The sequence below is a fragment of the Terrapene carolina genome, unplaced genomic scaffold (assembly GCF_002925995.2).
Source record: "Terrapene carolina triunguis isolate 2854851 unplaced genomic scaffold, T_m_triunguis-2.0 Scaffold198, whole genome shotgun sequence".
In the NCBI taxonomy this organism is placed as follows: domain Eukaryota; kingdom Metazoa; phylum Chordata; order Testudines; family Emydidae; genus Terrapene; species Terrapene triunguis.
Window position 1 is genome coordinate 1,669,243 of NW_020664549.1, and position 121,985 is coordinate 1,791,227.

The 121,985-nt window shown below is 45.9% G+C and overlaps 2 protein-coding genes across 2 annotated transcripts in view; one reads left to right on the forward strand and one right to left on the reverse strand.

The window, feature by feature from the left end:
• Positions 1–990: 990 nt before the first annotated feature.
• On the reverse strand, positions 991–72,300 carry LOC113407132 (transmembrane and coiled-coil domains protein 2-like). Its single transcript, XM_026655217.1, has 5 exons — positions 72,109–72,300; positions 52,716–53,222; positions 6,580–7,517; positions 4,051–4,186; positions 991–1,631 (listed from the first exon to the last, which is right to left on the reverse strand). Exons 1-5 carry the CDS (start codon positions 72,298–72,300, stop codon positions 1,320–1,322), a joined length of 2,085 nt encoding a protein of 694 aa, XP_026511002.1. The 3' UTR covers positions 991–1,319.
• A 9,533-nt stretch (positions 72,301–81,833) lies between these two features.
• The window catches only part of LOC113407108 (dual serine/threonine and tyrosine protein kinase), a 55,556-nt gene continuing 15,404 nt past the window's right edge, over positions 81,834–121,985 (forward strand). The window contains exons 1-3 of the mRNA XM_026655159.1: positions 81,834–82,232; positions 102,070–102,458; positions 116,849–117,512. Coding sequence (XP_026510944.1) covers positions 81,956–82,232; positions 102,070–102,458; positions 116,849–117,512 — 1,330 coding nt within the window. The 5' untranslated portion in view covers positions 81,834–81,955. The remainder of the gene's footprint in view (positions 82,233–102,069; positions 102,459–116,848; positions 117,513–121,985) is intronic.

Below are 121,985 nucleotides of genomic sequence, written 5' to 3' on the forward strand. Positions count from 1 at the left end.
TAACGGACAGAGGTGACTGGCTGTTCACCTACTTATGACAACCCCTCCTTCCAAGCACTCAATCCTGCATTCCGTGCCACACCCACCACATCCACTGACTTCTTTAGTACACCACAAGCATCCGTGGAAGTTCTGGCTGTGTCAGGAAAGCAGGAATGAACTTCAAAGAGACGAATGGCCAAATTCTTTGACTGTAAACTGGCGCAGCTCCACTGAAGTCACTGGAGCTAAACCCAATTGCAACAGGAGAGGATGTGATTGTATGTGTGTATACATACACACACGCACATAAATATGAAACCATTCAAGAAACTTTTGAGACAACATGCTCTGTCTTCTTTAGAGACATGGAGGCTGTGATAGCAGCTGCATTTTACCCCCACGCTTGATTCACAAATGGAAACAGAACCTCGAAATAAATTAAAACATGCGCACAACGCTTTGCGTAGATCGTAAATTTCATAGGTGCGATGTTGGAAGGTCCACGTGTCCCTGAAGAGATCAAACGAAAGCCAAAGGAGAAAAAAACAAAAGCCAACACAATGTGTTTCACCTGTGCCAGAAGTGTACGAGTTTTCTGATCGGAACCCGAACTGGTATCCGCTGGCCACACGCCAATGATCAGCTGTGCAAAGGACGCCATCCTAATAAATAAATAGCAACCCCAATTCTGCATCCGGCTTGTCAGCTGTTTGGTAACAATGGGAATGCACGTGCATCTGGTCTGGAGAAGCTGGTGTGATGTGTACATTCTGCTTCATCAAATATGCAAGCTCTCCTGGGAGCAGAAACATTAGAATATTCACTTGAGCTCCACTTCTTCCTCTTGCTATTGATTTCTTTATTGCATCCCAGGTATGAGCTTTTCGCCAGCCTTGTCTTTAAGAAAAAAACCTCTCCTCTCTCTAGAGAAAGTTTCCCAGTGGCTGGGTTCGAAGGCAAACTCTGCTCTGGATACAAAGCTTTTAAATTACAGTCCTGGTGGCGGCTGGCATGTAAAGAAAGCCTCGTGCCCAGAGACTATCACGATCATGTCATTTAAAAAAAAAAACAAAACATGTCAGTTACAGGCTTCTTCCAAACTCTCCATCGCTCTCCCCATCCTCACCTTCCAGGGCTTCACGGAGGAGTGAACAATCGTGGCTCAACAGCCCATACTCCTGGCCACAATGAGGATGCTGGATGTGACTACGGATGGGTGCAGAGGGTGGGAAACCAGACTGAACTGAATGAATGAAGACATTTTATGGAAGGCTCCAGTTTCTCCCCCCTCCCTTTCCTGTTTTCTCAGTAGGAAAATGGAATGCTGCCCCAGGGAATCAGCTGGGGAGCAACACATGCTCCAGGAAATAAGTGATGGAGTCCCAGTGCTTCCAGAGGAAGAGGAGGAAGAGGAACAGCAGGGCGGTGCTGAGGATGCGCATGCGGGTCTTCATGAGGGGCGTGATGAAGTTGGCGATGGTGGAGACGAAGACGAGCAGCACCGCCATGAGGGCCAGGATGACGTTGATGAATTTGCCCAGCAGGGCCCGGGCATTGGCGTTCTCCACCCCTTCCAGCTGCACCACCTGCTGCTGCTGCTGCTGGAGCTCCAGCTTGGTGACGCGGGTGAGGCACGACTCTACCGCTTCCTGCAGAGGTAGACGTGAACCAGGGTTAGTTTGGCCACAGGGTAGGACACCACAGTGTAGCAGCTACATTGTGTGGCAGAGTGTGCTGTCTGGTGGTTAGAACCAGGACTCCTGGGTTCTGTGCCTGTCTCCATGAGAGAGGGGAAGCTAGTGGGTTAGAGCCAGGGACTGGGAAGCCAGGATGCCTGGGTTCTGTACTCAACTCAGTGAGGAAGTGTAGGTGAGAGTACAGCACTCCTTGTTTCTGTTCCTGGCTGTGACACCTTGGGACAAGATGCTTAAACAATGCTGTGTGCCTCAGTACACCCACCCGGAATAGGGGAGTGTTATTCACCTACCTCAGGGAGGTTGTCAGGCTCAATTAACATTTGCAAAGTGCTTTGAGATCTGTTGATGATGGGAGCTATCGCTATGCAAAGTAGAGTTATTATTAGGGTTCTGATGTGACAATCTTGTACCACTTAAACCATCACCCCGAAGAGCCTTACAATGAAGGTGTACGATAGTCAGAAAACCCCAAGTAAGGAATGAGCCAGTTGCAAGACTCCATTTTGGGATCCCTGGTTGACGGGACTCTGGTGCACAGGGCAAAATACTCCTCCCTCAAAACCTTCCCCACCTGCTTCCACACAAACCCGCTAATTCTGAGCATTAGACAGAGGTATTAGAGCAAGAGGGAGTACATAGTATGCACAATGCAGTAGGGAGAGCAGGGCTACAGCTATGTCTACCCACACATGCCTGGTGAAGAGGGTGCAATGCATGTAAGTAAGGAAAGCACAGAGCTCTTCCATTGCTTTGCAGATTTGCATTTTGCTTGGTTTGCTCTCAATTCATGTGAAATGTATTTGCTTCCCTTCCACGATATACGTGCTATTTTTTTCCAAAGGCTGAATAAAATCTGAGCATCAAATATAGTCAATTCCACTGGGAAGTTCCCCAAATTGCCACGTGGGGGCAGAACAGTCCCCTGCAGATTGTGCTGAACAGCTACAGTCAAATCCACTCACTGGGGGCCTCTGATAAATGGCCCGTATATTATTGACACCTGAAAGGTGACAACGCAAAGGGCAGTGCGATGTGACAGTCCTAACGGAGCACTTCTGATCAGTCCCTCCAGTAATGGGTGCAATACAAACACCCCGACAGGTAGACAGACGGACTGACAGATGCATAGATTTCAATGGCCTGTCCGTAAGACTCCAGCAGCCCCGTTTTCAGAGGTGCTCCAGAGAAAAGTGGCAGCTGAGCACCTCTGGAAACTTGACCAAAGCTGGGAGCTGGCATTTGCTCCCGTAGGTTTTAACGGGAATGTTGTGTGTAAGACATGAGAGGTAATTGTCCCATTCTACTTGTCAATGGTGAGGCCTCAGCTGGAGTGCTGTGTCCAGTTCTGGGTGCTACACTTGATGTGGACAAACTGGAGAGAGTCCAGAGGAGAGCAATACAAATGATCAAAGGTTTAGAAAACTTGACCTACGAGGAAAGGTTAAAAAACTTGAGCACACTTAGTTTTCAGAAAAGAAAACTGAGCCGGGACCTGAGAACAGTCTTCAAATATGCTAAGGGCTGTTATAAAGGGGATGGTGATCAATTGTTCTCCACGGCCACTGAAGGTGGGACAAGAGGTAATGGGCTTATTCTGTACCAAGGGAGATTTAGATTAGATATTAGGAAAAGCTTCCTAACTCTCAGGGTAGTTAAGCTCTGGAACAGGTTTCCAAGGGAGGTTGTGGAATCCCCAACATTGGTGGTTTTTAAGAACAGGTTGGACGAACACCTGTCAGGGATGGTCTAGATTTACTAGGTCCTGCCTCAGCACAGGGGGCTGGACTAGATGGACTCTGGAGGTCCCTTGCAGCCCTACATTTCTGTGACTTCATGTTCCCTGCAATGAGCCCCTCTGCTCACCTCAGGCTGCTGCTCTGCCCAGCTGCTAAGTGAGTGACTCGGACCTTTGCACTGTTTGCAGAAACACCCTGTGTTTTCCTCATGTTCAAAGGGAATTTAGTTCACTAGGACCTGGACACGCTGCAGGCACACATTCCATGCGGGCCACTGAACAGCCATCAGTAGTCCATTACCAGTCCCCTAAGCCATGCAGCTCCGCACCAGACTAAGAGTCTCTGAGGGTCATGGCTAAATTGTCCCATTGATGTCTCCTCTGGGCTCTCTGTCTCTGAAGAGCGTATCAGAGCAAGTGACTGCTTTGGAGGGTGATAGCTCATTCCTTGAAAGTGGGATCCCCTTGATCGTTCAGGTACTAGCCCCACACTTCTCCCGAGGCATGTAGTGTCCCTTCTCCCATTGCAGAAATCTGCCCCCCCCCCAACGCCCTGCCCCTTTCCTATCTCATCTGCAAAAGGACGCCAGTTCAGCTGAGTAAGGATGGTGGCGTGGGCTCTCTGAGTTCCCATACCTGGATGTCCCTGGCCCTCTCATAGGACTGATAGGCCACCTTCTCCTCCATGCTGGCTAGCTCTTGCTTTAGGTTGGTCATTTCATTCTGGTGGAGCTCCGTCAGGTCATTCAGCTGCTCTTCCAGGCGTTCGTATCTGGGGGAGGGAGGAGAAGGTGCATGGGGAAGGTGTGAATGCTGGCAGCTGGGTTATTACATTTGACTCATCTTTCTCCTATCATGCAAGGAGAACAGTCTGTTTCCATCAAATTCAGATTCCATTAACTCCAGCTCCCCCTGCCCCCCAGCCCAAACCTCACTGGTGCCCCCAGATATTCGGCATACAGAGGTGACTTGGATGACATGGAAATGACTTTGGGTGTCAAGCAATTGAAGCACTCCACACAGCAATGGCACTATGGAATCTAAAATAAATAGGACAGGTTCCAGTGCTGCCTGGAGTCCACAGATGGACACTTTGAGGGATGCAGATTAGAAGCAGACAGAGGAGGCTGTGTGCACGCAGCGATCGATAACGTGGAGTTTATTTCATCTCTCTTCTGTTTTGTCTCTAGGATGCCTGGTTTGTGCTGCAGTCCCCGAGGAGCTGGCCTCGCTCTCAGAAGCAGCTATCTTGGATTCTCCAGCATTCCCTTAGCTGTGGAATGGACTCAAATGGCCCTGAAACCAGAGGTCAGTGGAGCTTCAGAATCTCCTGGTTACCCAGCTCCTAAGCATCTCCCGTGCCTCCCTCTCTGAGATGAAATGTGTTGGAAGGGGACCTTGTGTCTAATGGGGTGGGGGAAACGAACCTTCCACCCCATCTTATCCACAGAAGAGGCATAGCACAGGCAGCAGCAGTACGAATACAGCCCAGTGCCTTAGCCCTGATCTCTAAGGGTGAGAGGGCAGATCAGCTGCCTTCATCACCCATTCAGTCCTTGCACTTTGTGTCAAGACTGCCATCCAAGTGACCACGACAGGGTGGCTGCCACTTGAGCTGCACCCCCACCTCGCTTCATGTGGGCCATCAGATGGCAATGGCTTTCCTACTGAACCTGGGCCCCTAAGCTGCATTCAGATCAGCAAACTCTAGTAGATGAGAGAGGCTCTGTGACCCTTACCCCTAGTCCCCTTTGTTGGAGGTGGGAGGGGGGAGGAAGGAAGGGAGGGGAGTTTCTCTGGCCACTTCGGACTATCTGGATTTGGGAACATGGTGATTTATTTCCATCTCCTCTGACACTGGCAAGGATATTTCAGGACATTTTCCAGCTACTGAGAAGGGCTTGGAAGAAACTTCAAATAGCAGGGGAAAGAAAGGAACCCCAATGACATCACAAGCCCGTACGTCTGTAACGTGTGAACTCTCACACAGGCTCTCAGTTGAAGTATTTTTAAACAGTGTTTCAGCTTTTGTCCTCAGCCAAAATGATCTAAACAAAGAAAGCCCAAGCCAATGCCCCCTTTAGAAGCTGGTCCTTATTTCCTATTCCCAAGAGTTGAGAGGGCTGGCACTGCCTGTCGAGCAAGGTGATGCATTTCCTCTTGCCTCTTATAAATAGCAAATAGCCTTTTTTCTCAGGGTGATTGGCAGAGGGGAAGCATCACGGGATTCCTTTAGGGCTATTGGCTGCTGGGAGGTCCTACAGCTAAACAAACAGACAGAGCCTGGCTCTTCAATGTGGAGGCTACATGGGAGCTTGCCGGGATCAATGTAACAAAGCCTGGTTCCTTTCCCTAATGGGAACAGAGTCCCAGGATTCCACTTCCCATGGAAAATAGAACACTCAGGTACTACAGTATGTACAGAGCCTTTCACCACTAGATTTGCCCTTTTGAATGGCTCGGCTTTGTTTCATTCCCTAAGCCCGTTGTTCTCAGCCTTTTTTTGATCTGTGACCCACAAAAAGGCCAATAGACCATCCCAGGATCCACCTTATTCCATAATCCTTTGTAGCTGGGTTTGTGGGTTTAAACTATAGTGCCCCCCCACTAGTAAAATATATTGAAATTTACATCCCCCTAAAAAGCCAAGTGCTCTCAGTAACACCCAATTTTTGTTTCTTCAAAGACACTGTCAAGGTGTGTGGCATCATTGTGGTAAATCAGTTACTTTCCACACTGGGAAGCTTGAAACGTGCATCTACTTCCTTACCAATATCCTCGTCCTCTGTGCACACACAATTATTTGTTATTGTTGTTCAAGTGTGCACAGCGGTTTGTTATTGTAGGGTTGCTTCTGAGGGCCAGGCTGCATACACGGCTTTGTCACTGTAGAGTTGCTCAGGGGGTGCACGGGAGCTGCGCACATTGGTTTGTTATTGCAGGGTTGCTCATGAGCACTGTGGCAGTGGGCGTTGAAGGCATTTGCTTTAACTGAACAGCTCTGCACAACGAATTGCAAAGAACTACATATAAAATAGCAATGCTATGAAGGGCCAATGGAGATGCAGGCCTACTGGTGTGAGCCACGTAGGAACAGCCTTGCAGAGACAGGGAGGTGGCACTCATGCACGCGCTCACACACAGCTGCACTGGGGCTGGCCCTACCTGTACCGCTCCTCTTGCAAGCACTGCGTCATGTAGGTATAGTCCCTCTGCAGCTGCGCCTTGAGATCCTCCATCGAGTCCTCCAGGTGCGACTGACTGTCCTTAATCTCCCGGAGCTCCTCCAGGATGGTGTCAAAGTTATTGTGGTGACTGTCCAGGGTATTGGACTTGGGGCTCCCCAAGCCACCGGGCCCTGCCCCTGAGTTGCTGCCCGCCGCAGATCCTGAGGTGGCGCTGGAGCACTCGTCGTCACTGCCGTACTTGGGGCTGGACACCAGGGTGGCGCTGCCGCTCAGAGTCCTCGAGGCCTCCTCGGGGTGCCCGTCATCCAGAGTGTCCTTCAGGTGGGCGATGTTGTCGGCGCTGCCAAACTTGTTCCGGATCAGGCTGGCGAACTCCCGGGGCTTGGAGACCACAGCCGTGTGGGTGGCCTGGGACAAACCCGACAGGCTTCCCTTGACGCCTTCCACTACCCCGCCTCCGAAGCCGCTGATGCTGGACCGGACGTTGGCCCCCACATCCTTGAGGCCCTGGTGCATGTCCCGGAAGACATCCTTGGGCTGTCGGGAGAGCCCGTTCTGTTCAATCTCCTTTAGCTTCTTGTGGTAGTGCTCAAGCTTCTTATGGAGCTGGGCGATGGTCTGGGCCGACTTCTGGTTCTTCTTCTCAAAGACTTGCTTGATGCGGGAAGCCTGCTGCCTGTCAGCGTTGTTGGCCAGCTTCAGGTACTCGGCTACGTTGTCGTCCCGAGCCTCCTGCTCAATCTTGATCTGCTCGGTGATCTTGAGGATTTTCTGGTGCAGGTGGTCGATGGCAGCTTTCGTCCTGTGCGGGTCTGGGGCGCCATCTGGGACATCCAAGCAGATGTTGCTGACGTCGGCGTCGCCATGGCTGGCGTTGGAAGGCAGGCTAAGCGTGCTCACGTCCCCTTTGTCCAGCTGGGAGCAAAGAGAAAGGAGAAGAAATCTGAATAGAGGGGTCTAAAAACAATACACCCGGGGAGCCGGGGGAGCCTCCGGTTCCATAGCAATGAACAAACAGAGACAGAGAAAGACGAGAGACAGACAGCGAGAAGCAGCTTGGTTCCTGGTAGATGTTTCCCACCAGTAAAACCATTACTGACACCATTTGTAGAAGCCAGTGAGAAGATGCAGCAACAAAACTGTTACACTGGGTACCCTTACAGCAGATAGGCTATTCTTTGAGTCAGCTTTTGCTCTAAAGTCATCTGCACAAGGCAGCTTGCCTCTGACATTTTACCCTCGTTCAATGCAAGGACAGCATGCTAGATGCTCCGGTGTTTTACTAGATTTGCAAATCCAAACAATCTGGGGAAAATATCATTGAAAAAAGTTATAGGTTTGGAAGCATTTCAGGTTCTAACATCTTGTACTCAGGATCTGTCTCCTCTCATCGCAGAAGAGTTACTGCTTTGAGAATTCTAACACGGTTTAGCATAATTTCTTCCCAAGCTGCAAAGGTGGGGAAGTAACATTTTCTCCACTTTCCAGAGGAGGAAATGGATGCTCCGAGAGGGGCAGTGATTAGGCCTGAAGCTATTCAGTGAGTCAGTTTTCCCCCTCTAGCACCTGGCATTGGCCACTGTCGGACAGTGACACCTTCTCCTTCTGTAATAAGATTCCAGATCCCTTTACAAACATTCTCAACCCCTCACGTCCCGCCGGGAGGGAAAGGAGCGCTTTAACTTACATTTTACAGACAGACAGCCTGAGGCACAGCGAGGGGAAGTGACTAGCCACAGGCCACATAAAAAAGTCGCGGGGTAGAGCCAGGAATAGAAACCAGGCCTGTCCCCCTGTCCCTAGTTTGAAATGCCGAAAGCACGCTGCCTTCCCATTTGAAAACCACACATCTTCCAGTGGCTGAGTTTTCTATGCAAATTGTTATGCAAATCTAGGTGACGCATAAATGGCTTGCAGCTTCTAATGAAGAGTTGGCGAACAGTTAAATATTGTTGGCAGACACGGCCTGATTTCTAATTTCCATCAACTTTTCACCGAATGACCCTTTAGTACAGTATAATTTTGATCGCTTGTTACTTTGGAATACATTATCACCAGCATCTTGCACAGGAGGAGTGGCGCGTTCTCCAGAGACTGCACGTAAAGGTTTAATAACAGTGATGTGTCCTAGGTGTGGATGAGACAAGCACAGATTTCATTACTAGGAAGGGATTTGCCTCTGTTGTTTACTGTTGATTCTCCTCTCCTCCATGGGTTGCTGTTATATTAACCATAGGGACCCCCCTATTAATGACTTCAGTGGAAGCAGAAACCGGCCTTTAGACAATAAGCTCCTGGACACAGTGACCTTATCTTCCTATATATCTGTGATGTCTCATGAGCACCTACGGTGCTATAAAAATAATAGGGAGTCTGATCTTGCATGGAACACCCATCAACTTCAATGGAAGTTCAGCACGCAGAGGGCCCAGAAGATCGGGCCTAGGAGGCGATCTGCACTGTTCCATTGGATGCTTTACTCCCCAGGCTGCAGTGGTCCATTCACGCAGTGACCAGCCAGTCCTTCTGTCAGGTCCATGCATGGCTTCTGGCAGCCAGCGCTACTAGGTAAGGGTAGCTGGGGCTTGCGGTGGGATGTGCAGCATGTGGACACTTCTAGGGAACTCGAAGGGTGCTTTTGGACGGAGAACATTAAGGGTCCGTCCATGCTGGGGATAGTTGTAGCAGTGTAGTAGCTACACTGGTGCAAACCCCCAGCACAAATGCATTGTGTCAAATTCGGGGCTTGCACTAGTGCAAATTGCCCTGTTTAACCCTGGTGCAGCACATCTACACTGGGGCTTTGCACCAGTACCGACAGCCCTATGCTGAGGATTGAGATGATCTTTGACTATACATAGAAATAAAGCGTTTTCTCTAAAATCAGACATGTTCCTTCTTCAGTCCTTGCCCACATCCATGGCCGAGAGAGATTACAAATGTGTGGCGGGAGGGGGGAATGGCTGATTCCCCTTTTTGGGGTGTTATAAAGACCCCGATTTCTAAAGATATTGTTAAGATCTGCAAAGACCTTTGAAGATGCAGAGAAAGCCTGTGTCCCCTGCTTGTATGTTTTGCAAAGCCCTGGTGCCTGGCCAATAATAACATCACGCCATAATTGTTATATACAGTAATAGACTAGGAGCAAGAATGTCATTGAATTACAAACTGTTTGCCACAGAATTGAAAGCCACCTGCTGCAATATACTCTGGAGGGAGTTTTACTGTTTTTTTAAATTTCTAGGTGCAATCCTAGCCCCAGTGAAGTCAGTGGGAGTTTTGCCATCTACTTCCATGGGGCCAGGATAGAATCATAGGACTGGAAGGGACCTTGAGAGGTCATCTAATCCGGTCCTCTGCACTCAAGACAGGACTAAGTATTATCTAGACCATCCCTGACAGGTGTTTGTCCGACCTACTCTTAAAAATCCCCAATGATGGAAATTCCACCACCTCCCTAGGCAATTTATTCCAGTGCTTAACCACTCTGATAGTTAGGAAGTTTTTCCTAATGTCCAACCTAAACCTCCCTTGCTGCAATTTAAGCCCATTGCTTCTTGTCCTATCCTCAGAGGTTAAGAAGAACAATTTTTCTCCCTCCTCCTTGTAATAACCTTTTGTGTACTTGAAAACTGTTATCATGTCCCCTCTCAATCTTCTCTTCTCCAGACTAAACAAACCCAATTTTTTCAATCTTCCCTCATAGCTCATGTTTTCTAGAGCTTTCATCATTTTTGTTGCTCTTCTCTGGACTTTCTCCATATCTTTCCTGAAATGTGGCGCCTAGAACTGGACACAATACTTCAGTTGAGGCCTAATTAGCACAGAGTAGAGTAGAAGAATTACTTCTCATTTCTTGCTTACAATAGTCCTGCTAATACATCCCAGAATGATGTTTGCTTTTTTTTGCAACAGCATTACACTGTTGATTCATATTTATCTTGTGATCCACTATGACCCCCAGATCTCTTTCTGCAGTACTCTTCCCTAGGCAGTCATTTCCCATTTTGTATATGTGCAACTGATTGTTCCTTCCTAAGTGGAGTACTTTGCATTTGTCCTTATTTAATTTCATCCTATTTACTTCAGACCATTTCTCCAGTTTGTCTAGATCATTTTGAATTTTAATCCTATCCTTCAAAGCACTTGCAACCTCTCCCAGCTTGGTATTGTCTGCAAACTTTATAAGTGTACTCTCTATGCCATTATCTAAATCATTGATGATAATATTGAAGAGAACTGGACCCAGAACCAATCCCTGCGGGACCCCACTCATTATGCCCTTCCAGCATGACTGTGAACCACTGATAACTACTCTCTGGGAACGATTTTCCAACCAGTTACGCACTCACCTTATAGTAGGATTTCACCCTTTGCCTTCCTTTTTCACAACGAGACTTCCCGATGCCCCGTAAGCTGACCAGCGGTGTATCCCCTTTACTATTTGTATTATGCTCACACTGGGAGACCCTCAACCAAGGTAGGGGCCACATTGTGCTAGGTGCTGTATAGACACGAAGCAAGAAGCAGCCCTGCCCCAGAAAGCTAACAAAGGAAGGATTGTTACCCCGTTTCACAGACCGAAATTAAGTGACTAGTACAAGGTCCCATAGAGAGTCTGTGGCAGAGCCAGGGATTTAAACCAGGTCTCCAGTCTGGTGCCTTCACCATATACCCATTCTTCCTCTGTCATTCACCTCTCTCCCTACAAACTGAATAAGAAACTTCCTTCGGGGCATGGCCCTTAGAGGAGCTCAGAATGCCAGGTACTTGGCACATCTCAGGATCACACCCAGCCCCCTCAGCCTTTCACTGCTGGCAGTACCAACGGTTTCTCATTCAATCCACCCAGATCAGCATTTACAGGGTACCTTCCATTTTTCATCTGGATCCACCAACTTCTTCCGTCTCATGGTAGTTCAATCCTCATGGCTGAGCAGCGTGGAGAATCCAGCTAAGCAAGAGCGGCAAGGGAATACAGTCGGGGGTTTGTAAATGATGCCAGGGGACCCATCCAGAGCATTTATCGCTCTGTTTCAGATGCCTTACTGTACACTGGGGCAGGGGGCAGAAAGCCACGGGAACAAAACTCATCCAATAGGCAACCCTGGAGAGAGCTGCAAACTTGCTTCATCCTTATTAGATCAGCACATTTTAAAAAAAACCTTGTAGACTTTACAAACTGCGGCTGCCAGGCTATTCTTAGCCATTTGGTTGCTCCTGTCCTTTTCCAGGCCCAGAGCCCCGGGAAGGCTTCACCCTTGTCTCTTATCGGCTGGCAGGAATTGGAAGCTGCAGGAAATGGATTTTTTTTCCAGCTGCATATTGCTATACACAGTAAAGGATAAAAGCCATTTTAAAAAAGAAATAAAACAACCCAAGATAGCAGCTCCGACGAAAGCTGAAAGAGGAAACTGGGCTCAGGCAATTAACTGGAGAAGTTGCTCAACTTTGTTTCCGTGAAATACATAATTATGGCCGAGACTGGGTCATTTAATTCCCTTTTTTGTCAAGTACACAGCCCACACTGAGACGGGGGGGGGGGGGGGGGGGGGGGGGAAGTGGTCACTGGAAAATACTCCAGGTCACCAGCATGACAAACCTATATCAGTAGGAGATGGCCTTGAAAATCTATTGGCTTGCAGTGGTTCTGGAGATGGATCTTCTGTAGGGTGGGGTCATTTAACAGGAAGGCTGGCTGATTCCCAAACTTCTGGGCCAGATTAATTCAATGGAATGACGCTAATTTACACCAACTGATGTTCTGGCCCTTAGTTGACCATGAGGCTGGGAGAAAGTAAGAGGCTGGAACAACAGCAAATGCATGGAAAATACCCTAGGGCCCAGATTTTTAAAGGTATTAAGCATTGCTTCGCTAAGCATTGAAACGCCTAATTGATTTAGGAGCCTAAATCTCATTTTCAAAAGTGATTCAGGCACTTAGGAGATAAAATCCCTAGACTGTCAATGGTATTTTGGCTCAGAAATCCCTTTTGGGAATGAGATTTATGCTCTGAAATCAGTTAGGCATTGCAACGCGGAGCACGCCACCCCCTAAATAACTTAAAACATCTGGGCCTAGGTCCCTAAACAGTGCGAACTAGTGGTCAATAACCAGGAGACCGAGGCCAATATGTTCAAATGTGAGTGGCCAAAATTAGGCCTCTATATCCATATCTCAGTACCCAACACACTCGCCTCTGTGGAAGCTGTTTGGGTCACTTCTTTAAATGCACTGACTTGGACAACAGTGACTAACAACTGGTGCTAGCCTGCAGGTCTCTACAGGGGTTTGCACCTATTGAGCTAATCAGGATTTACTCTTAATTACAAGTAAGGTTGAGCCTTGACCAGCCCAGTCAGTACAAACCCCCTGCATGTCCTGATCTTCACTTAGGGGTGCAGTTATACTGCATCAGGGTTATTCACAAGTATAGACAAGGCCAGCCAATCCCCATGGCATTACCCAGAATAAAAGCCACGGGTTATTGAGAATTCTCTAATCTCTACCTACACATATGTTCACCCCCCCATATATATATGTGCGAGAGAGACAGCATGCTTGAGCAATCCATGCTAGCGGAGACCTAGCACTGCACTCAGATGCTCCTGAAGACATGCTGAGAACTGCCAGACGATGCTCCACCAAACACCTTCTGATGGGGAAATCAAATTGCTCACGGAGCCAGGGAAGCTACAGTGCACTTAATGCAAAGCAGCATGGTTAATGCTCGCTTTTTAGACAGACGTCCCTGGACTCAAGCGGCACATCAAAGAGGCAGCAGCATTGACGAAAGGGAGATTAAAGGAGTACCACACCCTGCCTGGCATGTATTATTCAAGCTTCCTGTCTCTTTCAGAAAGAGCAGGGCACGTCCGACTGGAGAAGTTCCATCAGGGGTCACGGCTCCAAAGTCGTTGGCTTTCTATGTTAATCGTTTAATAAGAAATCCCATTTCACGCTGCTTCGTTAAATTAGCTGGGGCACCGATGTCATTAAGTGAGGTTAAAAGGTTGACGTGGAAACGAGGCAGAGCCAGACAGTGCAAAGTCACTTTAAAGCAGCACCAAGGGAATAATCCTGCCTGGGGAAGGGGGAAGCGAAGCAAAGAAAACACTGCCTCTCTGCACCAGACAGCCTCTCTCTGTCTCACTCTGCCCCTGATGGTGTAAACAGCCCAGTGGATTACAGACTTCAAACCGGGAGGCTGGCATTGTTGAAACACTGAATGCAGGCAGTTGGCCACCTTCGGACCAAATTTATCCTTCACAGCCATGGCTGCTCTACCTGACAAATGGGTATCTGCCTCTTATCTCTCTGCACTGCTCCCATTAGTGCCAATGGGTACTCTCTCTCGTGTGTGAACTCTATTACAATGAAGCCCCTCGTCCCGACTTTGTTCTCTCCTACACAGATATAAACACCCAAATTGTGAGCTCACTGGGGCAGGGACTCTCTTCTTCCTTACTTCTCTTCGCAATGAAGCCCCGAGCCTCGAAATAATAACCAATAGCCCATGTAGAGGCGAGGGCGCTGCACTAGTTTTAACACACTGAACATCTGGCCTTGTAAGTCACTGTTGGTTTGTAGGGCTTGTAAGGCTTCGTTGGTTTCGATGGAGCTATGCCGGTTTATACCAGCTGAATACCTACTCATCCCGCCATTGTGGGGAAGTGGGGTTTGACGATCGCCTTAATCCAGTGGTTCCCAAACTTCAACAACCTGGGAACCCCTTTCACAAAAATGTCAGGTCTCGCGAACCCCCTCCTAAAAATGAATATTTCCAGGGATTTTCTCCTTTACCTGAGTATAAATTATAAAAGCAGTGATCTTGGAAATATAAAATTTGTTGTTCTGACATGCTTATTGCACAGTATTTATTATTAATTATTATTGATCATTACAGTATTTTTATTACATTATGAAAACGGCAACACTCTTCCAAGATATCACTTTTGTAGCTTGTATCATTTTGAATAAGCCTGTTATAAGACAAGGCTTCTATGTTTCATCAAGGAGTTTCAGATGTGAAACAGCAGGAAGGTATTTAAGGAGCCAACTCAAAGAGTTCCTCCTACACAAGCATTCAGGTCTTGAGCAGTCCAGGCAAACAACACACGTTACAACAAAGCTTAAACTTGTTCTTCATAATAATTTTAAAAACAATACTAGCTGCCTATTTAATTTTAAAAACAGCAAAAAATATCCACCTCCCTTTCCATTTCTTATAAGGAGTCTTGAAGTTTCAATCTCCTCAGTGTGATAGATCTGCTTGCTTTGATCTGCTTGGCTCTTGGAAGTCCAGGGGCTCCGGGCTGTGCTGCCCAGGGTCCCTAGAGACAGCTCTGTCCCCCATTAGGGAATTTTTTCCCAAGAACCCCGTGTAACATTTTGCGAACCCCCAGGGGTTCACGAAACCCAGTTTGGGAACCACCGCCTTAATCCATGACTCTGGTGAGATCCAGGCAGGGTGTTGGAGGACGTGCAAGAAGCAAGGATCTCCACTGATGTCTGGTGGCGTCTCCAACTAAGCAGTTCCCTTTACACACCATTAAGCAGGCTCAGTTTCCAGACTGGGTGCCTGGTTTGTTTATCTTCTGACTGAATAGAAGGTGGAGTTATTTCAGGTGTAGACTTCCAACAGAACTGAAGAACACTTTTAAAAGATCAGTGGCAGGAATCAGCAGCGACTGAGACAGCTAGCAATTGTCTAAGGATGCTATGAGTTAATTCTTCTGCAACAACAAGAAAAAGGCCCTAAGATGATAAACCAGACAAGGGTGCTCATGAATGAGAACACTTCATTTTCCAGAGAACAAAAGCAACCTCTATGCTTTTTTGTCCACCTGCCACTCTCCGCAAGGAAAACCCCCCTAGAAACTAGGAAACAGCTTGGGTTTCCAGTGAGGGGCCAGATTCTGCTCTCAATGCCTCTGAAGTCAGTGGAGTTATTCTGGCATCATTCATGGCAGAATTCAGCCCAGGGCATTTGCCCTGAATTGCTCTGTGGGGAGAAGGTGATGTCTGCACTTGGCAGACAGTTCGGTGCCCGAAAGCTGCAACGTCCCGAGATTCATGCAGATCTCTGAGTGGCCGGAGAAGTCAGGAGCCTCTGCAGGAGCTGGGAGTCCCCATCCTGAGCCCTGGGACCCATGCTGCCATGATAGCAGCTGCAATCACCCACTTCAGAGGGGGGTTTGCAGCTACATACATGAGCATGGTGGAGGGAGGAGCTGCTGCCTAGCTCTTACTTCAGACCACATCCCCAAGCTATGACGCCCCTACCAGCTGGAGAGGCACTGCTGCTGGTGCTCTCCCCCTTCCACATGCTGTGCATGGTGGACGGTAACATAAAGCCTTAGTCTTTAATCTCCAAGCAGTTTCTCCCCTCCATGGGGCTACAGCTCAGGAGCGTGGAGTGGGGGGATTCCCCGGACCCGTTAGCCCACACCCCAGTGCAGGAAGGCTTTGCACTTCCCTTGCTTAGCACAGAAAGCGGCTTCCTCAGCCTGACCTGAGACTGACACCGGAACAGCGCAGACTGCCCGGGCGCTGAGCTGGCAAGCCCCTGAGCGAGAGCTTGTGCTGGAGCCGTGAGGACAGCCCTGAAAGGCTGCTAACATAATGAGACAGGACAAGCAGGCTGGCTGCCAATGGCAGAATTGAGGGGAAATGTCTGAGAAAACCCGACTCCTGGATGACTGTGTAAACAGCATGGGGGGAAGCGGCAAAGCAGCTCATCTTCGTAAGCTGGAAAGGGGACGCAGCCACCATTCAGGGAGGTTTACAAGGACACTTGAGGCCGGACACCACTTTTATTGACTGGTGAAGAAAGCTTGGCCAGAGGTAGGACACCAGCCTGGGGCTCAAAAGATGCGGGTTCCACTCCCTATGCTGCCACAGATGCCCTGAGTCACGTTGGGCCAGTCACGCAACCCCTTAGTTCCCCATGTGTGCAATGGAGATAGCAGCACTGGTCTACCTCTCAGGTGTGTTTGGAGGATACATACATTAAAGATCTTGAGGTGCTCAGATACGACAGCGCTGGGGGTGAGCCATAGGTGCTGGAACTAGGGGTGCTGGGGGTGCTGCTGCACCCCCTGGCTTGAAGTGGTTTCCACGATATCCAGGGTTTACAGTTTGGTTCAATGACTCTCAGCCCCCCCACTGTACAAATTGTTCCACCACCGCTGGGGCCAGCTAAGTACCTAAGATAGAAGGCGTTGGGTCAACTGTCAGATAAACAAATCTGAGATCCAGGCTGACCTTAAAACGTAATTTTCCCGCCAGCTTCTAACAATCCACACTTCACACACGTGCGCAGGCAGAAACGATCATACACACAAGCACCCATGAGAATCTAGCCCCACATCACGCTTGGCAGGACTGTAATCTATAGAACATTAACACTTCATTTCCGGCTTCCAAGTTCTCTGCAGGAACCTGAGACCCAGTGGCAGGTCACGTATTCTGGGAAACAATTACTGTTCTCATCTGGAAAGCGGCTTTGCAGATACCAGGGGTGTGTGGGTGTGTGAGAGGAAAAGACAACTGCCACATGTGATGTAATCGGACTAAATGGAATAATAGTAATAAAAAAAACTCCAGCAGTAGGACAAGATTTTCAGGGCAAAGCTGTTTTAAAATCATAACGATCAGCCACATCTGGGGAGTTGTTTTGTTTTTCATTTTCAGCCTATGACAAATATTATCATTTTAGGTCTAATCTTCAATAAGGGCTTGATCCAAAGCCCATCAAAGCCAATGGGAGCTGTGGGGGCTCAGGGCCCCTGAAAAACCAGGCCATTTCTATTTAGGTGCCCAACTTTAGGCAGCCAGGTTTGGGCTTTTTGGCTGGCCCTCAACAGCTGAGCATCTCCCTTTCTTTGCCTTGTGCTCTCTTGGTTTGGTTCTGTTCCATTCTCTATAGTTTCTTATACCGCATTCATCACCTTCCAGTAGTGCAGGGAGCCATGGGACTAACATCTGTCACGTATTGTTTGTTTGTTATCCTCTCCCCAGGTCAGCAACTGGCAGCAGGATACTGGACATCTCACCTCCCAGTCTCCCAGGTCGGCTGGCTCTTCGGTGGCTTATGTGAAATGGATTCAGTCCAACTCCTTTTGAAAAGAGGTCGATATCACCACAGCTCCCATCGCTGGGCCTGATCCTGTGCAGCACTGAGGGTAGGTCTACGCTGCAATTAGATACCTGTGGCTGGTCCATGCCAGCTGACTCGGGCTCATGGCACAGGGCCGTTTCACTGAGGTGTAGACATTTGGGCTTGGGCTGGAGCCCAGTCTCTAGGACCCTGCGAGGTGGGAGGATCCCCGGGCCTGAATGTCTACACTGCAATAAAACAGTCCTTTAGTCCAAGTCCCTTAGCCCAAGTCAGCTGGCACGGGCCAGCCGTGTGTTTCTAATTGCACTGTAGACATACCCGAGTGCCCTCAACTCCAGCTGGAGTCAATGAGAGTGGAGGACACGTGACACCCTACAGCCCAGCGCCTACCATCAGTGCTAGCAGACCCCATTGGTGGCAGACTCAGCAGATAAAATGGTGTCAATGGGGCTGGAAACCAGTGTCTCCTCTCCCAAGAGGGCTTCTTCAGGGCAGGGCTAAAACACACCAGCAGGGGGAGCATGGGAGTAACCTGCCCTGCTTCCCCCCATGTTGCAACTTGTCCTGAGGCTAGCAGAATTTGGTGTCCGGGGCTGTCTACCCTGCCCCTCTCAGGTGAATGCAACTCACAAAGCTCTGCTCTGTCTCAGACGCATAGCAACCCAGAGGGAAAACCAACCTGGTTATTATTTTCTAAGCAAAAGGCCAGTACAGCTTTCAGCACTATTAACAGGCACTGCCATTTAAATCCCAGCAAACCTAAATGACTGCCCAGTGGATTTAACAGAGGGATTACTGAAAGCCGCACTTTCCATACACGAGGAAAGCCTTTCAAAAGTCAAAACAAAATTAAACTTCCATTTGTTTCCCATCATTTCTTTTCCAAGGGAGGCTAAGGGGGAAGTGGGGGGTTAGTGTGCATCTGGTGAGTATGTGGGATGCAGGAGGAAAAATGATTCTTATAAACACAGTTTGAACCAGGAGAACGAAGTTCTGCACAAAGCTCAATCTAATAAGCTGAGCAAACATTACCTTAAAGGCCACAGCGGGAGCACAGTTATGAAACGTTGATTTACTATCGCTGTTACGATGTCGCTGCGGTTTGGATGCAGGAAAGCTAGGAGGACAGAGCTTGGGTAGACAGCTGCTTTTGGGTCCTTAGCGAGCTCTCCTGAGAGCTGAGAACTTCCCGAATCCCAGGATTCTGTGCTGCCCTGCCCTGTGGCCTCTCTGGTACAACGGTTTGGGTCCTACTGTGCACTGAGCGTGCATTTATGAGTAGTCTATAAAATGATTAACCAATGTTTTAATAAACGGTCAATCAACTGAAAGAGCTCCACAGGTTCTCTAGTGATGGACACCTGTGCAAAATGGCTTGTAAAGTGTCACCATTCTGATCCAGTCACACAGCAGGGCATTGTGTCACTTGAGGGACCAAGTGGTTTCGATGATATAATGTGAATGCACCACGGGGTCCTTGTGCGTATAGTGAGGAACCTTTGAGGCTCTTTGCCCTTGACGGAACAACCCCAAAGAACGCAAGAATTATTGTTGCTGGCGCCTGCTCTTCCTGTAATCAATGCTACATTACTCTTCCATAGCACTGCTCATCTGAGGATCTCAAAGCCCTTCACAAACATTAATGATACTTGCAACAGTCTTGCGAGTTAGGTCATTATAATTAGCCCTGTATCATAGATGGGTGCACTGAGGCAAAGGAGTGGAACAGAGAATAGAACCCAGGAGTCCTGACCCGCAGTCCCTACTGCTCTAACCATTTATGCCACATTCACCTCGCAGAGCAGAGAACAGAACCCACTCCTGACTCCCAGTTCTTCACTCTCCTTCCACGGCCAGGAACAAAGCCCAAAATGCCCAGACCCCCACCTCTACTCTCTGAGCGCTCTGACTATCATTGCTAATGCCGCAGCACTGCCTAGCATACAAGAGCGGACTGTGAAGAAAAGTTAACAAATTAGATAGTAACAGATTCCTCCTCCAGTTCACCAGCTTGAGAATATTTCTTTTATTTAATCTGGGGAGCTGAAATCAGAGCTTTCCACACCGTCATAGATGCCCTGAAATCAAACATGCCAGCCGATTTTATTTATTCATGGAAGCCTTTCTCAGTTCTTCAACGAGCATTAGAAATATAACTACTGACTGCCCCTGCAAATCCATGTCTGTTTTAGAATGATCTTTCCCTCGACATTACTGTAAGATCAACAATTGCCAAGACCTACCTCCATCTCACGAAGGATACAGGAACCCAAAGGTTAGTCCACATGGGCTTTTCTGCTGCTTCGCCTTAGACAAGCTGAACTGGAATGTGATGTGCCAGTGCAAACCTGATACATCGTGCCGACAGCTCTCCCTGCCATGCTGAGCAATGCTGGCTGGGGGAACATGCCCATCCAATTACCTGCGAAGTTTAGAAGAGAGGGAGGGAACTAGGGGTATGTCTAAACTACAGCTGCTACAGCAGCACAGCTCCTACACTGCCGTGCTATAGTGTAGGTGCTTCCCGTGTCGACGGAAGGGGTTTTTCCGTGGCTGTAGCTAATCCATCTCTTCGAGAGGCGGTAGCTAGGTCAACAGAATTCTTCTGTCAACCTCGCCGTGCCTATGGAGGGGGATAGGTCAACCTAACTATATCGCCCAGGATGCAAAATTTTTCACAGCCCTGAGCGATTTAGCTAGGTCAGTCTAATTAGATTGACTCCAGTTAGAACTGAACAACTAGGGCTCTGTTCCACCATTCCAATGCACTCAAAGCTCCCACTGAATTCCCTGGGAGTTTTGAATGAGGAGGGACTGCAGGATTGGAGCCAGGCTAAGGACTGCTGAATCAGTACATCTATTCTATCAATGCTGTTTAAAATCCCAAACATTATATTAGCTAGACACTTAGAGAGACATAGTATCTAACTAACTACCTGTGTATCTCGGTGCTTGTACTGCACCTATTACCGTATTACCTGAGCACTTAACACAGCAGGTATTACTATTACGTGCCTATGGTCTCAAACGGGTACTTCCTCAAGGTGGTTAGCCCACCCCACCGCTCGCGCCACCATGGCTATCTTCTATTTTTGGCGCTCGAGCTTGTACTGAGCTAGCGCAACTACGTCTCCTTGAGCTGGCAGCTGGCAGTGTAAACATACCCTCACTCTGACACTGGTGTGACTCCACTGAATTTCATGGGACTTACTCCAGATTTGCTCCAGCAGACATGAGATCCAAAGCTGATCCAGCGCCATCTCACTCTTCTGATGTCTGATTTCATTTCTTTTTTAAATTGTAAATGAGGACAAGATGCAGCCAAATAAGGGATGAAACGAGGGAGAAAACGCCTCTACCAATCTAGGAAGAGGAATGTGTTTGTTTCTATAAATTGCCATATTCTCCTGTGACAGGCGTAGCTTGTGGGCACCTGAGCCAGTCTCTGCAATCGCTGTGTTTGTGCTTTGCTGAGTGAACATTTTGGCATTTCTTCAGCAAGCGAGCCCCAGTTCTTTCCCAATGCACCGAGCAGCAAAGCTATTAACTAATCCTGACACAAGTGGCTGGGTAGGGGTATTTTTCTGGTAAGTCATTTTGTTGTTGTTGGGTTTGTTTTTCTCAGGCTGGATTTTGTTTTTTTAGATAAGGGAAAGTGTGAGACGCTGTGATGCTTGGGTGTTCCCTGCTTAGTGAATCACCCTGTCTATCTATGCACGAGAGGTAGCACAAGTGTCTTCTCGAGCTGGGATTCACACGCCCCACTCCAAATGTAGATGTGTCCCGAAGGAGACCAGCTTCACTGTAGTTAGAGATGGGGCCCAAAGTAAACACCATGCACCATGTCATCATGGAAACGTGTCTAATGATTGTGGCTGCCTCCATATTTGGGTGACCAATTTGAGACACCGGAACTTCAGAGGACGGGTGCTCAGAACGGTCTGAAAATTGGGCCCTTTTAGGGTGTCCCAGGTTGGTGCACTGACAATCACTAGCCACTTTTGAAAATCTAGGTTTAGGTTTGAACGACCCCAAACTTTAAGGGAGTTTGGAACCTAAACCCAGCTCTTTATAGTGAGGCAAACCAAACCACTAGAGCCAAACGCGCCCAAGCTTTGGGTTGTCCAACAATCCAGATCAACGGAGTACAGTATATCAGAAGCACTTACACACTCTTATCATGCAAGCTACAAAGGCAAAGGTTCATTTCCAGTTCTCCATTAATCCCCCCCCCCAAAGCTACTAGAGACAACAGCTTCCAAGATGTTCTTTTCAATGCATTTAATTGTACGGTCCAAAACGATGAGCCGATCTTGTCCCAGATATGTGTTGAATGGGGAAGCCAAGTAGATTCCTACACAGCTTATTTGCACTATAACATCATGATGCTGCAACCGCTCAGCATGAATTTTTGTCTTGCTGCCCCAGGGGCAGAAAACTGCAGCCAAGGTGGCAACTCTATTGAATACTTATTATTAATCATGTTTATTCTGCGAGTGCCCAAGGGCCAACCAAGAATGGGGTCCCATTCTGCTAGGCGCTGTACAAACACAGAGTTCCTGCCCCAAATTGCTTACAATCTAAACAGAGAAGAGAGCCCTGAGGCGCAGGAAAGGGTATAAAACACAAGCACGCTGAACAATGTTATGGCGGGACATGGCGTTTTAGTGACACTTTTGGGGGGAAGGGAGTTACTTAGGATGGGATTGGCTAAATGGAAAGAAAAGTGCAGGATAAAATATTTAGCTGTCACTGGGGCTTGCCTATTCTAGATTAAACATACCTTCCCCTGTTTACACCAGAATGGGTTAAAAAACCCAGTGCTCTAGAAGGCAAGGTGGTCCAGTGGGTACAGTAGCAGACTCACTTAGGAGATCTAGGTTCTGTTCCCAGCTTTAGGGTCAGCTGGTTGAGTGCCCTTGGATACATCACTCTCCTTCCTGTGTCTCAGTTTCCCCATCTGTGAAATGGTGATAATGATACTGTGACCCACTTTCGAGCAGTGCTGTGTGTTGTTATTCCATCTCTGATCACCCAGAGAATGGAAGACATTAGGCCAAGTTCTAGCCAGCATTGTTGCTGCTCCCTTTGGCCCCGTCTACACTAGGAAATGGATCTTGACCTGCTTTACCTGCTAGTGCGGGCAGCATAAAACCATCCTCTGCACTGACAGCACTCGAGACTCATATCTATCACCCCACAAATGCCCTGACCCCAAATCCCCATGCCTCCATTTGCTGAGACTGTGGGCTCCCCAAATCCTGCCACCACCAACCCTGCACAGCAGAAACTCTTATATTCTATTAAAAAAAAAAAACATGTTAAAGAGTGGCTGGCCCCTTTAAGAGGGAGTGGTGTTCAGAGCTCCCGTGACTCACTAGCTGCTTCCCAGGTATGTGGGTCAGAGAAGGGGAAGGAGACAGGAAAGGCAAGATGTGACCTGTCTGAAAACAGAGAAGAGACGGAAGGAGCAGCAGAGTTACTCAAGGAAAAGAGCTGCATGAAACCAGGAGAGCCATAACTGTGAGCTACTGGTGATGGGTGCTGAGGAAATGTGTGGAAGCTCTGGCTAGAGCTGGGGAACTCTGCCCAGTTGCAGGAAGGCGTATGTAGGGGCCCTTAGGAAGATGTGAAGAACCAGGGTGGTCGGTGAGAGCCAGGCAGCAGCAAGGGGTTGACTCTGGAGGGAGGTCCCCAGAAACAGGGGTAAAACTCACAGGCTAGGAGGCCTTGGGAGTGAAACACTGCAGGGAGCCCTCTTGAGGGAGACCTGACTTGGGGCTACAGGAGAAGACTTGTGGGCGAGAAGCGGGTCTTGGAGTTCTCAGGTAGATGGTATGGAGAGTGGGGCCCTGGAACAAGGGTCAGATTGGCTAATGACTCTCGGGTGAGTGACCCTGGCATGGTGACCCTTGAATGGGATTGAAAAGCTGCTGTATTGTCACCTTGTTTCACTTTAGGGCTTGGGGAGGACCTGTTTTTACTATGAGGGATCTGCAGACTGTGGCACTTTACATGTACGAAAGCAGTTGAATTTGCTAAGAAAGGCAATTTTCCTTGGCCTGGGCTATAGAAAGGCGAAACTGAGGCAGGCGTTCATGCGGTGCCGTGGCCATGTTGACAAGTTATGAGCTTTCGGTAGATACCTTACATGTTACTCTTTTGGGATAAATATCCTGCAAGACGTGTTTGGTGGAATGAGTTTCTCAGGTCTGAAGTGACAGTTGCCTGCAAAGAACAGGGGACCCTTTGTCAAGTTGTCTTTCTGTCACAACTGCCACTGTAGGGCACCCCAGATGGAGGCTGCCCTCTTACAAACTAAGAGGGAACATTTCCCTTTTAAGAAGCATACACCCACTGGCAGGTCTGAGGACAGGTCCATGCACTGGCCGCCTGCATTATTTAATAGAAGGAACGCCTGCAATTTGCAGATAAGCTAACCAGTGTGAAAGGAGGAACTAGCCACAAAAGCAGCAGGCCTGTTGTCAGGCTGCATAGAGACCATAAACTGGCTGCAACCGGCCAGTCTCCAACTGGCAGAACCGTTCCTTATAAGTGCCCGCATGCAGCTCTGACCTTCTGGGGGCATCAGGTCCTCAACAGCCTACTCTGCATATCTTGAAAGGGAGTGAAGCATCCTTAGATAGTTAATCCTTGCAAAAGGTGGCCCTGCAAAGAAGGTGGGATCCAAACTGCTCACAGAAAGTCACACAAAAATAACATCTCCAACCTGCTCTCTGTATAAAAAAGAATCTGACCTCAGCAATAGCCCCAGTAGTCCGAGGTCACCACTGTACTGGCAGATCAGGACACTTGGGTCCATATTTATTCCTCAGTACCACTCCTGCTACCTCACAAAGTTGGGCAAGGGAGTAAACCAGGGAAGAACTCATCCCTATGCACATCTGGTTTGCGTCTGCTTGTCAGAAGTAGAGTGCCGTTAACCACTAAGATGGTTAACGGCAGTTCATGTAATACAGTATACTCACAGCGCCTTTCATCTCAGGATCTCAAAGCACATGATCATTAAGACTCACACCCCTCTGATGAAACTGACGTACAGAGAGGTGAAATGACTTGCCCACACTGGGCCTGTGGCAGAGATGGAAACAAAATCCTGTAGCCTTGAAACACCATAAACTGCTCTAACGACTAGGCGACATTCCCTGCCAGGTTCCATGGCCAAACCTTGCTCTGAGGAAAATGACCCATGCTGGCACCAGGAACTGATGTGAGTAAAGAATCTCAGACCCAGTGACAGTGACACAAAACATTCCAACTGGGGACCTCTAGACTGAAGCTGTCACTCTGGCCCTGCCCTCTTTCCGCTAACCATGTCCCAGCCTGGGAAGCGGGGTCCAGGAGGTGGCTGATGCAGGGGCTAGCTATGCCAGCTCTGTGCCACACAGGGATTTCCCCAGCATGGGGGGAATTCTGCCGGCTAGTTACACTGGGCTTTCCAGCTCCATCATGACACATTTTTAAAAGAGTTCAATCCTCTCCTTTTCTGGTGTGTGGCTTAAAAGCAGGGAAAAGGCTGACAAAATAAACCACCTGAATCAGGCGAGCTCATAAAAATAAGAGAAGGGGTAGAGATGCAAAATTCAGATCTGGTTTTCAAACAACAAAAGTTGGTGATGTTTGGCTATATCACACATGAAAAGCAAAACTCACAGGTATCCAAATACACCTCTACCTCGATATAACGCTGTCCTCGGAAGCCAAAAAATCTTACCGCGTTATAGGTGAAACCGCGTTATATTGAACTTGCTTTGGTCCACTGGAGTGCGCAGCCCCACCCCCCTGGAGCACTGCTTTACCGCGTTATATCCGAATTCGTGTTATATCGGGTCGCGTTATATCGAGGTAGCAGTGTACATATGTCCCTGGGTACGCAGCTTTTTGAGCGATAGAGAGCGCAGTTGTTAACCTGCTTGACACGGACTGGAAACCCTCTGCTGGAATTCCAGCACCTCAATAATTCAAAAGCCCAGGTTAACAGAGTCTTTAAACTTTTTGAATTTTAATTCCACTGTTGGGTTTGCCGCTCCTGATAGAAAAGAAGAGCTTACCCAAATCCCCCCACCATATCCAATTCCCAGCAGGCCAGGAAAAATCCCCCAGCACTGGAAACATGCACTGAATATCCCCTCCCTGCCCCATGCTGAACTTCCCCTTCTTTTTTAAGCTTTCTGGGGAAACCCTGGATTCAATTCTGCTCTCACTCACTGGAGCAAATGCACTACAGCCGGTAGGGGATGCACTCATCCCTGCTTTTACGGGATGGTGATTACAACCACGATTCAGAGCTGAGATTCTCCGTTCATGGCCCTGCTGTTAATTCTGATGCTATCGAGAGCCTCCTTAGCCTGCGAGCCAGTCCCACGGAACACATGCAAATCCCATGTCACCTGCCAGGCTCTTCTGGGTCAGTTTAGGAAAGACTGAGCTGCAAAGACCTTCCCTCAGGATGTTCGAGCAACACTGATAAAAGCCCCAGAGCTCAGGATCACATCCTACGTTTAGCCTGCGTCTGAGGGAACCTGGAAAGTAGCTTTATATGTTCAAGTTCAGGGGCAGGTCTAGTCACAGGAGATCACCTGTTTTGACATCCCCAGCACAAAGGAGGTTAGTGGGCCTCCTGGCCTGATAGGATGGAACGTGCACAAATGTTTCCTCTTAACGTTTTAACTCCTCCAGGGTTAGCAGGACTTAGAGGACACACTAGTGCCAATGTTTTGCGGTGTCTACCATCAAGGGGACTGACTGCACTTTTCACACATCCATTCACTTAGCCTCATGACCACCCTATGATGTGGGTAAGAATTACTATCCTCAGGTGGCACAGAGCTCACCTAGCGCACCAACATCAGGGCTAGGAATAGAACTGAGTAGCCAGCCTCTGCTCTAACCAGTGTCACACTGCCATCTCAAAAGGCCTTATCGAGCTGGTTCTTACTTGGCCCCACAGGGACAGCGCCTTGGTGGGGATCCCAGGAGGTAGGATGGGGAAAGTGGATTTTTTTCACTAGGGTGCTGGCTGTTGGCCTTGCTGATACGCTCCCCCTCATCTTTAGCCCTGGCCTCTTGCTAGCAGACATAAACCATTGCAAGAGCTACATATGTATTTCAGGCCCTGCTAATATGAGGCAGATTTTTCCAAAGAGTTCAGATCTCATTTAGGCACCTAAAGAAGTGGCTGGATTTTCAGAAGCGTGGTGCACACTGGGCGCTGAGCTCTGGACAATCTGACCTGAGCTCTTTTGAACCCTGGCCCCAAGCATCCACAATAAGCAAAGGGTCACCTAGCAATACAAGCCATACGCACCCAGCACTTTCAAGAGCACTCAGCCACACTGCCAGAAGCCCATCCTCCAAGCTGCCAAATGCTGTGGCAGGGCCTAGCGGAAACACCTGAGGTACTCGATGAGATCAGAGCAGCTTCCAAATCAATGCACGCCATTTAAAAAGTCAAACCATGGCAAAGCTCTGCAGCAGGGTAAAAGCCAAATACTCCCCCCATAAAGGTGAGAAAGCTGTGTCCTTAAACGTATGGGTTCACTAAGGCCACAATACTGATATATGCAGAGATCTGCAAGTTGACCCACTCCTATTCCTCACTCACCCCAGCTCTCTATAGACCTGTCAGCCCTAGTGCTCAAAGCATTACAAATCATCTCCCAGCCTGGGCCTTAAAATGCTGCAGCTGGGCTCCTTACAGACCTGAGAGCCAGCCCCTTAGCAGCCTACTTAACACGCACAGGTTCCAGGCTGGTCCTCAACCCTGGAAATCTTTTCCTTGTCCAAGCACAGAAGCAGGAAGGAGAGGGATGTACTTACAAAGGCACCCACTAGGGAGTTTAAAAGCAATATCCTTTTCCCAGGACAGGAGTCGGAAGGGTGCATTTCCGGCATGAGGACGCTCCAGTGGCTTCTGCAAAGCGTCTGGCCGGTGGTCCTTGTGCTGGCAAATTCTTCTCCCTCTGTCATGGCTGAAGTTAAGGATTAGAAGGGTGAGCGGTGGCGGGGGACTAGGTATATCTACAAGAAAAGAGAGCCATGTGTGCAGAGGCCGCTCTGTGGGGAACTGAAGCTTCTGTATCAGCAGCCAAGAACAACTAGCACAGGCTGGTGCCAGTGAGAACAGAGGGAACCCGGAGGCTGGGTGCTGGAGGGAACGCTCCATCTCTCTCACATTAGCTTTTCCAACTGCGTTCTGAGAACAAATATCACTGTCAAGCTTGTTTGATCAGGTTGCCCTTTTCCCGCGAGACGCAGCTTAAGAAATAAACAAAAAAAATCTAGCGATATTTAACAGTACAGCTACCAGAGATGATATGGGATAACCTTCCACCACACGGAGCTAGCAGTAATAGATATCTACCAGCAGCAAAGTAAGAGTTCTCTCTTGTATGGTCTTTTACAAAGAGCGATTAATCGAGCCACGCAGCCTTAGAGGAAGGATGGTCTTGTGGCTAAGGAAATGGGCTAAAAAGCGAGCTATGGGCGGTCAATTCCCTCCTCTGCCACTGCCTCCCTGTGTGACTTTGGGCAAGTCACTTAATCTACCCTGTGCCTCAGTTCCCCATATGTAAAATGGAGATAAATGCTTCACTTCTCCCACATGATGTCCATTTAAATTACAAGCTCTCCAGAGCATGGACTGTCTCCTACTACATGTAGGTGCAGCCCCTGGCACAATGGACTCCCAATCTTGGTTGGTGTCCAGGGACACTAGTAATAATGAAGTGTTATCATTCCCCTTTTAAAAAAATGGGAAAAAATTCACAGCTTCAAATCTCAGCAGGATTGACTTCATCCTTTGTATTTGGGCAAACTCCCATTGACTCTGAGGGAAGGTTTGCCCCAATAAAGGCCTCAGGATTTGACTGACTGAGAAATAAGTGTTCAAATGGAGAGGGTGGGTATGAGGGGTCGGCTTATACTCGACTCAGCCAGATGGGTCAGCTGTGGTAAACTGGGACTACATTTTTGCAGAGATGAGTCAAAGATGATCCCTTAAGTGTGGGATTTGCTACTTCCTGGGTGGGCCTCAGGGTGATGCTATTTAAGGCCCTGCTGACACTAGGGGAATGTCTGGAAAATTTCCCCCAGTTGTTACTATTTGGTCAGCTCCACCAGAGAAAACATTGGCAGCCTTAGGGCTGGTGGTGTTTAAAGCATCAGGGCAATTAGGCCTGCTCTGAGTAGTGTTAAATGACATGGCAGCCCAAAGCCCAGCTACTCCAGGACTCCCAGTGCTGTTAATAGCACCGGAGACGAGTTGGCGTTAGCAACAGAGGAGGATTTGTAAAACATTTTCCTAGTGTAGACAGGGCCACGAAGTAGGACAAAACTGGACAGACACAGGCTGTGAATGTAACGGGGGTGAGGAGTCTAATGGCGACCTAGTCGCTGTACAGGAATACCCTTGTTTGTTCATTCTGCCTTGGGTGCTGAGAGCCAAATTCTGCTCTCAGCCACAAAACCTCACTGGCTGAACTGAATTGCAACAGATGTAGAGGAGAGAACAACGTGGCCCTGGGAGTTTCTGAATGTACTGTTGTCCACCACCAAAAATCTTGCCAAGTCAGCTTTGGGAGGGTCACCTTCTACATGAGTTGGTGTATACTGCTATCTGTACAGTGGGCATACAATGCAAATCTATATCGATTGCACTCTTCAAAGGAATCTGCATAGTCTCTTGTAGCATTAACTGGAACAGCAAACAACAGCCATATGTCAAAGGAAGCTTTGCAACACCAAGTCTCTTCGCTACATGGTGCGTTGGTACTGTAGCTACATCCCCTTCAGAATTAATTAAATGAGAATATCTAGGAGCAGTATCTAGCCTCTTCTTGTGAATTAATTTTGACCTCTTCTAGCACCTTTCATCCAAAGATCTCAAAGCACCTTACCAGCATGAATGAATGAAGTTCCACAATACCCCAGGAGGAGCGTATCAGTTTACAGATGGGGAAATGGAGGTGTAGAAAGTCTAGGTTACAAGTGGCTTCTGATGCCTCAATTTTCTTGGTGCCCTACTTAAAACAACTTGGGCCTCATTTTAAGAAATGGCCTACAGCTCCCATTGACTTCCACTGGACTGGCAGGCCCTCAACGCCTCTGAAAACCAAGCCCAAGTTGTTTCAAGTTGGGCACCCAGAAATTATAAACCATTCTTGACAATATGCGTCCCTATCTGACTTATCCAGGGTCACAAGGGAGACAGTGACAGACCCTGGAATAAAAATGGCGGCATCCTGTCTTCCAGCCCCTGCTCTACCACACTTCCCTTCTAAAGGGAATAAAACCCAGTGGTGTGGCCTGCCCATCTCCTGCTCTACTCACTAGACTGCGCTCCCGCTCATAAATGGCTAGATCAGTCTCTGTACACTCCATTCAAATTAATGGACGCTGCACTCTTGAACTGAGGGGAGAACAGGCACCGGTAACTTCAGAAAAGAATCATGAAACAAGCAGACACGTTGAACTGATCTCTCCTTTCCCAGGGTGGAGGAAGCACTCAAAGAGCACATCCAAAGAACAATCCATGCTGAGGATGTTGTATCTATAATGCATTCACTTGCCCTGCTTGCTTTGATTTCCCTGCAACATTGGTATTATTCATTATTATTAAATATCTGCGAGGTATTGCTGGGGTGGATTTGTTCTACGAACCTCAGCATAAAATATCCCTGAGATCTGCAGCTGTTATGAAATCACAAGAAAGGCATGTAGCAGGAATTCCCCAGGTCTGGCTAACACTGCTGCTGCAATCAATTTACATTCTCCAGCTAAGGGGGTGGGGACACGAGACAGGGGCTGGGAGGGGACATGAGGCAGGGGCCAGATTACATCATTTTACACTGTTTTCTTTTCTCAAGAATGGTTTGACTCTTAGCCCCTTTCTCTGTGACTTTTAAACCACTAACATTTTCCAAAGGTCCTAGGGTGACTTACCCTTCGCCTCCTTTGAGCACCGCCTACTTGGGTAAGGAATTAAGCCTCACAAACAGTTATCCCCATTTTACAGATGGGAAAATTGAGGCACACTGACCCAAAATCCCACATGAAGCCTGAGCCACAGTTAGAAGCCAAGTCCATAGGTACCTATGTGAATTAGGTCAGATTTGGGAGGCCGTGTTGCCTAGGGGATAGAGCACAAGACTGGGCCTCAGGAGACCTGCGCTCTATTCCCAGTTCAACCTCTGGCCTGCTAGGTGACCTTGGACAAGTCATTTCCCTTCTCCGTGCCTCAGTTTTGCTATCAGTGGGGACAATGCTACTGAACCTTTGTAAAGTGCTTTGAGATCCACAGTGCCATTATTATTGATCGTTACAAGGTGCTGAGCACCTCAGCTCCTATTGACTTCAGTGCAATTTGTGCATGCGTTGCCCTGCTGAAACACAGGGTGCTTATTTAGTGCAAAATATAGGCATAAGAGCTTAACGTTAGGCTCCTTCCTACATTGGCCTGGATCCTATACCTACAACCATCCTTTCTCCTAGCAAAAATACTGAAGGTGGGCACTCAGTGCTGATTTCACTATCATCCCCAAGCAAACTCCGATGCGAGCAAGAGGGAGACTGACTTTCTATTTTCTTTACAATTTTAAAATGTGCTTTGACAATCTGTTCAGCTATTAGTGTCCCAGGCTGTGTCAACCTATCCAGTTGCTGCTATGGTTTACTCCTAAAACACAGGCACATCACTACAATGAACCCTTGCTAATTTGTTCTTTGCTAACCCACCAGCCTGATCGTTCTCCTTACAAAAGCGGTGGTCTCATCCCACTGCTGAGTACAGATTTAACAGCTAGGAGCGCAGCAGTGAGTTCTCATGGTTCTATGACTTCACGGCCCAAATTCAACCATGGAGTAACTCCACTGGCTTCTAAGGAATTACACCGGGAAACAACTAGGCCCCATTCCTTAACAAAAGAACATTTATTGTTACACTATAAATAATTGAGGGCCAGATCCTTAGGTGGTGTAATAGCTCTAGTGAGGATCTGGCCCTTAAAATTAAACCACATTTGTCAGACTCAATCAGCAATGCAACATCATAGGATTCAGCATCCTGAAAATATACATATATTTAAATCACACTTGCTAGCTGACACCTTACTTCATAAAACACACAATCCACTTTCGGTTTGCCAACGGTTAGGGTGAATTAACGAGGCTCCTCTGTGCTAGCGGGTCCATCCAACATGGAACATGTTTCAGCCTAAGCCAGCTGGCTTACTCTCTGCTCCCATCTCATTCCAAGCTACAAGCAATAGGCAAAGGATACTCCAAGGGTGCTGGGATTCCTGGCATCCCCTGTCCGACAGCTCAAAGCACTGGGGTATTTCTGCTCATTCTTCAGACACAAAATTGCCTCCTGGAAATGAAGTCTCCCCTCACCATCTTCTCGGCTTTAAATTCTTCCCCTCCTGAATTTGCTCGGCGTTTGGTCTGACTCAGGAAGAGTCACTGCCTGACGTGCAAACCCCTCTGGCTCTCTCCAGCTCTGGAGCATAATCTTTCACTGGACAGTTGTTAATTCTGACAAGTTCTACGTAACCTGATCCTTAAAAGGGGGAAAGCTCCCCCGCCTTGAAACCTAATTCCATCAGATGCCAGCTGGCGCTGAGGAAGGAGCCACTGCTGTGCCCGGTCCGTCACAGCCAACAAGAACGCCCTTGTCAGAAATGATGAACTTTGACTGACTTTCCTGAACTCTCCGCCCTAGGCTGCACTGCAGATGGCTGAGCTATCTGCACTGAAGATTTCTCAGGACTTTCAAGGATGAGAAATGGCCAGTCCTCAATGTTACGGGACCAGTCTGGAGTTTTCCATATAAGACCAACTACGAACTGGAGCAAGGGTTGTGACCTAATATCTAGGGAAAAATTCTTCCAAGGAGGTCTCTCCAGAACACAATCCCTGTGTTAAAGGGCCTGATCCAACTAAACTCTCCCATTGAGTTCAGTGGGCTTTTAATGAGGCCCTAAAAGCAGAGTCATAACTCTGGTCTTTCCAGAATTTCTGGGCTCAATGGAGTAGGAGCAAACATAGTCCCATAATGACAAAGGATTGGGTAGAATTCAGCAGACAGCATGCTGAAGCGACCAAAGGCAGCAATTTTGAGAAGGAGCCGTGCACCTGAACAAACACTGCTATGGAATCCCAAAGAAGCAGAAGAGGATGAAACGGAAGGCTACAGAAAACGTGTGAAGAACAGGGCATCTGGATACTCCATTTAAATTAGAGAGGGAATGGGAATCGGGACACCTGGGCTCTATTCTCAATTCTTCTGTTTTGCTGCACTTATTGTCACTGAGCCTTTAATGTGGACAACACACAGGACCTCGATTTTTAAGGTTTCATATGCAAGACCCGCCACATGGGAAACCACACGGGAACCCATGATCCTTAGGCCCCCTAAAACTGCCCAAACTCTGAGAATCCTCAGGCAGGTAATACCATTTACGCAGGGATCGGCACAATGAAAGCAGCTGGGTGGGAGGGTGTGGAGACTGATGAGGAAGAAGAAAAGATGATTGTGAAGCCAATGGTTGCCTTTTGTTACATTTGAGGCTACATGAACAGGGCAAGAGTGTAAGTAATAACGGGGAACGCTGGGGTCAGGAGGAGAATATTAAGAATGCCACGGAGCTCTCCTATTTTTGTGAGTTAGTATAAACAGAGAACGCAATTTCATCCCCCTGACTGCTGTTTACTGCAACCAAAATACAGCACCCTATTTCACCCCAGAGGTGATTGCATTTCAGTGCTGGACCAAGACACCCTTGTGTACAGTCACTGTATCTGTTTGTGACGTATTCTGGGCTCTTCTGTATTGAAACAGCTTGGTATAAACTCATCAGGTCAAATTCCCCAACACCCTATTGGCATCCACGTAGTTACACCAGGGATAAGGCTGACCCATTACATTCAGAAATGGATCTCTCTGTCTACTCAGAAGCCGATCAGAAGTATTAGCCCCCACCTGTCTAATGACTGAAGTATCTGAAAAGCATGAAAGTATCGCTGCTGGGTGGGGGAGGGGGGAGGAAGGAGGAGAAAAGAGACCACAGCTGGTGCTGTCATTTGTTGCTGTAATTTTATCCTGTCAAGAGAGCCAAGGGCAGCCGTGCCAAGAGCCTGACTGAAGCATTTCAATGCGCTGACAAAAAATTCAGTGCTGCTGCTACTGAGACTAGCTTCTGCCCCATGGCTCTATAGGACCCCACATTATTTATTTCATATTTCGGCACAGCTAACTCCAGCTACCCCAGTTCATCGGGCCAGTCTGCCTCAGGGCAACAATTTATGTATCATGACGCCGTACCTACGGATCGAGGCCCCCTGGTGCTGGGTGCTATACACACAGCTAACAAAAAAGGGCCCCTTCCCCAATGGGCTTAAAGGCCAAGTACACAACGAGTCTCTTATCCTGGCTCGTCTCTCTAGCCCCCACAATATTTGTTGGCAGGGAGATTTACCCTAGAGAGAGAGGGACAAATTCAGTTGCCCTCCTGAGGTTGCTCTGTCTTCAGCCAGCACCCAGCCAGGGGGCTCCCGGGGTGTTCACAGAGCATGAGCGGGCATTCAGAGAACAGCAGAGACAGCGACATGGCCCTGGTTATCTCTGGGTTCTTTCCTCCCTGCATTTCCTCTCCCTCATTTCCTCTCTGCCTCTCTTTCTTTCTCTTATCAGGGGGTAGCCGTGTTAGTCTGTATCTACAAAAACAACAAGGAGTCTGGTGGCACCTTAAAGACTAACAGATTTATTTGGGCATAAGCTTTCGTGGGTAAAGCATTTCAATGAGTGAAGTGAGGTTTTTAAGCCACGAAAGCTTATGCCCAAATAAATCTGTTAGTCTTTAAGGTGCCACCAGACTCCTTGTTGTCTCTTTCTCTTGTCACTCTGTCTCCTCCCAAGATGGCTTGTGAGGAGCAGACTTCTACAAAGCCAGTGTCAATGTCCTCACTTCTTTCTGGACAACAAGGAAACCCACCTGTGCAAGTCCTTCCTCCACCCAGCTCTGCTGATGCACCTCAGCCCTGACCTGAAACAACCCCTGCTATTCCAGTAATGGACCCCTGGGACAGCTCTGCCGATGCGCCTCAATCCTGACCTGCAATGCTCCCTGATATTCCAGTCCTAGGTTCCCCATCCACACAGCTCTGCCAGTGCACCTTGATCCTTACCCATAGCACCCCATGCTATTCCAGCCCTGGGTCCCCTCTGTGCTCTGTCATTGCCCCTCAGTCCTGATCTGCAATTCTGCTACTCCAGTCCCACCCCCTCCTCACATGTCTGCCACCGCATTTCAGTTCTGACCTCCACCCTCTTCCCCACAGCCCACCACCACTATTCCAGCCGTTCACAGGGAATGCCAACTGGATCAAACTGCTCTGCTTTTGTAAGGTAGGCGAGGAACCACAATGAGTCCTCACTCATTCGTTGCTGCCTTCAATCCAGACTGGAATCTTCTAGGTGTAAACCAGAATTGCACCGTTTACAGCCCAGCTACACACACGCACTTTCCCACAGGATCTGAATCTTTAGTTTAAATTCTGCTAAAACAACTGAATTAGGAAGCCTGATGTATATCCCCTTAGCAGCCCTGATGCAGGGAGGGATGCAGTAACAATGCCACCTAATGACCAAAGGAGTGGCCAACAATTGCTGCTGAAACTTCTTTTGTAGAGTAATATTTCAGCCCAGCACCTGGGCCCATGCGACTGTTAAATGGATCTCACACGCCTAATTCTCTGAGCCCTCTGCTGAAAACACGCCTGTCAATATTAGAGGTGCATGGCTCAAATCTGCCCAGCTCTGATCTTCCCACTATGGCTTTGTTTCCAGGCTGGATGCAAAACTGGAAGAGGCTGATTTTCCACCCCATAGATTCTGCAGGCGCTCAGGCCCCGAAACAGGAGTGAGGCACCTAAATACCTTTAACGATCCAGGCCGCCGTTATTACGATGCTGAGAGCCCTGTAAATGAATAGACTGATTTGACCGAGATGCAGCCCATGATGGGAGAAACGTCGTGTGAGCGGCTGATCGAGGACAGTTTCCTCGCCCTGCAGGACAAAATTTCACAGGAACAACTAGTGAAGTTTAGGCACAGCCACACGGGGACACGAACCTGCTGGCAGAAGCTCCCACAATGCTCAGCAGCAGCCCCCGCCCGGCGATTAAGAGGTAGCAACAGGCTTAGAAAGATGGCCCATCTAGTCATGGTGGGACTGGCTGCGATGTGGAGGCTTGAGGATGGTAAAGCAGAAGAATCCACAGAGTTCTGGTGGGGACGTGGTAGACTCCGCAGGTTGGGGCAGGGAGCAAAGAGTGAATGAGGAGTAATAGGTCTTTTATTGAGGATGAGAAGTCCCCACTCTTCTGCTCTCACCAAATAACTATGTAAAGAACTCAGCAAGCCTTGTCTCCTTCCTGGTGCCTCTGAAGCAGAAGATGCAACCAGCCCACTGCATCTCGGCCCCCTCCAGCCTGTGGTCTCACCCACCGTTAGCCTCTGATCTGTGCAGCTTTCCATCAGGAACAGCAGCCAGACATACCCCTCCCGCACCCCTACGGAAGGTCTTTCCTGACCTCAACAAGCCATTTGTCTCCTGCACTGTGCATGTGATGAGACTCCTGCCATGCCTGGAGACAAAGGCATTAACCACTGCCTTCAGTTTCCATCAAGAAACTGGTTCGGCACCATCAAGAAATAATAATAAATACTAGCCACTATTTTAACGAACCCCATAAATGCGGGAATACCCCTGCTAGGAACAGGGCTGAGTGCTGCCACACAGCCACTGGATAGAAACAACCACCGCGGGCTGGATTTGAATCAGCAACCTGGCCGCAAAAGGCTTTTTAGCTCCTTACAAAGCCCCCGCAGCACCCCCTGTACAAACAGCTTCTTTCTCTGAGGGTCCCACTCTCTGGTTCCCTGCTCCATTGCAGGCCATTCCGTGCACCCTCTTGCACCTTAGCTAGACAACGTACTTCCGAACAGGGAGGCACAGACAGCATCCAGCTGTGTTGGAAGAATCCTGCTTTCCGGGATATGGGGTGTGTGTGTGGAATAGTCAGAAATGAAGGCACTCACCTGGTCATGAACCATCCCGTCGTATCAGGCAGGTAGTGCAATCCCAGGTGACTTTGTGCTTGGCTCTCTGGCAGCACTACGTACAAATCTGGCTTGGGTCCCCTGTTCCTGCAGCCCCTCTTGAGGAGGGCGTAGGGACGGAGAAAGAATATTCCTTCAACTGCACACAGAGGTGGCGGCCACACAGGATGCCATCAATCTGCATCGGCGCCGCTGTTAATCTGACAATGGCTGCAAACTATCTGGTCTGAGCAAGGGCCAGGGAGGGTTAGGACCCGTGAGCACAATGCCAATGCTTCCCATCCCTCCCTCCCAGATGCGTAGCCCGATGGGGTTGCGCTGTGCGGGCCTCAGCAGCCGACTCAGCAGGGTAATAATCCCCTGCTGTCGGCCTCTCCCAGGAAGGCCTGGCAGGTCACCAAAGGGAGATTAGTGAGATAATGAAAAAGCTCCTCAGAGCCTGCCCGCCGCCATGGCCTGCCTGCCTCCACCCTCCCCCAGCCACAGTGCCTGCGCCACTGCTCCCATCACCCAGCACTTTGAAAAGTGCTCGGCTGTGCAGATGGTAAATCCGCATCTCCCACGGCCTTTGGAAGCAGCGCTCCAATGTTCTTCCCATGGGCTGCAGCAACACCTGCTGGCCTCATCCAGACATGCCACGCTCTGGGGAACGTGGCCCACCTTGCAGCACAGAAAACACCCCCATCAGCACAGGAGCAGGTGGTGCTGCTGCTAACCAGCCTCTCTCCTCCCCCTCTGCACATGTGCTGCAAAGACACAGAGGAAACTCTCACCACGAGCAGAGCTGCACAATGGGTTAGGTGCATTAACAGGGGATTTACACCTTCCTCTCAAACCATAGGTATGGGCTGCTGTCTGAGGCAGGATATCTGATTTCAAAGACCAATGAACTGAACCTCTGCAGCTAATCCTACGTGTGTCAGCATCTGGGGCTCGGTCTGAGCTAACTCTGTTTAGGAGGCTAAACGTTCTAAGTATGGCCCCTGATGGGGACCATAAAAAGGAAGAGGGTGCAAATGAGGCACCCTGCTGGCTGATCAGCCCAGAGGAGAGTTGACCAAGTGCTGGGTGGAACAGAGGATAAAACACTCTAGCCCTCCACTGCTGCAAACTTAAGATCCTGGCTTGGCTCACGAGTGAAAAGAAGTTGTCCAGTTTCAACCTAGTGCCCAATGAGACATCTGTCCAAATCGTAAAGCCACCACAATGGCCCAAAGCAGAAAAAGAAAGTAGAACATGCAGCCACTGTTGGTCAGAGCAACTAAAGTTTTAAGCCGCCCACAGCCAGTCAAACAAATCTACATCAAACGCAAGGAAGTCTAATGCAATCACTTGAAAGCTGAATTAGTCACAAGATGCTCATAACTATACCAAACGCGTCCGCATTCCAGGAGAAAAGAGCTTCACGGAAGGGGAGGGGGACTCGGTTACCCAGTGAATTGAATTGTAAAGTAGCAGATAAAGATTCTCGCTACCTGACTGGCAGATAAAAACGCATATGCCACGTGTTGTCTTGCAATAGCATGTAGAATCCCTGGAATTCTCAGTGCAGTGGGAAATAGCTGTACATCAGAAGTTGTTTGCAATCATCCAGCCAGAGAGCAAGTGTTCCCTATCTCATTCCATAATTATCCCGCTCTGAATACTCGCCTGCTTTTCTAGACTACACAAAATAATAGAAAATGTAGAGTAGGTGGAGCATCCTGGGAGGAGGACTAGAGAAGCTGCTCTCAGGTCCTTTTCATCTCTGATTTCAGGAATTCATAATAGAAAACAAAGGTTTGCTCTAATTTTAAGATATTCATTTACCAGGGACTGGAGGCTCAAATGTCAGATAATGAATTACATTATGAGCCTGTCAGCTCTGGGTTGCTGGTTTTGAATGCAGATCATGTCAACACTGATTAAAACTTGTTGCCACCTGAAGGCTGTTTTTATGGTCTCAATCCAGTTCTTAGGAGACAAAAATCAGTGTCATAAACCTGGCCTCCAATGCAGATAAATATTATCCAGTTTTACAGAGGGGCATAATGAGGCACAGAGAGGGTAAGTGACTTGACTAACATCACACAGCATATGAGAGTCAGAAATAGAACCCAAGAGGCCTGAATCCCAGTTCTTTGTCCTAATCACGAGAATTCCATCCTACCACTTCACCTGGGTAGCACACATCCCATTCCTGCTGGCTTCAGGGACTAGGATGGGACTTATTTACCACTTGTGTAACAGAGATCTAGCTCCTTTGAGAACACAGCTGAATATCAGCTCAGCCCAGACAGCTGTTTCTTTCCAGCCAGACCAGACTTGGTAGAATTTGCGGAATTTCAAAAAATAACGTAGTGCAAACAATTTTGTCACCAGTAGAGGGGGTTCTGGGTCAAAAGAGGCAGGCTGCAGGGAAATAGGCAGAGAGATCTTTAAAACAGAAGTGCCTTAAATTAAGTTTGGTAAGGCGGGCAGTGGGCTGCAGGGACCTAATTAAAAAAAATGTCAATGGCTGCTCAGAGAACACTTGCTAAGGCTGAGCAATTATGTAAAAGATTAATACAGCTCTTATACTTAAGCTGTTATGCAATGAACTCAAAATTCAATATGAAATGCCTGGGTGAAAAGTTTATTCTTATTAATGCTGCATGTCAGCATTGCAATCTGCTTTTAACAACACAGCTGGGGTAGAAAGGGTCGGGGTCAGCCATCTCTACCCATGTGGACGCATGCCAGGCCTGATTCAGAAAGCAAATCGGAGCCCAGCACACAGACAGCTTGCAGGATTCATCTTGTTGGTGCCACTGGGAGTTGCACAAGCTTCTCAGGAGCAGAATGAATTTGGAAGTGGCAGGTCACTTCGTTCCTTGGTGCCTCAGTTTCCCCATGTGCAAAATAGGGACAACAATACTGACCTGCCAGCCATGGAGGTACAGGGAAAACTAATTATTATTATTATTGCAGTAACACCTATGGACCCCAGTCAGGGACCAAATCCCCATTGTACTGGGCACCATACAAACAAGTAACACAAAGGCCTCTTTGCCCCAGATTGTTCACAGATTTACACAATACACAACAAGGCCCGATCAAACAAAGCACTTAGGGCCAGATTTTAGAGAGATGTAGGCTCCTAAAGATGCAGATAAGAGCCTTGTGGATACATAGGTGCCTAACTCCCACTGGAATCAATGGGAACCAATGGGAGTTGGGTGCTTGGAGCTTTGGAAAATCCCATTAGGTGCCTATCTGCATCTTTAGGCACTTGAATACCTTTAAAAATCTGGCCCTTAAGCACATGCTTCAATTTAAGCACATGAGCAGTACAATTGCTCCTGGCAGGCAGATAAGTATTATCACCCCCATTTTGCACAGGGAGAACCAGAAGAACTGACAGGTGAAGGGACTTACTTCAATGGAACAACGTGTGCTCAAAGTTAAACATGTGCTTAGGTGCTTTTCTGGATCAGGACCTATATGAATAAACCAACACACAGAGCATGGGGAAAAAGCAAGGTAAGACTAGAGCCAAAGGCATGTGCATAAATTGGTAGTCACCTCAGGCTACGTCTTCACTACGGGGGGGGGTCGATTTAAGATACGCAAATTCAGCTACTTAATTGGCCTCTCAGAGTTGGTAAGACAACTCCCACCTGTTCATGCTCTCTGTATGTGTGTATATATATCTCCTCAATGTTTCACTCTATATGCATCCGAAGAAGTGGGTTGTAGCCCACGAAAGCTTATGCTCTAATAAATTTGTTAGTCTCTAAGGTGCCACAAGTACTCCTGTTCTTTTTGCGGATACAGACTAACACGGCTGCTACTCTGAAACCAGAAATTCAGCTACGCGAATAGCTGTGAGGACGGCGGCAAAATCGACCTCCGCGGCTTCCCGTCGACGGCTCTTACTCCCACCTTCGCTGGTGGAGTAAGAGCGTCGATTCGGGGATCGATTGCAGGACGCGATAAATCGATCCCCGAGAGGTCGATTTCTACCCGCCGATTCAGGCGGGTAGTGTAGACCTAGCCTCAGTCTCAGCAATTACAGGTGGGTCACCTGCTAAAGTAATGCCATAAACTCGTGTTTGTCAAGCAGCCTGGAGACAAAGGCATTAACCACTGCGTTTAGTTTCCATCAAGAAACTAGTTCGGCACCATCAAGAAATAATAATAAATACTAGCCACTATTTTAACGAATCCCATAAACGTACATGGTACGAGGTCAGCATGGAACACTGGAATGCGTCAGTAAGAAGACTAGCAGTATGGTCACAGCCCCCAGTTACAGCTGCAGCCCGCATTCTGTCTAGTCTAATGTTTCTGAGTACACCCCACACTCATTCCATCCTTCACCTCATTTTCATGCCCTTTCTGTATTAAAAGAAAAAGCCCGCTCTTTGGTCTGAAATTAACTAGAGTTAGATCCTCCGCTGCAGCAGGCATGCTCAGTGCAGCTGTGGAGAGTGTGGGGCAAAGGTGGCTTAAAGTCACTATTAAATATTATTTTTATTTGTATTACTGTAGTGTGTAGGGTCCTCAGTCATGCACTAGGACCTCCTGGTGCTAGGCACTGTACAAACACAGAACAAAAAGATGGTCTCTACCCCCAAAGAGTTTACAATATAAAGTCATCTTTGCATACCCCAATCCTGGGCCAGCTGTGGACTCTCAATCCCCACTGTAATTTAGAGCATCCAGTACCACAGACTGCAGCCAGGATCTGAAATTCCAGCCAGGGTCTTTCTGCCTCTTATATTATCCCTGGTATTCTTCTTATTTGTACTCCAGTACTGCCTGAAAGCCCCAACTGAGATCAGCACCACATTGTGCTATGTGCTGTACCAATGCATATAGGGCTGAGAGACAGTCTCCAATCTAAAGAATTTACAATCTAAATAGACAAGGCAGATTAAGAGTGGGAGGAGAAACAGAGGCTCCGAGAGTGGACATGACTGACCCGTGGGCACACAGCATGTCACTGGCACAGCTGGGAATAGAATCCAACTATTTTGAGTCCTGGTTCCACCCCTTATCTGCTGCCTCTCTTCATAGTGAAGATTTGACAATTGGCACCTCGCTGCCAATTTTATCGATGATATATGAGCCAGAACAGAATGTATCTTGTTCACCTGCAACCGCACAGGCAACTACAAGACTAATATTAATACACAGCTTGTTTGTGTCAGCAGAGAAAGCGGATCTGAGTCAGAGAGACTAAGAAGCAGATATGTTGAGTAAGACAGGACAATTTTTACAGAGTCACATGATTTTAACCGCATTTGAATGCACCAAACTTTCCCTAACCGCAGAACGTGCCACTGAAAATCAAAACAAAAAATTCAGAACAAACTGGCAGAGGTGGAAACTCCCTGTGACTCAGAAATAACTGAGCGACTGCTTGAACTATTTCCATCAGACAATACTAGTAGCATTACAAGACACAGAGTGTGGGAATCCTACAGAGTCAATAACCTCTATGAGTTCAATCTTGCTCGAAATTGTATCAGTATACTGCACAAGCTGGTCCTGTGTGTCTCTTTGCCCTGTCTGTAAAAACAGGGATAATAATACTGCTCTATTATAATGATTAATGAATGAATGCGTGAAATGTGCCCATGTGTAGAGGGCAAAGCACAAAGCCGACGCACCACTTAAGACCTCATATCAGAGCTCAAGTGGTTATTAAGTGGCTCTCTGCACAGGAATGAATTTCATCCAAATGTCTGTAAGGTGCTACATACAAGCTGGGAAAGTGGTTTCATTGTCTTAACTCTCCCTAGCACATTTGATCAGGGGTTTTCACTCCAGGAAGCGGAGTTGTTTGGGTTATTTTAAGAAGCAGGATTGTTGGGGGGCTTCTTAGCCATAGGAAGTGGGGATTTTTTAGCCTGCAATGTATGGTTTTACTATTGATTTTCAGCCGTCTGGGAGGGCAAAACATTTTAATCATACCGAGAGGCTCTCCCCTGCATGTGACTCCTGCAGTGTGAGTGGCTACTGGCTTTGTACTGATTTATAGCCCTAACAAAGGGACCGCTCTTTGGCAGAAACCCAACAAGGCAGGCATCCTCTACAGTAATCTTCCTGGCTCCCAGACACCAGCCGGTGCATTCTCTCAGGCCACAGCCATCAGCTTAATTACAGTTAGAAATCTACACTGCTGAAATGCACGGCTAGATGCCCCATGGCTTTAGAGCAAAGAAGCACCTTTCTGAGTAACACTGAAAACAGGGAGGGGAGGGGAGAGAGGCTAGATACAGGGGAAGATAATTTATGGCCGTGTCTGTCATGGACTCTGATGTGATGGAGAAATCCCCTTTTCCCAGGTCACCCAGTACTTTTCCGTGGATACTAAAGGTTTTCTCGTTCTGTCCTCCTTTCTCCTCCCTCCCTCTCTATGGGTGAACCAGGGTGTCAAAGGAGCAAAGGGCAGCATTCCTGCATGCTATACAGTACTTAGCACCACTGAGCCCAGCTCACCCCTGCAGGCACCTTGTGCAGGCATTTATCCTTGTGCAGAGTGGGTGTCAAATGCTCCCATGTGGATCTGGGGTATATTTTATGCCCACTCTGCAGAGACATAAATGCTGACTCCAAAAGAGAGGTAGGAAAGAATCAAGCTCTGTAGTCAGACCGTGACCCTCCATCTCCATGTGCCCCCGTTTCAATACGGATATTCACCCTTTATTATTATTTGTTTTGCAGTAACACTTAAGGCGCTCCAGTCATGGAGCAGGACCCCATTGTGCTGTACAAACACAGAGCAAAAGACAGTCCTTGCCCCAAAGAGCTCTGGTTTTCTTCCCCCTCAGCCTAACCTGCCCCTACTAATGGCACCCCCAGAAGACCAAAAGTTCTGGAGAGCTTTCTTTACACCCCAGCAGGCAGGTGCCTGTTTGGAGAAGCATGTGTCAGTAATGAGGACAGGGCAAAGGAAGAAAGAAGAGCTCCAAATTCAGGAGCCCAAGCTGGCAAAGTGGTGACAGGGAGTTGGTACTGAGATCATTCTGACCGCTCTGCAATTTGTGGGTTTGTACTGTGGGAGTGCACGTGCGTATATGCATGTGTGCGTAAGTATTTTAAGTGCACAAATGTGTAAGTGCATGTGAGTATTTGTGTGGGTGGGTGCATCAATGAATATGTAAATGTGCTTAAATGTATGGGGGGGCGTGAGGATGTATATGTAAAGATACATGTTCATGCATATGTGTTTATTAACCCTTTCACTACCACTGGACTACTCATGTGTCTCGACTGCAGTTTTCATTCAGACTCCATCCATCTGAACAGCACATCAGATTGCACCATGCATCACACCAGGGAGGAGCAGCCAATTTCCTGCCTGTACACAAACTGCCACCTAGCACAAAAGGGGTCACTAAAGAAAAGACCCTGGATTAATTTCAAACAGGAGGCTTTATTTTTTTCCCAAGGCTATGGACAAATAATACAACCTGAGAGAGTTAATATTACAGAGCTCTTGTCTTCCTAGAACACACTTATTGTTCCCATTGCCCTAAGAAGGCCTCTCTGCCACAATATCACCTTTAATCTTATTTTTCTTTGTCTCGTGTGCCTTTAATTATTCATCTGCCTTTTTTGTGTTCGTTTATGCAGCCTTATCAGCTGACATGAGCCCCGCTTTGTTGTCAAGTTCTGATATGTCAGTCTGAACTACCCTGGTACGAAACTCTTGTGGCAAGCAAATGGGGTCAATGAGGCTGAGTGCTGCAGCAAAGGCCAATCCTAGACCATAAAAAAGACCAGAAGCAAAGCAAAGCAAAACCCATAACACAGGGGGCCAGAACAGATTCCCATGTCCAGTAAGTTCCTTCTTACACTGCTCGGGCTCTGCAAAGGAGCCTTCAGGAGGGAGTGAATTTACACACACTTGTTTGAAGGCGAGTGTGTATGTATACAGGTCTGTGTGCGTCTAAGAGCATGTCTGTGCCTGAGCGAGTGTGTGTAGACGGGTGAGTGAGTTTGTGAATGTGGCTAGTGAGTATCATGCGAGTGTCTCTGTGTGTATTTGTAAGACGGTGGAGGAGTGTGTATGACCTGTGTGTGTCTGTGAGGTTGTGTCTACGTCTCTCCGTGTGAGTGAGTGTGTGTGTCCCTTTGTGTGTTTTTTAATTTGTGTGCGCAACTCTGTGTGCATGGGTGTGGGTTTGTGTCTGTGCGTAACTGTGTCCAGGTCTAGTCATGTATGACTCGGTGTATATATGTGTGTGTATGCGTCTGAGCACACGTTCCTAGAGCTTTCATTGTTGCTGCAGCTCAAATATATCCATAGGAAAAGCCAAATGCCGACTGCAAAACAAACAAACAAAAGTTTCCTGTTGTTATTGTTTCCATTGCCTCATCAGGCAACGAAAGAGTCCAGGTCATATTTCATTCCTCAGAGATTCAGTATAATATATAGAGAGAAATTCATTTCAGGCACCAAAGGAACAATCATGGCCCAGGCCTGCCGAAATCCATCTGTCCTGCTACCCTGGATCCCTTTCTTCTGACTGTACAAATCAGGTTGCCAGGAGGCTGCTGCGCTGCTGAAGGGTATCAGCTTGGAACAGGAAGCTGTCACCTGAAACCGCAAGCTCCCATTTGAGCAGGTAAAGCTGTGTCTGCATCCATCAGCAAAGAGATCCGGGCCATGAAAATGAACAAAACACTGAGGATTGGGGCCAGGGAACTAGTTTTTCCTCTTTGGGGCCCTGCCAGGCCATTACTGATGTGAGCGCAAGGATCTGTTGTAATGACCTTTTTTATTCCTTGTTGTGAAATTGTGGATTGTGCAAATTTTGTTGCTTGCTGTAAGACAAGGACCACCCTGCATAGAGCTAGGCAGAGTGCAAATGACTCACACTGAGCCTAATGCACATTCACCCTGCCACTCCAGCCCTGTCCCGCCCCACCCCACCGCTCAGCCAGTGCACCTGGAGCCTGACCTGCAGCACCCCTACTACCTCATCCCCAGAACTTCATCCTAGCATACAGCAATCCTTGTTAGTCTAGCCCGGAACCCTAAAGCACCTCAGCCCAGACCTGCCACCTACCCGATGCACCTGAATCCAGACCTGTATCACCATCCCCATCACCCCCTTGCTATTCCAGGCCTCTCCACCACCTCATCTCTAGTGTCCACACACTTCAGTCCAGATCTGCAGCCATTCCTACTCTTCTGGGACCCTCACCTCACCTCTGCCTAGCAGCAGCCTGCTTTTCGAATCCTGGACCACCCCCCACAGCTCTGCCAATTCACTCCAATCCTGACCATCTTTTCTTCCTCTAGTTCTGCCCCCAGCCTATTCACATACCCAGCTCTACCCAAGTATCTCAACCCAGGGCTGCTATTCTAGTTCCCGACTGTTCCTGAGGCCAAACAGTGTTGCCAACTCTTGTGATTTATTACGAGTCTTGCAATATTTGGTCTTTTTCTTAAAGTTCCAGCTCCTGGAGTCATGTTATCCCGTGAGAATCTCAGCTTTCATCTAAAGCAAAAATAAGTTTCCAGCCCTCATGATTGTGGAGAAAAGCTTGAACATAGGAACCCTAAAGGCTCAAAACGCAGAAGGCAAATCAAAAGAACCCAAACGATATTATTTTTAAGCCATGTTCCTGATTTTTGAGGGCCAGACTAGTGCGTTTTGGGGTTGGCGATGCTGCTGTGTGAGCGAGTGGCGTCTGCCGAGTGTGCAGCTGAGACCACCAAAATCATTACACGAGAGATCCTGAATCCGCTTTGAACCACGGCTCCCAGAGGGACAATCTGGTCCACTGGGCAACTGCGCCTGAGAATGAAGTGAACAATAAACTCATCTTCTCCTCCCGGTCACTCAGAGGCAACAGAGCTGAAAGCTGCTCCCAAGTAAGAAGCATGTGTCACTTCTCTCACCGGCTGCGCTTTGTCCTCAGAGTGCTGTGCAGCTGTGTTAATCTGCACTGTTTCATAATTAAGACGGCTAAATGCTAGATGGAAATATCATCCTCTCTATTAGCTACGTGCAAAGCCATTTAAAAATCACTTTGGACAGTCCCAATTTGCAGCCACTTACCCTGTCTGCATATTTCTGTTGGCTGTGTTTTTTGCTGATCCAGGATGAAAGCCTTCAGGAAATCTCGGCTAACAGGTGCCTGAGGTCTGGAGGTAGGAGACTCAACCCCCTACCCTGTGTGCTTGATCCTGTACCATGCAGGCAGGGAGTACTCCATGCACAGTGCTGAACAGGCCAGGGGAGTGTGGGGGACCTGGATCTTGCATTAATGAGATGCTACCACAGGAGCATGGCGCCCATTAAGCAGGATATGGGTCCCACTTGAGCCCAAGCCTCCTGAGACACACCCAGGTCCACGCTCCCTTTTTAAACCTGCAGTCTGCCAAGTAAGAAAGTGGGCATGCAAGGGTGGGCATGCTCAATGCACTGTGCTACACGCAGCACACAACCTTACACAGCCTCTGCTCACGCATGCCTGGGAGCACCACCAGCACCCTGCACGCCCTGCTGCGCCTGGCGCTAGGACTTCCAGGATCAAGGCCTTTTTGCAAATCCAAGGATGTAAGGTCTTGGGGGGGGGGGTCGCTGGATTGATTTTATTAACCGTGCACCCCATTCGGTAGCTCATGCCAAGCTGGCTGCATCGTAATAACAAACAACTAATAATGAAAGAAAGAAAATAATAAAAAAACTAATGACACAATAAGGGCTAATGATGAAATGGATCTGAAGGAAGTGACACAACAGAGAAATGGAAATGATCATCAGCTGGCCCGATAGCACTTTCCACTCCTCCCCTGCATGGCTGGCTGCTGGGATGGAACGTGGTCCATTTCCCCTTTCCCTCCATACCTCCTGGATGCTTGTGGGGGCACAGAGTGGAGTGGCAGGGGTACCAATGCATCTGCTCACATCTCTCCTGCCAAACGCTAATTTTTCCAGTAGGAAGTATTCCCATGATAAGTAAGTTCCTTGGGACAGAGATTTTTGGTACAGTGCCCAGCATAGTGCGGCCCCAATCCTGATTGAGGTCTCTGGGTCCTGCTATAATAATAAAAAAAACCCAGAGCTCTCTCTCTTTCTGGGACCCAGAATTTCATCTTTAAAACAATTGGCTATAAATGCAGCCCTTGCTTATCCCAATCCCTTCCAGGCAAATAAACAAGCTGGCATCCTTGATGTCTTTCCAAGCTCGGACTCACTGTAGCAAGAGCCAGCGGCTCTCCAGGTCTTCTGCTCCAGGCAGACACAGCTGTTTGTTTACAGTGAGAGAGAGGGAAAGTGAAGATTAGATGCAGGTGTCAGGACTTCCAGGTTTTGTTCCCAATTCTGGAGAGGATGTGAAGTCTGGTAGTTAGAGCAGGGAACAGGAGTCAGGATTCCTGGATCTTATACCTTAGTGTGGGAGATAGTGTGGTTTAGTGGTTAACCCAGAAGATTAGGAGCCAGGATTCCTGGGTTCTGTTGTCAGCTCTGGGAGGAATGTATTTCTGGTAGTTAGAGCTCAAGAATAGGAGTGAGGATCCATGGATTTGTCAAGAACAAACAGGGCCAAACCAACCAAATTTCCTTCTTTGACCGGGTTACTGGCCTAGTGGCAAGGGGAGAAGCGGTAGATTCTGATTTTGACGCCGTCGCAGCATGACATCCTCATAAGCAAACTAGAACAATGTGGTGTGGATGAAATTACCATAAGGTGGGTGCAAAACTGGTTGAAAGATCGTACTGAAAGTAGTTATCTCAAACCGGGAGGATGTATATAATGGGGTCCAGCAGGGGTATGTCCTGAGTCCAGTACTGTTCAAAATTTTCATTAATTAGTTGGATAATGGAGGGAAGAGTATGCTTATAAAATCTGTGGATGACACCAAGCTGGGAGAAGTTGCAAGCACTTCGGAGGACAGGATTAGAATTTAAAACAACCTCGACAAATTGAAGAATTGGTCTGAAATCAACAAGAAGAAATTCAATAAAATGAAGTGCAAAGTTCTGCCCTGAGGAAGGAAAAATCAGAAGCCCAATATCAAAACGGGACTAGCTGGTTAGGCAGTAGGATTGCTGAAAAGGATCTGGGACTTATCGCGGATCACAACTTGAACATGAGTCAACAGTGTAATGTACTTGGTAAAATGGTTATTCTTCTTCTTGGTGGATTAGCAGGGGTGTCATACGAAAGACACAGGAGGTATCCGTCCTGCTCTATTCACCACTGGTGAGGCCTCAGCTGGAATATTGTGTTCAGTTCTGGGCACCACGCTTTACGGAATATGTGGACAAACTGGAGAAAGTCCAGAGGAGAGACAAAAATGATGATAGGTTTAGAAAATCTGACCTATGAGGAAAGGTTAAAAAAAACTGGATATGTTTAGTCTTGAGCAAAGAAGACTGAGGAGGGAACCTGATAACACTCTTCAAATATGTTAAGGGCTGTTACAAAGAGGATGGTGAACAACTGTTCTCCACGGCCACTGAAGGTAGGACAAGAAGTAATGGGCTTAATCCGCAGCGGGGGAGATTTAGGTTAGTTATTGGGAAACACTTTCTAACTATAAGGATAGCCCAATTTACGACCGACGGATGAAAAGCGCTATGTAAGAGCTAGGTTTTATTATGGTACGGGGCACTGCAAACACAAAGCGCAAGATAGAGTCCCACTGCAACGAGTTTACAACCTAAAGAGACAATAGATAGGAGGGGAAACTGAGGCACAGAGTGGCAACGTGACTGCCCAGGTCACAGGCGGAGCAGGGAATAGTGCCCCAGTCTTCTGACTCCCAGTCCAGTGCTCTGCTCCATAGTCCATACCGTTCTTAATCATTGGGCTATAATCCGTCATCGCAGCTGTTTGATTCTTCTCCTCTATCATGAGGGTATTTCCTCCTACTGGAGGGGAATGGGCTGGATGCTTTAACAGGCATTCTCCATTTACAATCCTATGGTAAATAACTGTATCTTTGACTCTGCTTCCCTCCCTGCTGCAGCTACTTTATGGGAAAATTTAATCACGGAACAACGGGCAGCGTGTTAGAAAAAGCCATGGGGACAGATGGCTTAGCAGTCAAGTGACGTGGCACTCCTTGGGTGAAACGACCACGCAGTCCATTGTTCTCGTAGCAGTTTGGTTCTTAAAAGCTGCTAAAGTCCTGATGCAGGATTTATACAGCTCTCCGCAAGATCCCCTTCTCTCTCCCACAAATCCCCTTCCTGGGAATATGCAATGGCACATTCCTCACCTTCATTTCACCCAGAGACATGCCGAAACAGCCGGCAGCCACCAAACAGCCGGCAGCCGGCAGGCTTGTTTGGGTAGGGTGAGCTGCTAGCTAGCATTAAAATTCATCTCACGAACTGGGATAATTACAGCAGCTTCTTCCTAGGCGGAAAGGCATCCTCTTTCCAAAGGTGCTTGGGGTGCTCTACTTTTCAGCAGGGCTCTGTCAAACGTGTGCACTTTGAAGCTGTTGACGGGAGGAAAGGGGGAGGCAGTGGGCTATGAGATCAGGATCTGGTATGTCAACTAGGCACCGTCTGAACTATTCACCTCATTGCTCTGGGGGACGGAAGGAGAGTTGTACATAAGACTTGAACCTCTTCCCACCGGAGCTATTGGGAGCAGGATTAGAATCTACCTCAGGGGAGCGTACAAACCTACCTCAGACCCTTCTCTCCCTGCTCCAGAGGAAATAATGGCCTGACGACACTCTCTACCTGAGGGGTATTTACATCAGCAAACCCGATTTCCAACAGCCAGTCACAAGGACATCCCTTCAGCACATCTGGGTGTGCAGCTGATAAGGTTCACTCTATCTAGCTAAGCATTTGTAGTGCACCCATGACTGGTATTTTGGTCCCAGGTTCGATCCCAGGATGGAATACCCCCCCCCCCCCAGGAATATCTCAGACAGAAAGAAATAAAATCTCTGCCTATTAGCGTCCACCTGATATGGAGGCTGCTTAAGACCCAATCCCCCAAGGGTACAATCCTGCAAGGTGCTTGAGTCTTCAATTTTGGGTTTTGAAGGTGCAGGACCAAGCCCTATATGCTGCCAGATCTCTCTGAAGAGTACTTGAAAAACCCTGTGAAGCAGAATCCCATTCCTGGCACCCAGGGGCCATGAGTGGCAGGGCAATCTGAGAATCAGGGCTTGGGCTGAAGCTATCAGACTGGATATAAGGCGTACATTTTTAATGGTGACAGTAAATAGCCCCTGGAAAAATTTACCAAAGGTCATGGTGGAGTCTCCATCACTGACCATTTTTACATCAAATTGGAGGTTCTTCTGAACGCTCTGCTCTAGGGATTACGTTGGGGCAGTTCTCTGGCCTGGGTTACACAGGGGGTCAGACTAGATGATCACAGTGGTCCCTTCTGGCCTTGGAATCTATGAATTTTGACTCTCCGAATCAGCCTCCATGCATAAGGCTGTAGATCTGGAGCCAAAGCCTGTCTCAGTTACACCCATGCACTCCCCAAAGAGGTTCGCACAGCAGGAACTCAGAGCAGAACGGTGTCGGGTAACGAAACACCCAGCCAAATAAGACCATGACTGCCCAACAAGCCAGCTGATGAGTTCATTAAATCAAAATGATTGCAAAGGGGAGATGAGTTATGAGTTAAAAATAGGCATTGAGGCGAACCCGAGGAGGAGGAGGAGAAGTTATTGAGCAGATGATGTTCTCTTTATGAGCTAAAAGATTCCCGCCCAGAGACTACAGGGATTAAGCAGGAGCCCACAGTCTGACATTAGATGAGTGGCCACTATGTGAGCTATGAGAAGCGGCTGGTTATGGGGCATCAGGCTCTCTGGATAATACATCGACCTGGGCATGCTTCTGCAGACAAGCTGCAACCATTGGGGGAGGGGGGCGGAGAAGACAAGCACATTCCTCCCCACCCAATCTGTTTACTGTTATTCTGACGTCCTCCGTGTGACTGCAGGACTCGTGCATTTTCCCTCCTGGCTCCCTCCCACCCACAGACACCACCCCCAGGTCCTGCTGCATTGACTCAGGGCTGGTTAACAGCAGGAGGAATTGGATCAAGCTCCTCCTGGCTACAAAGTTGCCTGGCAATTCCCGTGCCTGAAATCACCGTCTGAAGGGACGACTGGCAGCTACGCTTCATGAAGGGGCTTTCCAAAAACAGCAACTCCAAGGGCAGCAGCCGGGGAGACCAGAAACTACCCACATCCGGACACAGCTTCCGTGTGTGTGGGGGGGAAGGGGGGAGCTTCTGAAAGATGATCCCAACACTCCTCACAAAGCAAGCAATGGCGCGACAGGGTCAGACAGGGTACATGCAGGGAGCAGCGCAGGCTGAGTACCTCTCTACAGGATGCTGGATACCCCAGATAGGATCCCATCATTCTATACTCTTCATGCTATAGGCTCTTGGGCCCCATGTCCTCTCTAGAGCAGACTCTAACAATCCCCTAGTTGCACATTGTTCAGAAGGTGAACCACCACATCAAAAATAGGGCCTATTAAGGGTGCTACAGGGTTTAATCCTATGGAGACGCTGACAGTTGCAGCCATCAGACAATCTCTTATTTCCTAGCATTAATGCCCAAAACAATGAGAGTCACATTGGCAATCTGCCTGGAGCCTGAGGAACGCTCTTAATTTGCTTAAAATGGAGCAGACGGCAGCTCCTGCATCTTTAACGTGGAGGTACTGCCCATGGATATGGCAGGTAGCCGCAGCAACAGTCTGGCTACTTGGATCAATAAACACCATTGCATACTGGGACTGGCCTCTGTATTAAAGATGGGGCCACAGCATGGTAGAACTCTACGGGCCTCGTTTGATTTCTCGCGGGGAGTGGGCCAGGCACTGCCAGGCTTACGTCTTTCCACGGTTAGCCTACCTTGTCGGCGAGGCACTCCGACTCCTCCGGGAGGAGGTACACAGCCCCACTTTCAGCCAGCAAGATGGCGGTGTCTGTGGCAGATGAAGACCTTGGCCGGCCCTGGTGCTGATGCAGTATGGCTGTGAGGCTACTATCCTGGGGAGCCTTCCGGACCAGATGTGGGCTGCCTTTCTGGGGATCAAGGGAGCTGCTTTTGCTCCGGCGGCTGCCGCTGTGCAAGCTGCTCCCTCTCTTGATGGATGGGCGGGAGCGGATCTGCTGCAGCACCCTGTTGAAGGCAGTGGGGCGTACAGGAAGGTCGTGGAGGGACATGGCGTAGGAGACACGGTGCATCTCTGGCGAGCGTTCCTTCTCATCAGGGGAGTCGTGGTCAGACATCCCGTAGTGCTGCGACAGAGAGTCCTGGGAGTTCTGGTGCTCCCGTTCCCGCGACCTGCGGCGACTGTGGAAAAGGTGCTTCAGGCCATGGCCAAACATGGAGCCTTCTGAGAGCTGCTGTATTTTCTGTGACAGAGGAAAGAAAACAAAGCACACAAACCATTATTATTATACCCTGGATTGTATGTCCCTGCTCTTAATCAGTCCATATACGGCAGCTAAATAGTACGGTGATGGAATGACAGATGAAAAATACTCTTTAATGACATTACAGCCCTGGGGCCAAATTGTCTACTGGTGTAAAGTGGCGCAGCTTCAGTGAAATCCACTAAATAACACTGGGATCATGTAAAAGAAGACACTGCCTCCCTGCATGGCTGGAGGGCTTTCAGAAGGCTGGGACTGTGTTGTACCCAGGCACTTCAGCATGTGCTTTAGAAAGATTTCACGCTGCTGACAGCAGTTTCTTGCAGCACGCAGGCACAACAACGTGAATGAAGGCTGGTGTGGCACCTGTAACTCGGCATTCTCAGGTCTGTGTTCTGCCCACACAGGTTTTTCTTTTGCATGTCAGTTTCCCCAAGCCCCGTATTTTTGCAAGTCTTCTCTGCCCTCCTTGCATTTCAATAAGGATCCCTCTTCTCCCTATCCTGGGAGGCAAAACCAACCAGATCCTAATGTTAGTGCCTTTCCTTTCGTCCAGTTCCCCACTGCACCCCTGAACCCCTCCTTTTACCAGAACGTTACCACTGCCTCCCTCATTTGCACTATCCTGTGGAGGTCCTGTTGCTTATCTCTGCTTGCTCTTCCCAGATAATAGGTGCTAAGTTCTGCAGGCCTGTGAGAAGAACATGCCAGAGTCCTGTGAACAGCAGCACAAAGTGCTGCTATTGCCAAACCTCCAGACCAGTTCAGGTTGCAGACATTTAAGTCAAACCTAGCTTTGATACACCTTGCAGGGGTCAGGGAGGAGTTTACTCCTCTAGCTACCAGACACAGCATTGCACAACAGGCATTCTGGGCAGAGGGATTCTCCTTCCTTTGAAGCACTACGCATTGGCCACCATGGGAGGCAGGATATTGGCCCTGCTAGACTGATGGCCCTATCCGCTTATGTAACAGCACCAATAGTCAGGGAGGGCAGCGTTGTGGCACGGCAAGTGCACCAGCCACTGACCATTCAGTGGGCTTTGCTCTCATAGAAAGGAGCCAGTTACGATTCAAGATGAGGCAAGGTTATGAAAGAGGAGAGGCCAGAAACAATCTGGCCTCTCTCTATAAAGATGACAAGGACACACGGTGAGTCGCTGCTCCACTCCGCTCAGCTGTGAATGGCTCCCATATGACGTTCACTTCTTGTTAGCATCACAGCCCTGAGGCTCTACAAAACATCTGTTCCTGCACTTTCACTAGAGCTGGAGTGCACAAAAGACTAGTCAAGGTGGTTCAGTGCTCAGTAATGCTAACAGCTGGCACTTACCCAGTGCCTTATGAACTTCTCCTAAGGCCTGGTCTACACTAGGCGTTTATGTCGAATTTAGCGCCGTTACATCGAATAAACCCTGCACCCGTCCACACCACGAAGCTAGTTAGTTCGACACAGAGGTCTCTTCAATTCGACTTCTGTACTCCTCCCCAACGAGGGGAGTAGCGCTAAATTCGACATGGCCATATCGAATTAGGCTAGGTGTGGATGGAAATCGACGGTAATAGCTCCGGGAGCTATCCCACAGTGCACCACTCTGTTGACTCTCTGGACAGCAGTCCGAGCTCGGATGCTCTGACCAGCCACACAGGAAAAGCCCCGGGAAAATTTGAATTCCTTTTCCTGTCTGGGCAGTTTGAATCTCATTTCCTGTTTGGACATCGTGGCGAGCTCAGCAGCACTGGCAACGATGCAGAGCTCTCCAGCAGAGATGGCCGTGCAATCTCAGACTAGAAAGAGGGCCCCAGCATGGACTGATCGGGAAGTCTTGGATCTCATCGCTGTGTGGGGAGATGAGTCCGTGTTTTCCGAGCTGCGCTCCAAAAGACGGAATGCAAAGATCTATGAGAAGATCTCTAAAGCCATGGCAGAGAGAGGATACAGCCGGGATGCAACGCAGTGCCGCGTGAAAATCAAGGAGCTGAGACAAGGCTACCAGAAGACCAAAGAGGCAAACGGACGCTCCGGAGCCCAGCCCCAGACATCCCATTTCTATGAGGCACTGCATTCCATCCTAGGTGCGGCCGCCACCACTACCCCACCAGTGACCGTGGACTCTGAGGATGGGATATTGTCCACTGCCGGTTCCTCGGACATGTTAGCGGACGGGGAAGATGAGGAAGGAGATGAGGAGGACGAGGCAGTCGACAGCGCTTGCAACACTGATTTCCCCGACAGCCAGGATCTCTTCATCACCCTTACAGAGATCCCCTACCAACCGTCCCCAGCCGTTAACCCGGACACAGAATCAGGGGAAGGATCATCCAGTAAGTGTTTTAAACATCTAAACATTTATTTTTAACAGAACAGGAATGTTAACAATACCAACAATGGGTTTCTCATGATTAGTTTGCCCTAGGCGCTTAACGTTTCAGTCCCGGGCAGTGCAACTATTAAAAAAAAATCTAACAATGTCCGGTTTTGCATGATTGTTCTGCCCAAGCCGCTCTACTGTTTAGTCCCTGCCAGTGCAGCTACAGTAAAATGCGGTCTACATGTCCGGGGATAGAGCAGAAATCCTCCTGGGACATCTCGATGAAGCTCTCCTGGAGGTAATTGGAAAGCCTTTGCATCAGGTTCCTGGGGAGAGCGGCCTTATTGGGTCCTCCGTGGTATGAAACGTTTCCACGCCAGGAGACAATCAAGTACTCCGGGATCATTGCCCTACAGAGCATGGCGGCATACGGCCCTGGTCTTTGCAGGCTTTCCCGAAGCATTCTTTCTTTATCACTGTCTGAGATCCTCATCAGGGTGATGTCGCTCATGGTGACCTGCTTTGAATTAGGTAGGGGAATGTTAGTATTGGGACTGCTTGCCCGTTCCTTTACAGAACTGTAACCGGCGGTTTACAGGCACGCGGTGGAGGCGGGAGAGGGGCGGCATACAGGGATCTTTCCCTGGGACAGCCGCGAGGGGGTGGGACAGGGGCAGAGTTGATGCTTGCCGGATTGCTGGCAGCAGGGACTGGCATTGCTTTCAATGTGAAAGGAGGCCAGTGCTACTATTAAAGTTTTAAGCAGCCACAAGTCTACGGCTTACCATGTCTGCCTGCTACACAAATTCCGGTGTCCTGCCCCGCTTCTCAGATCGGCAGTGCAAGACCCCAGGCACTGAATGCGAAGGCCGAAAATTCGACCTTGTCCTGAGTGCGCATGTGATAGGTGCTGTGCATGGTCTTGTTCACAGAGAAAGACTATGTTCTTTGTTCGCAACTACATTTATCTTTCTGAGGAATTCACTCCCTTTTTCCCATTCCCACAGCCACATCTGCGACTGTCTCCCAACCCAGCCTGGCATCACACTCCCAGAGGCTAGCGCAGATTAGGCGGAGGAAGAAGAGGACGCGGGAGGACATGTTCTCGGAACTAATGGGCTGCTCCCGAGCCCAGGCAGCACAGCAGACCCAGTGGAGGGAGAACTTGTCCCAAATGTACCGGTCACACATGGAACGGGAGGAGAGGTGGCGTCAGGAAGACCAGCAGGCGACTCAAACGCTGCTTGGACTAATGAGGGAGCAAACGGTCACGCTCTGGCGCCTTGTGGATCTTCTGCAGGAACGGAGGCAGGAGGACAGAGCCCCGCTGCAGTCTATCTGTAACCGCCCTCCCCCACCACCAAGTCCCATACCCCCCTCACCCAAAGTCCAAAGAAGGAGGGGTGGCAGAGTCCGTGAAAACTCTCACTCCACCCCTGCAGACTGCTCAAGCACCAGAAGGCTCTCATTCCCCAAAATTTGAAAAGTCCTTTCCTTCCCGCCTCACCCAAGCCCCCGTCCAAGTTTCACCCCCCAGTTTCATGTGTGGTTGTTAATAAAAAATACGTTTCTGTTCATTACTGTTTCCATCATGTTCTTTAGAGGAGAGTCTGTCTGAAGGGGGGGAAGGGGGTTGGTAATTGGACAGGACAGCAGCAGGGCACACACACAGTGCAGTGACTAGTTACCCTGGTCAGTCTGGGAGGTGGTTTTAGTGTTCTGTGGGGGGTGGGGGTTGCTCTGTGACTTTGTGGCGGGGGAGGGCAGTTACAGATCTTATGCAGCGGTCCTTATCCTGGATCACAGAGCCACGCAGCAGGGGATCTGTAACCCTCCTCCCCCTGCCACAAAGTCACATAGCCCCCACATACACGCAGTCCCGATCAGGAGGGCTGGCAGGCTCCGTTGAAACAACCAGTCCACCACTGCGGAGCCTGTCATTCCTGCAGTTTAGAAGCATCATTTGCATCAGTACACTACACCCGCTCCCCACCACAGTCTGCGTCCCAGGTTTAAAACATTCCCGCGAAAACAGTAATAAAGAAAACGGTGTCCATTAACAAAATAGAAGTCATTTTATTTTTAAACGTGTGTTGGAAGGGGGTGAAGGGGGTATGTAACTGGAGAGGATAGTCAACATTAACTGGGTAAAGAAACGGGGGCAGGTTCAGCGTCTCTGTACACAAACTTAGAAGTCACAGGTTACCCTGCTCACTCAGGAACCTAGCTTTCAGAGCCTCCCGGATGCACAGCGCGTCCCGCTGGGCTCTTCTAATTGCCCGGCTGTCTGGCTGGGCGTAATCAGAAGCCAGGCTATTTGCCTCAACCTCCCATCCCGCCATAAAGGTCTCCCCCTTGCTCTCACAGAGATTGTGGAGCACACAGCAAGCTGCTATAACAATGGGGATATTGGTTTCGCTGAGATCACAGCGAGTCAGTAAGCTTCTCCATCTCCCCTTGAGACGGCCAAAAGCACACTCCACCACCATTCTGCACTTGCTCAGCCGGTAGTTGAAGAGTTCTTTTTCACTGTCCAGGGCACCAGTATAGGGCTTCATGAGCCAGGGCATTAGCGGGTAGGCTGGGTTCCCGAGGATCACTGTAGGCATCTCCACATCCCCAACAGTTATTTTGTGGTCCGGGAAGTAAATACCTTCCTGCAGCCGTCTAAACAGACCAGAGTTCCTGAAAACGCGAGCGTCATGAACCTTGCCCGGCCATCCGACATTTATGTTTGTAAAACGTCCCCGATGGTCCACCAGTGCTTGCAGCACCATTGAAAAGTAGCCCTTTCTGTTAATGTACTGGCTGGCCTGGTGGTCCGGTCCCAGGATAGGGATGTGAGTTCCATCTATAGCCCCACCGCAGTTTGGGAATCCCATCGCGGCGAAGCCATCTATGATGGCCTGCGCGTTTCCCAGGGTCACTACCTTTGAGAGCAGTACCTCAACGATTGCGTTGGCTACTTGCATCACAACAACCCCCACGGTAGATTTGCCCACGCCAAAGTGGTTCGCGACTGACCGGTAGCTGTCTGGCGTTGCAAGCTTCCAGAGGGCTATGGCCACTCGCTTCTGGACAGTCAGGGCTGCTCGCATCTGGGTGTCATTGCGCTTCAGGGCAGGGGACAGCAACTCACAAAGTTCCAGGAAAGTCCCCTTCCGCATGCGAAAGTTTCGCAGCTACTGGGATTCATCCCAGACCTGCAGCACTATGCGGTCCCACCAGTCCGTGCTTGTTTCCCGGGCCCAGAATCGCCGTTCCACAACATCCACATGACCCATTGTCACCGTGATGTCCTCGGCGCTGGGTCCCGTGCTTTCTGACAGGCCTGTGCTACTCTCAGACTTCAGGCCCTCACCGCGGTGCCGTAGCCTCCTCGCCCGATTTATCTGCATCTGCCTCTGGGAAAGGTGGATGATAAGCTGCGAGGCGTTGACAACGGACACAACTGCAGCGATGGTCGCAGCGGGCTCCATGCTCGCAGTGCTGTGGCATTCCGCGCTGTCACTGACCAGAAAAGTGCGCAAACTGATTTCCCGCCGGCGCTTTCAGGGAGGGAGGGAGGGCGGTAGTGTCAGACGGACGACAGTTACCCAAAAGCACCCTCGACACATTTTTTTACCCAGAAGGCATTGGCGGCTCGACCCAGAATTCCAATGGGCAGCGGGGACTGTGGGAACTGTGGGATAGCTGCCCACAGTGCACCGCTTCCAATGTCGACGCTTTCCCCGTTAGTGTGGACTCACAACGTCGAATTACTGTCCTTAGTGTGGACACACACGTTTGACTTTGCAATATCGATTCCACATATTCGATTTAAGTGAAATCGAACTACTCTCGTAGTGTAGACATACCCTAAGTAAGCCTCAGTGCGCATCTCTGAATCATTAATCCCATTTCACAGGAAGGACGAGCAAGATGGAGAAGGGAATAAGGATCAGAGCTGGGATTAGAACTCCACAGTCCCGAGATCCCAGCCCTACACTCAGGTATAAGGCTGTGGCTTATTTCCGCTCAATGTATAAGACAGTGGCTGCTCTGTAAAGCCCCACCAAGGTTCCCACCCTGGGTTGTGTACCTGTAGCGAGGTACACTGGCCCTTTCAGAGTAGAGGTGCCAAGAAGGCCCCATTCCAGTGAGCTGAAATGAACAAAGGCCTGGGAAATGGTCTGGTAGTGGAAGAGAGGAAGTGGTTCTAGGGGGAAAACGCAGGCACACTGTTCCTTTAAGGGCTTGGGATCAGCAGCCTTGTAATGAAGGCTTGGGTAGGGCTCCCCTCCCTTCCAGCCAATTAGGAGGAGTGTACTGGAGGAAGGCAGTATATAGTCTGCCTTTCTCTAGCAGAACAAGGGAGATGCTGGCAAGAGGAGATAGTTAGAGCCATAAGGTCAAGTTTCAGGGTGAGACAGTGATGAGCTGTGATCCTGTGAAGAACAGGCTGTGGAAGAAGAGCTCAGTGTAGAGCTGGAGGTAAATGTGATCCATTAGTTTTCAGTGTTGGACTTTATTGGTGGAAATGTTTTCAACTGTTTGTGGTCACTAAACCAGCCCCAAGTAGAGGGTTGTAGGACTTATAAGAGGTTGTAGGGACAGGTCTGTAAGGGGACCTGGAGAGGGTGGCTGATGAAAAGGGAATTCTGACTGAGGGACTACTCAGTAAGCAGCCTTGTCAAATGCCCCTTCCAAAGACTTAGGCACTAATTCTCCAGTTTCACCTATGCAAATTCACTGATTTCATGGGTGTGTCATAGGTATTGCAGTGAGGAAAGCTTGACCACTTGGCTGTATTTTAGCCAAGCCAAGAGTATCTGCTCCATTGTAAGGAAAGAACAGTTTGGGATATACAGGAATAGTTTTTTTTTTTTTTTTTTTAAAAAGCTAAATCTTAGAGTCAATGTGAAAATTTCTCATAGCCCTGTAAAGATTCTTATTCTTAACACAAGCCCCAAGAAAATGAATCAGGCTGTTCATCCTAATGATTTTTGATGATCAAACACATAGGTGAGGTTTCTCTACAGAACCTTTGGAAGGGTTACCAGCTAAGGCCCTGATCCTGCTCTGCACAGGAGAACAGCTGTGTCCCTACAGAGTGCTAGTGAAATCAAAGATCATCTGTGCAGGCACAAGGATGCAATGTCAGGATTGCAGGATTAGGGTTTAATTTACCCCTCCTGGAGCCCAGCTGGCAAACCCACTTTTCAGGCAGAATCTTGTCACACCATGGCTAAGCTTGCAGAAGAAAACTCAGCTACCACTCCTCCACGCCCATTGCAAGGCAGGATATGTTATAAATTACAGACCAACTCCTGCAGGCCTTCCTCAGGCAAAACTGTTGCTGAAGGCAATCAGCCACCCCGGAGGTGCTTATTTGTGATACCTTTATTCATTTCAGGGCAGATCCTCCACTGGTGTAAATTGTCCTAGCCCCACTGAAGTCAATGGAGCTATGACAATTTATACCAGTGGAGGATTTGCCCCCCTTGAACAGGACCTTAAGCTGTGAGCAGCTCCACTGAAGTCAATGGGAATACTTGTGGAGTAAAACATTACCCACTATGAATAAGAGTATCTGGCCTTTATTTTTTACTTCTTGCTTACTCAACAAACTCCAGTAGAAGCCAATGCGAGTTTTCCCCAGGTAAGGGACTGAGTGAAAACAAAGGAAGGACCTCAGGAACTGGCCCAAAAATAAGTAAGCTCAGCTAACAATTTTCTCTGAAAAATTCATGCAATCCCTGCAATCTTCACTGTATGATTGCAACATAAAGGAAAAGAATATAAAAATAAAAAAGCCCAACCTTTTCTTTAGCTAGAAAAACTATGGTTACTAGTAAGTTGTTTTTTTAACTTCGCTGCCAATGCATGACAACGCACCACCTGTCCTGATCAACATGCTCCAGAAATTAAACGGCTGGAGTTCTGCCAATGTGATCTTCCACTTTCTTCTGGAAAGGCAGACTGCAATTGCCTATGCCTAGTAGGATTAAACTGCAGCTTGTGGTCCAGGTGGATGAGGTGACAGCACCCTGGACACTGCAAAAGGCTCATCACACTGTGCACAAGATTGCTCCAAGACATTCTTCTCATATGGTGCACCCATTTATTCATGCTCAGAGACTACAGGGATTTAAACAGGTGCTCAGTTTCTGACATTAGCTGGGTGGCCACTATGTGTGGATTATAAAAACAAACAAAAAAAAATCATGCAGAAAGCTTGATCAGTTTGGTCATGCATTGCTTGAACATTACCAGTTCTTTTCTGTAGCCATTGCTAATGGGATATAGCAGGCCAGATTCTGATCTTGAAGGGTATGTCTACACTACAGGATTAATCTGAATTTAGATAATTCGAATTTGGGAAACAGGTTGTATAAATTCGATTGTGCGCGGCCACACTAAGCACATTAATTCGGTTTTTAACCACATTAATTCGGTGGTGTGCGGCCACACTAACCCTAATTCGAATTAGCAAAATCGATTTAGGCGCTACTCCGCTCGTCGAGGTGGAGTACAGAAATTGATTTTAAGTGCCCTTTAATTCGAATTAACTGGCTCTGTAGTGTGGACGGGTGAAGGGTTAATTCGGATTAAGGCAGCTAAATCCGAATTAAAGTCGTAGTGTAGACCAGGGCGAAGTTGCTCTACAAGGGAAGCTATTCCAGAATAGCTATTTCCAATTAACTGCATGTGTGGATGCTCTTATTAATTTGGAATAAGGCACTCTTGTTCCACAAAGTGGATTTAGAATCTGCTTGCAAATTCACATCCTACCTTATTCTGGACTAATTTTCAGGTGTAGAAAACTCCCTGGTTACACCAGTATAAAGCCAGAGTGACTCCAATAGAGTCAATGTAATGCCCAGATCTGTACCAGTTTAAGTGAGATCAGGATTTGGCTGATTGCCTTCAACCTCCACATCACCAATTCATATCCAGCTGGTGATTGAAGGTTGCTGCCATTGGATGGCTGCTCAGAGGCCTCTGTGAAATGGGCTTGGTGGGTTTCAGTCCAGCTCCCGGTAGGACAGATGACCCCATCTCACAACCCACCATTCTCATTGGCTGGGGGCTGAATGAGCTATGGTAGCTAGATTATCCTCTCACCCCTCAGGGCAGCATCTCCATATCCATTCAGACCTGAGGCTTGTTGGCAGGACAATGTGAGAGAAGCCTGCTGCATCACTACCTGTGTTGTCCCTGCTTTGTGATTACTTTGAGCACTTCAGGTTGCAGGACTGAAATCCTTACCCTATGGAGGCAATGGGAGTCTTACTAGTTACTTCAGAGAGGCCAGGATTTTGCCCCAAGACTGCTGATGTATCACTTTTGCCTACACTCACACTTTCTCCTGCCTGAAGAGAAGATGTGATGGGGGCTCAGAACTAAGAGCTGCTTTTAGCCAAAGTGGTCAACCAGAAAAGCCGCTGAATTCTGGAAAGGCAGCTGTGTTTGCAATACAAATCCTACAGGAACTTGCAGATGACTGCAATATTTCATGGCTGGCCAAAAAAAGAACTCCACCCCCTCAAAAAAAACAAAAAACAAAAACCTGTTTATAAACCAGAGTCTAAGTCCATTATGGTTCTGCTTCTGATATTTACAAGGAACCAGGGTGATAACTAGAGCACTTTGATACAACATCACTAGCCACTACAATTACACCATAGGATAAAAACTCTAATCCCCTCATTATCCAGTCATAATGCAGATTATATCCCCTAGGTTCTATCTGAGAAAAATGTAACGAATCCGCTGTGCTGTCTCTCTACTTCAGGAAATCGTGATCTAAAGTTTATTCTATTTAGAGTCTCTATGGAAACGGAGACAGCATTAGATAATAACCATAAACCCACAGATTTTTACCATCAGGATGGAATGTAGATTTAGATTCTTTGTTTGCCCTTTAGAAGCTCTCTGGGAAAAGAAATGACCAATTTGCATGCTTTAAAAGTAACAAAGAAAATAAAAGGAGGTGAGGAAGGAGGGAGATAATAAAAGAAAGATAACTTTGACAGCATCTATGAGTTCAGGTTATATATCAATGTTTCCACTGGATACACAAGGCCCATATCTTCCACTGATATACGCTGGCATAGCTATAAAGATTCAATGGAGTTAAACTAGTTTACATCAGGTATGTATCTGGAATGAAATCCTCTATCATTGAGGTCAATGGGAGTTTTGCCATTTATTTCAATGAGGCAGGATTTCACTCCTGGCCTGTGTGGTGTGTGGGTGGTGTCTCCCCTCCCCCACCGTAGGTTCGAAGCATAACAAATCATTTTGGCCTAAAACTTGTCCTAAAAAAAAATTCATCCTGGTGATTACATCATCCCAAATTTTCAAGGGGCTTTAAACACAGGATGCTCAAGGGAATTTAAAGGAGATCTGCATGCAGAGAAAGTCAGGATCATGGTATTGTTGTGTTGGATGGGGCAGATTCAGTGCTACATTGAAGTCTTGTAAAAGTAAAGGAATCTACAAGGAAATTGACCAAAATAAGTAAAAAAAAAAAAAAAAAATTCGGCTTTTAAATGTGTGAGCCAAGGATTTGAGTCCTTGTTTGGTTTTTATTCAGTTTTTACTCCATTAAAACTTCCACTTATTTCCAGTGAGTTTTGCCTCAGTAAGGACTTGAAGGTTTGGTCCTATATACTTTAATCTGAAAGGAATAGAAAATAACACCAAAATTGTTTACTAGATTCTTGTTTAGCAGTAGGTTGGGAAATGGTTGGTGCTCATATGTCAGAGAAAACAGCTTTGTTTTTCAAAAGTTAACTTTACAGATGGCTAGCCCAGAAAGCGGAATAAGCCAATTTAACAAACAAAAACAAAAGCCCTTAAAAAGTTAGCAACATAGGCGGAGACCGTGGGTGGCCAAATCTCCTTTGAAAATCTTCATCATAAATGTTTATAGACTATGGTGACTTGAGTCATTTTGTTTCATAAAGGGATTAAGATTCCGAGGGCTTCATGCTAAAGTTTTAATATAGTTTTGCTAAGAGGAATATCATCCAAAATATCTATGAATCAAGGCCAAAAAATCCATGGCAATCTGTTTGGTTTAAAAAAACAAAAATCCACTGTTTCAAAAAGTGACTAATGTACAAATCTCTTGGGTTTCAAAGATCTAGCAATCCTGCTTTGGGCTTTTTTCAATACAAAGGCCTTGATTCTCCTCTCACTGACACTAGTTTTGATTCTATTGACTTCACAGGAGTTACTCCTGGTTTACACTAGAGTGCATACAACAGGAGAATCGGGCCTGAATTGTTACTAGCTTTGGCAGGGTTAAATCAAAGGTTTTTGCCTTATTTGAAAACAGTTCTGGATTAAAAATAGTGCTTCAGTCTATTCTCCTGTTAGCTACTTACACATTGATAAAACCAATGGTTAAAATGTTATCAAACACAAATGAAGAAACAGGAATTTTGTAACTACTAAGGGACTGCTGGGAGTTCAGATATCTTATCAGTCATCCGAACCTCCTGGTTGTGTATTCCTTTGTATATTTAAATCTCTCACTCAAGATCTGCTGCAGTGGCCCAAAGCACAGTCTTCATACACCACGTAAGTCCCACTTTATTACTTTAATAAAATTAATAAAATCAAGATTGGGGCCCCAAAGTGCTAGGCACTGTACAGACACAACGTGAGAGACGCTTCCTTTTCCAAAGAGCTAAACAGAAAAAGACACAAGTTGTGGGGGAAACTGAGGCACAAAGAGGGGAAGGGACTTGCCCAGGTTCCTACATCACATCTGTGGCAGAGCTGGGAACAGAATGCAGGTTTTCTGACTCCCAGACCTGGGATCTATCCATTGAGCCATGCTGCTCTCCTGTCCCAGTTGGGACTTAAATGGTATATAGACGCTGGTGCTCGCACAGGGGCAAATATCATCCCAAATAGAAGACTTAATTATTTAAGACCGTTTCAGATTGCGTGTCCATGGACCATTAACTCACCTCTAACCCTGAGAGGTCAGGGACCAGGCCAATATAGGGCGGACTGGCTAAACAGGGCCGACGAGGGGGGGAAGCCGGGCCCCGGGCCCCCTTCTGGACTGCCGGGCCCTGATAATTTGTACAGGCTCCCCCCCTCTCGTCAGCCCTGGGTACTGCTGCTGCCTATGCCCTGCCTATCCTTTGGGAAGCCAGGTGCCAGTGCTCGGCAGTCTGCTCCCTTCCACCAGCACCACATTCATATGAAAAATAAAAAGATGGCAGTGACTTAAACAATAATATATAGCAATAGGTGTATACACATATGTTATCCAAAACAAGACATTCCTGTATGCACACTTCTCCCCCAGGAAGAGGATGAGAGAACAAACGTGACAGATGTAAATCACATTGTTCAGTGCATTACTGGAAGGTGCTGAGACTCCTGTGATGAGCGCACTATAAGCATCTATATAAAATAGAATCTTTGGCACCTGTAATTATTTTTCAATAATGCTGTGACCCTGCTGAAACTCCAAACTTGGAGTGAAATTTGAAGAAGGGCTGCAAAGAAATTAAGACTTTGGCCATGCCCCCTTCTCCTGCCCTGTGCATTAAAACAGCTAGGTCTGTATCGTAAGAAATGCAATTCCTCTCAACCCACAAGCATTTCACCCTTTCCTGTCACCTATTTGTTTTCTGAACTGACTCCAAAGAAATTAAGAGAATTTTTTTTTTTTCCTCGCTGAGAGGTGAAAGCAAGGCCGGCTTAACTGCTTGGATGCTGATGGATGATGAATGTCGAAGGTATGTTTAGGCTGAATGCACCTGTATTTTCGTTGTCCTGGGTTAAGCAGGTCAATTGCCCTGGCTGTGTGGCTGAATGCAGCCTCTCTTGTTGAATGTACTAGACCTATCCAGAACACTGTTGGCTTCAATGGAATGTTATTAATGGACAAGGGTGAGTTCCTGCACTGCAAGGGACATTCAAAGTGAGCAGTAGCAGGGGGAATAATGTGTAAATGGGATTCACGGTTCTAAACCTGACCATGTGGGTGAAATTTTCCCCTGTGCAGCCCAAGACCTGTGCACCATCCCCCTGGCTCTCTCTGGAAGGCTCAAGTGGGATTCTAGTGGCACAGGTTTTTGTGACCGCTCACTGCACAGGGGTGAATTTCATCTTGTGTGAGGTAGGGTGCATGAAAGGAGAACATGAAGGAACAAGGGCATGCTGATGAGCCCAAGAGATCTGGAATCCTGTGGAAGGTTCAGTTAACCTGGGGCTTCCTCCTAGGTGAGGCATGTAGATACATTTTGCCAGCAAGCCCCAGAGAGGCCTTTAACAATGAAAGCATGGAAATGTTAATGCTCATGAAAGCGAGAGGGTGATATGGAGAAGCACTGTACAAGCTTCCTCCAATTGCTAGTCTGTCAATGCAACATCATCCTGAGCAAGGAAAGGAAAACAGGGCTTCCCCATACAGAGACTGCAGCACCACAAGTGCAAGGTACTTTTGCATTAGGCTGAGACCACCCACACATCATTTGTGATGTAATTCACATTTGAACCCAGAACCTCCAGATGTACCAGACTTGTGAAATGAACTTGTGTGCCACCCTGTTAATCTATTCCATGCCTCCCCACCCCCAATGAGCAAGACTTCAACTGATTTAGAGTGTGGTCAGTTGCTTATAGCAGGGAACTGAGAGTCAGGACCCCTGTGTTCTATTCCTGGCTCTGTCACTGACTTGCTGTGTGACTTTAGGCAGGACACTTCCTGTCTCAGTGTCCCCATCTGTAAAATGGGAAATGATGATCATCATCATTCAGACATACCTCCCCAAGCTATGTGAGCATGAATTATTAACACTTGTAAAGTGATTTGAGATCCTTGGTTGAAACATGATATGGAAGGAAAATGTCATCATTATTAATTAACTGCCCGGAGTTCTTGCCTCTGAGCAGTGTGAATTGTTATAGAGAACCTACTCTCACCCCCACACTTTTGAAACGGTGGTTGACATTAGCCGGAGTCATGCGGCACAATCCCCTCTGTGTGCGTGAGAGGCAGAGAGAACTGGAAAGATTCGGGGGAGGGATAGCTCAGTGGTTTCAGCATTGGCCTGCTAAACCTGCGGTTGTGAGTTCTAGTCCTTGAGGGGGCTGCTTCAGGATCTGGGGCAAAATCAGTACTTGGTCCTGTGAAGGCAGGGGGCTGGACTCAATGACCTTTTGGGGTTCCTTCCAGTTCTATGAGATAGGCCTATCTCCATATAAAATCTGTGCCTTGAGCCAAGCAGCATTTGATTAAATCAGACCATTCCAGTGACTAAGGTGCTTCTGTTCAGGCTATTTGACCGCAGGGACATTCAGGTAACTGGTGGGGACTTAACTTACCTTCATGGTGTGGTTTGAAACCAAAAAATGCATGTAAATGGCTGATGCATGGGAGTGAATTCCAACATACATGGGGGTGATGGCTTTTGTGGGGGGTGGAAGGAAAAGTGTCTTATCTCCCTCTCTGGGCAACCCATGGGTCAGGAGCATCAATAGTCTCTGGCTGGAACTGCAATGGGGGGCCTTGAAAGGGGGTTCTCTAGGAGGGGGATGTGGAATAGGGGGACTCCTGGCAGGTTCCAAAAACACAGACCCACATGAATAAGGAATAAAAGAGCAAAAGTAAAAGCTGAGTGAAGAGTTCAGGGTTTGGCCCCAATGAGCATTTTTCCTGAATAAAGTCTAGGTTCCAACTGAGTTTGGCTCCACGGACCTGATCCAATGCCCACAGAAGCCATTGTAAGTCTTTCCATCGACTCCAATGTGCTTTGGATCAGACTCTGTTTGCAAGGGGTCTGATCCTGATCTCACTCTAGGCCCAAACTGTCTCCTCCATTACAGCCAGGGAGCTGCCTCTGATTCCCTTGGGAGTTGCACCCAGGCACTGTTGGCTTCAAGCCCAGATCCTCAGCTATGTCCAGCTCAGGGACTGCTCTAATCTATGCCAGCTGGCTATGGCTTCCAAAGGACTCCCCACCAGCTGGAGACTGCCATAGCACAGTGTACTCTGGCCGTTCCCCTTGCCCCAGGATGGGGTGTGGTGCCAGAGCTGTCTACACTGGCTCTGCAGAACTCCCCTGCAGCAGCGTGGGAATGAGCAGAGGGGATCTGGCTGCTTCCTGCTCCCTTCGCACATGAGAGCAGTGCAAAAGAGGCCTGTTCTAGAGCTCGCTGAAGTCAATGGGAGGCTTTCCACTGACTTCCACGGGCTTGCGATCAGGCCCAAGGAGAGGAGTGCAACTCAGGATGAAGCCTTCAGCTTCCCAGCTGCTCTTAACTTCCAAGGTCAAACCCAAGGGGAGAGGCAGGGACCATGAAGATTGAGGTGGTGATGATTTTAGATCAAAACCCTGGCTGGTTTAAACATTCAGCCCCTGGTTTCTGTGGCCATCAAATTCATCCAATTATGGGGGGGGGAAAAGAGAGCATATACTCGGATCATAGCTGCCTGGGGAAAGGCAGGAATGAGATCTAAGGGGTAAAATGCCTTTATGATACACACCCCCCCACACACAGAACACCCAGCCTACTGTCTCTTATAGTAAAAGACCTGAATGCTTTCTTTTGCAGTATTTTGTATGGATTCAGCCTTTTTGCTGCAGAGCTCAGAAATATCTACCACCCAACATAATTTTAAGCAGAATTATGTGTCCCACATCTGCTCTGCTTCTTGACAGGACTCTTTTTTTTTTTTTTTTTTTTTTGTCATGGGAAGCTTGCTCATACCAAAAGAACTGGATTAATACTTGTAAAAGAAAATCTGCCATGCATTTCCAGTGAGGGGGACCAGAGATGTAAGGGGACTGGCGAGAACAGAAGGGAGCCTTTTGTTTCCAGGTTGCCAGCACAAATGCAGCATAAGCCACTAGTGACCAAAAGTTAACATCTGATCAGTATCCTCTGAGATTATTTGAAGGGATGGGTCTCAGTCCACAGCACAAAGCCACCATAATTAGCATAGCCGGCAGTCTCAGTACAGGAGCCAAGGGCTAAATAAGCCATTGAGATTAATCTCCCCTCTCAGCCCTTACAAGTGGCTGCTCCGGTTCAGGATGAGATGAACTAGCAGGGGATGGTGTGGGGCAGCTTGCCCCGCTGTCTCTCCCTGTTGGATCTATTCTCTCATCCTCTTACCTCCCATAACTATTCTCCATCCCCTCCTCTCTTGCCTGCTTTTCCCCCTTCCTCTCTTTAGGGGGGTCCTCCCACCCATTTCAGCCTCTGCTTTGTTTCCCTGGTCCCTCCTCCTATGTTGCCTTCTCTCCTCACATTTTTCTGACCCCACCTTTGGCCCTACAGCATGAACACCATTCACTGCAGGCACAATCAGAACAGCTGAGCAGTTGGATCAAGCGTGCATGGAGCTGCTCAAATTGCCACACGAGCAGAAGACCAAGTGTCCGTCAAAGGAGTCAGCCAGCAAGCACTACTTTGGAAGTGCTCAGGGCGAGTGAGGCTGCATGCCAGGTGAACATGCTTCTAAAAGCATACCACTGGGGGCTCTGCCCATCTGTTTAGCACATAGCTCTTAACAGCTTCATTCATTGCTGTTTATAGGGCAGCAGTGACAGGTGCAGGTCATTTCAGTAACTCCTAAAGCACAACAGCAGCTGAAAAGAGCCAATAGCAGAGAGCTCCACAATTCCAAGAATGAGCATGTGTAACAACGAACATTAAACAACCTAATGGACATTTTCATTTCACATCTGCCTTTGGGTAACTGGCAGACATTGGCGCATATGGATGAAGCACTGGACTGGAAGCCATGACACCTAGGTACCATTCATGGTTCACTGTGTGAACTTGGTCAAGTTGTTTAAACTCTCTGGGCCAGATCATCAGCAGGTATAAATCAGTGTAGCTCTGCTAGAGCCAATGAAACAATGATTTACACAAACTGAGGCCCTGGCATTCTGGGTCTCAGTTTCCGCATTTGCAGCTACTGGCACACCTTTGTAAAGCACATTGAAACTGATCAATGAAAAGCACTATAAGTTAAGTATTATAATGAATGCATTACTTTATCAACTAGAGATCTGAACATGCTTTAGATGCAGTGAAATGTACAGTAGTGCATGGAGATTTTTGAAGTGCAGTTACTTTATTTTTGCAGAGGCTAATATTCTGACTGTAAGTCAGATTTCCTATTTATCCCCCTTTTTCAATGACTACTGATCAGTACTGCTCATGTTTCAAATCTCAGGGGGACTTGGCTAAATGTCAGTGCTGTAAACTCCACCTGGGACCTCCAGCAGTGCCCTTTCTGCTTCTTGCATCACTGCCAGTGACAAATAGGAAGTGATTAGCCAGCAGCTCCAATGGTGATGTGCAAGGCAAAACAGACCCCAGCGCTCTCTCTCTCCCAGAGCTGTACCAGCTTTGCAGTGCTAGTAAAAACCTATTGGTGTCAGTATGTAAGTGTGACCTGAACACCTCTGGGGAGTGAGAAGGGGGAATTTTTTACCTAGTCACTGTTCTAACTGCAGCTGCCCTTTAATCAAAGCAGACAAGATGTGTGTTCTCTAGTTTAGCTCTGCAGTACCTGCTGCTGTGGGTTTTATTTAATGTGATCTGCTGAGTTCTTCTGCAGAACACAGGCCCTACCACGCTCCCTCATCCTTCAAGAAAGGCCCACTTAAGCCACAGCTTCCGACCATGTTTGGCACAAAGCCAGATTCTGATCTCCATGACATCAGTATAACCCCATTTAAATCAATGGAGTTTCTCTGAATTTACACCTGTGTAAATGTGATCAGAAGCTGGTGTAGGACTGTTCAGCACTGACTCTTAAAAGAAGACTAACATCAATTTATAAACTCACAACATTTATCCCTTTGCTCTTCATGTCCCATAAACCACAGCCTTAACATCACCTATAGCACCCACAATCAAAACCAAGGCCCCCTTATGCTAAGACAACTGCATATTAGAGCTTAAAGAACTTATCCTCTAGTAACGATAATACCTAGCTCTTATTATACAGCACTTATCAGCTGTAGGTTGCAAAGTGCTTTACAGCAGAGGCAACTCCCAATCTCCCCATTTTACAGAAGGGAAAATGGAGGCACAGAAAAGTAAAGTGATGTGGCCAGGGTCACTCACCACTCCAGTGGCAGAGCTAGGAAGAGACTCCAGGTCTCGGGAGTCCTAGCCCAGTGCTCTACCCACTGCACCATCCTGTCTCTTGCAAGCACTATCCAGTCTGTGGCAAACCCTTCCAGAGGATTTTTATTCAGTACCATTGCTCAGCAGATCACATAATCTCCACAAAGCTGAACCCAATATCAAGCTCCCCTTTTATTTTTTTAATAATCAAAGTTTTGGTGAACAGGCGTATAAACACCTAAAATACCAATACACCTATAATCTGTGGGTACAATCTGGGAGACCTTGAAGAAAATACTGATGTCATGTCAATCATAACTATTAAAGTAGAAAGTCAAGTTCCCATGTCAATAATAAGCCACATAAGAATCACTGAATGGAATTCTGGTTCCAGCTGCATACAGGAAAAACCCAAGTCGCTTTGTAATACCAGCTGGGAGGCTTACCTTTAAATCAGGAGGCTTGCTCCGGGGAACAGGATGGGGAGCAGGGTTTGGATTAGCAGCCGGGCCCGCATCTGACAGAGCAGAAGCGCAATCCCCAGGTTTCGCATCCATGCCAGCCAGGTTGGGGGCATCTTCAGCCCCACCACAGTCCTCCTCAGGCTGCTGCAGCTCATCCGATGTGCACCTCTTCATGCTGGCGAGGTGGGGTGGGAGGGCGATTTTGCACTTCCACTTCTTGAAGGAATGGCAGAGAAATGTAAACGAAAAGCAGGGAAGGGGGGTGGGGAGGAACCAGAGGAGCCTTGGTCAGTGCCCAGACAAGTTCACTTTACCTGCGAGAGGAAGGCAGGCCACAGACAGGGGCTGGGGAGGAGAATCCTTTATCCAAACTCATTGCATGGGTTGGAGGGGAAGGAGAGAGTCTCTGACCCACCCACTCCCAAACTTTCTCCTCTAATTCAGCTGCCTGGGGTGGGGTGCAGTGCGCAGGGACTGTATTTTTGCTTTGGGAGGGTGCACGTTTCATGCAATTAATCATTTCCTTCCTCCTCCCCCAATTCTGTTACTCACTGTTCAGGAGAGAAAACGAGTGAGGCGAAATACTGGAGCCTTGCATGGCTGCAGATCCTCGTGCCTTGGGTGCATCTCTTCTCCCCCGGCGCCCCCGCCCCGCCTTGACATCTGCTGCTTCTCTCCCACTGCCCCCTGCCCAGGAGCCGCTTCCCACCGCAACGCTGCTGCCGCGGCTCCTGCTCGGGAGGAGCAAAAAGGCTCAGCCTACCCCATCCACCTAGCCGGCTTGGGAGCTTGACGGACAGGCGCCTCGGCCCAATCAGAGCTGGCGGATTGAGTGGGGCGCCTGGAGGGGGCGTATCGCAGAGCCCGTTTCAAGCTCGGTTGGCCGGCAGCTCTCCACCTCTCCCTCTCCCCACCCGCGTCCCCAGGAGCTGTCAGTGGGAATGGTGCTGCACCGGGCTGCGGCTTTGCAGTGCAGGCGGCAGCTGGCAGGGTGCTGCAGAGGCGGGAGGGAAGCCAGTGCAAGCTCCCGGAATGTGGACCCTAGAAAGGAGCCCACCTCGCCCTACTTCTGCGGGGGGTGGATGCTAGGCAGATGCACCGGGAGTGGAACAGTCACCTCTTCATTGCCATGGAAACTCCTCCCACTAGCATGCTATTCTCTGATTGCTGGCCAGAGCTTCCCCTTTTATTTATTTATTTCACCTCTGAGTGTTGCAACTTAGGAAACTTAATTTCCCTTAAAAGAGATTTTTGGGGGGTGCCTTTTAAGATGCATGTACCTGCATGCGTGCACACACAGAGACTTAACAATTGCACAGTCAGAGCTTGCCAAGCTCCTACATTTCTTGCCTCGACAAAGGAAAAACCAAGAAGGCAGTTGGCACAACGGTTGTTTTCAAGAGGTGCCTGAAATTCTTAATTTTTCTTGCGTGGAATTTCTTGTGCCCATTTGCTGCCATCTTACTACCCACGTAGACACTGAAAAATACAAAATTGAGCATCAGTCTCACTTTGAATGAAATGCCTTTTTTTGTACCCAAACCACACAAAGTTTCACTTTTTCACATTGTGTTTCATGAGACAGCCATCCACACACACACACACACACACACATACACACACCCCCCAAGAGATTGGCTTGCTTTTCTTCAAAGACTGGCTTATTTTCTGTGGAAAATGAGGCCATTTTTTAAAACAAAACTTTGTGAATAAAGCAAAATTTTCTTGCCAAGATGGGCCAATTTTTAACCTTGAAAGGAAATTGGGGAAAAACCCTTGAACAGTTCAGTTTTTGTATTTTGTTACAAATGTTTTACTACGTTTTATCACCACCAGTTGTCTGAACGTGAATTCACTGAACTAGGGAGAAACGCTGGATGAGTGAGGAAGGGGCGAACAGAAGGGGAGAGTGATAGAAGAGGACAGAGTAGCACCAAACATGCATACATTCTGATGAGTTACCAGCTAGTGTAACTATAACCATATTTAATCATAAATTATTCTGGGTTTAAGCCAATCTCTAGCTATTGAACAGCATGAGGCCTATATGAGAAAAGTGTGTCCAACATCTGCTAACTGCAGGGTTCTTACATTTTCCTCTGAAACATCTGGCAGTGACCACTGCGAGAGACCGGGTAATGTACTAGATAGATCATCGGTCTGAGCTAGTCTGACAATTCCTATGTTCCTACGACAACCTCTTATTGATCTAATGATTCAGGAGCATGGTGTAGTGTCTAGAGCAGGGGTGGCCAAACTATGGCCCGCGAGCCGTTTTAAGCTGGCCCGCAGTTCCCTCTGGGGAGCAGGGTCAGGGTCTGGACCACGCAGCTCGGCCCTGCTCCGGTGCTCCGGCCGGGGCGCTGCGTCGGGGCCTGGATCACACAGCTCAGCCCCGCTCTGGCCAGGGTGCTGCGTTGGGGGCTGGACCACCCAGCTTGGCCCCCCTCCAGCTAGGGTGCTGGGTTGGGGGCCGCACCATGGGCTCCCGGAAGCCATGGCATGGCCATGCTCTGGCTCCTACGCATTCCATTGGCCCCCTTGGGCACTCCAATGGGAGCTGTGGGGCGGTGCCTGCAGATGGGGCAGCGTGCACAGCCGTCTGGCTGCACCTCCGCATAGCTGGAGAAGGGACATGCCGCTGCTTCTGGGAGACGCTTGAGGTAAGCGCTGCTTGGAGCCTGCACCCCTGAGCCTCTCCCCCTGCCCTAGCCCTGATCCCCCTCCTGCTCTCCAAACCCCTCAATCCCAGCCCCAGAGCCTGTACCCCCAACCAGAGCCCTCCCCCCCCGCACCCCAACCCCAATTTTGTGAGCATTCATGGCCCGCCATACAATTTTTATTCCCTGATGTGGCCCTCGGGCCAAAAAATTTGCTCGCCCCGGTCTAGAGCCCAGGTTGTGGATTCAAAAGGGCTGTACTTTCTCTGCCAATGACTTGCTATGTGACCTTGGACAAGTCACTTAGCCTCTCTGTAAAAGGGGGATGTCACTCATTGGGGTGAAGTCAACAGGAGTTTGGATGCACAAAGTATACAGGATAGGTGAACACCTGGCCGGTATTTGACCGGTCTGGATGGGTTTTTTATGGATTTGTCAGTGGCCAGAAAAATTATTTAATTTGCCAGGGTCTAAAGATTTGCATTAGATATCCCAGTGTATTTAATGTTAAAAGTGTCTGTGTCCAGCTAAAGATGCTGCAGTGTTCCTATTTCTGCAGTTTAAATAAGAAAATTATGTTGTTCAGTCTTATCTGTGTTATTTCTCTAGATACTGTAAGTGGCTGTTGAAGGGGGTGGGGAGTTGTAGAATTGCCTTGTGGTTGGGGCAGGTTTGCTTCCTTGGGTAAAGGGTGAATGCCGGGTGTTTTGCATATCATAGTTGGTAACCCTAATAAGGGAGGAGGCCTAGCGTTTGTAAAACACTATGCATCCGAAGAAGTGGGTTGTAGCCCACGAAAGCTTATGCTCTAATAAATTTGTTAGTCTCTAAGGTGCCACAAGTACTCCTGTTCTTCTTGTAAAACACTTGGAGATCTTTGGATGAAAGAAGCTATTCAGTGTTAGTAATGGTAACATTCAGTAGTAGTACTGATTCCATGTATCAATGGATAAATGAAGATGTTATAACCAAACCCTGAAGTCCTTAGCCATATTTTGCTCAGCCTTTATTCCTGTACAATGGCTAAAAATGACTTCAATAGCTAAAAAATAATTAAGAGCCTCAGAACATGGCCTTCTAACGATATCTTATTTGAATGCTTACAGGTAATTTGATGTACCCTAATGAAACAAAATGGTTTGGGTAGCTCACAGATGTCCTGTTTTATCAAGAAGGAAAAGCTCAGATGAAAATGGATCGTGATAGGTATGAAAGCTTCTCATCTTGTCTGCAGCATTTTTCTTATCTTCTGTTTCTGACTGACGCATGTTGTTTCAGCACAGAGCAGATGTGATCCAGTAGGTGGTCTTATTGCTTGGACTATTTCTGCAAAGAGTTATTTTTACTCTGTCCTGATATAGCTCCATAAGCACATTGGTTCATCTGCCTGAGGTTTAGCATGCCTGCGTTATTCTTTGTCAAACACAAAACCTTAATGAACAAAGGTGCTCTTTTACTGACGTGGGTACGGAATAGGTTTTTTTGGGTGTCGAGGCTAATCTCTCGTGAGTGGGATTAAGCTTTGATTGATAAATTCACAAACACGGGAGTTTTCTTTAAGGTATAAAACTTAAGCAAACTATAATACATTGTTCTCCTACAGACCCTTCATTTGAAGATCTGAAAGGAGTCTACAAACATTAACCAGATGTGCTTCCCAACACCTGTGGGCTACATATTGTTATATTCATTTTACAGGTAACTTAACTAAGGCACAGGACGGGGAAGTAATTTTGTGTGCAGTCACTCAGTGATGCCATGGTACCACCAGGACCAGAACCCACAAACCTTTATTCCCTGGCACCTGCTCTAACCACTAAAGAGCACAACATTATCACACTATAGCCCCGATCCTGAGAAGTGCTGAGCACCTGCTGCCTCAATTGTCCATCATTCCACCTCCAACCATCAGGCCCAATGGCATGATCTGGACTAAACACTGAAGATACAGTATATTGGTGAAGTTCCCTGTGCAGAAGGCCAGCAAAAAGCATACGTACCACTTACGTGACACCTGAACCCTCAAAATATGACTTAAATGGGATTCAGTGGTGGACAGGCCTCATGCCATCACTCTGCACCGGGGAGAATTTCACCCTTTGTGAACTATTCCAGCCTCCATAAACAATTTACGTCGCCAAACAACGTAGTAATGTTTTCATAAAAATCCTAGCAACTGGGCATATCTTTTTAAAATTAAACACATGGGAAAATAAAGGAATGTTTGTGCGAAGGAGAAGTTGCTATTTATTAGACACATTTTCCATTTGACTGGAAACAGCGTCTGTGGGATCTGTGCCAATTAGCTCTGTCTGGCACTCCAGAGATCAAGAGGGATCAGGACATCCATTTGCAATGGGGGCTCAATATTTCTTCTCTACTCTCATCCACTGAAAGATGCCAAGCGCCCTTTGTTGTGTGAGATACCACAGATCAAGTCAAACGTAGACTGACTTGTATCTGATCATAAAGAGCCTGATGTATAGTACATCTCATTGGTTTGTGGAGCTGTTGTGGGATTCTTGCTTTGTGGAGCCATGGTCAGTTTCTGCAGTCTTGGAAAAGGATCACCACACTCAAACAACTGCTAGGAGTTTTCTGAGGGGTATTGTGGCCTCAGCAGCTCAGATGCCAGGAAAGAGCATGGAATATATAGGTGTGATTGAAATGCTAGCATCTATATATTATGGTGATGTGCATATAGATAAAGGCAGCAGATTCTATCTATTTTTATCAACCACAGGCAACAAAATGTATTTGATTTTAAAAGAACAGTCAATAATTACATGCAAGATATTTTCCACCATTCTTTTCTCAGAAAAAAACCTGCAAGTTAGTTTATTCAGTCTCTCTCTCCGAAGTATGACCATACTATAGCAGCATCAAAGAACAGCAAATTCATCTGCCCCTTCAACCATAAGCCCTTTTAGCATGCACAGCAAAGAGGGCCATGCCCCTTTCTGGGATACAGCCTTCCAAAATTCTGCTCATGGACAGTGCCAACTATTTGGCTCAATATCTTGGGAAAGAAAAGGAATCGGGGAGAGGAAAGTGACTGTGGCAGTTGAAAAGTGCAGCTTAAACTGATCTTATGACTGAAAGGTTAAGAGTAGGGAGGAGGGCACATTTAAATAGCATTTTATTAGCAGGAAATGATATATCAAAAGGGAACCACATTCTCGCACATAAAAATCGAATGTAATGCTATGGATAATTTGTTCACAAATCACTTATTTCAGCTCAACAGAGACCATAAGGGCCGAAGGGCATGGAAGGAGATCAAGAAAATGTGGAGAAGGCATAAAGGGGTTTTGTTTTCTTTTTTTCAGATGGGAAATGGGCCATCCTGCTCTGTTACATAAGTGTAAATCTGGAGTAACATCTTTGAAATCTATGGAGTTATTCTGGATATACACCAGGTAACTGAGATCAGAATCTGGCCCTAAATACTGAGAACAGCCTTGGTGGACAACGTCACCACAGCAAATACAGTGGTGTCTTTTGAAGATGCTGTTATACAGTGTCCTTAGGACAATGATGTACTTTTTCACAGGGCTACATTTTGTTTTTATTATGGGAAAAGATCCTTTAAGGAATCCGCTGAAAACAGAATTCTGGTCCCAAAAGTAGCATGCAGTTTGTTTTTTGCATGTCACTGAAAACAAGGGAGGTCAGAAAGGGGTTTTTGTTTTGTTTTTTTTGTTTTGGAGGAAGTAGAATTAATTTCCACTTCAGACCCTATTCCCCAGCCCTTGCAAGGCCTATCATTTGGAGATGAGAAGGAGAAAACACAAAGTGCTGCCAACTCTTATCAGCGACTCCCCTCAGTAACTGCTATCATCAGTGCTGCCAACACTCACGATTTTATTGTGAGTCTCGCAGGATGTTGTTTGAGCTGGACACACACAATTATGTGAGAATCTCAACTTTTGTTTAAAAAGTACATTTCTGGCCCTTGAGTTGCAGAGAAAAGCTTGAGAGGGGGACCCACGTACACCCTAAAGGTTGCGAAACAAGAAGACAAAAAGAACCTCACAATTATCTTTTTTTTTTATGTCTCATGATTTCTAAGACAATCTAATTAATCTGGGGAGCCTGAGTCATGATTTTTGAACATTTGGAGTTTGCAACACTGCATCACACTCCAAATGGGTTTTGAGCCACCTCTTTCCAAACTTGGCATCGTCAATACAGCTATTTGAATTCTTCATTGCCATTAATATTAGCTGCAAATCTAGCTTTTTGTTTTGCCTGTGAACCATTCATGACCTGATCTCCGCTACAGTGAACAAGTTAGTTAATGGTAAGTAAGCACTGAAGAGTTTGGATGGACAATTTTTAGCCTTTGAATTGTCTGGCAATGATTCACTGCAGCTATTCATTCTTGGTTATATGTGTAATTGATTATCTAAATCACATGGTACTGTTCTCCTGTTTGATTGAATCAACTTTTTAAACTGGAGAATGATGAAAAATGAATACACTTTCCAGTAGTCATGTGTGCTAACATCTGTGAAACTTCTGGAATTTGCAAACATTTTCATTAGGCCGAATACTTATGAATCCACAAATATAAGAGTAAAACCAGTTTGTTCATTAATATACTGACAAGTTACTAAGATGGCTCTAACCACATGGCAGAAGAAGGAGCAGAGAGAGCAGGTGCCCAATGGAGCTGGGTTTACAAGGAATGTAGGATCAGATTCTTGAACTATAATGTTGACAGGGAGTGGGAGAAATATTAAAAAGCAGAATGCTAAATGCTAAAGCAGAAAGAGTAAATGGAAAATGAATTACATGGTATTACCAATATGTCAAGACAGCAATGGAATACTGTAAAAGAAACAAATTGTTCTTTACAAGGTAGGGAACCTGTGGAAATTGCTTTACACCTGTCCAGGTCTGTGACATAAATAACTGTAGAGGGGTTTGGCAATAAATAATAACTTTAATTTAAAAAAATATTTTTAAAAGGGTGGTCATCACCATTAGACCATCTTTGTCATTCTTGATGTCATTCTTTTTTAATTATTATTTTTATCTTTCAATTCTGGGTGAAGGTGCCTTGAAAGTGAGTAAATGAATGACAGATCTGGCTAGAAGCCAGGCAAAACGACAGAAGCTACTGTGAAACCTTCCCCTTTCAGATCTGTGCTAATATCAACTCTGAGATGAACTGCAAGACCTCGGGTTGTCAAACTTAGGCAATCTGAGTGAGTGAGAATTAAAAACAAAAATGAGTGAGTTTTTAAGTGATTCATTTTATCATCGTTACATGAGATCCAATTAATATTTCTTTATCACTGGTCCAAAACTAGTGCTGAAAAAAGTTTATTGGTACTGAAAATATTTGGGTGGGTAAGGCAAAATATTTCTAGCAGGTCATGAGGTTTCAGGCCTTTAAATCATGTCATTCCAATTACCACCTTCTGACAATTGACTCAGTGGGTCTTCAGCAGGAACACAGGCATTCCCATACTGCATCACACCCTGTGGCTCACAATCTCTCTGGTCCCAAATCAGCAAAATATTTAAGTATGTGATTCAGTCTATCCCTATTCAGCAAACAGTTAATCACATGCTTAGCATATGACAATGGCACCTAAGCATTGCCCTACTGGAAGGTGCTCAAATGCTATGGGGATGAGCACCCTATAAGAACCTATATAGAGCAGAATGGCACCTAAGCATGTACTTAAAGTTAAACAAATGTTTAACTATAGAGGGAAGGACTGCTGAATCAGGACCTCTCTGCCCCAGGTTCCTCAAGAACAGAAGGGGGATAATATTGTTTACCTGCGTCACAGGAACTGTTGTAGGATTTAGGCCTTGATCCTGCAAAAACAAATTATGGGCAGATCTCTAACCTACAATGTCCATGGGGTTCCATGCAGAGAAAAGGCTCTGCCCACTGAGAATTAGCTGGGACTTTAAATAGTGTTCATAAAGTAGTTTGATGAAAGGTGCGAGAAGAGGGCAAAATATTATTAAACATCTTAGGTGGCATCTTGTTCATAAAACACCACCAACAAAAACCTTATCAAAACAAAACACAGTAATGCACACACAATTTTTCCTTCCGGGAAGAGAATGAGAGAAAGAACAAACCACACGTGACAAATGTTAGTCATGTCGCTTATTGCCCTACTGTGAGGTGCTCAGATGCTATGGGGATGAGCACCCTATAAGAACCTATATAGAGCAGAATAGAAAAGCATTTTTTCTCATTCTTAAATTCAAGGCTCTTTATGCTCTGCTTGTGCACTAAAAATTCCTGTCACCGTTTTTGTAAGTATGCAGCTCCTCATCGTTGCCCTGGTGTCCTCGCCAAGACTTCCCATCTCCTTTACCCACTATTGCGCTGCAGCTTAACATAGGAATTGCTAGACTGGCTCAGACTGGTTGTCCGTCTAATCCAGTATCCCATCTTTGATAGTGTCCAATACCAGCTCCTCCAGAGGAAGAAACCCTGTAGTAGACAGCTATGGGGTAACGTGCCTGTAGGGAAAGTGTCCTTCTACCCCCCTGCCCCAATAACTAGAGGTTATAAAGGTCCCCATAGAAAGGGAATTTGCCCTCTCTCCCCATAGAAAAGGGATGTGCCCCCCATAGGGGTCTCTCGCCACAGCAAGGGGATCTGCCCTCTCTCCCCTTAGAAAGGGGATGATGTACACCCCCCCCCGGGGTCTCTCCCCCACACAGAGGCCGGCCCTGCACTGAGGAACACCCTTCCCAAAGGGGCGTGGCGACGGCTATGCAGCGCTTTAACAGGAGCTGGTCAGGAATCCTAGCGCAAAGGACTACACATCCCATGGTGCACCTTGGGCAAGAGCCGCAGCAAACACGTCCCCACTACAGGACTACAATTCCCACAGTGCCCTGCGTCAGACGCGCAGACACCCTACGCAGAGGACTACCATCCCCATGGTGCACTGCGGCTCGGGGGTCCTCCCCCCCGCCGCCTCCCCATTCCCTCCGCGGCGCCCGGATAAAGGTTCCGCTCCGTGCGCAGTGCGGCTCGGCTCGGCTCGGCGCTGCCAGTGAAGAAGGTGGTGGGGCCCGGCCGCGGGGCGCTGTTCCCTCGCGGAGAAGGAGGCCGAGGCTGCAGCCTGGCAGCGGCGGAGTCTCCGCCGGGGTGGGGCTGGGATAGCGGAACGGACCTGGAGGACATGGACGGCGGAGGAGCCCCCTCGACTAGGGGCCACGGCAGCGGGGGCGGAGTGATCCGCGAGCTGTGCCGCGGCTTCGGCCACTACAACCGGCACCTGGCGCGGCTGCAGCACAACCTACGGGAGACCAAGAAGTTCTTCCGCGACATCAAGTACTCCCAGGGGCAGCCCTTCCCCATCGTGGTCGTCCCCCCCGGGCCCGGGGAACCGCCGCCGGCCGTCCTCCCCACGCCCGGCTCTAGGGACAGCGCCCCCAGCGGCAGCGTGTTGCAGCCCGGTAAGCGGGGAGAGGGGGGCACCTATGGGGTGGGGTTCAGGGGTGGGGGAGGGGCAGCTCAAGGGGAGGGGTGGAGCCTCCGTGGGGAGCTTGGGGTCTGTGTAGCGCAAAGCTGGGTTTAGGGGTGGGGTGTAGGGAGGGAGCAGTGGGGGATTTGTGGGGCAGCGTGTGTGACTGTAGGAGGGTTGGGGGCAGTGTATTGGGGGGCATGGCCGGGGGGGGCGGTGTATTCTGGGGTAGTATAGGGCTGATCTCTGGGCAGGGTAAGTGGCTTATAGGGCTGGTGTAAGTGCTGCTGGAGCAACAAAAATGGGGTCGAAAGTGTGGCTGTGGGTGGGGGAGACATATGGAGAGATGTACAGTAAAGAGGAAAGGGTTGAGCATGCTGAGGTCCAGTGGAGAACTGGGGAGGAGAGGGAAACTGTGTTATAAGGGGGCATAGATACAAAAGGTGAGATGTGCTGGCAAATTTAAAGGAGCTGAGGTTCTTGCTAGGTGAGTATGGCTGCTGATTGATGGCAGTTTTGCAATTACTGTAAAGTTGAATGGGTTATGTGCAATGCAGTTTGCGTCAGTAAGAGCTCTCAGAAGTAACCATGTTTCATTTTTTTTTAACCTATGAGCAATTGTAAACAGCCATGGTACAAACATCTTTATGATATGTAGAAGTTCAGTTTCCAGGGAATATCTTTATGAGACGGACCTACTGCAATTAATGGCTTTATAAACCTTTCCATGCACTCAGAAGTCATTCCTGAAGTGTACATGAAGTTTTTCTTAGATTTTTTTGCTCAATAGGCCTTTTGCACCAAATATTAAACATCCTGATATAAAAATCAGTTATTGTGAGATTTAAAATCGGTCACACTCAAAATAAAACGTGTTCTATATAGAATACTTGAGACTGAAAGGGCTACTCTGAAAATTTAACCTAATTCTTACCACTGATGGGTTTTGTTTACATTCTGTTTTTTGTGGTTTTTGTTTTTAGTTTCCCAGGCAATAGGAAACAAACCAATCAGTTTCACTTCTGGTTTTAGCCAGCTTTGATGTGATTTGTGCAGTGTCACAATACTGAAAGCATTTGGTATGCAAGCATTCCGGGAGAAATGTTTAAATACAAATAAAACTGTATTCAGTGGTATTTTTGACTTGTGTAACGTAAACTTTTTCCTTTTGGATGTTAAACTTGTTTAGAAACCTCTCAGTTTAGGGCATAAACTTTAGGACTTCACCCCTTTAAATTGCTTGAAAAACAATGTAAAATTTCAAATAACCAGTATTATTCCAACTTGAGCCCTTGCATGGCTACCTAGTTTTGAATGACAGTTCACTTGTCCTTTAGATATCAAGGCTGCAAAGAATGCCTGAGCAGACTGTTGAGCAGTCACTGGGCAGGTTACTGTGGCCATGTATCTAGCATAAATGACTGGTCCAGAACTGCAGTTTTTTCAGTGGCTGTGTAGCATCCTGCGGATGTAGATATAAGAATGTCTTAAGTTATGACAAGACATGAGCATCTGTTGCATACATGCATGCTAAGGTCATGGTCCTGCATGTTACCTCAGTATGTGAGTAATCCACTTGGTTGAATGGAACTACTTGCTTGCATAATGTTGTTTCGTGTGCTTAAGTGTTTCCAGCATAGGTGTCTAAAGCTGATATCTGTGTGAGATTTGAAATTTTGGGGCTGCTTTCTTCTGGTTAAAATATTTAAAAGAAAAAAAAAATTGTAGTGCCCAAACTCATGTTTTGTAGAACCAAATTGTAACAGAGGGGAGAGACTTTGAGTGCCTTAGGAATCAAGGAGCACAGCTCCTATTGATTTTTCAAGAAAGAACTTGCTTTGCAGAGTTTGCATGTTAAATGCTGTAGCATTCTGTAGAGTGTATGGGAATCAGGAAGTAAAACATACTAGTGTCTTTATTGTCCAGAGTTGAGAGAGACTTCCTGAAATGCTACACTTCTAATTTACTTTCTAAGTTTATAAGGCCATAATATCCAAAGAGGTCTTTAAAATAATAAAAAAATAACAAACCTATCCCTAGCTTGTTTTCAAAAACACTATCATGGCAGCCAATGTTATAAAATAACATTATAGAAATACCTGGCCCCAAATAAGCCACTGGGAAGCAAGCTATCTAAAAGTTAGGTTGCCTTCACCTTGTTCTGTAGCAAAATCAAATGTATCTGTTAAGCTGAATTGCAGCCATTCTGGTTTTATTGGAAAGGGAGGTTAAAATAATGGTTGGCTGGTTGTAGGACCTGAGCCCTGTCTTTCATGTTGTACACCTCTACCCCGATATAATGCGACCCGATATAACACGAATTCGGATATAATGCGGTAAAGCAGTGCTCTGGGGGGCAGGGCTGTGCACTCCGGTGGATCAAAGCAAGTTCGATATAACGCGGTTTCACCTATAACACGGTAAGATTTTTTTTTTGGCGCCCGAGGACAGCGTTATATCAAGGTAGAGGTGTATTTGAACGACTTTTAAAACAAACCTTAAAACATCTGGCGATTAGGAGGGTGACCACTAAAAGCTGTTGGTAATGGACAAATGATTGATCACAGATTGAAAGGATGTCTCCTCTACCCAGTGTGCATCAAGCACTAAGACAACTAATTTCTTTGCTAGCAATACAAGCAAAATTAACTTGAGGATGGAAGCTTGGATTATGTTAATTACTGATAAAAGGAGAACATCTTTGTTTGTAGCATCACTGTTTGTGTGTCTTGGGTTTAATAACAAAACATTGTCACAGATATACGTGTATCAAGAAATTTCTACTGTGGTTTTATGACAAGGAAAAAATCTTTCTAAAGAGAGGCTTCTCATTAGTCTTCTTCAATGTTAAAGATGCTGCTTGTACAAAACTCTGGCTGTTCCTCTTTCTGACTTCACTAGCCGTCGTGTTTCATATAGAGTCTTTACATAATGGAATCTCCCGGGGTTCTGATCAGGGGTTTATAGATGCTACCAGGTTCTATTCTTGTATGTAAAGAAATGGCAAAATAAAACCCACTAGACAACCGAGTAAGGGTTGTTTAGGGTTGCCATAACTCTAATTGAAAACTGGTCCCCTTTTGGCAGTGGTGATGGGGCAAGCTGTTTGCTCCATCTGATAAAAGGAGATCAATTAAGATATCTCCTGTGTAACGTGCACCTTATGAAACGGAACCCTGTGTCTACTGCACCGAACAATGATTAACAAATTGCAAAATACACATGGAAACTAAAAAGAGGAGAAGATGCCTTGCGTAACTCTGTGTTAAAAATTGGTACCGAAGTGAAACCATGCAGTAATCAGGACTTGAGTGCTATGGCACCTGTAGTGCTTAGAGCAGGGGTAGGCAACCTATGGCACGCGTGCCAAATGCGGCACACGAGCTGATTTTCAGTGGCATTCGCACTGCCCGGGTCCTGGCCACCGGTCTGGGGGCCTCTGCATTTTAATTTAATTTTAAATGAAGCTTCTTAAACATTTTAAAAACCTTATTTACTTTACATACAACAATAGTTTAGTTATATATTATAGACTTATAGAAGGAGACCTAAAAATGTAAAATGTATTACTGGCACGCAAAACCTTAAATCACAGTGAATAAATGAAGACTCGGCACACCACTTCTGAAAGTTTGCCGACCCCTGGCTTACAGTATCTGAAAAGGCAAAACCTGCAGTTGCTGCATGGAATGGAATGTGATCTAATTGAATTGTGGGATGGAGGACTAATCTGAATGGCTGTTGCTGTCAGGGTGAGTAAATGGAAGCAAGTATATGCGGCTCTTAAATAAGGAATGCTGTGCTCTTGAACATAGCATGGTTGGCATATGTGGTAGGATAGCAGCAATAGTTACCCTGATTTTTATTTTGAATCTCAGCGGTAACTGAACAAAATAAACAGCGAAGAAAACAGCATACCTTGCAAAAAGATGTGTTCATGGGCGAGGTACTTGGCTGCATACTTCGCTTAATTAAATAAAGTAACCAGGGATGCACTTGTAAATAGGTACTAAAAACCCCTTTTACTGTTTGAGGAACTGTTTCCCTTACTCTAGACCTAGCATCCTTATGAATTCTTCTGAAATAAGACCCTACCGTACTATGAGAGCTGGGGAAAAGTTTGAGATAGGACTGGTGTGGAAAGGAAGGGAAATCCTAGGACACTGTTCTGGAGAACAGACTTTGAAACTGCCATGCTGCCCAATGTCCCTATTCTTACCTTGAGGTGGTTAGCTCACCGTCCTGTTCTTTTACATCTGGTCGTCCGATAAACAGTTTTGTTCTCTTCAATCTCTGCCAGCAGTTTATTTTAAAGATATATCATTCTGAAACCGAAAACCGTTCACCCTGGCTTCCTTAATGGTTTTTCTGTCTTACTGTGGACCCTCTTGTGAAGTTCAGCTATTTTCCTTTTTTTGTATATAGGCATCTAGATGAATCCAGAGATTTGTTTGATCAGTTGTATCAGTGCTTCAGGACTGACAAGTGTAAAACTGCTACAACTGATGTTCTGTTGACTTTGTACAATGCTGTATATACAACTATTGAAGTTACTCTTTTGAAAGAGTTCTTAAACGGCTACCACAGAATGCTTGCCATATGGCTTTTTTATTAAATGTTTTTGCTTCTTGTTCATCTAACAAGGTTACACATCGTGCTTAAAATAGCCACTTACGTTATTTGTATTGCAGCAATCCCCAAAGGATTGAGGACCCCATTGTGGTAAGAAATGGCAAAGATATGAAAACAAGGTCCCTAACATGGAGACTAGTTTTAAAGGACTATTCGACTACCTGCTGGGTGGTACTTGGCACTATTCTGGCTCAATGCTGCTTTGACAGACCCTGTTCAAATAGATGAGAGAAATGCTGTTGTGGCTACCATGGTTCAAGATAAGGTGTAGATAGAGTCCAACTCCACATACCATGAAGACAGTGGCCATGTTATCAGTATAGTCATGGCTGCTGTTATAAGAGTCTGCTTTGGCATGTTGATAGCAAAATACGTGTGTGTATGTATATGCTGGTGGGTTTTTTTTTTTTTTTTTTTTAAAAAGATGTCCACAAAATCATAAGGTAAAGGCACTTCACAGACGTTTTCAATCTATGTAGTTGTATTATAAATTATGTAATCGATCAAAGGGGTGCACTTGCTCCATACAGGGCAGAAATGCCCCTTGCTGGAACTCTTCAACTCCATAGTGCTGCTGTGTTCAAAATGTGCTACTCTTTGTATAGCATAGGAGACAGCGGCGCCAGAACATGGGGATCAGGGGACTGTGGCCCCACCACTTTTACCGGCGTAAGGGTGAACGATATATGGGGAGGGGGTGAAGAGGACGAGTGGGGGAGGGGGGCATAGTTTGGGCACTGGTGACCCACCACTTCTGATAGGAGGAAACTTACATCCATACACACTGTAACTCTAGCTTCTATAACTCTTTCAAGGTCAGTAGTGTAGTTATCTGTTTCCCATAGCTTACTGCCTCCATTAAAATGTAACTTGGGTAACTAACTGCAGTGCTTTCTGCTCCAGTGCCCCCAAACCAAATTTGTGAGTGACCTTAGATTTCATTCTTTGCTGTGCAGCCAGTTCTTTGGTTAATAGATTGTGAATCCCTCAGGACTGGGATCATCCCTGCCTCTGCCTAGCAAATGAGCCACTGGCTTTGGTCAGGGTTTCTGAGTGCTGCTGTAAACTTAGTAGCAGTAAAATAGTTTTAAATGGGGCACAACTGCTGTTTTGGGCATGGCAAATGAGCAATACTAACCATAAGGAATATCCTTTCCCCAGTAAATCTTGTCATCTAATTTTACTCTAGATTTGCAGATTCAAAGGCTCTCATGGCACCATATGCTTAGGTGGCCCATGAGTGAGAATCTCTCAGTTGCAATGGTACTTACAGACCCAGGATCTCTTCTCCTTGGATTCTGGAGCAGTAGGAGAGATTCTGTTGGTGGAGAAAGTGAAGTCTCTTCTTGTGGACCTTGTTCACTTAAATCTTCTTCAGCCAGTTTCTCTGATGCTGGAGGTGGGTACCTTAAAGTTCCTGAAGCATCCCAAAGTACGTCTAAGGATCGTGGCTTCAAGTGTTTGAAATTTTCCAAGCTCTGGGCCACCAGACTGATACTGACTAGCTATTCTTTAGATTTCAGTAAGCGCTGTTTTTACCGTTATTGCTGAGGTGTGTTGACCTCATATGGTTTGCCGCGGAACTGATACTTTCTTCATGACTTCACTTATACTTTTAACCTCTGTCTTGGGTGCTTAGAATATAGAAAAGGTGCTTTAAAAAAATTCTGTATTGCTTGATTTACAAAACTAAAACTGGCAGTATAGGGAACACAGTTGTATTCTGAAATGAGATGAGCCACATGTAGTGCACAACTTGGCTTTGCATAGAAATGGATAACTGCAAGAGTGAAGGTGAAATTCTGCCCTATCTATGCACTAATGATCTCTAAAAGTGAATGTCAAAGATGCCAATCTAAGGACAGTGCAAGTACAGTGTGTGGCAGAAACGCTAGCGCTTTTTTTTTTTTTTTAAAGGGGATGGGTGCATGTGTGAGTTGATTTGTAACCTGTGAAGAAATGCCCTAAGCAAACTAGACTTGTTTTGCCAAGTAGTTGTGACTCTGAGTTATAAAGTCTATTTTGGTGAGACTCCCTTGTTCCTGAATTGGCCATTTTTTTTCATCAAAAAGCTAAATAGGACCCACATGTTTGGAAACTACCCTATGGGTACTTATTTGAAGTTTGTCCTAGAACATCAACTGATGTGGTATAAATTCCCCCAGTAAAATCAGAGTAACTGCTTTTGCCATAGATGTACTTCATCATCTGTAGTACTCTGGATTTGGTTCACTAGTTTCCTAGTAAATAGCTTTAGAAATTATCTGATGTACCAGTGACTTATTACAACAATTGAGGTTTCAGATTCCCCCATCATCCTGAACCCTTTCTATGCAGACCAACTGCATCTGTGTCCTCTGAGGGTTGTGTGAACCTTCCCTTTGATTTCTTTGCCCCAAGTGTCTTTCAGTCTCTGATATGGTAAAAATAGTACTGTCTGGTGCAGTTTATATTTCAGCTTGGTAGAATGCAATTTTTTTTAATATAATTTTGACTGATACTATTGATGATTTTTAAGCATTTTTATTTTTATCAATTTAAATGTTCACAGTTGTTTAAAACCCATACTTTTGTGTGTTTTCCCCTATTTTTATTGATGTAAATTTTCACATTTGTGGGAAATTGTGTGTGACAACAATGTAGACATTGAGATTTGAAAAGTCAACGTCACATGTCAAAATATATAAAGTAAATTTACTTAACTTTTAAGTGCTCAAGCAGCATTTTTTTATTTTGCCTGTTTGTAGATTTCAGTTATTGATAAAAATATTTTTGTGTGTGTATGGTGAAATCAACATTTACTAACAATTACTGATAAAAATCTAATCTTTCCAAGCCTATTTATATTTATAGAAGGGCTGTCCTTAGTGAGTTTACTGTTTAGAGGCTTGTTTGAATTGAGTTTTGCCATCTCAGTCCAGTGTAGACACAGCACAGAAAGCACCCTCCTCATTAAGCCCCTGGTGGTAGACTGGCATCAGATGTGCTATGGGTGTCTTTTGTTTATGGTGTAGGTTCCAAGTTTGCACTGAGCATGCATACTCTAGTCAAGAGTCGACACTGTATGGTAGTTGACTTAATTCACTGGCTCTATCACTTTACACTGACTGTAACAAATTAACTTGTTGAATGGATGCTGGTCACTGATGGATGTTATGTGCAGGAAGAAGGATGAGAATATATAAGCTTGTAGAACTGGGCATGTTCTGATCCACTCGGTAACTCATCTTCGTTAGGCTGCTGTATTGTAACCTTATTGATGTCTTGGTGTGGAGGGGTGAGTGTGCAAGAGCATGCATATACTTGTGATAGCTTTCTGCACTAGTCAAAGAAAGTCTGGAAGAATCCTTTCAAACTGTTTGAACATGTCTTCACAAGGTCCTGCTGTATAGAGTGTTGCAGCTGCAGTGGTGCCTTTGTATGCAGTGTTTGAGTTTGATATGTTCATGCTAGGCCTTGGTAGAACAAGGATGCATTCCAATCTAAGGTGCAGTAGGTCTGTAACTATGCTAAGACATGATTCACTTCTTGCTTTGTCTCAGAACTTTCAAACCCAATGTCTTGCAAGCTGCTAACCAGAGTTGGCTGAAATTTTCAATGCAGTTAGTGCTGAAGCTAGTCTGTCATGGGTATGAATTCTGGAACGACGTAAAACACACAATTAGCCTTTTTTGGTATTCAAGATACAGCTTCAAGTTTTTCAATATTGAGAAATGATTCATTTCTTCTATCTGAGGGTTTTATACCGCTACCCATCATTGAGGGCCATCTGTGTAAAATCAGTACCAATAGCTAAGTCCCTAATGGAGTTCATGGAGTTTTGAGCATTCTTCCATTTTCAGGGTCAAATCTTTGGCAGAGTTGGGAAAGCATTGTAGATCGGGGGGGAGTGGTGTCCATATTGTGAGCCTCACTTTTATGGTAGAAAGGTGTGTGGTTTTTGGTTTTGTTTTGTTTTGTTTTTTTTTTCTTCTTAAAAGTAAGACTTCTTGAATGTTGCTATTGTACACTTAATAATCTGAATTATGGACAGGTAAACCTGACATCTTTGTTTTGCTTAGACACTTAATACCTAATTAACAAATTGTGCTGCCCCTAATCTGAATGATGTTGGGTAAATTAGATTAATGGAAAGGTATTGTAATGTAGGCTAAAATAATAGCCCTCTTTGTTAAATGTTAACAGACTTAAGTTAGTAATATTGGGAAATATTTGTCAATATCAGAGGACTCATTGTTTCCTCAGGATTTGAGGTGCTGAACACAATAGCTGTTGGTTTAAGCAGGTTCTCTTCATAGCAAACCTGTTACAAAAGCACACACCTCACTTGTGTTACTAACTGGCCATCTGGTCTATGGTGGCTTTTTAGACCGTCTACTGAAGACCTTTTATACCATGTTGATAACACAGTTTTTCTGTGGAAAAAATTGAATTAAAATCTATGCACACAAGCATAAAGGAACTGGGGGCAAGTGTATTTGTAATTGTTGTCCAGGAATAGTAGTGCAGTATTGGAGCTGCTTAACTCTTAAAGGACTAAATTTTGCCCTGGAATGCATATGTGTAGCTACTGTTGGTAGGTACTGTTGAAGGGGAATCTTGTACATATATCTAGGGCGATGATGATGATCCAGACTGTGTATATAGAAAGCGTCCTAGTGAAGACTCGCTAAATAGGGAGTGCTCTGCAGTCATGTTGACTCACCTTACTCCTTTTGTTCTGGTGGAGTACTGAAGTCTACAGGAGAGTTTCTCCTGTTGACGCAGCATGGTGTAGACAACGCAGTAAGTCAATCTAAGCTATGTCAACTCCAGCTACTTTATTCACGTAGCTGGAGTAGCATAACTTAGGTCGACTTACCCCGGTAGCGTAGACAAGGCCTAAGACTATTATACTCATGTCTGATTCAATTTGATGTATGAAAAACTTCCTTAGGTCACCTTATCAAAACTTTTAATGTGTTCAAAGCCAACTCTTTTTAACTAGTCTTACTTCATATGTCCGCTGGAACTTGCTGCTCATGTATTGACATGGGGTATTCATGGTGGTCTTGCATTGCTGAAGTCCTCTGGTGTTGCTGATCTGATTGTCAATTGAAGGATGAACAATTAAAAACTCTTGAACATTAGCACCACATCATTTCTCAATGCTCTCTCAAAATATTGGGGTATGCTTACTGGCACATACATGTAAGTGTACTTAATCTCTTGTAGGGGAAAATGTTATGAAACGCATTGAGTCTTGTGGGAAGTGTCTCTGAAACCAAACCCAATCCCTGAGCCTTATCAATACACCTGTTACCTGTTGTCCTTAATGCTGCATAACTTTTGTAAGTGATACCTACAGGAATCACTTGACCTGCCACTGAAGTGCAGACCTTTGGATACAACAGCTGTTTAAACACTACCACTCTATAGTAACTTAGGGCAGGAAGTAGAAGAAATCCATATCTAATGGAAACTCAAAGGGAAATTATTAGGTGAGCAAAGTACTCAAGCTAGAGTTGGACCAGGATACCTGGGCAATGCTCCCTACTCTTGCAAAAAGTGGGTTCTGTAGTTTTCCAGTGGTCAGGACCTACAAGTTAAGTCCACAGTGCTCTGTCTAGCTGCAAAGCAACCACTTGGCATAGGGTACTGGTTCATTATCGACAGGGTTTAGTGACAAAATAGATGGCATCGTTTCTGCAGCATTTTGTCTCTTCCTTTGATGTTTACCAATCAGGTACTGACAGGCTATTGCTACTAGACTTATAAGAGCTTACCGGATAAGATGTAGGTGTGATTTATGGTCTGCTTCTGTGAACTATTGGAAAAACAAAGTTAATTTAGGTTGTGCTGGATGTAATCTTAACTGTCAACTGTCAAACTACAAATCAGGCAATTAATCATCACTTGTTATCCATAAATATGGCACCCTATTTTCCCTAAAGAATTGCATTTTGGAACGTACCCTGGCTTGTTCTCCTTGTTTTTTCTATGAGCAGCAATTATACAACATTCCTACAGCAAAATGTGGTATTGATGGAAGAGAAGTCCTGAGAAGGCTTTTTATTTTTGGACATGAATCTATAATTAAGATAAATAGCCCTTGCTCTGATCTTTTTGTGTAGATGAACTGGATATCCGAGCTCTGCGTTTCTCTTAAATGTACTCTTCAGACTTATTATTGTGGCAGAGGTTTTAACCACAGATACCAGGCAGCTATTACGCTTCCTGCTTCTAGGTTGTCTTCTATCACAACGCACACCACAAATGACAGAATGGAAGCAAAGGTAATTTTAGGGCAGAATATCTGATGTCCAGGATGCAAACAACATCTCTTCTGTACCAATCTTGTGCTGCAAGCAGTCTGTCAGAACAAACTTTTTTTAAGCAGGTCATTGTAGGGCAGTTGCTTTTACGAGGGGTTCTCAAACTTCATTGCACCGCGACCCCCTTTGAGAATAAAAATTGCTACACGATCCCAGGACAGGGGACCGAAGCCTGAGCCCACCTAAGCCCCACTGACTGGGGGGACGGGGAGTGGGACAAAGCTCAAGAGGGGGGCCTGTGACCTGAGTCCCAACATGCAGGCCTGAAACACTCAGGCTTTGGCCTCGGGTGGTGGGGCTTGGGCTTCGGCCCTGGGTCCCAACAATTCTAAGCCAGCCCTGGGGACCCCATTAAAATGGGGTTGTGACAGACTTTGGGATCCAGACCCACAGTTTGAGAACCGCTGCTTTTACTAGAATATATCAAATAACAGTGTTTGACGTTTGTAAAGTGGTGGTGGGTTGTGCCACACAAAGGCCTCAAACTTGCAGACTGAAAAGTAGCAGATGTTAACAAGCTTTTTTTGCCCACTGGCAATATTGGGTCACTTCTGTGGCTGCTTCCCTCTCACCATTATAGGTCACTCTCTAAATGTATAATAGATGGTATGCAAATAAGATTCTTTGCTGGGTGCCAGAGCAAAATTTTAATGGCAAGGCTCTGCCTACTTCTCAGAGCTGGATAAATTACAATTCAATAAGGGGCCGGAGAGCATCTGCCTGCTCATGTGGAAAACTACTTAGACTCTAACAAGGCTTTTGCAATACTAATGTAAACACTTTAAAAATCTGTCCACTGTTGAGTTTAAAGTTACACAAAGCTTATCTAGAATAACAAATGCCTCTGAAGATAACCAGATCAGTTCATGTGTGGCATTGGCATTTCACTTGTTCAGGAACATGTCCTCTTGCAGCTTGTCAACATCATGCATTTTGCTACCATCACGTAAAAAAGTTTATTTTGCTTATCAGTATTTTACTGATGCCATCTGCTAATTACCTGAATCTAGATTTAGGGAATTGATTACCTGAAAAAATGGTTTGTGGAAGCCTTTTCTGTTTTGATGTTGGGCCTGTGTTGTAGAAATGAAATCTTACCAAAATAAAGCTGTCTAAACTCAAGACTTGAATTGAAGGCTAGCCTTGAATTTTAGCTGCTCTGTATCTGTAGGAATGTAAATTATGTGAGTTGACCAACAAGGAAAAATAAATAGTTTTGCTGTACCCTTTCCTGAAACTCGCCTCTCCTGATTGTGATGTCTCACTTAATTTGACATATCAACAGTGGATTAAGGCTCCCATATTCTGCACTTACACATTAAGTTCTATGTTGTAGTAGGAAATTACTAGCAAGGCATGAATTAAACTCTACCTTTTTGTGCATGTCCTTCACACACTTACTGTAGGTGTAAGGCTTTTGTCCTGAACTTTTATGATGTCCATTTTATTCGTGGACAGTGAGGTTGTCCGTGCTTCTTTTAGAGCTAGAGAACTTAATCTTTCCTGTCCCTACAACCCATTGCAAACACTGCATTGTAGCAATTCTCCCTTCTGGCGTAGGGTGCCTTCCACCACATCTTTTTGTTGGGCCCAGTTGCTAGACAATGATGAGAGAGAACTGAGCATGCTGTCTTTTGTATTAAACTGTCCCTGGCCAGTCAAGCTAGTTCTAGCACAGGAAATGACTTTATTTTCCAATTCAGTCTTGCAACAACTATTTCTAATTACAAATATTTGATGGAATTAAGAGGACAAGTTTATCTTTGGTGCTATAGAGCAGCAGGTTTGGAATCTGCCCTCTTGAGTTTTATTTCTGGCGTTGAGGGTTAGCCCAAGGTGTTAGTCTAGCTGCCTGTACGACAGTGATACTTGATGTAGGTGACAAGGGGGTTGTGTGGCTTAATGGCTTGCATGGCGATTGAGACTTTTTTTGTTTTTTTAAGGGTCTGAATCTAAGCATATGAGTTTAAAGTCTGAGGTGCAAATCAAAAACACTACGTAAAGAGCTGCTTGAAAGGGTGGCTTTATGCCTTCTACTTCTCTCTTCTCCAAAGACTTCCTTGAAGCTGGAGGGTTAATATTGGTTAAGTGCAGAGAGATACAGTGATGGGGGAAGGGAGAACGCCACCTATCTTTAATCCAGCAATATACTGGAGATGTTACACGCCTCTTGTCAGTGATAAATGCAAACCCCGTCAGCATTCCCCAACACTTGCAAAACGTGGATGGTTTATAGCCATCAGCCTGTGTGACTAGTGCAGATTGGTTTGTTTTTGTTTTTTCAACTGACTTTGGCAACAGAAGTCTGAGAGAAACTTGACCAAAATAGGTAGTGACTTTCCTCCAAACTTCCCTGTTCTTAGGGCTTTTATTCAATATAGAACATCATCCTGTATGGAGTGTTATAGAAAGCGTATCCCAGAATGCTTTAGAGTTGAACAGGAGAGAAATGGAGATGTAGAAGGGAAGAAAATATCTGCTAGGTTTGGAGAAATATGGTTTAGGACTGTCCCACTCTGAGAACTTTTGGTGGGGCTCTTTGTTCTATGCTCTGCACTAGCTTTACAGGTTTTTTTAAATTGAGGAATAGGCACTACAGGCCCATGTCTAGGTGTTGGCGGTGGCTGCTGCTGCTGAAGTCTTGTGGTTACATTAGACTCTTGGCTTCCATGTAAAACAAAGCAAGTTTCTAGCCCTCGTGGCTATGAAAAAAGCTTGAAAATGTGACTTAAGTGTAACTGATGCAGGGATATCTGCCTGGGTCTCCAAACAACCTGAGACAATAGCTCTGAGTGTGGTAAACTGTCCTGTTCATCTCATTGTAGGGTTACCAATATGCAGTGCTCCTGGGGGTGGGGGTTGCACTACCACTACCCCATCAGGTGAGGCGGTGGGTACATCTACACCACAAAATAAAAAAGGACTGTGGCACTGAGTCTGAGACTGGGTCAGCTGAACTCTGCACATGCTACGGAGCTTAAAAAAAGCAGTGTAGATGTTCAGGTTTAGACTAGAGTGTGGACTAAGAGACCCACCTGGGTTTCAGAGCCCAAGATCCAGCCTGAGCCCAAACATGTCTACACTGCTATTTTTAGCCCTGTAATGTGAATCTGAGTCAGTTGACCTGGGCTCCAAGACTCACTGCCACAAGTTTTTACTGTGGGAGGAGAAGAGTGTAGTGAGTCTGGCCAGTCCATCCTGGCTGCTGGCTTAAGTGTAGTATCCCACCCCTGCCTTTTAGGGACAGAGGACTCTTGTTGACAGTAGGAGTGAGGGAGGAAAGGGCTGCCATGCTGTTGCCCCAGCCTCTTGGGTGAAGGTGAACGTGGCAGGGGCTCTACCACTGCTACTCCAGGGCGAGAGGGCAGGTCCGTAGCATGGTGGTGGAACCCCATTTCGTACTGTATCTCGGGGTCCAGATTATCTTCATTAATAGCTGGCAAGGGTTGAATTAAGACAAAAACATACTTACTACTTTAAATGTGTAGTCAAGCAAATAATCAGGACTCCATAAACTTCTGGAAGCATCAGCAGAGTTTTTTCTTCCTGAAGTTTCAGCACTCTTGTGAAATGTTGAGTAACTGCCATATGCCCTAAGAGGTTCCGTTTATTAACAAAAGGACTGAAAAACCTTTTACAAAGTAGCATATGAGAGACTTGGTCCATAAAATTTCTACAATAAACATGTTCACTTGACCTAGATATTTGTAGTAACTCGCAAGCCAAATCTGAAATCCAGTGTAGTTCAACATTTTGAACAACATGTTGTATATAATATACAAGATCTTCGAATGGAAGCAGATTCAATTGGGCGCTCCTCCTTGGACAAAAAGGCTGAAATGAAATTAAAATTAAAAAAAAAAAGAAAAAAAAACAGGCCCTGCACTTGGAAACAGAAGTGCAGTAGCTTAGAGCATATATTCCCAAGCACTAGTTCGGCAAGATTCTAGCAGGAATATACTTCACGCAACTGTTTTTGAGCATAACAGTATGATGGATAAAGGTTTTGTTTTTTTTCGATTGAGTTTTTCCCCCTCTTGGGTCTGGCCTTGTTAGCTCTTGCTGGGTGGACAGTTTGAAACAGATCCATCTGTAACACTGGATTTATCTAGTTTAAGGACTTTCCTCTAACCTAGAGGAGATTGAATGGGGGAAAAGGTCAAATGAAGTATGAACACCAAGTCTGTGTTTTGTTTGACTAGTGCCGTGATGTTGACCACGGGGCCACAAGGCAGGAATCTGAATCCTGGCTTAGCAATTGACATGCTCTGTGACTTTGGGGAAGTCACCTAAACTTTCTACACCTCAGTTTCCTAATGGGGATGGTTATCCCATCCATCAGACAAGGATGGATTGTATAGTATTGGAAAGATGGAGAAAATCTATATAATTGCTTAAGGTGCCTATCGTTATAGTATTTAGACTACACTAAAGAAACTTTAGGACAGGAATCAAGCTCTCATCAATTCTCCGATTAAAGATGTCGCTACAGTGATCTATGGCTGTTCCTCCCGCTCACTTCTTAAAGGAATCTTGCAATGTGACCTGAAGATACAGGAATTGGACTCTGCCTGACTCCATGCCACGGTATTCTACTGCTCAAGATTCTTCACTGGGAATGTCCTGTCTGACTGCTCTTGGTAGGCTTTTTGCATGTTGAACCATTTCTAGCTTCCCAAAGACCACGTGGCTCAAAATAAGGAAGAGTGGTTGTAATGTGGCTGTGCACCAAGGGCAAAGCCACATTACAAGTAGAGGGTGACGTCACTAGCTTTACTGGTGCTGAAAGGTTGAAAAACATTCCTGGGCAGTGCTGCAAGGGATAAATAAATACTAAGATGAATGGATGAAATTTCTCTCTGATTTTGGATGTTGCCTGCTTTGCTACTGAGAAATCAACAGCTCTCTAGCCTTCACCGTAAGCTAGTTCAGTGTCACGCTTTTGAAATGACTACATGACATTGTAAAACTATTGTAGCTCGTATGGTTTTTTGTTATTGGGCAGTAAAACATACTGTATAACCTGTATAGAAACTCCTGCATTACATCTTGTGGCTTTGGCTGTCCCAGAAGGCAGTGTCTTTTCAGGTGACTAGACTATCTTAAATTGCGATTAAAGCCATGAAAGCAAAGCTCTTATCGATACATTAGATTCTGGTATTATGTCAGTGAAAGCCAGTCTGAGCTGAGTTTGTCCCTAGATGATTAAATCTGTTGTCTAATAACTTTGGAGCATATGCAGCGTGAGCCTACATGGGCCACTAATACAACCGCGGGGCACTTTGTTAGACCTTAATACTTGAAACAGTTTTTATAACGTACATTTGACTTTTTATGCTACCATTGCGCTTCATTAGTAAGCTGCTAGTGTGAGCCAAGAAACTTGCATTTTCAGTGGAAAGATAAAAATTATAAGGCCATTTGGGAATTGACTGAAGCTCAAGTCAGGATGGCTGGCAAGATAACTGCACTCAAACAGCATGAGTATTCACTGTCTGAATCTGCTCAGGTTTCTAGAAACAGGTGATCAAGTTACCTTGTAATTTGATGACTATCCTTCCATTGTTCATAAAAAGAAAGATCTCTAGTACCTTTATGGGTGCACAAAGTGAATATATTGATACATGAACAAACCCAGAATAACGTGGAGATGCTTTAATTGTAAGAAGTTGCTTGAGCTTTGAAAGGTTTCTTCTTTGCCATTCCTTCCCCAAATTCACTTATGTTCTAAATCAATTTAGCATGTTTAATGCCTGAGCTTGGTGCATTTTGTCATACGACACTGCTTATCAGGATAAAGTTCCTCCTCCTCCTCCACCCCTAACAAGTCTTGTGCATTCATTAATTTCCATTTTAAGACTAACTCTCTAGATTGAATTGGATCTCTATTTCCTCCCCCCCCCGACATCAGTAGTTTGTCCTGTTTTGATGCATTCATGGGACGGGGGTGGAGTAGAAGAAGCTCTGTTCTGCTGTCATAATTGTCTTGGCTCCATGCCGGAGTCTGAAGTGTAAACTCTGTAGTTACTGTCCAGGCAATATGCTGTGCAGAAATGACCGTAGTAAAGGGGCAGTGAGAATTTTATTGACAAGCGTCTCATGCCTTTTACTTCTGCTATCCCTAACTTGTGCTTTCTTTTGCAGTATGAAAAAGCACATCCCTGTGAAGTGTCTTGCCCCTTAATTGCAGAATCTAATTTAAATTTGCCTCTGTTTTGAAAACTTTGTGCATGGATTTCCCCCCGTCCCCCCATCTCATGGATCTTGGCTCTTCACTACTGACCACCAGTCTAGCACTCATCTCTTCCCTGTTTCTGTGTGTACTGTTGGTGCAAGAATCTTAACCTATGCGGATCCCACTACCTAGAATAATCTTTCTATATATCAATCTTTTCAAATCTCATCCAAAACGTGGGCCAGATTCTGGGCTAGTTTAAATCACTATAGCTCTTTTGAACACAATGGAACTATGCTGCCTTAGCCAGATGAGAATCTGGCCCCATATCAGTTTTCTCAATTTCTTACACCATCTAGAATTTCTCTGTAGTTGGATTTAGCGTAACTCAAAGGTCCTTAAGATGCGGTTTATAGGGCAGGCTGTATAGGACAAAACTATCTCGTACTAACCAGGAATTCAAAAGGGCCAAAACCAGTGCTGAGGAGTAACTCTTCAGTTATGCTGAGCATCTTGTGTTGGCCTTATTGTATAAGTGGGGGAGCAGACAAAGTTATAGGTTAATGGATCAGCAAAAGGAACGAGGAGTACTTGTGGCACCTTAGAGACTAACAAATTTATTTGAGCATAATAAATAAATTTTGTTAGTCTCTAAGGTGCCACAAGTACTCCTCGTTCTTTTTGCTGATACTGACTAACACGGCTACTACTCTGAAACCCGTTAATGGATCAGGTATTCAAGTAATAATTCAGACTTCTCAAATGAGAAGGCGAGAGGGTGTGGCAGCAAGAAATGCCACAGCTACTGTGTGGGAGATGCAGATATTTAATAGACAATCTGTAGTAATTTTGATTATAAAGCAGTTTAGACTAAAGTTCAAGTTAAATCATATGTAGTGTTTAAATCAGTATTATTTGGTAAGTAAACTAATTTTGCATGATGTGGCACTATTCTCTTCACTTCACTCAACCTCCAGTATTGAAACAAAAGGCATATGTCAGAGGAGTGAAGAAAAAGGATCAATATCTGGCTACTCACAACTACAGTGTGGACCTTCTTCCCACTCCCCAACTCAACTATTTTGTGACTTTTATTTGTTCAGCCTGACCTTTGACCTTCCCATCTACCCCACCCTTTATATATTAGGAAAAAGTCAGTCAGTGAAATTAAAGTAAAAATAGACCCTAATTATTTCAGACAATCTCACTGCAGCTCGCTCTCCAACGACAATGCAATATTTACCACTGGCAGCCATGAACAGGGTCTTGCTTACACTGCATCCTGTCTTATTCAGATGTGAAAGCATTTAATTTCCTTCTTACATTTTTGTAATGTACCAATATCTAGCGGTGAGGGAGGCTTTACAGTGGCATTGCTGTAACTTCTTTGATGTTACAGCCAGAATCTTTAGAAATTGTCACTTCCCATGTCAATGAGCCTAGGCTTTGAAGGTGAACAAGCCTGTCTTTCTTGTAACCCTCTTGGATGTGTTACACACTGTCAGGTTATTCTAGTTTGTGGGGCTGGGGGGAACTTCAACCAATTCATTGCTTGTTGGATTTTTTTTTTTTCTAGTGCATGACTCAGAGCATTCTGTTCAAACAGGGCATCACAGCTTGGGAAGCATTTGCAAAATGCTTAATGGCATTCTTAACGCTGTCACTCCATCTTGTTTTGAAGCCCCAAGATGAAGCACTATTCTAGCACACTTCAGTATCGTACACTACCACCAGTAAATGTAGGTGCCTCTTAGTCATTTCAACCTTCCTAGTTTCCTCCCCTCTCTTCTTAATAGGAAAAGCAAGGGGTGGCTTTTAACTTGTTGAGGAAAGACCATTTAAAAACTTATTTTCATATGAAGGATGTTCATATGGGTGTTGTCTGTCTTCAAGTACTTGCTGTAATACACTGTCAGTTGCTTTGCTCTGAACTCTTCTTTGGGGGTTTATAACAAATCTTGAGGGATACTCTAGAATAAGCTGATCTGTGAATCTCACATGCTGGGCCAAGGTGAGGGAATATATTGTATGCAGGTGAAGGTAGAAAGAATTTCCAGTCTGGAGGTGGTGGTCTAGCAGTTAAAATAGGGGACCAGGTGCCAGTGCTCCTGGGATGTTGTTCTGGCCGAGTGACTTCCCTCTTAGGACCATTATCCAGCCTACAAAATTGGGGTGGCTAGCCCAGGGATGTTGAGATTTGTTAGTTTCTCTCCTGAGACTCTGTAGAAGTACAAAATTACAATTACAAAGATCATTTGACGTTTCTAATAGTTGTAACTGTTCATTCAACCACCTCCCCACCCACTCCCCAGGCTTGCCTGGATCTTGTCAAAGTGTTATCTCTTAATTCCAATTTAACTTTCTGTTCAATTGATTAGTAAATACAGAAAGTGTTGAGATCCTTCCTAACGAGACCCTAAATTTCACAAAAATGAAGTGCAATGAACTTCTGCTGTTGGTATTAATTCAGTACAAGCCCTGAATGGGTGAAATTTAGTTTTGAAAGTGCAAAACACATGTAAATACTTAGTGTTATTAAACATGAGTGTCTGGCTGGGATTCTGCTTTGTTCCTTACAGGGCATGCACCTTTCTGAAAATAATGCTGTGCTGACTATAGATACAGAACTGTAGGGCACGCATTCATAGGGTTGCCTATTGCATATGTTAATCAGCATTCCTAATGCAATCTCTTTGTTTGAATTCTAGGACAATTGATTTCCTTATCCTTCCCCCACTATGAAGAGGAGTACCTCCAGCTGACAGTGAACTGGCACCCATGCCTTCTAATCCTTGGTCAGAACTGCAATGCCAAATGCCAATTACTAAACATGCTTTTGGGTGAGAAGCTGCTACCCACCACCAAAATAAGCAGCGAGGAGAACTGTAAGAGGCGGCGGATCCGCTTCACACATGGGACACAAACACGGATTAGTCTGGCGCTGCCCGGGCAGTATGAACTAGTGCATATGTTGGCAGCCCATCAAGGGCAATGGGACACAATACCAGAGGAGGACTTGGAAATCCATGGGGACAATGAGGATCCAGCACACCAGATAGCAGAGCTGGAGGTGACGCTGCCTTACTTGCTACTGAAGGTACTGATTAGAGACACACGTGTGGTGTTGTCGCTTATACTTGTTATATTTAGGCTTATCAGAAGATAGTTTATTGCACATGAAAATGTTAAGATGTAAAACAATGTGAAGGAAGCTGGAAGAGGCAATATCTTCCCCCAGAGAAGCCTGGAAGTGTGGTGGTGATGTAACGGATAGGGTGTGTGTGCATACATATGTTTATTGCCCTAGTCACAAATAGATCACTTTTTTTATTACTACTAGCTATCTCAAAAGACAAATTTAAACAGATGCACCTTAAGCATCTCTTAAACCTGAAGGACTGCAGTCCCAAATACCTTCAGAATCTGCCTCCTGTCCAGAATGACTGTCTTCCAAGTATGACTTGCTGCACACCACTCATGTGTCAACCCTGTGGGCACAGCCTAAGCATTCCACATCCCAGTTCTGTGATGGGACAGAATGACTTGGTGTTCTGTAAGGGCTGAGTACCTTCCGCTCCCAGACAGCAGTGTGAGTTGAGAACTATTGGCGTTTCCTAGGTTCAGGTTTTATAACAGTGCCAAACCAGTTGAGGCTTTTTTTAGGTGGTAACAACCACAGGTGTGTGTTTTCCTGTTCGGTTAGAACAGGGAACTGTGAGAGTCTATTCCTAGATTTGTCATAGCCATGCTGTGACCTTGGGTGAGTCACGTAACCTCTTGAAATATCCTCATCCATAAGATAAAGATAATGCAGTCTTACCTCGGGAGCGTTGGGACTCCACAAATATTTAATAAATGCTTTTAAAGACAAAAGACTCACTGTGGCTTACGTTCAAAAGCATTTACCATATTGCAGTATATTCTTATTCCTAGAACACAACGTGGTGACTGGCAAATAACTGCATTAGGAGATAGAGTAGTTTATATCTACTCAGTATCTGATCTCAGAAACAGATCAGATATTAAGATTATCAATGTACATCTACAGAACAATAAAATAAGTCCGCTAAGACAGTAATTTCTGTCAATGAGCTATTGATAACTTACAAACAAGTCTGGTGGGAAGCTGCCTTTCCTCACTTCCAAGTCACAACATATATTGTATAAACCAGCCTACAGCTAAAGACAAAATCAGCCCATGAACATAGTTTGGTTTTCTTTTATGACTTTTTCCAATAGCCATGAGTGTTCATGTTGGAAAATGTTGTCTTGGGCATGTGATCATGTGATATCCAGTGGAGTTAAACTTGAAAGTATTGTCTAGTTTTAAATTCAAATATTTTACTTTGGTTAAATTTTTATATAGGTCATCTGAGCATGGTGCTGCTCACAACCCTCTTGCCAATTTCTCATGCAAGTGACAAAGATCTCTTTGTTTGGCTTTGATTATATTTAGGACAAGTTAGATGAAAACAGCCACTCAGATTCCCTTGAAAAGGGATGGTGAAGTAAGGAGACCTCTTCTAGCGGAAGAGGGAGTTTGGGGGGCGAGGGGTGGGGGTTACTGCTAGCCTCAACTTGGGTTGAAGGCTTTTTTTAAAAGATGAAATTTCATGAGACTAAAAGCAGGGAAGATCAAACGTCTAAGAGTATTTATTTAATACACTGCAGCAGTGGGAGACTTTGTTAATGTACATAAGGATCAGTTGACTAGGGATAGCTTTCTGTCAGTGTCAAATTATCTGGGCCTGGTCAGGCCCGGCCTTAGGGAAAATGGCACCCTGGGCCCCGCTGCCTCTAGCCAGTGCTTAATTTGCATTGAAAGAGATGCTGGGGCTGAGCCACAGCACAAATTAAGCACTGGCTGGGAACTCTCCAGCCTCCCAGCTCTCAAGATGGCATACCAGAGAACTGCCAAGTGACCAGAAACTTGTCGTACTGTCATATTCTGTGATTTGGGCAAAAAAATAGTTCAAAACGCTATACAGATCTTTCTGTACATTGTAAAAGATGCCACTTTGTAGAGTTTGTCTCTTATGTCTGCTCTGTCTGGCTAGTTTAATACAATGCCATGAGAGAGGATCATTTATAGATCAGCTTTCCCTCTTGCTGGTCTGTTACAGATTTAATAATTTAAAACAAATCGACTTATTTTACCCGTTTTATTTTTGTATTTGTAATTTTAAGTGATCTAAAAGAGAAGTACACTGTTCTGCACATTGCAGTAAAATAGGATGGACACTGCATCATCAACTATAGGAATTTCCACTATCTGTAGCTCTGGAATTGGAGTCTCAAGAGATTAAGGCTTAAAAAACATATTCACAATAACCAGTCAAACAGAATACAGAACATGCAGTGCTTGCTTCACCAGGGTTCTGTTCTTACAATTGTATAATTTAGCAGCCACTTAGCAACTTTCTATGTTAGCTAAAATGTATAAAGTGCAAAAACCATGGCATAAAGGATATACATTTTGGACTTTGACTTTACATTGTCTGCTATTAAACAGTCTTTACAAAAATAATAATTTGATTAGGCTAATAAATATTGCAAAAGTTATCCCAGTGCTTATTCAGAAGAAATTACCTTTATTAGGAATTAATTTTTAGGGAAATTCCTCCTGTGCAAACCCATGTGTTCTGGCTTTAATAACATTTTACATCTGCAGTGTGTCTCAGAATCAGCAAGAAAAACATGCTTTCTCTCACAACACATGGTGTGTATATATAGCCGACAGGAGTCTGCCATATGTGATTATACTTCAGGATACAAAGACTGTGTGGTAGAACATACAATCGTTCTTTATTCCTCTTGACAGCAGCAAAACTTAAACATGTTTGCAGGCAAAGCAACACAAATATAGTGCTGCTCCAAAACTCTGAACTGCTGAGCTACAGCAGGAGCTGGGGACAGATCCTGCAAGCTTCATGAGTTCAGTGGGATTAAGTGTATGAGTAAGGGCTCCTTGAAGATTAAAGGTTTCAGGATCAAATCTTTTGCTCCCACTAATACTTTTTTCTTGGGAGCATGCAAAAACGGAAGGGAAGGAGAGAACCCAGGCAGACAGATGAGGGAGCCATCTTGTGCTAGTGCAGAGAAGCTGAGAAATGGTAGTCTCTGATAAAAATTTGAGTGTGATTTTTCAGGCATCTAATCTGAGAGGGTATATCTGAAATTTGTAAAATATATTAACCATAATAACGAATAACCCTTTCTCCCATAAGTCCTGCACTCCTCTCCTGCACCCCCTTCTCCCCTAACTTCTTCTATGCCCACATAGAATCATCTCCTCAGTCAGCTCCTGGAGTATTCTAGGATGCATTTCATCAGGCCCTAGTGACTTGACATCTAATTTGTCTAAGTAATTTTTAACTTGTTCTTTCCCTATTTTAGCCTCTGATCCTACCTCATTTTCATTGGCATTCACTAAGTTAGACATCCAATCACCACCAACCTTCTTGGTGAAAACCGAAACAAAGTAGTCATTAAGCACCTTTGCCATTTCCACATTTTCTGTTGTTTTCCCCCCACCCCTCGCCCATTGAGTAATGGACTAGCTAGTTTGATCTTGTTTTGTGCCTTGGCCTTTCTAATTTTGTCCCTACATACTTGTGTTATTTGTTTATAGTCATCCTTTGTAATTTGACCTAGTTTCCACTTTTTGCAGGACTCTTCTTTGATTTTTAGATCACTGAAGAACTGGGTAAGCCAGGGTGGTTTCTTGCCATACTTCCTATCTTTCCTACACAGTGGGATAGTTTGCTCTCGTGCCCTTAATGTCTCTTTTTGAAAAACTGCCAATTGTCTTCAGTTTTTTCCCCTTAGACTTGCTTCCCATGGGATCTTGCCTACCAACTCCCTGAGTTTGCTAAAGTCTGCCTTCTTGAAATCCATTATCTTTATTTTGCTGTTCTCCCTCCTAGCATTCCTTAGAATCATTAACTTGATCATTTCATGATCACTTTCACCCAAGCTGCCTTCCACTTTCAAAATTCTCAGCCAGTTCCTGTCTATTTGTCAAAATCCAATCTAGAACAGCTTCTCCCCTAGTAGCTTTCTCCACTTTCTGAAATAAATGGTCTCCATCAAGTTCTTGGAATGTATTGGATAATCTGTGTCCTGCTGTGTTTTCCCAACAGATGTCTGAGTAGTTGAAGTCCCCTGCCACCACCAAGTCCTGTGCTTTGGATAATTCTTAGTTGTTTTAAAGAGAACCTCAACCACATGGGGATATGGACCTGGACACACAGCACCTGACGTTGCTGCTCACTCCCCCCCCAGCCCTCTGGGGGTGGGGGGGTGCAGAGGAACATTTGGGGGTGTGTGTGAACAGTAACACCAGGTGCTCTGTGCATCACTGCTCACCCCTCCTCCCCAAAACATTCCTCCTTAGGGAGGAAGCAGAGAGAAATCTGGGTGTCCCCCCACATGTCTCCTCTGAGTTTGGGGGGTAATGTCCTCCTACCCTTCCAAACTCCACCTATGTGTGGCGCTCCCCACTGTCACTCACTCCTCTGGGCGCTCCCCTGCCCACCGGCAGTGTGCATCTCTGCACTGCGCCTAGTGCCCCCTGACCACGGTGCCCTGGGTGGTAGCCCATGTCCCTGGTCCTGCCTGGAGTACATAGAGGGCTTTCTGAAATTCTTCAATCGTTGCTCTGGCTTTGGTGGGCATGTTGAGCAGACTAGAGCCACACTGAGCAGAGGTAAGTGTAACAGTGGTAAAATGCCTGCTGGTGATAGACAGTAGTGCTGGCACATTATTAGAGCAATAAGAGGATTTACAAGAACACTTAAAATAGACATAAGCCCTAATCTGCACCTCTGTAGCATGGCTCTTGCCAAGAAATTCCTGCTTACTTTGACTAGAGAAACAAAGCTAGTGAGCTGCTAGTAACAGTTGCACGCTGGGGGAGATCATGACTTTAAAGCGTAAGTGTCCACACTATGGTTACTTTTTACCAGAGGCACTGAGCATCCCAGTTCCTGTTGACACCCACTGAGCTGAAGGAGCCCAACACTTTTTTGAAAAATCAAGTTGCAAATATACCCTCGCTCTAGCTGCTGCCTATGCTATTCCTGATAGTCTCATTTTTATTTTATTTTTTATTTTTTTTATAATTAAACTCCTTCCTCCACTAACAGTGTGTTTTTTATCTAGATTGGTGCTTACAGTTCTTTGTGCCAAGTATTTTGTTAGTGACACCATCTCCCCCATACTAGAGTCACTGAAGAAACATTGTGCTACTATTCTGAAAAAATTAGAATGGGCTTGACTGTGGCGTTGCCTTATGGACTCTGAACGCTTGCTTACTAGACCTATATTTGAATTCAGTAGAACTTGTTCTGCATCTGACTTAGATATTTCTCATAATGGTCCTAACTTCTAATTCTGTCTCTTAAAATGTTTACCAATAGAATTCAGTCTTGATCCTGGAAATGCTGTCACATCTATTGCTTGTAATGGATGTTGTGTGGGTTTAAAAAAATCTGGGCAAGATGCTTAATTACATAGGCAGGTTTGGATTGGGCACTTAGACCATGTCTGTTTCACTTTTCTATAAAGAACAAAGTGGATCTTAAGCGACAGTACATCATAGAAGGTTCTGTAAGGCTCTGTAGGAACACAGCAGATCTGGAGCATTATGCAGTCAGCACATGTTAAGCAGTCTTAACATGTTAACCTATAGCTTGACAATCTTTGGTGTTTAGGATAGGATTTGCTACCTTTTTCTGGGTTACTAAAGGATATCCTAGCTGAAATAAACATCTTGCTTCACAGAAAGAAGAGCCAGGAATCTGACTCTACGTGGATATGGTGGTTTGGGAGCACAATTCTGTGCTGGCAGGTATATTTGCTCTTAGGCATATTTATAATGTAACTGGCCCCCCCAAAAAACCCACATTTGACAAAGCTATTCTACTCCTTGGGGATCACTTGTACAAAGGAATGCATCCGAATCACGGAGGAATAATCAATGTAACCAGACAGATTTATGGTGAAAGTAAACACTTGTTAATTTTGCTGAATCAATAGTGCTTAGAGGTTCCAACTGAGATCTCTGAAATGTTGTGCATCCCAAGGAAAACCATTAGACAACTAAAAAGCACAGACTGAAACTTCCTTTATACCCTGGATCACAGATCAGTCTTGCTTTGTACTTTACTCTTAGTGGGGTGATTTTCTTACCTTTGAATGCAGGTGGAGTCTGAGGCTTGTAGGTGCTTACAGGAAATTCCCAATAAAAATGTAAGGAAACAGTATTTGCCACATGCGGTCAATACTTTCTGTCTTATCTCTTTATCACTTTATCTCGAGTAACAAAAGTAGGTGGGTCAGTAACTTCATTGAATTGGCTTTGCTACTGCTGCTTGTGCACCAATGCAATGCTGTTACGTTTGAATTCTCCTCACCATTTGTCCGTTACAGGTGGCAAAGAATGACTGCATATCCATTTGGTGTTTAGTTGTAAAGAACATTCTACGCAAAGGCCCTGAAGTGTACGTTGGTTTCCTGTCTTGTTTCTGAGACCAGTTAAGATGTTTGTTTTTGACTTTCTGTGTAAAACCCTAAGGGTATGTCTACACGGCAAAGAAAGACCCTTGGTGGCAAGTCTCAGAGCCTGTGTCAATTGACTCAGGCTCATGCTACAAGGCTAAAAATAGCAGTGTAGACATTTTGGGTTGGGCTGGAGCTTGGGGTCTCAAACCCAGCAGGGGGGAGGGGTCTTTGAGTCCAGGGTCCAGCCCAAATATCTACGCTGCTATTTCTAGCCTTGTACCCAAGCCCAAATCAGTTGACGTGGGCTCTGAGGCTTGCTGCCACGTTACCTTTTGCAGTGTAGATGTACTCTATATGGCTGGATTCTGGCTGAGCCTTTCCTGCAAACCACAATCTAGCACTGCTGTAATTAAGCTTGACTGAGGTGCTTTTGCTGAGCACCAGAATTAAATGTCTGAGAGCTGTTCTGTTTAGGTCTGAGAATACCCTACCTCTAGCACTGAACCCAGGTCAGAAGTACAATCACTGTGAAATTCATATTTTCTTCCACCCGTATCCAATTAGAACTAGAATCTGGGTCTTGTGCTATGCTCTGAATGTCACTACCTTCAGTTTTTGCTGGCTTAGAGTGATCTCTCTCTCTCTCTCTCTCTCTCTCTCTCAATGGGGCAGGTTCTGTGGCTTTTGCAGTAGGGTAAGAAGAGTCTAGTGTTAAACACCGTTCAAACTGTTTCGTATCTCTTGAGTGTTATCTGTAGACTTGTTTAATTGGCCCTTTTACCGATGGAAGAACACAAACTTTCCATAGTGGAGCAGGATTCCTATTTATGACACAGACGGTCTTTATCCAAAGAAACAAAGTAGCATGGACAGCTTTGCAAAGGGTGCTGACACAGAGTGTTACTGTCAGTTTTAGTTTAGGGTGCTGGCCTGGGACTCAAAGTTCTGGGTTCAATTCCCTAATCTGCCATATGCTTAGTGTTGCCTTGAGCAAATCATTTAATTTCTTGATGCCTGAAGTCTGTGTTAAATGAGGATAATAGTACTTTCCTACCTCACAGGGGTGTTGAGGGTAAATGTATCAAAGATTGTGGGGTGCTCTGGGCATATAAATACCTCAGATTTATAGCACAGTTGTGTAATTTGTCGCTAGCAGCATCTGATTTATTCACCTAGTTATTGCATTGATTGTTTGTGCTCTGTGGTAGATCCATTCTTGGAATCAGAAGAGTACTGGACTTGAAATACTGAATTGAGACTTCGAGTGGATTATGCTTAGTGAGACTCAACAGCAAAAGCTTGGTTAACAAAGGATAGCCTCTGAGCACCTCTAACTAAAAAAGTCTTTTCCCCCAATAAATGGAAAATGAAACTGTCCCAGGTCTAATAATCTGGGGTAGGGTCATCTTGGAAGCAGCAAATGAGTCTCATTCTTAGATGAATAGGAGGCAGGTATATGAGAATATGGCAATCCTCTGCCAATTTTTATCCTAAAGTACAAGGTAACGGGGCTGTGTCCCTAAATAGCTTATTGCACTGAGATAAAGAGCTTCAATTGTTTCTCTTCTTCATTATGTATTGTCTGTAGTGTTTTTCCTTTTACCTGTATTTATTATTTATTTAGTACTGGGGCTAACTTCTGCCCTTGAATAGAGACGTACAGAATGTAGTCCATAGAAATATGCATAGGCTGTCAGAGTGAGAGGAGAATGGAATGCCTTTTTCCTAATTGGCTATTTTGTATTACAGTTCTTATTGAATAGGTGCTGTCAACATATGTTGGGCAATATTCTCTCAAGAAGCAGAATTGTAACCCAGATAGTTGTGTAGTTGGTGTTTAGGTCTCCAAGTGTTCAATAAGTCTTGATTTTAGACAGGGTTTTAACTTTGGGAAACATGGATGTAATTATTTGACAGTAATGTATTTGAAGCTTTTGCCAAATACAGCAGCGCATACTTACTGAGATCTCTAATTTAGTGAGAACTGCTTAAGGTTCCAAGATATTTCCATGAATCACTGTGTGAATATAGCAATTCTAGCTAACAGTCCTCTCGGTGAAACTGCCCTATGAAAACTATTGTAGAGCAGCCTAGGTGTACATGCTGCAGGGCACACACAAGAAGACTAGATTGCTGCCTTGAAGAGTTTGTAATCCAAGTTTAAGAACATACAACCGAATAGCATATGGAAATATTCAGAAAAGTGCCATAAATTGGGATAAATTACCTCATAACCTCATTTGTTTGCTTCTACTTCTAATGTTGCCGGAAAACCCTACAAGGTCTCTGCTAAAACAAGGACCAGTTGCTCGCACTGCATTTTATGTCCTCCCCCCACGCCCCCGTCTCCTAGAGACAGTACTGGCTTCCTCCTTTGTTTATAGTCATCCGTGTGAGTCATCTTTCAATGTGAATATTGCAGAATTGCCCATCCAATTTTTCTTTAATTTGTACTCTTGTTTAGCTACAGGCTTCGGAGTCCCATGACCGGCTTAGCAGGCAAAATGCTGGCAAGCCCTTTTTTTTTTAAGGGCGGAAAAAAATGGGAGACTACTCTACTCAAGTCTTTCATTTGACTAAAAATTTAGTCCTGTATTTCTCCCCCACCCCCTCCGAGCTCAGAGTGGCTCCCTCTGGTGCACAGTGAAGATCTCACTTATGCCTTCATTTCTGGATTATTTGGGAGAATTTTTGAACTCTTAATAAAGTAGCATCCAGAATTGTAATCCTTTCAGCCACAGGCAAAGGGGCATATTTAACTCTTCATCAAATGCAAAGGAAGTTTGTTTCAGAGCTGGCCCTTCATTGTAAGTTTTTAGTATTGGCACTTCCAAGTTGCAGTGCCAACCAGTGGCGCATCAGGATGCAGGACACCTAGGAGCAATCCATTTAAAGCACTGAGCAACTAGGCACTCGCTAAATGGAAGCTCTAAAAATGCATGCATCATGATTAGCTAGTTAAAATTGAGCTGTAACTTGTTCTTTCACTTTTGTTAACAGAATTGTTTTGTGCCTCCTCTTTTTTTCCCCCTCTTTAACTAGGAAACTACTACTATTGGAAACAAATACTGAAATAATACTGACTAGGTGAATGTTTGAGCTTTTGAGTAAAGGGCTATGCATATGGTAAAATCATGCTTAAATTAAATCCAAGGTTGAATCAACTCCCTGTGGACAAAAGCAAGGTATCCTATCTAGGGCTTCTTGAATACCCCAAAGGGTGACAGTATTTTTGCTGCCTTGCACCTCTTTATCAAAGGATCTGAAAGCACCTCACAGATATCAGAAGTGTCTGATTAAGCCTCTATACGTGAGTAAATTGCATCCATTATAGTAAGATTTGGCTTCAATACAGAGGTAGAAAATGAGCTGTACTGACAATCTCATCTCCTCCTCCAGCACTTCGCCTCCTGTGTAAATAATCTAATTGTCCGAATAAAGGTCTAGACTGAACAAGTGAAAGTGAATTATAAATTAAATTAATGGAGATATCCTATCTCCTAGAACTGGAAGGGACCTTGAAAGGTCATTGAGTCCAGCCCCCTGCCTTCATTAGCAGGACCAAGTACTGATTTTGCCCCAGATCCCTAAGTGGCCCCCTCAAGGATTGAACTCACAACCCTGGGTTTAGCAGGCCAGTGCTCAAACTACTGAGCTATTCCTCCCCCCCTTTCTTTTTTTCTGTTTAATAAGAATAAACAGAATCTTAAAACTGCTCAGCTCTAGGGCCACCGGCCCTCCTCCCACAGCTCAACCCTGAAGATGGAGCCTAAGAAGCTACTTCAAGGAATGTTTCTCACCTTTTGCCTAGTTCTTGTGTTTCATTGTGATTTTTCATGGTCTAATGCAATACTGATTGGGTTTCCAACACTGCAGGGCAATACTGAAATTCAAAAACTTTTCACATTTATATGGATGTTAAATTTTGTTTGTTGTTGTTTTGTAGTTAAAAAGGGAGATGCTTTTTCTTGGGCCTCTACTGCTGGAGTGTTTTTATTTCTCATCTCAGGGAGCACTTCACCCCTAGCAAAAATCTCTAGGAACATTTTAAAGGAGAACTCCTAGAGTCTCAGATTCTGTGGAAATGAGTGACACGTCCTCCACTTGGTTCCACAGCAGAGAAACTAACTGGGATACTTTGCTCATGGCTTTTAAAGACAACACCATTAAATCAAATTGAAATAGTTTAACTGGAAATGCTTTTACATAGCCAGGCAAATTTAAAATTAAATCTTTTTTTCCTTTCTAAAATGGTGATACTGCACATTTAGTCAGTTATTTGTAGCGCAAGCCCAGGGCTGTGGGGCAGTTCATATAATGAACTATGTCTGTAAACATGAAAACTGGGGATCTGTATTTCTGAGATTGGAGAACCTTGGAGTTGCAATCAAAGAAACTGAAGTTCTTACTGTGAAGCTTTCTCCAAAGAATTTCATGAGTGCATCTGGATTTTTACATGCAGTTCTGCCACTGGCTTCTCCAGCAGTCTGCATACTGTGCCAAACTCTGATGTTGGAATGGAAACCTAAGGATCTGTTAACACTTCTTAGTTGAATCTAGGTCTCCAGAAAAAAAAGATGTACTTGCATGAGAGGATCCCTGTGATAGCTCTACATCTGGTCCAGACACCTAAGGGACTTTGATACTGCAAGAATGGTAGCCAATAGCAGAATCTTGAGGAACAGCACTGATTTGTTTAAGATGCCTTCCTAATGTTCTTTCTTGGCTGTGAAATCTTGCTGAGTGCACCGTAAACCGAAATGCCAAAAACTGTGTTTTAGAATGTTGATACTGTACTTGTACCCAATGTCTAAATGGTATGAAGATTGCAGACTCATCCCACCCAAATGACACTGTTGCTATCATCACCATCAGTACATACTTAACAGCTCATCAATTGTCATCAGCCCCTTCCAAATGACCAAATGTTAGGTAATTCATTAACAACCAGTAGAATAAAGTATTAGAGACCCTGGAGTGTTTAGCTAATTGCATGATCTGCTTGGCTGAGCTCTTGAAGCCCATAGAAGGGAGTGGTCTAAATACAATACTGGGAACTAGAAAGTGAGTTCCAGTCATGTCTTGGACACTGACTCACTCTGACCTTGGGCAATTCACTTAATTCAGTACCTCAGTTTCCCAATCATTGAAATGGTGTGAATACTTGACTGCCTCAAATTGTTGATTCTCATTTGTAGAGTACTTTGAAGAAGGAAAAAACTAATCTGTAAATGTTAAGTACATATACCTCCCCTTCCAATTCATCAAGCCATTTCACCCATATGAAAACTTTTCTCTATAGCACTTGAGAAAAGAAGGCAAGTATCTCAGTGACAGAGGAGAGGATAAGTGACTGGCCCAAGTGTGACTTGTTTAATTCTTACTGTGTTGCAATGCTTATTGATGTCCATATGCAACATTCACTGGGCATTATGTCAGTAATCAAAGTATTACAGTTCTGACCAACCTCTAGACAGCTATTGGTGCAGTCATTTGGGCAATTACTCCACAGGGCAGGCATTCTCCTGGAGCCTTTCTGTCTATGAGCAGTGTGGGAACACCGTTTGTAGCTTTAAAAATATGTGGTCTAGCTCTGTAAAATTATACCATATATGAATTTTACCTGTAGCTAATAATGCAGCCTCCTAACCATATTTAACTCCTATTCAGGTGGTAGAGTCCCAGAGCCACACCAAAAACTGAACTCTTACCTTTACAGCTGAAATGTTCAATGCTTGAATCACTCATTAGAAACACAGGATATGACTGGCAACTTAGGTGGGCCAGTCTGAACTTGGGTATTTCTTCTAGCAGTGGCCAGTGCCTCTTTCACTATAGGCAGGTGAAGAGCCTACAAATGAGTGTATTGTAGGAAGGATGAGGGACAAGTTCACTACTGTAATAATGGTCACGTAGCCATTTTCATTTATGCAATAACTACAGGTTGTAGTAGCAGTGGATAGGAGTCTATTCAGGGCAGTAACTGTGTGCTTGGAATACACGCTGAAATTTGAAAAGAGGCTTGATGCAGGATTTTTCATGACTTGTTGATCCTGTATGGCTCAGACACTTACAGCTGGTCTAAAGAGGACCAGTACAAATAACTGCAAAATGGATCAAAGAACTTCTTGAAACTTCTAGCCAGAAAATGTAAAAGCTCTCCTGCATGTCCCCACACAACTTAAAATTTACCTGACTGGCTGCTTGCATGTGTTGTGATGTGCGGTTGTATTTGTTTTTGCACCTGGGAGAGGGGCTAGCAACTTTAGTTTTACCACGGGGGGGGGAAATGGACTATCCCTGATTTTTCTGTTACGGTCCTTAAAGATTTGGTTCAAGGTCAACAAACAAAGAAATGAGTGAAGCTAGTTAAAGATTTTCCATTCCTTTTGCCAAAGGTATAAATACAGAAGGCATCTGCTCTTAACACTAACTCAGTCATTGATCAGACTCTTTGAGCACTTAAACTGTTTTATAGCCACCTGTTGGCCAAATACAGTAAACAAATGTGGCTGCAACATAGCCTTAAATGAAAAGCAAACTTTGGTAGTAAGTCATGTCTTATTTTTAAAATTAGAGTGAGGATGTTGGCATCTTGGACAAGCTTCTTGAGAGGTAGCATGGAGGCCTGAATGGTGGTGATGGTGGAAATGGTTATAGAATAGCCTTTTCTCTAGGTCAGTGGTTCTCAAACTGTGGGTTGGGACCCCAGAATGGGTCATGACCCTGTTTTAATGGGATCACCAGGGCTGGCGTTAGACTTGCTGGGGCCAAAGCCCGAGCCCCACCACCCAGTACCAAAGCCGAAGCCCGAGGGCTTCAGCCCTGGGTGGCAAGTCTCAGGTTACAAGCCCACCCCACCTGGATCTAAAGGCCTTGAGCTTCAGCTCTGATCCCACCTCACCTAGTCCCGCCTGGGGTGGTAGGACTCTAGCAGGCTCAAGCTTTGTTCCCCGCTCCTGGGGGTCATGTAGTAATTTTTGTTGTCAGAAGGGGGTCACGGTGCAATGAAGTTTGAGAACCCCCCTGCTCTAGTAACTAGTTCAGATCCAGTTCTGTGCAGTAGCGAATGAAAGCCACCTCAGTATGATAACTTTGCATTAGTGTATGTATAATGAGTTGGTTGATGCAATTGAATTTCTAGTGTCCAGAAATATCTGCACACTAACTGCCCTTTGTTGGCAGTCTAGAAATGGACCGAGAACTGAATAGGCCAGGGAGGCTGAACTCTCTTCTGGCCCTAAATGGGGGTTTTTCAAGACAGGGTTGAGTCATGCCAGTGGATAGCAGAGAAAATATAGCACAAGCTTCCCATAGCTATTCTTGTGTTGCGGATCAACTGATTTCATTCTCTAGGCTGGCAGTGTGCTCTCACTAATTCCTGTCCTAAAAATCATCCTAGTATTTTAGAAAACCTTCAATGCTGAATCACAAAAACATGGCTCTTGTGTCAGTGACTTCAGTAGCTTTAGCTGATTTGAAGCATTCTAGCCATATCTCAGCAAGACACAATGAGGAAAAATTCTAAATGAAGTGACTCAAGTGAAAAGTCTGAAATATTGAAGTGAGCTAGGATATATCCTCAGTTCTCCATTTTTCACAATGAAAGTGAAATAAAAGTCCGCTCTTGCAAGACAGAGAGAGACTTGAGGTCTAAAATAAGACCATGGATCCTATACTGCCATGTGAAACTTGGGTGGGATTTGAACCTTGTTTGCTGATTCCAAGGCTTCATTGTCTAGTATTGCTGTAGACACCCAAAAGGATGAGAAATGAGCCTTGAATAATGACTTTTATAGGCTAATACAAGGATCTGGGAGAAGCTCCAATCAGCCCCATGGACTCATGGGAATTGCATGTTTAGACCATGAAATGTGTCCCACCACAGGGATGACCTTTTAGTGGGGAGAGGGAAGTTGGGAGAGTTACTAGCAGGGTTAATTGCTAAAACTTCAATGTGGTGATCTTTTATTACTCTTTCAGGAGGTGGACATTGTGGTAGCCCCATGTCGGGGATTCCAGTCTACTGAGGTCACCTTGGGAGAGTACGTGAACCATGTCTTGCCTGTCGTCACCTTTGCCATCAGTGAGGCTAAACTGTCAGCATCTGATGAAAACGAACTGCGGGAAATCCAAGAGAAATTCTCTTTGCCTGTTTTCTTTTGCAAAGTGCCGGAGTCAGAGGCTGAACTGATCTCTCCCAAAAAGGCTGAGAATGAGAAGTCATCCCTCTACTGTCAGCTGATGGACCTAGACTACCTGAGTACCAACCACTGCAGCTGTGGGGCCCCTAGTTCTGATGCCAAAGCCCAGAGCATGCTGGTGGAGCAATTGGAGAAATTCCGTCTCCTGAGCACTTTCTCCAGGCAGGTGCTGCAGAAGCACCTGGTGGATGTAGCGACCATCCTGAACATGGTGCACTGCCGCTGCCTGGACATCTTCATCAACCAGGCTTTTGACATGCAACGAGATTTGCAGATCACCCCAAAACGGCTGGAGTACACGCGCAAGAAGGAGAATGAGCTCTACGAGTCTCTGATGGGTATTGCCAATCGCAAGCAGGAGGAGATGAAGGACATGATCATAGAGACTCTCAACAACATGAAAGAGGAGCTGCTGGAAGATGCTGCTAACATGGAATTCAAAGGTAATCTCTGGTAAGAGGAGAGAGATGGGCAGATATCTGAGGATGACTGAATTTATAAGCCCCTCCACAAACTTTGCTTCCTGGGCCAATGTAAATCAGGATCAGACGAGGTCTACCTTCCTGCATGACCTCTTCTGCATCATCTAGTCTGTAAAACAATCAACTGGTAGAGTCTGCTACGCTGGACTATTTTCTCTAAGCAGATTACTGAAGTAGGTCTGAGCACACGACTAGACCAGGAATGCCGTGATTCATGCTGCATAGACCAGAACAGGCTACTTAGGCCTAGCCTACACTAAAAAGTTAGGTCAACCCAGCTACATCGTTGAGGGGTGTGAAAAATCCACGCCTGTGAGCAATGTAGTTAAGCAGATCTAGACAGTGCTAGGTTGATGGAAGAATTTTTCCAATCTTCTGCTTCTCAGGGAGGTGGATTATCTATGCTGACAAGAGAGCCCCTCCCATCTGTGTAGGCAGTGGCTACACTGAAGCACTACAGCAGCGCTGGAGCTGTATTGCTGTCGTGTTTCAAGTGTGCACAAGCCCTTGGCCTCTTTGCCTTAATGTCCTATCTTACAATGGGAGACAGTAATTGCCTACATTAGTGGTGGGAAAATGGTTGTGAGTAGTCAGAACTGGATAATCAACTTTTTTTCAGCAAAAAAATGCAGGCTTGTGATATCAAAACATTTTGGAAATTCATGTTGACTTTGTCAAATTGTTGGTCATAGAGCCTCAGTTTTTTCAGAATTTTTAGAGCACGTCTCACTTTGACACCTTTGAATCTGCTTTTCTAGAAACTTATTTTTATAATATTAAAGGAACTAAAAAATATTCTAAAATAGAAACATTTTGTTTGCCCCCCCCCAAATATTTTTGCCAAAAAATTAAAAACAAAACAAAAACCCTTCATTTTGGTTCAGCTAAACCAATCTTTTTAATTGTCAGTGAACTGAAATATTGCTAATTTGCCTAGCTGTAGTTGTGAGGACTGATAGTAAATCTCTAAAAGAAAACTGTGGAGTGCAAGACTCTACCCTGCACTCCTAGAATTTAAAGTCCCTTTCTTTCTCTTTCACAGATGATGACTTAAACAGCTTTACAGTATTGAACCTTCTAAAATAAAACACTTCCATATAGATGCCTGGTTACCCTACTGCTATCTTTGTTTCCTGCTGACCTCTGGGCAGTCACCCAGTGGTGCATCAGAAAGCATGGGTTATTGCCTAAAAGTCTATTTGGCATGCTCAACACATGGAAGAAGGCAAGGACACGTGGTGTGGGTTTTAACCAGGCTGCAATTTTATTAGTCAAATTACATTCAAGGTTCCCATCAGGGACAGTCCAGTGCTGTCACTTGCACCACATTGATCCTTTGTCAATTTGTGGGGTGCTCCTACTGTAAGGGAGCCAGTCATCACACTAGAAGGTTCTCAGGGCACCTCCAGCTGCCCACTATCAGCCTTTTTGGGAGTTGAGGTGACAGGTGACCTCGACAGCCAAACAGCACTGCCATGAAGTGCAGTGGTGGGGCAGTTGCCCCTTGGTAATATCCCAGCCCTTGGTTTGCATTTGACCCGGGGTGGGGATGAGGAAATAGACATGTTGCCCAATCTCACAAGGAGATACCTTTTGGATGCCCACTAACTATGTTACTGCTTTGGATCTGGAGCCTAAATCAGAGAAGTCCTGCACTGCGCACCTTCCAAAAGTTGCAACAGCTAAACAATTCTCACATAGGTTCTAATGGTGACCTCCAGGAGCAGGAGAATCCCAGCCCTCCTGTTGCCCAAAACTCAGCCTCTAGGTCTCTCTGTGAGGAAGGTGAAAATCCCAAACAATCTTGGTCAATCGGGTGGAATGGGGAGAAATTCTTTCCCATCCCCAAAGTGGCAATAGCATAGCCCACAGTGTCCTAATAAGGAAGGGTTGGGGTGGGCTGATTGTTGGGAATTAGTAAACAGGAAGTGGCCCTGAGCACAGGTCTCCAAATCCTGCACAACCTCCACCCACCCTGGAAGTTGTATGTGGGCAGGAAATCTCACTGTCCTTTTTTCCCTCTCCCATCGTGGAAACCACCAAGCTCAATCCTGGCTAGGCTTGGGGCCCCTCTTTTGGGAAGAGCCAGCAAAATCTGCTCTGTTCTTGCAAGCTGAATGCCATGGGTTGTCTTTTGTTTTTGAAGATGCATGGCTTCCCAATGCACTTCCTAGTGAGGTGTAACTTCTGTTGGTAGCTTTTGAGCTCCAGGAGAGAGGGGTTTATTAACTGTTGTGAATGGTTAAACTTTAAGGGCTGGTCCACACTTACCCCCCAAATCGAAGTAAGGTACGCAAATTCAGCTACGTGAATAACGTAGCTGAATTCGACATACCTTACTTCGACCTTACCGCGGTTCAGACGCGGTCCACACGCGGCAGGCAGGCTCCCCGTCGACTTCGCGGTACTCCTCTCGCTGAGCTGGAGTACCGCAGTCGACGGGGATCACTTCCTGGTTCGATTATCGCGTCCAGACCAGACGCGATAAATCGAACTCGGAACTTCGATCCGCAGCCGTCGAACTACCGGGTAAGTGTAGACTAGCCCTAAGTAACTTATTCTCTCTGAGTCTTTTGGTCTGGGGCACTAGACAGTCCCATGATTAGCTACAAATGGGTGCTTTGATGTGGCCGGTTTTATAAAACTTTGTCTTGCTTGTCACGCAATGGTTTGCGATAACTTTTGGTTCTTCAGGAAGGAACGTTGAGATGGAAATGCCCTTTGAAGTGACATGAAGGTTTTCTGCTTGAAACGAAATTGAAAATAGCTTTAGGCTGTAAGGTTGGAGGAAGTAGTTTGCTTTTCTTTACATTCAAAAGGCACAGAGTACTCTAAGGAGGCTTCTAAATCTCTAGACTTGCACTTCAATTTTAAAACTAGAAAACAAATGCATGCAGGCCTCTAGGAGAGATGGAGGGTGTAGAATAGAGCACCCGCTACAAAGTAGCGAATGAGCAAGTGGAATACCATGTATCCAGATTTTTGTCTCTGGAGTGCGGTCACCATTGGTAGGGAGGGGAGGGAGAAGGATTGTTCTGTGACTTAAAATGTTTGCTTTGTATCATTCACGTAAGTACAGCCATAATCACTAAGAGTTGGTCTACACTGCAGTGTTGGTTTGCGTTAACTCTGCTTGAGTGAGAGTGGCCACACTGAAATAACACTTGAGTAACGGTGTTTGTATTAGTGTCCTGGAGTAATTGAATCCCCACTGCATTATTAGTTTGAGCATCAACAGCACTGAAGCTTCAGCCCACATCCCCTGATGGGCCAGCTAGCTAGAGTTTAAAGCATCATTTAACTGGAGCTAGAGACTTTGTGTGAATGGGAGTTGGGTTATGGGCAACATGTTGCACTTGGAGCTAGACAAGTCCTCGGGCTTGATCTGTGCTGCAACCCAACCAATCAGATGTGACTGCAGCTTGGGGAGGCGTACCGACAGCTAGCTTTAATCTAGCTAGTGCAGCTAAAAATAGCAGTGAAGACATGATTGCAAAGGCTAGAAACACAAGTATGTACCCCAAGTACCTGGTAAGCTTGTACAGCCCATGCCAAAGCCTGTGCTGATGCGTCTTCACTGCTTTTGTTGTTGGTTTTTGTTTGTTTGTTTTTTAGCTGCGTTAGCTAGTTTAAAGCTAGTGCGAGTATGCCTACTTGTGCTCTAATCACTCCTTCAATTGCAGTGTAGACGTAGCCTTCAGTGTACATGCTGTTTTTTAGAGCTCGGTATTCAGGAGGATGTAAAACCAGACTATAGTGACTTGAGGGCCATCAGCATTTGAGAAAGTTTTTGCTGCGGGAAGGAAGGTAGATTCTCCTGGTGCAGCCTCTGATGTCATAAGTCAGTAACTTGATTTATGTTTAAAGAAGCTAGAATCTCCTTCTGGATTTTGTGTTCAAATACAGGTCTCCAGCCTGACCTTGAGCGTTGCTGTAGAACTGGGGAAACCGGCTATGGTGCATGCACAGTAGCAACTTGACCAGCTAGATACCTATTGAATAATACTTGGCATTTTGTATATCAAGCATTGAATAAGCACCAGATAATCTTTCTGTGATGTGAGGAATAATATGGAGGAACTGAGGTACAGCAATAAGTGACTTGCACGAGACCTTGCTTTTAACCGCAAACCTGAGACCAGATTTCATTTCTGACTGGGAGATGGCTGTAATGTGCATTTGAAATCAGAGGGCAGGGTAATCTTCTCACCTTCTATCTTGAGGGTTAGATGGAAGGTTGGCAAGTGCATCACAAGAGTGTGACTCGTATGGCAGCCCTCTGAAAACAAGCTTTAGTGTCCAATTGGGAGCTAATTATAAGCTCCTTGGGGCAGGAAGGCCCCTTTTATTCTGTGGCTGTACAGTTTCTAGCACAATGGGGCTCTGTTAGGGTTACCATATTTAACAAATAAAAAAAAGGACCCTCCACGGGGC

Coding starts and splice junctions, on each gene's coding strand:
- LOC113407132 (XM_026655217.1), bottom strand. CDS start 72,300: ATGAAGAGGTGCACATCGGATGAGCTGCAGCAGCCTGAGGAGGACTGT. Junction 53,223..72,108: donor GCAAGCCTCCTGATTTAAAG/GTAAGCCTCCCA, acceptor CCTCTGTCACAG/AAAATACAGCAGCTCTCAGA. Junction 7,518..52,715: donor CGGAGTGCCTCGCCGACAAG/GTAGGCTAACCG, acceptor CTTTGCTCCCAG/CTGGACAAAGGGGACGTGAG.